The sequence below is a fragment of the Periplaneta americana genome, chromosome 11 (assembly GCF_040183065.1).
Source record: "Periplaneta americana isolate PAMFEO1 chromosome 11, P.americana_PAMFEO1_priV1, whole genome shotgun sequence".
Classification (NCBI taxonomy): Eukaryota; Metazoa; Arthropoda; class Insecta; order Blattodea; family Blattidae; genus Periplaneta; species Periplaneta americana.
In genome coordinates, this window is record NC_091127.1 from 64,241,803 (window position 1) to 64,385,981 (window position 144,179).

General features: G+C 35.3%; 4 protein-coding genes and 2 non-coding genes across 8 annotated transcripts in view; 2 read left to right on the plus strand and 4 right to left on the minus strand.

Moving 5' to 3' along the window:
- LOC138708601 (uncharacterized) overlaps positions 1–7,228 on the plus strand; it is a 10,525-nt gene extending 3,297 nt beyond the window's left edge. The window contains exons 2-3 of the mRNA XM_069838711.1: positions 1,534–1,983; positions 6,304–7,228. Coding sequence (XP_069694812.1) covers positions 1,534–1,983; positions 6,304–6,767 — 914 coding nt within the window. The 3' untranslated portion in view covers positions 6,768–7,228. The remainder of the gene's footprint in view (positions 1–1,533; positions 1,984–6,303) is intronic.
- A 10,984-nt stretch (positions 7,229–18,212) lies between these two features.
- On the minus strand, positions 18,213–52,633 carry eIF3b (eukaryotic translation initiation factor 3 subunit b). The gene is made up of 13 exons (XM_069839561.1): positions 52,459–52,633; positions 51,927–52,122; positions 46,022–46,141; positions 42,195–42,381; positions 39,037–39,194; positions 36,164–36,365; positions 30,336–30,478; positions 29,903–30,044; positions 29,461–29,656; positions 24,938–25,155; positions 22,829–23,032; positions 19,903–20,011; positions 18,213–18,735 (listed from the first exon to the last, which is right to left on the minus strand). Exons 1-13 carry the CDS (start codon positions 52,589–52,591, stop codon positions 18,641–18,643), a joined length of 2,103 nt encoding a protein of 700 aa, XP_069695662.1. The 5' UTR covers positions 52,592–52,633; the 3' UTR covers positions 18,213–18,640.
- TRNAS-GGA (transfer RNA serine (anticodon GGA)) lies at positions 34,199–34,270 on the minus strand. Its single transcript has one exon. It is a non-coding gene; the product is annotated as a tRNA-Ser (tRNA).
- TRNAS-GGA (transfer RNA serine (anticodon GGA)) lies at positions 34,591–34,662 on the plus strand. The gene has a single exon. It is a non-coding gene; the product is annotated as a tRNA-Ser (tRNA).
- Positions 52,634–59,121: 6,488 nt separating the features above from the next.
- On the minus strand, positions 59,122–98,521 carry LOC138709061 (uncharacterized). 3 transcript variants are annotated; one of them, XM_069839563.1, is made up of 10 exons: positions 98,382–98,521; positions 98,087–98,244; positions 93,920–94,070; positions 89,586–90,260; positions 87,378–87,515; positions 84,888–85,037; positions 76,231–76,339; positions 71,095–71,244; positions 70,056–70,155; positions 59,122–60,130 (listed from the first exon to the last, which is right to left on the minus strand). In XM_069839563.1, the coding sequence occupies exons 1-9, from the start codon at positions 98,455–98,457 to the stop codon at positions 70,101–70,103; spliced, it is 1,662 nt and encodes a 553-aa protein (XP_069695664.1). In that variant the 5' UTR covers positions 98,458–98,521; the 3' UTR covers positions 59,122–60,130; positions 70,056–70,100. The 3 variants fall into 3 exon arrangements, with proteins under 3 accessions (XP_069695664.1, XP_069695665.1, XP_069695663.1); XM_069839564.1 differs by lacking the exon at positions 70,056–70,155; XM_069839562.1 differs by having other exon boundaries at positions 59,122–70,155.
- A 21,522-nt stretch (positions 98,522–120,043) lies between these two features.
- Positions 120,044–144,179, minus strand: part of stg1 (stargazin-like protein) — a 1,309,117-nt gene continuing 1,284,981 nt past the window's right edge. The window contains exons 5-6 of the mRNA XM_069839565.1: positions 132,504–132,644; positions 120,044–129,054 (exon numbers count right to left, since the gene is read on the minus strand). Of these exons, the coding sequence (XP_069695666.1) occupies positions 128,060–129,054; positions 132,504–132,644 (1,136 nt within the window). The 3' untranslated portion in view covers positions 120,044–128,059. The remainder of the gene's footprint in view (positions 129,055–132,503; positions 132,645–144,179) is intronic.

The window sequence follows — 144,179 nt, forward strand, 5'->3', positions numbered from 1 at the left end:
AAAGAATGCCAGAATACCGTGTATTCCTAAAAAGATTCTATAGTACAAACCCAAAGGCAAGAGAGACAGAGGAAGGCCTACGAATAGATGGAGAGATCAATTTCTTTGAGAGGACGGAACAGGTCGAAAGGCCTAATCCCTGTTGATGATGATGATGATGATGATGATGATGATGATGACAATATTTAAAGTATTGTGAAATTTTAATTTTCCTACCAATCTTTTTTCTATTGTTCTATTAAAATTATAGCATACTAGCCGTACCCGTGCGCTCCGCTGCAGCCGTTAGAAATAAATATAAAGTAATTACATAATTAAAATAGGACGTTTGATCCAGGGAACATTCGTGTTTGATAGAAGGATAAATCGTTTATTATGTTACTTAATTTAAATTGTATTTAAATAATTAAAATGCGATCATTTTGGTCCAGAGACACTCATTTGGTGCAATGACAATTCCTTTAATATGTTTCTTAATTTTTATTACATGCAACCATAGTTTAATGAAGATTGACATCATTTAGATTTAATGTGTATATTTTATTTTACTTGTTATAGGTTCCATTGAATTACGGTAATAACTTAATTTTAACCCTTGTTTTCTACGTATACAGTAAATGGCGCTTGGCCCACTATGGTTCTGAACCCTTCAAATAACTTAAATTATATTATATAATATTACATATTATATTATATTATATTATATTATATTATATTATATTATATCAGAAGTTACTGTAATAATATTATAGCATTATGTCCATCTAGAGAAACTATACTTTCCAATGGTGAAATAATAATTAATTATACAAATCGGTTAATTTAGCTTCCGATATTACTTCATACAAACACACAAACATTCTCTGTAGGCTATCTTTCATAGCTTTCGATTGTTGCTGTCCAAGGCCCCTTATAGACGAAGTCATTTGTTTTTTAATTCATTACACGGCCTTAGATGGCAGTTATTTTAATTTTGAAACTCATTTATCTCATGAAATATCAGGCCTATCAAAATTTTTCAAGGAATAAAACTTATCGGAAATTATTTTCAAAGAAACTTTTGTTATGATAAATGTTTCACAAAAATCAATAATAAGCGAGATATTTCGATTTATTTAATTCAGGCCCCCTTATAACCCCCCTTTTAAATAATGTATTTTGAATGCCATATAGCCTAAAATCTAAGTTACAACGAACTTAATTTGTATTCCAATTTTCATCGAAATCGGTTCAGCCATTATCGCGTGAAAAGGTAACAAACATACAGACAGACAGACAGGCAGGCATACAAACAAAAATTTCAAAAAAGCGATTTTCGGTTTCAGGGTGGTTAATTATATATGTTAGGACCAATTATTTTTGGAAAATCGAAAATTACCAGAAAAATTTCGGCTACAGATTTATTATTAGTATAGATTGCCTATTAAGCTGTTTTATCCTATAGGATACTTTGTCAATTTAACTTCATATAATAAAACTAATACTCAAGCTACATATTTTGCAAATTAATAACATTTCTTTTCGTTGTTTCAGGTGTTGTAAATCCTGCAAGTGTCGTGCTTCAACATCCAGCTAATATAATTAATCCACTACCCAATGCAATTGAAGAGCTCCAAACTCGCTATGTCCCAAGCCCCGTTTACACCCGCTTATCTGGCCTTCCTTTAGTTAACATTTACAGAGCGCCAAACTATCAGCCGTCTGTTTACCTCGGTAATCCTATTGCTCCATCTCATTTGGGAGCTTACAGCGCCCTCTTATCTCCACCTGCTTACTCCTCACCTCACAACCTCCGTTATGGATCCCATCTCAACTTGCTGACCCAACTTTATGCTCCGCCACTCAATCAGAACAGGGTAGTCACGAGAATATACTCCGGCCTGGATAACATTAGAAATGGACCCGTGACCATCTTGGTGAGGAGCCAGGAAGATCCAAATAAACTGGTTGCAGTTTACGTTGAGCGTGGTCTCGAATCTCTAAGTAAGTTCTTCAGCTTACATATGTAGCTCATATTACTGCGTGGAAAGACTGTAGAGAAACCGCAACGCGGCAAACCGGCTCTCGGCTGAGCAGCTCGCAGACTCTGCTTACAAGAGAACCTGCTGTCGATGATACGCCGCGCAGTATCACAGTACTAAATATGGCCTATAAGCAGTTGAAACATTATTTGTTTATTCAAATTAAGGAAGGAGATGCCGAAACCGTCTGCCTTCTTGTTTCAAACATTTTTCGCTTCTGTTTAACAAGTGATGCATCACTCGTTGTAGTTCCCGTGAAGATATAGAGCGGGCGTTCTCAACCTGGCGCTCGTTTAATGACTTGGTGCTCTCGTCATAGAGTAACGAAGTGCTCGCGAGCAGGAACGCTTCTGGGGTCTTTTTTTTCAATTCAAACTTTGTTGTACGAGGTGGAACAAATAGCGTTCCTATTTATCCATTATAATATCTTAGAAACCTAATAGGCCTACTCGTATTTCACATGGTGTATAACCTCTTTTAATTTAAGGAATTAGGTACAGCTTACAGCAGTAAAATTTTTGTAAATATTCAACTTTTTTTTTCCTCCATTACTGTATCTTGTACAATAATGAAAATTGGTAGGTGTAAAACACTGTCCTTTTGCTATATGAAAAAAATATTTTTACTATATAAAAAGGATTATTTATAACTTTTTTTTTTTTTTCAAAATTCAAAATGATGGCAGTTTGCTGTGCAGTGGTGAAGCATTTCCCTCATAACTCCTAAACTTGTTAACTTTTTCATGTTCTCTCCCTTTTATTTTATTGCTGAAACTCATGTTTACAATACCATGCTCTTTCAACTACATTCCTTAATAAATAAGATTTTTTTTATTTTGTGTTAGAAGAAAATACTGATATTCGACCTTTCTTAAATGAATTTATTTTTTATCACAATCTATCAAAGGTAGAGAAGTGATCTTGCACCATATTGTAGATATGACATGCATAAATACAGACAAAAAATTTCATCACAATATTGGATAGTTTTTTAGTTATATGGGAAACGCTTCATCGCTACACACTGAACTGAATTTAAAAAAAAAATGTAAATATTTTTTTTAAATTGTAAAAATATTTTTTTCATATAGCAGAAGGACAGTGTTTTACACATACTAATTTCCATTATTGTACAAGATACAGTAATGGAGGAAACAATGTTTGAATATTTCCAAAATTTTACTGCTGTAAGCTGGACTTAATCAGAAAAATTAAGATTATTCAAGAAAATACTATGGTTGCTCATGAGAAAATTCAGTTGGTAGATATCCTGTCCTCCTTAGCGCTGAAATATTTGTTTTGAAAGGAAAAATACATAGCCTTTGTAGAGCAGAAGATGCAAAAACACGCTCCAAATACTGCAGAATATTTCTCTCAAATGTCTGGCTTATGAAATACCTCAATCTGTCTAGCTTATGGACTACCTCAATCACAATCACGATTAACTAATTCACATCTGCAGGACTGTTACGTGTAGCTACAAGCGACCTGTCTTTGTATATCACTAAAATTTTGTGTAACATTCAAGTTCAAGGATACCATTACCCTGTATGAAGGTTTTAAAATTTTATTTATTTAGTTTATGTATTCATTTAGGCCTAATCTAAACATATTCTATTTCATGGTGCTCGCTCACCTAGTATTACGTATGGGCGGTGCTCACAATCTTCAAAAGGTTGAGAATCCCTGATATAGAGGCTTATAGAGTTCCCCAAAGATAAAAGGGAGAAAAGTTAGGTTGGGGAATCGAGGGGACGACGCATTCCTACTGATAATTCAAGGGGTGAGAATGATATACATAGTCCTAAGCTTGTCTATGGTCCTAAGCCACAGAGACAAGATTTCGCAGGAGAATGTATTGAAAGTTCAGAGTCCAATGCTATTAAGTGCGATGTCATAATTTCTTCAGAACATACTTACGTCATTTATTGAATTAGTATACTTAAATTTATGCAAATAAAATAGTATTTTTTTAATAATGAGCTCGCCAAAAACTTTAACAAATAATTTATAATGAAAATAATCTTTTTCAAAATTCGTATTTTCTTGAGAACAGTCTATACACGTTGTACTACATCAATGAGGCACTTCCGAATACGGTTTTTGCTTTAACTATTTCCCACGTAACTTCACAGCCCGCCTGGAGAATATTTTTTCTCATGAATTGTGGCCCGGTAGTTATCTTTGGATTACTGTTTATTGTATTTGATTTATTTATACAAGACTCGAAAGCATAGGGCTATAAATTTAACCTCCCAACTTATTGTTAGCCAGGAGGGGGCGAGTCCGGTGATGGGGTGTCAGCTCTTAAACGTCAACAGAATGGGCGACAACAGATTTCTAAAGGAAATTTTAAATTATCGACCGAAGGAAAAAAGATCCTTGGCAGATCTCTAAAGAGATGGACAGAAAACAAGATCGTAACAGGCCACTCGGCCTAATACTTGTCATGATGATGATGATGATGATGATGATGATGATGATGATGATGATGGTAGTGGTGGTGGTGGTGGTGGTGGTGGTGGTGGTGGTGGTGGTGGTGGTGGTGATGATGATGATGATGATGATGATGATGATATTTGATTTCATTCTTCCATCAAACTTGCTTCCTAGTTCTACCACTTGTTTAACACAATCTGTATCTGCCAATGGATAAAGGTTGCAAATGCAGTAACTTATACTAACATCACAGTCTAGTATATACAGTCACGAAGCTCAATATGTAGTAAATATGCATCCATGGATAGTTGCTAACCACTAGGATCGCTAATGTCGCCTCATTACAGACAATGCGTAGTACCGGCACAGTCTATTGTTCCTAGCACCCTCACAACTCAAGCTTCGTGACTGTATGTACTAGACTGTGCTAACATGATGATGAATTTAATGCAGAAATTAGTATGGATAGATGCGTAAATATATGTTTATTTATAAAAAAGATAAAGGCTGCATGTTTCATAAAAAGATAAATACATTTTAATTAATGGAACCTTAATAGTACATTATGCAACGAGCCTATAATGAAGGTAATTAAGAAGTGAGTATGGATATTTATGAAACGAGCGCAAGTGAGTTTCATAATTTTCATACGAGCTTCTTAATTACCATTATAGGCGAGTTTCATACGACTTTTTATGCTCGACCATATTTCTAACTTGATATTATTAATTTTATTGTATCTGACCCGGAGCAATGTCCCATATGTTGTGGGATGTGCGCAGACGCCAAAGTATTGATTTTTTCCGAGGAACAGATGTGCACATTGACCTTGCTAGGCCATAAGAACCTACAGAGATAACATTGAAATAAAATTAGACATTGAAAAACGAGATGACAAACTGAATTTATTTGAATATTATTTACAATTAACGCTAATTATTATAGTAACAGAACATAACCTTCTGCGACAGTATTGGATTTCCAGCCTCCGTGACTTTTCGCTAATTCTCTTTCGATTGCATATCCGAGAATAATCGATACTTGCGGTTTTATAACGGTAGAAAGCTGACCTGTCATTGGCTGAACAGTTGTAACCTGAGTCGTCATTGGCTGAAAGACCTGACCTTTAATGAGTAGGTGTACTTTAATGACATGCATTAAAGGTCTGCTACCAGGTGTATAATTACTACATTTCGGCATGGTCGAGCATAAAATAATATGCGCATGATAGGCCTACATATTTTCATAATGCCGCTGCACATTTCTTATTTTAGCAAGCTAATAACACTTTTAGCACAACAAACATCTAATGTTCTCCCTTTTTTTCACAAAAAAAAACAAATTATTATTCTTCATATTCTTTATGGAAATAATATTTTCTTGCCCTATTAGATTAACTTCCTTTGAAGAGATATTCTTTCTTATTAAGCCGTCGCTGGTAACTACGCGAGTTAGCACATTGAAGCGTGTTAACAAACCCTGCAGGTATAAGTAAATTAGAAGATGGAGGCACAGTACAGTCATGAAGCTCAATACGTAGTAAATCTGCATCCATAGATAGTTGCTAACCACTAGGATCGCTACTATCGCCTCATCACAGACAATGCGAAATAGTACCGGCACTTTCTATTGTTCCTAGTACCCTCATCAACTGAAGCTTCGTGACTGTATGCCTATATACTAGACTGTGGTGGAGGTTGAAAAGTTGCGTTCTACAAGTTCTAAATGTACTACTTTTATCGACTGCTGACTTAGGGTGCTATTCAGAAAACGGTGTTATAAGTTACGCTTGTTTTTTTAATTAATTACAATTCAGCACCTAAACCCGTTTTACTGTTTTCTAGTACATAATCAAGGGGAGACAGCAGCCCTTCGAGAAGCACTTAAAGCCGGCGAGGGAATCAAAACAGCATTTCTGTTCAGTCCTGCCAACACTCCAGCATCGTCACTGAATTTGCCGATAACACGTTATGTTATTCCTGAGGGAATGAACCTGGCTCAAATTGCCTATATGGCAGTTCGATCCCCCAACACTCCATTCTTGCTGCTAGCGGATGAAAACACACCATGGGCTTCTGCAATCAAGACTACATCACAAACCTATGAAATTGGTCAAGTCGAAGTTTCAGAACAAAACGTGAGCATCATCCCTAGATTCCCAGTGCAACCTGTACTTGTTCCTATGAAGGCGGGAAATCCAATGATTAATCCGCAAATTCCAGGAGCTTCCGTTGCTCCTTCTACCCAAAGCGAGAAGACCAACGAAGCCCCACCCCAAGCTGCCTCTCCACAAGCCACTTGGATTTAACCGAAGACTTCTGCAGTTGCTATTTTGCTATTTTCAATGTCTTATTTTGAGTAATTCACAATCTCTTGCTCTTAAGATGGTTTTCCTTCTAATTATTAAGTCAAAATGAACCAGCTACTTCGCTTTGAATGCCGTATGGGGCACTCTGAAACTGAAGCATCGTCAGTATTTTTGATACTTTTTTATTTAAAGAACATACTCTCACTAAATACTTGAGAATCGACTGGAATTATCAAAAAATGTACTTAATCAACCGTGTTTTTATCACTGTCAGTTAAAATTAAACAGCTTTTTTCACTAACTGCAAAATATGAATGCAATTTTGTGAAACTACGGCGTTTGATTTCACACCAAATATTTATTATCAAACACGAAGTAGTTGTTACGGATTTGCTTGTGTTACATGAAGTTTATATAAAATTGTACCTTTCGTACTTATTAAAATGCATAATGAAACACGACTATCTCTTTTATTATGCTTTACCTCGTCGTTGCTGCGTGATTTATACCTGTTATTTTTAAAGTTGGATCATGACAGTTAAGCGGCCGAGCTTGAAACTACAGTGCTATGTTGCCAATGTTGACTACCACGCTGCCAGCTGATGGAAGCTAGCGATTGACGTTAAGATGGCTGACGTTAAAACATTCATTGACAATCGATGCGAAGGTAAGAAAACAATACAAAAATCGACAGAGAATCAAACACGAAACGTACCAATGCTAACATTGTGTACACAATATATGTCGCCAAGAGAGCTATTAAGCACTCGCCACGTGGGAACGGTAAGTTTGGAAACTCAACCGTTGTTACCATAGCAACAGGCCTACCACGCTATGTGATATTCAGTTGTTTTTCCGACCGCAACGCTCCTGTCATGTCCCATCTTCCAAAAAAATAAGTATAAGGCATCATACTTTCGACTAGTATCACAAATGAGCGCTGGTTCGACTCTTTTTTATTTTATTTTATTGGGTTATTTTACGACGTTGTATCAACATCTAGGTTATTTAGCGTCTGAATGAAATGAAAGTGATAATGCCGGTGAAATGAGTCCGGGGTCCAGCACCGAAAGTTACCCAGCAATTGCTTGTACTGGGTTGAGGGAAAACCCCGGAAAAAAACCTCAACCAGGTAACTTGCCCCGACCAGGATTCGAACCCGGGCCACCTGGTTTCACGGCCAGACGCGCTGACCGTTACTCCACAGGTGTGGACGGTTAGACTCTTCACGAGGGAAGAAATTTTCCCATGAAAATTCGACCAGCGCAGCGTATGGAACTGATGTCCACACAGCAACGCGATAAATTCAGGGGGCTACAGTAAGTAGAGAAATACGGTTAAGCGAACCAGCTACAACGGCCGAGGCGACCATTACGGTAACCACACGTTACACTCATACTGGTCATATGATCGTTCACTTCTGCTGAGACATGTGGATGTGAAGCCAGCAGTCGACTGGTAGATCTTGGCCTTCCATTGACTATTTTGCGCAAAGTTTTATTTTGTTTTTTTACTCTGGAGCCGAGACACGGTATTCTTTTGAATGTCTTCAATGAAGATGTATTATAATTATATTTAAACGAGTGTGATTGTAACAGTACCATTAGAGCTAATGTTGAACCAAGACTGTTTACAAATTAGTTTAAGCTTAGCTGTCACGTCTATTTCACTGCTGCACGTAGTTAACATGTAGTAGTAGTAGTAGTAGTAGTAGTAGTAGTAGTAGTAGTAGTAGTAGTAGTAGTAGTCGGGCGAGTCATTAAAGAATCGTTAGGCCTAATTTGGAGAGTAAAATAAAATTCCTTGCACAGAGAGATGCCACATTAGCCAGAGTGCCGAATTACTGATAGTGCATAAAAGTGTTATTTAATAAATTCTTCATTAAATTGAATGTCCTGCATCACCAACTGCACTTGAGCTTCTAAATCTAAACTACGTAGAACGTTCCATCCACACGTGGCCGGCGCTCTATGACTCACAATTAGTGACGTCACAAACACGACTAACCGCTCCTTTTCTATGTGTAAAAACTGGAAAGAGTTTATCAGTATAGACAACCTAAGAGTGATTATTTATCATGTGAAATAAGAAAGGTTGAACATTTCCAAATATAATGCGAAGCGCTTTTCACTTCATTTAGTATATGCAAAGCATACAAAAAGCCTAAATTAACCTAAGCACAGATTCGTACATATACAAAGTATACCAAAAACCTAAACGAATAGCTATATCAAGTGCTTGAAGTCTCTAAACTTGACACCATATTTGTGATCATACAGAGACACTAAACTTGAAACAATGTTCCACACGTAAAAAACGCGCGCTGAATGGTGTATGCTTGGAGGTACACTATTTTTGAGTTTTTTCTTTTTTTTTTTTACCTTTTTGCGAACCACTTCTACATTGTGTTATGGACACTTGTTCTTTAAGTTTCATTCATTAATTCATTCATTTATTTTATTCAATAGATCTTAATAAGCAATGAAGCTTTAAGATGTGGAACAAGTCAATATTTTACAATATTACAATTACAATTTTTACAAATTTTTACAGTTTTACAATTTAGTAATTTTCTACAATTTTTACAATTTTGTGCAATTTTTCGTAACAAGTTTCTGAAATAATTCTCTCTTGTTTAATTTTAGTGTTTACTAGCCGTACCCGTGCGCTCCGCTGCACCTGTTAGAAATAAATACAAAGTAATTACGTAATTAAAATAGGACGTTTTATCCAGGGAACATTCGTGTTTGTTAGAAGGATAAATCGTTTAATATGTTACTTAATTGAAATTGTATTTAAATAATTAAATTGCGATCATTTTGGTTCAGAGACCACTCATTTGGTGCAATGACAATTCCTTTAACATGTTTCTTATTTGTTATTACACGCAACTATAGTTTAATGAAGATTGACATATTTAGTTTTATTGTGTATACTTTATGTTATTTGCTATATGGTTCCATTGAATTATGATAATAACTTAATTTTAACCCTTGTTTTCTACGTCTTCAGTAAATGGCGCTTGGCCCACTATGGTTCTGAAACCTTCAAATAACTTAAATAGTGATACAGCATAAACAGTGATATGTAATTATATTTCTTTCTTTCGAAAATGTAAGAATTCACGATCTCCTATGTACCAATGCCATGGAATGAATAAATGTGTTTTTTCTTCCTACTCAAAAATTTTATATTTTGCACATGGGAATTACTGCAGGAACAACAACGCTACAATCTGAGGCGGCGGTGAAAACGTATTGTATTATTATTTTAAAAGTCTATCAGACCTACCAAATTTTGCATAGAATAAAACTTATCGGAAATCATTTTTAAAGAAACTTTTGTTATGTAACATTTTTCACAAAAAAAAAACAATAATAAGCGAGATATTTCGATTTAATTCAGGCCCCGTTAAATGAAGTATTTTGAATGTCATATAGCCTAAAATCTAAAATACAACGAACTTAACTTACATTTCAATTTTCATCGAAATCCGTTCAGCCATTATCGTGTGAAAAGGTAACAAACAGACAGACAGACATACAAACAAAAATTTCAAAAAAGCGATTTTCGGTCTCAGGATGAATAATTATATATGTTAACACCAATTATTTTTGGAAAAGGGAAAATTACCAGAAAATTTTCGGCTACATATTTATTATTATATTATATTATATTATATTATATTATATTATATTATATTATATTATATTATATTATATTATATTATATAAAAAGTGCGTTGATAACGGATGTACTCCGATAAGAAAGTTTTTAATTTGTTGTGGGGGCTCTTGAATCTCAGAAGCAACAACCTTTACAACAGCGCAACATAATCTGCTTGGCTCATTACCCAATTTTTTTTTTTGCATTGCATTTATTGCATATATAGTCTATTTTATGTATTTTAACACGATTCAATTGAGCATAGTTAAAATTTGAATTATAAAATAATGGATTGCTAAGCTAACGTACTATTACTGCATACTAAATCAATACACTCTCGTTGTTCATTAATTCTCTGAGATTAAAATGAGTGTGTACATAAATATTATTTTAAGAAATACAGAAAACGAATGTACAAAAAAGCCTATCAAATTTTCTGTGCATAGGAATAGTTTAATAGCTTTCGATTGTTGTTGCCCAAGGCCCCTTATAGACGAAGTCATTTGTTATTTCATTGCACCGTCTTAGATGGCGTTATTTTAATTTTAAAACTCATTTATCTCATTAAATATCAGTCCTATCAAAATTTTGTAAAGAATAAAACTTATCGGAAATCATTTTTAAAGAAACTTTTGTTATGTAACATTTTTCACAAAAATCAATAATAAGCGAGATATTTCGATTTATTTAATTCAGGCCCCCTTATAACCCCCCCTTTTAAATAAAGTATTTTTAATGCCATATAGCCTAAAATCTAAGTTACAACGAACTTAATTTATATTCCAATTTTCATATAAATCGGTTCAGCCATTATCGCGTGAAAAGGTAACAAACATACAGACAGACATACAAACAAAAATTTCAAAAATGCGATTTTCGGTTTCAGGGTGGTTAATTATATATGTTAGGACCAATTATTTTTGGAAAATCGAAAATTACCAGAAAAATTTCGACTACAGATTTATTATTAGTATAGATTATTATTGACGTATTTCTCGTGCTGTATATATCCGCGGAAGTTCGTACATCTCATGCAATTCTAGAAAATGTTACAAAAAGGTGTATATATACTGTATATTTATTTATTTATTATGACTAATGGAAAAGCACACAGGCTAAATGCCCATCAAAGCACCTTCTTCACATAAATATACATGAACAATTTAACTTATAATTTATTATTAGCATCACAACTAATTCTATATTTATAAAGGCAGATGCATGATAGTTTTCAAACTGTACTCATGTTCCGAAGAATTGTTGCCACTATTCACTGCATTGCCTGACCTTTGTCTTGATCAACATATAGTTTTGTCATGTTGCCAATGTTGCGCTATAATCGTATATGCAAGGTAGGCTATAACAAAAACCTAAACTAACCAAACCTAATCTGTCAAAGAAGCAACAAGTCTAGTGGTCAGAGCTTCTGGCTATAGTTCATGAGGTTCCGGGTTCGATTCCCGGTTAGAGCACAGGAATTTTTCCTTAAAGGGGATTATTCCTGTGTTCGTCCATGGTCTGGAATTTAGGTTAAGTTTAGATTTAAGACCTCTCCTGGCACCACATTATCATAATCATCCTATCACATCATCGGGGTAATGTAACTCCGCCTTCCAGGCGCCCCAACCTCAGAAGTGGGTTACAATTAAGCCACGGCCAGGAGAGAAGACCAGAAATGTCGAAAAGACAACCTGGTGGCATTGGATTAAAAATTATTGATAGTGATTCACGTGAGCAGCAGTTATAAAATAGGTATATGCAATTCATTAGCAATAGAAGTACAAGAAATGAAAAAATGAAAGAGATGTAGCTTATAATTATTCAGTATTGACAAAAAAAAAAAATTATAAATTGATAATAAATTTAGGACCAAAAGAAGGGAAAAGTTGTGATTTTTTTTTCCGATCTAGAGATATTAAATACCAAATTTATTCTCTCTCTCTCTCTCTCTCTCTATATATATATATATATATATGTGTGTGTGTGTGTGTGTGTGTGTGTGTGTGTGTGTGTGTGTGTTGGAATTAGTTAAAGTATTTCAGCGGAATCAGAATTTTTTTTTTCATAATTTTCTGCGAAATATCATCGAGTAAGTCGTTCTTCTGTCACTGAACATATGGAAACAAAAAATTCATTTCAATAATCTAAGTAGTTGGGATCTCGAATGGACAAGGTATTTTCAATATCTTATAATGTGGGAACCAAAGGAATTTATTCTGTATCAATTCAATAGAATGAACGTTGTTTTTGCAACGAAGGTTCCAAATTATTGTAGCACATTTCACTTGCTTATAACCAGGCGCAGGCCTAACCTAAAATCAGGTGGTTGGTTGAATAATTTCGAATTAAAAATCCAAGTGATTTGTAAGCAAAATTAGTAATTGTTAAAATGTGGGGTTTGAAAGTTAAATCAATCTCAAATTCGATATCTAAATTAATTAGCTATTAATTTAAACAATCACACACTATCCACAATATCTGCTTGCAAGTTGCTACAAGTTAGCATTCACACGAGGAAAGTGATGGTGTCAAGTTGATCACTGATGGGAAAGTGGGCACACTACTACAGTTGACGAGTCGTCAACCAACGAGTTAGAAAGAGACTCGTTGTCGTCAACTCAAATTCTGCTTGACCGCCAAGTCACAACTTGACTGTCCCGACCATATAACACGAGGAAAGTCAAAGGAAAATCGACTTGCTTCAAGCACTCGACTCCTGTAAACTATCTCCGTGTGAATTGGCCTATACAAAAGCACAGTCGAGACCTACCATTCAACTGTAAACTATTATAGGTACGCTATGAAAAATATACATATTTTAAAACATACAATGATATCATAAAATAAGCAGAAAACAACTGCTAAATTAAGAATAGGATACCGTACCAAAACATAAAAATTGTATATATAAATGCATTACAGTATATGTAAAGCACGGTATTTTGTTGCTAACTTCGATCTCCTCAGCAAATCTCACCTAACTTTGTGACAGTGAAGTCATGCCTTGTCATTAAACAACTTACAAGACCCTACCTTAATGTACACAGAAAGAAAATAGGCAGTATTAAGGTAACTGAAACCTTAATCAATTACAAATACAAAAATTACAACTTACCAAATTAAGTACTACAAAATTTATCGTTTCAAAACACCTCTCCAGACATCATAAACCAAGAAACAAAATGATACTAACGTAAGTACAATACAGTAACACACTACTACCAACATTAGAGAATTATTCAAATAAAACACATCAGAAAACAAACCCAGCTAGGCACTAATTTTTGACATTATAGCCAACGTAATTTAAACATTAAACAAAAGTACCCGTATAACGCATCTTACAATAGGACAATAGACCCTTAGTATAAAGTGCATATGATCTGCTGCTGATATGGCGTTGTTAGCAGAAGAGGAAATGATACTAAAGGGTATGACAGCTGTGAACAGTATGGGATGAAGATAAATGCAAATAAGACGAAGAGCATTGTCATTCATTCATTTAGTGTTCTGCCCAGGGCAGGTCTTTCATTGCAAACCCAGCTTTCTCCAGTCTTTCCTATTTTCTGCCTTCCTCTTCGATTCCTCATATGATCCATATATCTTAATGTCGCCTATCATCTGATAGCTTCTTCTATCCCGAACTCTTCTCCCATTTACCATTCCTTCCAGTGCATCCTTCAGTAGGCAGTTTCTTCTTTTCTTCACAGATAGTGACCCAACCAATTCCTTTTCCTCTTTCTGATCAGTTTCAGCATCATTCTTTCTTCACCCACTCTTTCCAACACAGCTTCGTTTCTTATTCTGTCTGTCCACTTCACACGTTCCATTCTTCTCCATATCCACATTTCAAATGCTTCTAGTCGCTTCTTTTCACTTCGTCGTAATGTCCATGTTTTTTCCCCATACAATGCCACACTCCATACAAAGCACTTCACTAGTCTCTTCCTTAGTTCTTTTTCCAGAGGTCCGCAGAAGATGCTCCTTTTTCTATTAAAAGCTTCCTTGGCCATTGCTATCCTCCTTTTGACTTCCTGGCAGTAGCTCATGTTACTCCTTATAGTACATCCCAAGTATTTGAAGCTGTCCACTTGCCCTACTGCCATATATATATATATATATATATATATATATATATATATATAGTTAGCACATAACACTTGAAATTCAGCTCTCAAGTGGTTGCTGCGTATAACCAATTCCATCGCTAGGAACGCTGTTTGATTCTCGAGATAGAGTCCATAGACTTACTAAATAACCAGTCCCGCAATCCTTTGCGTCGGAAATTCTGACAAATCAGCCATTGTTATTCCAGTGCACGCTATTTGCCATATACACAGTTGTACAGGGAATGAATGTAACCTAAATTAGTAAAATATTTTTAATTTAGAGCCATGGACACTGGCATAAATTGAGTTTTACTTTAAATATTCCTATCCCAAGCATGTTGAAATGGAATAACAATGGCGGCAGACTAGCTGATTGTGCTACTCCAGGTATCCATGGGCTTTACTAGAGATTCGTAGCAGAACACTTAAATTACATTGACATTTGGGGCCAGGCATTTAAAGAACTCACAATTGCTTATTAAATGCATTGTACGGTATTTTATGGATAACAGATGTCATTTTCCAAGTTCTATGTCACAAATATAATTATTAAAATAAATAGTTGTCATTCTTGATATTACATATTATAAACTAAGGCACTACCTTCCTGTTGTTCAATTCATACACCATACATTTTCGGAAATAAAGTTCTTAATACATTTTACACGAGTACTGTAGTCTACCCTATACACCTATTTTATTATTATTAATTATAATGAGATGTTCCAGTGGATTAAGGCAGTATAATCTTCCATTTTCCTGAAATCATAATTTAAGCATTTGCAAGTAGGCCTCTAATTAAAAAAAAAAGATATTGAAGTTGAAGTGTTATGATTTTTACTAACTGATAGGAAACTGCAGTCACAATGCATGAGAAGTACTATTGCGCGATTTTTTCTTGCAGACCTTGTAGTGGTAAAATATTTATCTAATAAACCTGCTGATTAATCTGTAGTGTAAAGTAATGCTGTTATATTTTAGTGTGTGTAAACATTTTTTAAATTAGAAGTTACAATTAAATTAGGAAGTTAGTCTGCAGTATATCTGATTAGAAATCGTTTACTGTTGTGTCCCATTCTGCAAATCGAACCACAGTAAAGAATGTGATTTGTTGTGTCATTATTTTCCACAAGATGGTGGACTAAGGAAGAAGTAGTGTTTAGTCATTTGTCACCAAGCAAAGCACACGTGTCTGCAGCAAACAATTCAAAAAGCCGATTTTAACATTAGAACAAGAAAATGTTTGCTTCCCAATGTGGTACCATCCATATTTCAGGATTTCCCAAAACATAAACAAATATCTCAGGCTTCTCAGGGATGTTTCTTCTTTTAGAATTTTTCCATCCATAGGCACATGCGCATCTGCTCCCTCCTGATCCATTTCTCTTTTGTTAATATCTGCATCTCGCTTCCCTGAGCCTGAGGTGTTTTCTATATCACTTGTGACTTTCAAATTTAATGAAAGTACTGTACAAAGAAAAATCTTCGGTACACAATATGGTGACAGTTGTACCACAGAGTAAGGCCACTAAGGGAAAATACCAAAGAAGAGGGATTCAATCCGGTGCTGTGGATTGAGCCTCAGCATAGCTCAGTGATTGGAGTGTCTGCCCAGTGCGTAGAACTGGGTAACCCAGGTTCGATCCCCAGCACCAGAGCGAATTTTTCTCCATTAATAATCAATGGTAACCATAACACATAATTCTGTAGGACCAAAAAATTAATCTTTACTTTGACATATAGCTTTGATAGAGTAATACCACAGTCTACTATATACAGTCGCGAAGCTTGAGGTGATTTTTTGCAAATCTCGTGATAAAGCGCTCCAAGCGGTTAGCAACTAGAAACAATAGACTGTCCACGGTCGACTTGGACTGTGTTGTATTTCCATCAAGTGCTAGCTCGTTGCATATTTCACATTGATGCTTGTGAAATGTTCGTTATTGGTTGTAATGAAAATATTAATGGTTAAAATACAATAATTGGAATAACAATATTTTACTAGAGACTTAGAAAAATTAAGTTTGTTTTAATGAAATTTATTGATCACGTTTAATTTTCAATTCTGGTGGGATTATTATTGCTTAGCCTACTTTTTTTTTTTTCAAAGGATGTTTTTAATTATAGCTGTTAATTTTGTTGTAATTTTTATTTGTTACTTTACTAGAGACGTAGAAAAAGTCTGTTAGAATAAAATTTATTGATCACGTTTTAGTTCCAATTCTGGTGTGATTATTATTGCTTAACCTCATCCCACTTTGTTAACTACGTAAGCCTACACTACAAGTACCAGTATACGTAAGTTACTCCATTAATTCATATTTCCATTATTATTGTTGTAAAGGCAAATGAAAATTAATATTTATTGGTTTCATAGTTAATTATCGCTATAATCTTGAATGAGTGAAGCGATTATAGTAAATTTCAGTTCGTTTTGCACAAACAAAAATAATATTAACCTATTCCTTGCAGGTATCTTCGAGTTTATGGTGGAATTTAATACACTTCATTAAAATAATAAATTAACTTTATACATTTATATTTCAATAATGGAAGGAAGGTGTTAATTTTTCCAAAAGAACACGACAACGAAAGTGTAACATATTTTGTCGTCTGCTAGGAGAGAGATCTGCGATGATGAGGCGATAGTAGCGATCCTAGTGGTGGGCAACTACCCATGTTTGCATTTTTAGTACATATTGAGCTTCGCGACTGTATATAGTAGACTGTGGTAATACCAACCTAAAGAAGGAAGGAAAGAAACAAAGGTGTTGCCAGTCTTCAAGAGCAGCTCTTAATAAGAAATCCCAAAGATAGGTTCCCATTACCTCACCTTTCCTGATGGAGATTATTCTCATACTGTCAAAATGATGGATGTTTCAACTTCTATAACAAGGTGAAAAGCCCCAATAATTTCGCACCAATGTTCAACTTGGTCAAGTGATACATAGTGTTCATGAATTACAATGTTACTTTTCATTTTTGACCAATGGACAATGTCACAGGCTCTTCCTAATTTGCCTCAGCTCCATTTATACCTATTTTTAATTTGTCTCCCTCAAATGTATTGTTGAGACATGTCATTAAACATAGAAGTCTGTCAACCAATGACATTTTGAATAAACATATTCCCACTCTTTCTAACAGAGGCCCCCATTTATTGCAATTGTAACATATGTTTATCTGGACACAGAATGTTGTTATATTTAATCTTTATCCATGAAAAGGAAGTCTTAAATGCCGTAAACATACTACATGGAGGCAAAGTATTTATTTCATCTGAAGAAAATGACACTCAGGATTTTTTCCACCTAAGAATCCATTGTCCTTGGCCAGGTTTGAGCCCAGAGACAAGCATAATGACTACCTATGATTCCTTCTCCCGTAAGGTATAGTAAATACAGACAAAACTCTGAATGAAGAAAACAGGATTTCCTGCAAGAAGCAATATATTTACATAGACTTGACACCTACAAGTAACAAGTACTTCATAATAATAACAATAATGATTAAAAAAAAAGTTAACTGCCCCCACCACTAAATATAATATATTTAATATAAATTCACAAATACCTAACAATATAACTTGATTATATACAATGTTACTAATACATTTACCTAATTTTTGAGCTTATAAAAAACCATACTGATGAGGTTCAAGTGAAACAAATTTCCATCTAAAACTCAATTTATTCAATTTACTCTGTATTCTGTAGGGAACATGATAGAATTTCCCACAATACATACTAAATTGTACACTCTCAGAATGAGGCGGGTTACGGGATATCTGAAATAGATCAAGCAAAAATACTAAAGAAAGGTATCTGAAATCTTTCATATTATTAAAATATCCCTGACTCGTCATGGCAGAGCCAAGGAAGATTTCATGTAGTATTGCAAGAGCATAAGCAGTAGGGAAAGGAAAGGCAAGGGTAATGAATCACTGCCACCCTCAGTTAAGATTAATACACACAGAAGATTCACTTAATAGTTTATTAGTAGTGATAGCAATTAAATTTCACTTTCTTCTCTCTTCCTTCAAACACAGCAATCCCAGAGGTTTCCAAGAATGACTCGAGCAACAGTACCACGTGTTGTCTAATCAATAACCGTGATTTCTTCTTTGATGAAAAATTCAACTACTTCCTCCTCAACGTTCTTGGTGTCTGAATCGAGTTCATCAGTATCAATATCTGCAACAAATTTCATGCCATGTAACACTAAGCAAAAGAAAAACAAAACACCATTGTCAAGAAGTGAAACTTACTTTCCCCATTATTCATTTTATGCATTTCATAACAATTCTCTTCCTTTACCGTGCTGTGTAAGATATACAGTGAACTCTCAGTATAATGTACATCAGAAAACGAAATCTTTTATACTTTATAATGAAAAGTACTTTATTCTGAAAACCATGCCTTTTGACCTACCGTTACCAGTTGTGATTACAAGTCTTGTGTCACAGAACAAATTCAAACACACAAGTACACTTTCAAGAATTATTATACAGAAAATGCCACTATTATGAATGCCGCAATTACGAATTTTTCAGAATAACGAAATAATTTTTTAGTCCCAGCCATTTTACTATTAATTTACATGTTAAAAATGTTCAGTTTAAAGAATGTATAGTAACCAACTATTCAGTATAACGTAATAATAAATAATTCATTCCACTACAAAAAAAAATTATTTTAATGAAATTAAGCCTAATAAGCAGTTAAAAATTACTTAAAATAAATTACAAAGAAAATTAAATTAATGAGTAATCGCTAGGCATCGGTCACCCTTGGTTACAGTAAGTTTTCTGAATGCACTTCCATAGACGCAATTGTTGTGGTTCGAATTTATATTTAAATAGAACAGTTTAATAAAATCGAATTTTCGAAGGCAGAAAAAAAGACAAGAAAGCAGTTTTCACTAGACGAGAAACTGCTTTGTAGGTTAGCCAACATGTTAATTTAAATATTCCCCGAATTAAAATTTTTTTATTGACAGTTTTGTATCTCTCACAGCATTTGTTTACAATTACCCTCATCTACCCTAGTGCTGGTGGTTCATCACAGTTAAAAGAGAATATTCTGATGACAGAAGTGCATGTATGTCACATCTACATTATCAGAACTCACACTGACCACAATCTATGAAATTATCACGTTTACCTCAGGACAGTTGATTCTAAGGACAGTTTGTTAAAACAAATTCTTTCAATTAAGCTTCCAAAATTATTCTGAAAAACGCTATGTGCATGGAAGAGCTGATTATTTATTATGCTATGAATGACAAAAGTACATAATTTTGTCATGTCTTGAAGTAATAAACTCAAATTAAGACACTGCTTATCATTAAACTGCACTTACTGTTACGAAGTTCAAGACGACGTTGCTTTTGTTCCTGCCACTGCTCCTGACGCTTAGCACGGTATTCTTGAAAGTCTTTCATCAACTTTGCACGCTTTTCTATCAATTCCTAAAAACAAGAAGAAAAGTTGTCAGTTATACATATTATCAGGATTATCACTTTCTTTAAATGCAGAAATCTATAAAAATATTTTGAGATTAATATAATTTACAGAAATTACATTAAAATTAGTACATTAAAATCTAAATAATTGTTTTCTCTGAGACCACAATGCGAAAGCAACAAAGTTTCAGTAACAAGTTAGTAAACAAAATCACACACTTCTTGGCCACATTATCCATGTTAAGTTCAGTAGTACTACAAAAAAAATTAATAATAATAATAATAATAATAATAATAATAATAATAATAATAATAATAATAAATATATTTCCGGTTTTACAATGCTACTACATTTTCCCAGAGCCCATGATTATAATTTCATGTATTTCTAATAACTCTCCTCCATTCTTGTTCATGAGACCATAAATTTTCATCAAAATCCATCTCCCCCGTTATTGTAAGTATTCCTTTCATCCAAATGTTTGCTGTCTTCCCTTTTTTCTCTGTCCTTGTGGTATCCGTTCTTAATTCTCTGTGGCAATTGTTTGTCTCATTCTTTTTACGCATCCATACCAGTCCAGTAGTTTGTCTTCAATGAAATCAATAACTGAATTTTGAACATTAATTTCTTTGTCCAATAATTTCATTTCTTATTTTTTCTGACCGAGATATCCTTGCAGATCTTCCCCAGAAATATAATAATAATAATAATAATAATAATAATAATAATAATTACTGTGGCCTGCTAGTTTCATACCATCTCTTCTAAGGTCTTTCCAAGCTTTTTTCATTGAGGTTATACTGTAATTTAAAATTAGTTTTGGGATTCTAATTTTGTCCATTCTTTCAATGTTGCTTCTCCAATTAGACTACTGCGGTAATTTTGTATAAGTCTTGATACTGGTTCAACTTTTAATTCATTCAGTATTACTACACTTCATATAGCTGAACTTCGTAACCTTTTATCATCTGTTTTCTCTGTCTACGCCTTCCTGCCATACACTAAGACTTTGCTAAGATCCTGTAGATACATAATCTTTATGTTTCTGTATTAATGAGACTTAAGGACTTTATTTGCAACCCCTCTTGCTTTAATAAAGTCAGTTACTTTTGATGGCATATCTTTCTTGCCTTCATCAAATAAAATACAACCCAAATAACTAAATGTATTAACTTGCTCTACTATTAGATTCTTTACACATATTTTACTTCTAACAGTAAGCCCTATATTCTCCTGAGAAAGTCACGATTTTAGGTTTTTCAGTAGAAGCTATATTTTATATTGTAAACTGTAAGTCCCTTTCTTCTTTGGCTATAATTACTTGATCGTTTGCAAACAGAAATGTATCTCAATTGAAGTTTCTACTAATGGAAATACCGCCTTGTTTTCCTTCTCTCCATTGTTTTATATTGTTATCCATGTAAATTATAAATAAGAGATGGGAGAGTTCACAACCTTGCCCAACTCCTCTATTAATTGAATTCCATTCTGATAAATCAGACTACAAAGATAATGTAACTGAAAACAGAATTTATTGTTCTTCCAGTTTCTCAAACTGATTGCCTCCTCCTATGTATCCAATACTGTATATTTCTAACAGTACAGTAACTAGCATAACTCCATTACTTACGGCTTTTAAGGAACCCAGAGGTTCATTGCTACCCACACATAAGCCTACCATAGGCCCCTATCCTGACCAAGATTAATCCAGTCTCTATCATCATATCCCACCTCCCTCAAATCCATTTTAATATTATCCACCCATCTGTCTCGGTCTCCCCAAAGGTCTTTTTTTCTCTGGCCTCCTAACTGGCACACTATATGCATTCCTGGATTCGCCCATACATGCTACATGCCCTGCCCATCTCAAACATATGGATTTAATGTTTCTAATCATGTCAGGTGAAGAATACAAAGTGTGCAGTTCTGTGTTGTGTAACTTTCTCCATTCTCCTGTAACTTCATCCCTCTTAGCCCCAAATATTTTCCTAAGCACATTACTCTCAAACACCTTAACCTCTGTTCCTCTCTCAATGTGAGCGTCAAAGTTTCACAACCATACAGAAAAACCGGTAATATAACTGTTTTATAAATTCTAACATGCAGACTGGATGACAAAAGCTTCTCAACCTGTTCTGCATTTAATTTCCTCCCGAGTGTCATTTATATTAAGTTATTGTTGCTCCAAGATATTTGAAGTTTTCCACTTCTTCAAAGAATAATACCAATTTTTATATTTCCATTTCGTACAATATTCTGGTCACGAGACATACTTATATACTCTGTCTTTTCGGGATTTATTTCCAGACCTATCTCTTTACTTGCTTCAAGTAAAATTTCCGTGTTTTCCCTAATTGTTTATGGATTTTCTCCTAACATATTCAAGTTAATGGAGCAGCTCCATTAACTAAAAAACTTCAATCAAACATTTTTCCTTTATAATACAGTAATAAGAAAATTTTCCTTTGTTACACAATTATTTTAAATAAATCCATCAAAGGAGTTCCCAAGTACTACCAGTAACATATTGTAATGTAATGCTCAGAAAAGATTAAGCCTTAAGTCCACCATAGTTACTGTCTGGTGAAATGTCTATCTCATCACAGCATTACAAGTACAAGATAATACATACATTTTACAAAAATGAAACATATATGTGGTCCATATGGAATGTCCTCCATTTTCTGCTGAGAATCAAACCCAGATAAGCTGGATTTATACTATGAGATATCAACTCCTGAGTCACAGTGATGGTATGCATTATTAACTAAAAAATAAAAATACGAATTTACTGGAAAAAAATATTTTGGATAAAAAGTTACCTTTGATGCCTTGGAAAGACGAATTCGATCTTTGCTCTCGAACTGAGCACTGTATTTCTTCAAATTCTTACGAATTTCTTGCTGTTGTTTCGGTGTTAATAATGTTGGTAAGCGTGGACGCCATTGCAGTCCACAAAATGTATCAATATTGTGTCGCTTCAAGATCTTTCCTTGAAATGACCATACCCAAAAACCGGTATCAACCTTTAACAGAGAAAATTAACATTGTATTAAAAATTGTTCCTAAATTAGAGAATTATGCTAATGATAACCTAATGGTAGAACACTGTTCTATTACACTTTATTGCTTTGTTGGAGGAGAAATGGAGAGAAACTGGACAGACTATAGACTACACAGATGCAGATGGATCTCTGGGGAGTGGAACAAGAGGAAGAAACAAAGAGAAAATAGTCGTGAATATTACACTTATCTATTAGTTTTCACTTCTCGACATAAAAAATAGCCATAATAAACAGCATTTTCACCATTTTTAGTTTTGGCAAGTAAATAATTAAGTATTCAATTCCAGCTGTTGGTGTGTGATGTTATATTGGCAAAGTACACATTCACCATGTCTGCATATGCAGAAAATATTTCTTTGGTCAGCAGAAAATGCACATAAGTAAAAAAAATGAATTTTTCAGGAGAGACTTTTTCTTTTTCTCTTAACTGGATATAAGTATAATAATAAAATTCATGTATGTTGGTTAAAGTAAGACCCTTTTCAATTTAAAATACAAGAAATTTTATTATTTAAAAAATTAGAAAAAAAATACTTGACTTATGTGATTAGGTACAACAGAAAAATCGACTTTTTTGACTTGTGTGCCTTTTCCTGCTGACCAAACATTTAACATTTTGTGTGCATGCACATATGCTTGTGTGTGCTTGCACATGCATCCCAGATCTCATAAGCGATTTTCTTTACTCTTCCTTGGTAATTTTATTATTCTCAAACCTGTCATAATCTGGCACGCAAATCAGCAGAAGTAAATTGTGATTAGCCAGTCTCATGAGACACATGATACATTTTACAAATAGTGTAAATGGTACCATTTGAGATTCAAGAGCTTTTAGAGCATTTGACTCCCAGAGAGTATTAAAATATTCTTATCTTTAAAACCATTCTGAAAATTTACCCATACAGTGTCACAATGAAAATCTTCAATTGCAAAACTATGAACTAAAATCAGAGAATTTTCAAGCAACATTTGAACATTTCCTTGACATGTACGAGGCGCGTCCATAAAGTAACTTTCCCACTCGTCCCACAGCTAGCAAACCATATGTTGTGCGAAGTGACTGCGTGTACGTGATAGAGTAATGTCCTGGCACGGCGCATGTGCTAGCAGAACTTCCCGAGTGCTCTCAGTAGCTTCGTTGCATTTGAAGATGGACGTTCCTATTCCAGCTCCCACCACGTGTGAAGTGCGATCAGTGATAAAGTTTTTGAATGTACAGGGCATAGCACCGATTGAAATTTATCATCAGCTGTGCCAGGTCTATGGGCTAACGTCATGAGCAAGCAGATGGTGCGTTGCTCCACAAGGTTGTCTGTGATGATGGTTAGCCTCCCACTGCGCTCCTCATGCACATTCTGGCGTCCTGCAGCAGCAACGCACCATCTGCTTGCTCATGACATTAGGACCATAGACCTGGCACAGCTGACGATAAATTTCAATCGGTGCTATGTCCTGCGCATTCAAAAACTTTATCACTAATCGCACTTCACACGTGGCGGGAGCTGGAATAGGAGCATCCATCTTCAACCAATGAAACGAAGCTACTGAGAGCACTCGGGAAGTTCCGCTAGCGCATGCGCCATGCCAGGACATTACTCTATCACATACACACAGTTGCTTCGCGCAACATACGGGTTGCTAGCTGTGGGACGAGTAGAAAAGTTACTTTATGGACGCACCTCTACCTCACAACCAAAGAAGTGGAATACTCTAAAAATTAAATTTTAGACAAACAGATCAATTTAAACTGATCACACAATTCCACTTAAATGGCAACTTGCAGACCAAGTGTACGATACTGTGACATCAATATCCATTGCTGGATTTCTTGTTGACAAAGTAAGAAAATTTTTAAAACTGTTTTACCTTTGTCTTCCAGTAAGACACAGCAGTAACAACATATCGTCCTGTGGGATCCCACTCTACATCTGAGCATGCAAAATGCTCTGTTGAGTTCATGATAGTGAAATCATTGGTGTCTACAAACTCCAACGTGCCTCCAAGATTACGTAGACCAGCTAGCACAATGAACTGACCACAAGGAGCCCAGAATAGGGAGTTGCATGCTTTCTTCTCAAATCGTTCTGTAACATGAAAACTAATTATGAACACTTTTAAAGCAATATTTTCTTTCATCTCCACATATCTTCAACACATCTTAAATATACAGTATGAAAAATATTACTTCATGGCTTACGAACTTAGATGTTAAAAAAATAAGTTCCAAGAAACACACTTTCTTATCATAAATATCAGATGTTTCACAGTATTTCAACTATCATATTACCAATTACACTGTTTCTGATTTATTTTTTTCAACTATCATTCAAGAGCCATAGAGACACATTATACAGGGTGTTTCAAAAATACGGGGCATAATTTCAGGTATGAATTTCCCACATGTAGACAATCAAAATAGTTCATTACAACATGTGTCCGGAAATGCTTCATTTCCGAACTATGGCCCTCACAACATTGAAATTCACCGGAACGTTTTTCTTTCCGCAGGTCATTGTCATTACAGAAGATGTTCAAAATGTCCACCTCCTGCTTGAATACAGACCTCACATCGATGTCTCACTGACCTGCGAACACGATCCCAAACTCCAGGAGCATTGCGTATGTCCTCAGAACATGCCACAATTCGATTCCGAAGGGATTCCAAACCAGGCACCGGAGACGAATAAACCAATGATTTTAAATGGTCCCACAAGTAGAAATCGAGAGGGTTCAGATCAGGTGAGCGTGGAGGCCAAGCAATTGGGTCACCTCTACCTATCCATCAATCAGGAAATCTTTGATTCAAGTACCGGCGAGCCGTACGACTGAAGTGTGCAGGAGCACCATCATGCAAGAAGTGAATGTGTTGACGATTGATCAGTGGAGTGTCTTCTAAAACATGAGGTATGGTGTTTTCCAGGAAGTTTGTGTACGCCTGCCCCGTAAGTTCTATTTACAAGTACTGTACATGGGATCCAACTAATCGATCACCAATGATACCGGCCCACATGTTGAGGGAGAACCGCACCTGGTGATGAGATGGAACAGTTGCACGTGGGTTTTCATACGCCCATACATGCTGATTGTGGAAATTTGTTATGCCATCTCGTGTGAACTGTGCTTCATCTGTAAATAATAGGCTACTAAGGCAGGAAAGTTCGGATTTACACCACACTGCTGCAAGAACCACTGACAGAACCTAACTCGTGAAAGGTAATCTGCTGGTGAAGGGCCTGTACACGTTGCAAATGATAAGGATACAATTGATACTCTTTCAACAGTCTCCAGACAGTCGTATGAGGAACATTGACTTGCAACGCTACCCTTCATGTGCTGATAGAAGGAGTCATGTTCACAGCCTCCAGAATCTCCTCCTGTACTTCTGGAGTTGTAGATCTTTGTCGTCCCCTTCCCAAAGCAGGAGAGTTAAATTTTCCATACTCGCACAGACGGTAATGGAGATGTACAAATGTCTTCCGATCTGGACATTGTCGCTGTGGGTACCTCTCCTGGTACAAACGACGAGCCAGCGCAGCATTGCCGTCCGCCTTACCGTACATGAAGTGTATCTCTGCCAGCTCTTGATTTGAATACATGTCGCACAGTCTAACGCCTACACCACAACACTGAATGTAACCTTCGCCTCGGAATGAACTGTCAGAGTGTCCTCTTAATGTCTCCTTTGACGGCAACTACCTCCAGAAAGAAAAACGTTCCGGTGAATTTCAATGTTGTGAAGGCCATAACTCGGAAATAAAGCATTTCCGGACACATGTTGTAATGAACTATTTTGATTGTCTACATGTGGGAAATACATACCTGAAATTATGCCCCGTATTTTTTAAACACCCTGTATAAATTAAATAATTTATTATGTACCCAAGTAAGAAGAAAAATATATATATACAGCATGGAAGTGAAATAACCTTGCAGATTTTCAGAGTAAATAGCTCATGTTTGCAAAAAAGTGTAATACCATATTGGTGGAAAGTTATAGTTTTCTCAGAAAAAAATGTTTTATTCCAAATGTTTAGCACCCTCTTATTCAGTAACTATAGCGAGTAGGATCGTGATTTTTGTCCATATCAGTAGAAAATCTAATAAAGAATAATTCTGTGGCCAGGAGGAAAAAGGTCTTAAGTAAAAATTTTATACTTTTTAGAAGAGCAGTAGAAAGATTGAAATTCGTGTCAATTATAGTTCTTATAATTAAGAGGTTTTTCCTGGATATTTGTTTATATTTCTTCTAAAATAGGTAATGTTGCTCATTTAACAATCTTCTTGATTATTTTCAAAAATAGCCGCACTTAAGCCCTTTTAAGTCTAGAACCCAAACTGAGAAGAAAGGACTATTTGAACGTAAGACCTTTTTCATGTCAAAATATATGAGAAATATAAATTATTAGGAATGCAAAATGGGTCTTAAACAATATAGGACTGTTTACCTGGTGCTTAAAGTTTTAATAGGAAAGGGCATCAGTATGTGATAAAATAGCTAAAATAAAAGTTAGATCTTTTTAATAGGGAAGCAAGGAAAGTAAACATGTGATGTTTGTAAGGAATAAAGTATTAAATATTCTTTAGTCCTTTATTCTGTGTGTGCTTGATTCAAAAACTACTTAGAACACTTGGTAACACTATAAATCCAGTCAGGTGTCTTATTTGACTTTAACCGTTTTACCAGATTGTAGAAAATTGTTTCAGCTTTCAAAATATAAAAAAAAACACCTCATTTTCACAAAATATTGACTAAAGACCTTTTCCTCCCGGCCACAGAATTTATCCCTCTGACATATTTCAATAGCATGCACGGTAAATTTAATTTAAAAACAACTAATTTCAAGCCACTGAATAATTAGAGTAGATTGCAGCATCGTAGCAAGAGAGGGAGGCTCGCGTACAGAGACAGACCTGAGTTCATTGACCTCTTACATCTTTATTACGAGAAGGAAGACGACTGTGTGAGCGGTGACGTTGCCAGACTGCTAAAACTTCCAACTTAATTTTCTAATTAACCGCACATTTAATCACGACCTGTTACTAAATCTACGTATTACTCTGTGAAAAGATTTATTAAATCTACATACTTAGACTTCAACATACAAAATTTGATAACACAATCCCATGGGAAAAAATGGAACTCTCTGCATCAAAATCCACAGTTAATTCCCGATTTACCACGAAAATCGTCTGTAGCTGCATTTAGATTGGCAACAGGCCATGATTGTTTGGCCAAACACCTGCATAGAATTGGAATATATCAGTCCCCTAACTGTCCATTGTGCAACTCAAACCAAGAAATGGATTCGGAACACCTCAAAATCTGTGCTTCAGTGGCTGGTCATGATAATATCTTTGAAAAATATTGGAGTGCAAGAGGTCAAATGACTATTGTCAAACGCCTGGCATTAGAAAACAACAACATTTAATCACGAAACCTAATATAGGTTTTCTATTCATAAGTTAATTATTTGTGAAGAGCACAAAAATTTTTCCGGGCCCAAGCACATAGCGATGATGATAATATTATTACTATTATTATTATCTGCAAGTGAAGGAAGCAGTGATGAAGGAAGAAATGTGAATAGTAAAAAGAAACATTATGATTTAAGAAGTTGGTGTAGTGGAGAAGTAGTGGGAGAAAATATAAGGACAAAGTAGACAGTAGGGGGAACAAGGATGTCAACAGCAAGTGAAGTGAGAGCAGAATATAAGTGTGGGGGACAGTAGTGGAGAAGTGGGAAATAATAGATAGATAGGTTAGTGAATGAGAAGTGGCAAAGATACATTTGAAGGGAATATGAGTGGAAGAGAAATGAAGTAAGTTATGACTTGTATAAATTTGCTATGTAATAAGGAGGAATAGCACTGTATACAAAATATGTTGTTTTCTAATGCCAGGCATTTGACAATAAAGTCATTTGGCCTCTTGCACTCCAATATTTTTTAAAGATATTGTCATGGTCAGCTGCTGAAGCACAGATTTTGAGGTGTTCCGAATCCATTTCTTGATTTGAATTGCACAATGGGCAGTTAGGGGACTGATATATTCCAATTCTATGCAGGTGTTTGGCCAAACAGTCATGGCCTGTTGCCAATCTAAATGCAGCTACAGACGATTTGCGTGGTAAATCGGGAATTAACTGTGGATTATGATGCGGAGAGTTCCATTTCTTCCCTTGAGATGGTTAAATGGCAAAATATGTGAAGTATCTACTATCTTGCCGGAAGTGTGTAACAACAAAATATATACGACACCATATCATTATTATTATTATTATTATTATTATTATTATCCAGTATAAACTGGAATACAACATTTAATATATCTGTATAATACATAACACAACATAAGGTTTATACATAATATTTGCATAATAAGTACTTACTCAATAATGATGGTGTTTGGCCAGTTTTCACTCCATAGAAGCTAACACTAATATTAGGTCCGTCACCATGTATGATGGCAAATTTAGACCCCACAGGTTCCCAGGCAAATGCATGAATAACCTCCTTGATTTCCACACTGTCCACTGGAATTTGTTTCTCACGCATGTGAAATATTTCGAAGTTGTAATACATACCCTGAAATTATTAATAATAATACAAACATATAGGTTTCACTTATGTAGTAGTAATCAGACTTGCCAACGCATATGATAAACTTTTATATATATCGTGAAGCAATTAAAATAATAACTACTGTATATTAAGTAAAGGTTTTGTTATATTAAGTCCAGTCACATTCTTATACATCATTTATTTTCTAAAACCTCAAATATTCACTGCCATATTAGTTATTTCACAAAATAACTTAATATAAGTACTTACACTGTATTTAACTTCATTTTTCTCCTTACGAATGATCTTACTGTAACGATTTACATTGACACACAAATAATCTCCAGACTTCTGCCAATGCATTTTACAATCTGCTACATTGAACAAATTCTTGGCTCGGATTTCATTTCGACTGTAACAAAAAGTTACATCCTGAACAAAAGCACTACATCGACTGTTCATTTATATTACAAGTCTAATAAATAACATGCAAATCAATTTGTCGATATAGCCAGAAATTAAAAAAAAGGACGTGTGAATGATGTCAGGACGGGAATAGAAAGAATGAAATGAGGAAAGTATGCACGTTCATGCCAAAGAGAGTACATGAAAAATAATTTGGTATAAAAGAATCACTTTACTTTGTAGACGGTAATGAAAAAGAAAGAACTGTTTTAATTTTTGAATACAATAAAATATTTACCTTGGGATTTCTAGAAGTGTTACCCTAGCAGGAACATCCTTGTCTTCAGCAACCCAATAAGCCAATACATTATCAGTTGGTGACCAACTGAAATCGCGAATCCCTGGGATTTTAATGCTCTTCTTTTCAAGTAAACCAAAGGACTATAACAAAGAACCACAAACAAGATTACTTTATAAACTTTCACTAGCAAGTTGCATCTTGTCTTTCTAAACATTCAAGTGTTCGATGAAAGAATCTATGGTCTTGACAAATACAAAAATGTACTAAGCAGTTGTTGAAATTATTGCTACCAGTTCTTACGGTTTAATGTAAGCTGTTCTCATGCTGAGATGTCAATACTGTCGACACATTTTACTTTATCTACATCACTATTTCACAGAAAAGAGTAGAGAAGAAGCAAAGCTTGTAGTAGGCTAGTCTATACAAAAATATTTTTCAAATCTAACAATTTAACTTTTAAAAACAATTTTTAAAACATAACCATACCATTTTACAAAACAAGTTTTAACAAAACAAAAGAGCTAAAAAATACTCCTCCAAACCGAATAATATTAACAAACTTGTAATACCGTATTTCATAGTGTAATCGCTGCCATTGCATAATGGTCGCATCCTTGCTTATAGACAAACTGAACAGGACTTCGAAATTTCACCACATAATTGTCGCGTGAATATTTCCTTTTATCACAGTGAAGAAGTATTTAAAAGTAACTGCCACTACTGCAATACAAAAATCTCTATGCTCAAGGTCGAATATGCGAAAAACAGAAGCGGCAGCTGACGAAAGTGAATGGAATCGGGATGCGAGATGTCAGCACCAAGCCAATAGCCAGAAATGGCTTCAGTTCAGTACAACTGTCAGTTGTGCGTGTTCAAATATCCACCGCTGTGGAGTAACGGTCAGCATGTCTGGCTATGAAATGAGCAGTCCTAGGTTCAAATTCTGGTTAGGGTTTTTCCAGGGTTTTCCCTCAACCAACTGAAGCGGAATTGCTAGGTAATTTTCGGCGTTGGACCTCGGACTCATTTCGCCATCATTAATTCACATATCATCATCATCCATACAACAGCCCTGGTTAAGTTCATGGTGGGGCATCCTGTACTTGTACAAGAGCACAGCCGTGCAACTACCCAATCATTCATAAGAATAGGAGTGATAGCACAATAAGCCTCAGGCTGCAGCTGCAGTGTAAGCCTTCGGGTCCCTCCTATGTACAAGAAAGAGAGAGTGTGTGTTCAAATACTAACAAGATGATTGGTTTAGGCCTAGACCAATCATCTTTCCAAGGACTGATCCAGTAGGATAAAGCTACGGTTTGTTTATGGTGATCATCGTCGAACGCACATCGCTGGCGATTATAAATGCTGGCGATGATCGTCAGGAAGTTGTTTCTTTATCAGCGTGCATTGCTGTCAATTCTCATTTGTTTTGCTTCCATAACTTGATTCAATATTCCTACATGGCCTTCTCTAAATATCGATTATTGAACATGTATGCGGCGATGTGCATCCCGAATTTGCTTCAGGAGCAACCTCCAGCAATCTGCATTGCATCTAACGTTCTACATTGGCGATCATCGCTGTAAAGAAACCGTGCGCATTCATTTTAACTGCTAGCAACTCCAAGCGACAATCGCCAGTGATGTGCACGGGTGATGATTGCCATACACAAACCACAGCTTAATATAGACTTCAGTGTATCAGATGTACCATTACATATGATTCAACAATACCGTGAATGTTTTCAGTTAATAAAATATTGTTTTAATTCAATAATACCACAGTAATTTTTTATTATTTTTTTAGGGGTTATTCACGTCACAGTTCCAGCGTCACACACTAGCGGTTTCAGAATAAGAAGGCATATGGCCTAAGCCAATTGAGTGCTAGCAATAGTTCGACGTTGTCACACAGTGCACGAGACGTGAAAGACAGAGACAACAGATAACGACAGAACATATCAGTTGCAGGCCTCTCGCTTAGCGAGTGGGTCGAGACCTGTTTCTTCATTGTGTGTAATGTTTACAGTAAATATAATTACTTTTACTGAAGTAATTCTCATCTCAATTTTTATTACTTCTTCGCTTCATATATCAGTAGCTCTTGGAGTCACTGACTTGCGAAATAAAGTGACAGATATGTAGAAATTTACTTTGTTAATGTCTGAGAAAGAATGTTTTAATTCTTACTCAGACTTCCTTGTACAGCAAAGCTGAATTTATTATAGTTTATTTCTCCAGAGGAAAGATAAGGGGCAGCCTAAGAATTTAGCGATAACAAAACGAAAACATATCTGTAGATACGTAATTTAGTATTGAAGTTGGAAAGTATTTTATATTTCCTCCGTTAAATGAAGCCTATATAATTTAATTTAGTTCTCTAGCTTATACATACCTAGGGGTCCAGGGTTCTACATTCTGGTTACGAATCTGGCTATAATGCAACGTAATCATAATGTGTGTTCATATATAATTCAGTACTCATACTGAAACTGTAGATTATTTTATTTTTCTCTGATAAACTAAGTCTACCTAATTTTATTTTATCATATAATTTTTACATATCTAGAGGTCCAGTGTTCCATATTCTGGCTAAGAATCCGGCTATAAGAATATAAGTATATCTGTTCATATGTAGGCCTAATTCAGTACTCATATTGAAACTGAAGATTACTTTTTTTTTACTTTGTTAAATCAAGCCTATCTAATCTAATTTAATCCTCAAGCTTATACCTACCTAGAAGTCCAGGATTCTATGTTCTATCACTCTGGCCTGTGGCAATATAAACCTACGAGTGAAGGTAGTTGTACAGAAGCGAATATGAAAACCGTAATCCAATAATATCGTTAATATATTGAAGATAAAATTGTATATTAGAGAAAATCGTATAAAGTGTAATATATATATATATATATATATATATATATATATATATATAACGAAAGGTTTTTAAAATAGGTTGCAAGGGACAGTGAAGTGCATTCCATAACCTCTCCTATCCAAAACCCAACCTCAACCTGCTCGTGGTGCAACCTGCTTTTACAGATGAGGCTCTGGGGACCGAGTATTGGCGGTATAACCACAACATCAGAAATAGAGGAAATGCTATTTCATCTCTTACGCTGGCCTGCCACGGCGTAGAAATGTTCCACAAGTGGTGCTTGTGAGAAAGGTCGGTGGACTCTAAAACTCCTCCCGGCCAGGTCCGATGGACCCATTAACCAACGACAGGTGTGGCCCTCCAGTCATACTGGGGGTTTACGTGAGTGGGTGATGTAACCACCATTACAAACAAAACATTGGTGCCCACTTAAAAAACGGTTACACTTATGCTAATTAATAAAGAAGAAGAAATGACTGAAGATCGTCTCATAACCTGTGAAGTTCTACCTGATGGATCCACCACAGAAAAATATTGGAGAGCAAGAACGCTAATGGCTTCGTTGCCAAAGCCCAGCATTAGATAACAACAACAACAACAACAGGTTTTTAAAATAGAAATCGAGTTTTGGAATTATAAAATCTCCTTGTTCCTAGCATGCCTGTATTTATTTTAAAAGTGAAATGTAGTTAATGTGCTTCATTTTATAAAGTTTTCTAATGCTCTTAAGGAAGAATGTTGTTAATGATCTCTGTATAATTCATGGAAAAAGAGGCAGGAGTTTTTATGTTTACAATGTCATCCAAATATCTCATATGTCTATGCAATATTTCGTCTTATACCATGTATAATATTCCAATGAAAAGTGAAAATCGTACCAATGATTTTTATTTTGATGTACCGAAGTACATATGATATTTCCATGCAGATATTCTGCTTTCTCAGATGATGAGAGAGAGATGGAACGGAGAAAAATTCTCTCCGGCGCCGGGATTTGAACCCGGGTTTTCAGCTCTCCGTGCTGATGCTTTAACCACTAAGCCACGCCGGATACAATCCCGACACCGTTGAGAATCGTCTCAGATTAAGCTCCATCTGAGAAAGCAGAATATCTGCATGGAAATATCATATGTACTTCGGTACATCAAAATAAATATGATATGCGTAATAAATCACTTTGTGATTTAAAGACGGCGCCCATACCGTCGGACCCCGGCCAACCAGTCACTCATCTGAGTGCACCTCTACACATGTATGGACTTCGGTCCTGCGTGCATAGACATCTATGACGTAGTGCAGAGGGCGGCCACTAGAGGGAACCCAAGAGATGGAGCTTAATCTGAGACGATTCTCAACGGTGTCGGGATTGTATCCGGCGTGGCTTAGTGGTTAAAGCATCAGCACGGAGAGCTGAAAACCCGGGTTCAAATCCCGGCGCCGGAGAGAATTTTTCTCCGTTCCATCTCTCTCTCATCAGTACCAATGATTATTCTCAGCTTTCTTCTGCTTTCCACGTTCTATTATAATGGCACTGCTAACACATACTACTAATGTATTTAAAATATCGTACGATGAAGTAATACACGGTTCTGAAAATTGTACAAATAATTAACACGCTTGTTTTGCGTTATTTTCCAGGAGAGGTAAATTCAAGTAGGCTATACCACCTATTTTAATTGTCTCTTTGTCCTGTCCGAAAATATGAGATAACGTATGCATTTCTAAACCACACGCCTCTGCAGTCAGATTCTTTGTTTGAAAATAAATAGATTCTATCTTCGTTTACAGAGACGGAATTCAGAGCAAAATATGTTCTATGCTGTAGGTTGGATATCTCTGTTTAGTCTTAAAGCGATAACACGCGAACCAGTTGACATACAATTGTCATTCTTGTACTGTTGGATTCAGAATTCGGAGCTCTATCGAATGGCATAGCTTAAAATTCATTCCTAGCCATAAGTATTGTGCGTGCAAGAAAGAAACTAATACGCGACGCTTCAGCGAGACTTCGCGATGATTTAACTAGGCAACACCACTTCACTGTCACTGGCTAGTCGACATAGACCGGCCTGAACTAGCTCCGCCTTATATGTCTTCTTATTCTGAAAGCGCTCTAATACCAGTTTTCCTCCTTCCCCTCTCCTTCATCATCTGCTATGAATCACGCAACTTGCTTGCTTGCTCACACACTCCCCTGTTATAAGGAAGTTGACCACTGAAAGTTGATGCGACCAATCATTGCCATTTTAATTTATTCTTCACATAATGGTCACACTGTATATTTTTAAGCAAGAAAAAAGTAATAAAAAATGCGACGATTATATGATGAAATACGGTATTTGTTCAGCTTACAAGGGTAGTGTTAATGAGTTCATATAAAAATCTCTCCTCAAACTGCTCGCAGAAATCTTCACTGTACAAATATTTAAAAAAATTGCTCATACTGACTGTAAAGGTGTGAAAACTTACTGTGAATACTACATTAAGAAACAAAGGTGCATATTTGAAATGAGTAATTGAGCTGACATCCTCATGAAAGCTCATCAAATCACTTGATATGCGAAATAAGCACGTGTACTAACATGCTTCACTAAGTAGGCATAATCTATTCAAGACCATAAGTTATTTACTTTATAATAATCTTTATTTCAAACCAATTTCGCAGGCCTACAATCATGATGAGCAGATAAATTTTTGTCTCTATCTCATTTAGAGATTAAAATGAAAGCAAAACAATTAGTATTATTTATAAAGAAATATCTGCACTCAGAAAAGATTAAGCCATAAGACATCACAAAACATCTGTAAACAAAATTTCCTCATCATTGTGCAGTAAAATATTATAGCTCTAAAACTGTCTAGTTGTATAAGACATTAACCAAATACACCACTCTGCTACAAACTGTAGAAGTTAAAATGTGCCATAAAACAAGTATACACATACCGGTGTCTCATAAACACTGAGCACATCTGAGCCAATTCGGGCAAAGAATCTATCATCCTGTGACCAACGGAAGATTGGCCATATTGCTGGACCATCTGATGAAAAGTTTCTCTTCTCCATACCAGTACGTATATCCCAGATTATAAGCCTCCGCATGTCATTTGGATGGTCATCAGCATGAGGAGAGTACGTCACCAGATATCTAACACAGAAAGTTTGTCATGATTTCACATTCGTCACACAGAATAAAGTATTACAGTGTCACTAAAAATGAGACATACTTCATCATACATTCCTCTTTATTCCTCTGCACTCAGAAAAGATTAAGCCATAAAACATCACAGAATATCTGTAAACATGATTTTCTCATCACTGTGCAATTAACCATTATAGCTCTAGAACTGTCCAGTTATATAAGAGATTAAGTATTAGCTTACAATGGATACCAGGACATTGTCAAGTCTTAGGAAACGATTTAGCAGATACCCTAGCCAAAAAGGGAGCCAAAACAACACCAACATATCTTCGAGAATCTTCATACCACTCCTCTAAATTGTATGTATATAAAGAAAATTTTCAAGAAATCAGTTCCTGACTGGCCAAGAACTGTCGTGAAATTATGGCTCAGTGCAAACATGACTGCTTAGAGACACATCTCCATTGCATTGGCATATGACCAGATCCCTTCTATATGCTACGTGGACAGAGAACACTTCAAATATTGTGTCGTATTACAAAACAGAATGGGATCGTCACTGGGAAGTCAGAATGAAAATGATAACTCCCTCTTATCTTCAGTGAAACGCCATAAATAAAATTATTGTGTGTTATTGTTTGTAATATTTTATGAACACTTTTTAATGTTTTTTTTTTCTAGGCTGCTTAGGTTAATGATACTATCATGTGAACCTGCCATTAGAAATAAAAAATATTCCTCTCAGTTCAAAACTGTGTAACTCCTTTACCATCAACACAGATCGAAACAATCAGTAGTCACTCACTGCAATCACAAGCTTCTAACCTAGCACACAGAAAAGGGTTGACGTGTTCTGATTAAATGAGGTTGCTGGTGACAGTAGGTAATGAATTTTGCTCAACACCTATGTGACATGAGATAATTTCATGTTTTGGTAAAAATCTGCTTCTTCTAGGGAAAAGTAAAGCTGGAGATCTATCTCATATAGTACTAAGTTTCAGGTATACATAATCTTATAACATTCGATCAATTAATGTTATAAGTAAGGATACCATAAAATGATGAATAAAATACATCGAAGTCGGTAAATAAAACTACTGTAATTCGAGAAAAAAGTTACTTAAATATGTAAATCTCAAAAAAAAAAAAAAAAAAAAAAAAACCTAAATAAACCGTAGGATTTAGCAATATCGTAAAAAAAATTGCGTTTCATACAAAAAATTCTCAAATTCGAAAAAAAAACTATCAAAATTCGCCACAAATCACAATTGTTAAACATGTCTACAGAACAAGTCTCATTCATACCCATAACAATTTTAATGCTCTGACTCAATTAGCAGAAATTCGTGAAATGAATCATTCGCGAAAATTGGGTCCCTCGTTATAAGTAAAATTATCAAAATAATCATTTTTCTCAAATATGGATGTCTCTCAGTTAACCCTTTGTGATGCTGTTTCATATCTAATATAAGCCACAATGTCAAAATTTCCCAACATATATTTCGATATAATTTATGTCACGTGTAGAGCTCAGATGTTTGGCAAAATAGCTTTTATTACTTGGATGACATATGTCAAAGTTATATAGAATTAAATGCATTTCGAGGTATTAAGAAATGATAGGGTCAATTTTTTATTTTGTATATTTAAAATCTTACTGCCTGTTTTAAGAGTACTTGCTTAATTTTGCATTTTAAAAATAAATGTAAAGTTTTTTTGCTATTTAAAATTATTTTAATAACCAACATCTTATTGCCTTCAATTTACCCTTCTTATGTGAGAGCCTGATGTTGACTAACCACAGTTGTAACAGAACTTATTTTATTATTCTAAATATCCTGTCTACCTCAATGCCATTAGTAAAAATTACAAATTTTATTGTCTGTGAATATTGGCTTACAGGAAATAAACAAATCTGCCGAATAATGAAAGGTAATACTACAGTTGTGGTAGACACAAGTCCCTCTACAATAGCTTCCCTCAATCATGCTCTTCTGCACAATAGAAGGCAGAAATTAACATAAGAAAATCTTATGTAAATATGTACTGTGTGGAAAAGCCCAAAGAATAACAAGGTGTGTTACATGAATATCACATAAATTAAGATTAAATGATAAAACAAATTATGCCTTTTCTTAAACTTACAGTACCTTTTTCCAGTTTTTAATTACATTTTTTGCCTGTCGTGTCTTTTCTAGATGTAGTGTCTTTTTTATGTTTTAATTGTCCTTTCAGCCTGCCTATTTTAAGTATTAAAAATGCCTAAATATTCAGGCTGTAGTCATAAGTAAATCAATGCTCGACAAATATGTCTGTAAATTCTGTGCAATTACTAATTAGTTAGATACAACACACCAAAAAAGAAATTAACTTTATGAGAAGTAACACGGGAAGAAACTACAGCATCAGACAACATTGTGCAAGCTGCAATGATGAGAAACACATGTAATGAGCTGGAGCAATGTAGAATAAATGGCAAAGAACATTTACAAATATGCTGTTTAAAGAAAATTAATAAAATGCAGTAATATACTTCAATGCAAATTTATATCCCATTGTTATACAACAATAAATAAATATTTAAGTTATATTTCATATTTTTCACTCCATTTTGAAAATCATCAGGTTCCCATGGCGCACTTGTATAACACAATATATCATGAAATAGTATACATACTTTTCACATGGTGAAAAATCAATGAACTGCACGCCAGTATGTGAGAATCGCATTTTCTGGCTGAATTTAGCTCCACCCCAGAGTGCGACACCTTTCTTATGGAATGTAGCAAGGTATGAGCCAAGTGGTGACCACCTCACATATGTCTCTGACCACCTCTATAACAGAAATAAATGATACTACATTAACCCTACTACCTTAATATGGACATAAAATGTATCTGTTATGCCATCAAGTTACATTAACCCTACTACTTTAACATGGACATAAAACGTATCTACTATGCCATCAAGTTACGCCAGTATGCGGATAAATATGTGAACCACAGCATTCCTTTACCCTACTAGCACTTATTACCCCTTCATGAAATGGTATTAAGGATAAGTCACATTTCATGTAATGTTGCTACTCTTACTGATCCTGTATTAATTAATTACGCATTACATGTTCCATTGTTTACTGCCTTTAGAGACTAGAGATAGATGATAGTCACAATAGTATCAATAGTACTATCAACTGTTGTTCTTACTATCAATAGTTATAATCAAAACTATCGACAGTCATTACAAATTTTTTTGTTAATTGGTTATAAACTGAATATATATCACAATTTATGTCTAAATGCGTACTTAAGTATTAATTTAATAATATATACTGAATTGAATCTGAATTACATACTAATAACTATAACATGCAATATTATAATCTGTCAAAGTCACAACATTAGCCATCATTACGTTTTTTTTAAACATCTGACAATTGCTCCAAGAATAGTCTAAGTTTATTATTAAAACAAGCATTTCCACTTTATTGAGATGCAGAAGATTTCACCTTTCATTGATTAAGTTTTCAATTTTGGATAACAGTCTTTCCAAGGGAACTGAAGATCCTAATCAATACAAATACTTTCTGACCAAATTACTTAGTTGTGGGTGAAAGGTGTATGATAAAAGGAATGGATAAGTGGAAACAAAATAATGGATTTATTTAGTTAAATATGAAAAATGAGTGAGTTCCTGAAATTTGCGTAGTAATTTAATAGGGATTTAATGTAAAAACTGTTCTTGATAGTAAGGTTGAGTTTATAAATTATAATTGAGGATAACTATCTTCCATAATTTTGTAGATTAATGGAGGTCATGAAAACTGATTCCAGCCAACCAGAAAGAGACAATCCAATGTCTCAACTCTCATTATAAGGGGATTGTATCCTTTCCGGGCCTACTTTGCCATCTATGCAAGATATGTAGAACACTTTTATTCTACCCATGATTGCAAAATGAAGAATTGTGAGAGTTGTTCGTTTACGATTCAAAAGAATACTTGGAATCATTGATTGGGATGAGTTCTGAATGAACCATGAATGAATCATTACTAAAGATTCGTTTCTTAATGTCTGATTGAATCACTGAAAAAAATCGTGATGCCCAGCTCCAGTTCTGAAACCCTAATAATACGAGTATTATGAATGATCTCTCCATTTTTTGATACTATCGATAGTCACCAGAACTATCGATAGTATTGGCAACAATTTGACTATCAATAGTTTTGATAGTTGAAGTCATAACAATCGACAGTACTATCGACTATCGCCCATCACTATTAGAGACTAAGTTTCTAGAGTTTTACATATTCTTTAAGATTATGCGTCACAATTCAAACATTATAGAATATAGGTTATATTCGCTATAGTTTAAAGATAAAGATGACAGAAATGAAAGTAAATCAGTAGCAGAAATAGAAAATCTTACTTGGAACGCTACGAACACAATTACTTCTACAGAATGGAAGAATGGGTCGAATCACGTTTAAAACTGAGGTGAAAGTACCGAACAATTACAGTAAGTGGAAATGTCAGATGTTGAAAGTTGCATGAAATTATAAATCACTTCCCCAATCTCAATCTGTGCACAAACTTAAAGAACATTCAGTGCTTAAGTATGTTCCCCACACTTTCGAATTGAAAAATATTATTAGGAGACAAACTCCTTACTAAACCTCTAAAAATTCTTCCGTGGAAATCATAACTTTTGACAAAGTGCCACTATGCTCACAGACAATATTTTCTGCAATTACTCTGAATTAAGTGAATGTACCTAATATGTACACATCCACCTTGTTTGCTTCCAATTTCCTTCTAAGAGAACAGCCTCAAGTTTTTGCTGCACAGAATTTTTGCGCATTTACTAATACATTTTTAACTTGAGACTAGAACCAAGAGCACCAACCTATTTGTGGCAAACAGTCATCAAAGTTTATACAAATAACAGTACAGTAGTTTCGACTCCTCTTCAATATGTCATATGATAAAAATATTTGTTTTTAGTTCTTGAAGAAAAAGTTTGGAACAACTGAACTCTCATCAATCCTCACATATCTAACGAACTTCAAACATGACAGAATGCACTACTGAGACAATGTTATGTATTCTATCATTTTTAAAGTCTTGGTACACAGCATTTTTAAATAACACTAAACTTTCATTGCAAGTTCCTATAACTTTAATTTTTTGCTTTATTTCAGGCAGAAAGTTACATATCTTCGGAACTATTAATGCTACATGCAATATATTTTGTACACACATTCTGTAGGCTATTAGGAAACTCTTCTTTGTAATAGAAATGTGTTATTTTGTTGCATGTAAAAAATATGCCTCCATATTTTTATAAAAGTACTCTAAGATTCATTCTTAAAATGAAATTATTTATCTTAAAATTTTGAAAACCAATAACAAAATTTTGCTACAGGCATTTTAAAGAATGTGCTTTTAGGACTAAAATGGCATAGAAATATCTATTTCAGCAAATTACTGTATCCCAGTATTTTTTAAAATATGAAATCCAATTTCCTCTTTTTTTTTTTTTAAATTGTGTTGCCACAGCAATGATATTTCTACATACAAAACATAAAATTGTGCATCAATTAGTAGAAAAAAATTCTAATTTAGCCCTTCTCTTCTCTTAAGACAGTATACCAAATACATTTAGTTTCGTATAATAAGAAATGCTAAAATTTGTTAGATTTGCAAAAGAAATAGAAGCAATGACTACGTGCTTATCAGTAATGTTAACAAAGACACTCAAGATTATCTAGAGGTGTATTCATAAATTCTATGAAGGCTATCAAACTGTCCTCTTACAAAGTTCAGTCATTCTTACCGCTCGTTCTTCCAACTTTGTAGGATCCGGAGCTGAATTCTGCCATATCTGGACATTACTACCTCCACCTGTCACTATACAGTACTGATCATATGCATCTGGCTCCAACATGAAGTAATGTAGGTTACCCTGCTCCACATATGGCTGTGGTTCAGGTGGTTCCCACTCATCTGGAACTTCTTCATATCTAGAGATAGAATTCACATAAAAATGTATTCATGTTACATTGCTTACAAATCTTTTAAAAAATAAATGCCATATACAGTAAAATCCCTTGTATCCTACACCCAAATAACCGGCAATACCAAAACAACGGCATTTTTGGCTAGGCCAAAAAAAAAAAGTAATTCATGCAAAAGGGAAGAGTCGGACAAAGATGTGAGTGCTTTTTCTGGGTTGCACATGCCACATACTGTTTACTCTTTACATTGTTCAAGCGTAAAAACAGACAGAAAACCCCGTTATGTCCCTGAAGATCAGTAAACTGTCACTTGGGCCTTGCAACAATTCACAAAGACGATATCTTTAAATTTACCACTTGAACTCACCTGTTTGAAGGAGTGTTGGCCGAGTCTAAATAGGAAAGTGTAAAATTCTCTGTTCCTACAGCGTGTAAAAGTTTCATTCGAGTGATAGATAATATATATATAAACAAGAAGATGTTACAGATATGTTAAAAAGGTTAAAAATAATCGACCACTACTTCATCTTCATAGTTGTGACGTTGACTACACTGCTCTTCACATCACATGGCCACTATTTAAAATTGTCATGAACGAAAACGTTTAGTATTTTTTACGCTATTATGCGTTACAATAAATTATGAACTGATGAATGTACATTACCGTATTCGGTACTAAAAATAAACATTGTAGGTATTTCAACACTTTATTTTTAAATATCTATATGAAAATTACTAAATTTCAACATGGAAAAAAATGTTTGTGCAGCACAGTATGTCCTTACATAACCTATAAACGTATTTTCCAATTATTCGACAAAATCAGTTATCCAGCACTGGCTTTGTCTCACAGTTTCCGGATAGAGGAATTCTATTGTACTGCCTTATACAGCAAGAACGCAATTTGTGCTGCAATGACAATCCACAATCTGTGTCCTAAACCTGCTGTGTATGCTCAGTTTATGAAAGATCATGACTGTGCACAAGCAGAATTGCTCTAAACAATGCTACTAGATAACCTGACCACTGCGACAATTCCATAGAGAATAGCTCTTGAACTTGTGAAAATCAATCAGAAAGTTGCGACGTCTTCCATATAACCTACAATTTAGTCGACTTTTTCAACCAGTTCATCAAGCATAAATGAGTGTTATCCTTGTTTTTCAATATGTACATTTCTGCGCCCATTTCTGAATTTTGTGCATTAATTCATCATATAACTAACTTATGAACACAGAAGCAAATGGCAGTGGGTTAGTGTTCAGTGAGATAACTGGTTACTGATGGCTGTGTGTGCATCATGTCACTATGGCAATGGGATTTTTTATCAGTCTCTCAGAGGATGATTTTTAATAACACTCTTATGTTAAAGAAGTATATCGTCAGTTACAAGCAAAACCCATTAAGTCAAAAATATTACTTCTGAGAAAAAGGTGTACATAATGTATGTATATAAATTTAAAATTGGAAAATTAAATACACATAAATAGAAACAACTTACTAAAAATAATATTTTGAAGATTCAGTTTTGTCAAGACGTTTCAAAATGCATTTTTCTCAGAAGTAATATTTTTGACATACCTATGTACAGGGTGGAAGTGAAATAACCCTGCAGATTTTCAGAGTGAATAGTTCATGTTGTCTGTAACAAAAAAGTGTAATACCATATTGGTGGAAAGTCCATAGTTTTCTCTGGGGGGGGGGGGGGAGTTCCCCACCCCCAAATGTTTAACACCCTCTTATTCAGTAACTATTGTAAATAAGATCGTAATTTTTGTCCATATCGATATAAAATCTAATAAACAATCATTTTAAAAAATCTAATTTGAAGTCACTGATCAATATGACCAGCTTACAACATTGTAGCCAGAAAGGAAGATGGAAGGTAGTTCACTAAGGCAGACAGATCTGAGTTCGCTGACCCCCTTACATCTATATTACGAAAAGAAAGAGCAGTGTGCTAGTAGCAATGTTGCTACACTGCTGAAACTTCGAACTCAATTTTCTAATCAACTGTGCTTTTAATCACTAAATGTAATATAGGTTTTCTATTCATTTAAATGTATCCTATCATCCCTTTCAATACATATATAGAGAATATTTTCTTTGAAGTAGGCCTATTATGGTACTAAAAATAATTATGTTCTATTGACTGTCAAAAGCTTTTGTACAGACCACAAAAGCAATGTCTGTATCCACATTAAATGCATTGTATTTCTCAATTGAAACTGTGAGGGTAAAGAATCTATTTGGACAAAATCTGGCTTTGCAGAACCCATGTTGTATATCAAAATGATAAAACACAAAATACTGTATAAAAGATGGAATTATTTAGTTACAAATATATTTTTACACAGCCTGCATTTAGTTGAACAGCTAGTATAACAGCTTTCAATGACAAGAGATGTGACAAATCAAAACTGGAGTGTGTAGACAAAGTACAAAGGAACAGGTTTCCTTAGAATAATCCTGTTGCTTCACACTGTTCCACTTATTGTCCCTACCATTTTATTAGCTTTGCCCATATCAAATGTCCAACCTTGTCAAAATTAAAACAGAAGAAAATAATAAAAGCATCAGCTGACCTATTACTTGTTATTTGTCTCGCCAATAGAATAGTTTTCTACTCTGGATATTCAAATTCTGGTAAATTGGAAGTGAATGTGCACACAAAGACATAAACAAAGAGCAAACCCATTTCATGAAAATGTCATCAAAGACAGGAATTTTAAGTAGCCACTACTCCTTGCATTCATCCCTGGAAGTTACTGTTGTGTTGATACACCATTTTCTATTATCAACCATTTTGTAAGCAAATACTAACCATATTAAACGAAGGTGCTTTCTCCCATTGTCCCTATCAAATTTCTTACAACAGTCAGAAAGTTTTGGTTCTGTTATTCATTATGAAAATACTACCACTAAGATTTTATAATAGTATTAAGTTTTTTTACTTGTTCCATATTCTAGCTGTAAGCATGTATGAATACCATGGAATGTTAATAAATACAATACCACTGGATGCCAGCAGAATTCACAATTGAACATATCGTTGCTGTTTCAGCAATAACTCCTATGTGACATATTTATTGATTTTCAGATTTTTGCTCTATTAAATAACTTAAATAGTGATTCAGCAAATAATAAAATCTCCTATATGTAACTATATTTCTTTCTTTCGAAAATTTAAGAATTCACAGTCTCCTATGTACTACTGCCCTAGAATAAAAGTGTTTTTCTTCCTACTGAACAATTTTATATTTTGCACATAGGAGTTATTGCAGGAACGGCGACGATATGAAAAGGAACTGCATTTGAGACTGATGGAAGTACATTCAGAAAGGACCACATACAACCTTTACCATTTTCTCTAACTTGAATTGGTGTGGAGCTTATGACTTTTTTCCTAAGACCATAGTAACTTTCAGGGCTTAGAAGAAACTAATACTCTCAGACCTTTATGACTTAGTACAGTTTTGTAACCATTTGTTGAAATGTAATTACTTAACATTTTGGATAACTTGCATGCTTTTGAAAATATGAAATTTAATAATATGAAGTACTGGTATGTACACTAATTTGTAATGAATTACCAGACACGTACACAATATGAACCCAAATGTTTTCAGAATCAGTGTTTACTTACTTCTTGAAGTCTGTGAAAAGATTCACAAGAAATGTATGATGTCGATCAAGCTTATGGTTGTTTGCCAATTTCACAGCTTCTTGAGCATGTTTAGGGTTGCTGTACTCTAGAAATATGTAGCTGTAAGAAATAAAATTTTCATAGTACAGGAACACAAAGTCAAAACCATATTGTTATAGTTAATTCTATACAATAAAAAAAGAAATTATAAACAGTACAATGCATACATGTTCTCTATTAAAATAAGGAGTTACCTATTTCTTTCTACATTTAACACAAATGACAATAACACAAAAGAAACTTACTACAATTTTGAGCATATGCAGCATGTTACGAAAATTACTTTTTTTCTACGATAATACATGAAGTGAGCTTTTTCAACACCAGTGCATGAAGTAAGCAAAGTGTGCGTGAAGTAATAATTTGAGGTTATCGAAGAAAAAACATTGTATGGTACATATTCGTGAAGTTGTATTTCGTCTGTTCGGTCTGATTGGTTGGTTTCTTCCGAGGTTTTCTCCAGTTGTGGGGCAGATGCCAGTGGTCTATGGCGAGTCCTCAGCCTCATTTCACTTCATCCCGTTTGGTCTCATTACCTGGTTGGGCTTTTTCGGAGGTTTTCCCCAAGTAATCTATGATGAATCCTCGGCCTCATCTCACCACATCTTGCCAAAAAAATTGTAATCTTGTTCCACATCTTGCTAATGCAAGATCTATGGAATACAATAAATGAAATGAAATAACAATCATGTATTTGAGAAACTCAGCGAGCCTTGTTTCTCAAACTTACACTCCTGTCAAAATATTACCCACTTCACGAACTTGTATCATAAATTACTATTATTTATTATCAACTGTTGGCTATGCTGATAAAGTGTATGTTATGGAAAACCGAGGTATTTACTTAATTTTACAGTGAAGACACCTAAATGCAAGACAGGGCTAAGTACAAAACTTCATTATTTATTAAAATTTTCTATTTTATTGTTTGTAGTCTTAACCAAACAGCAGCTTTCACAGTACAAAATTCAATGCAACATTATGGATATTACCTTAATCTTACGAAACTAAACTTCCTTATTTGTGTATGAAAAGGAAGTGCAGTTCCTGAGAACGAAATTCGAAATGCGCGCTCTCTCTCTCTCTCTCTCTCTCTCAAGAACAAAATAAAGAAGATTTAGGCACATTAGGAAAGGATCCTTATATGCAATTGACAGTAAAATAAGTCGGCCCTAGTGATATTACGAAAATAAGACTTCACACTATCAAATGCTCATCTTTACACTCTATAACAAATTTCTCTATTAAATTACCGTAACTCCGTTTCCATAATGTATAACGAGGTCTGCCTCTAAAAATTGTATGGCAAGTTCACAGTAAAATTTTAAGACCAGTTGTATGAGTTTGATATATTTTTTTATTCATGTGGTTCAACCTCAGTTCACATAGTGTCAGCATCTATACAGAAATAACTTGTAATATAACTCTTCTTTATTTCGTAATAAATTCATGTTGTATAAAGGGAAATACTCCCACTTCAATGAAAAGCTAACAAAAGTTAAATGCACAAATAAGTGCATTTTTCATTGAGTCTGGGGCCACAAATAGTGGTTCTTTCACACAGTTAGTCATGAGTTTCTCACTATAGAACTAACGGTTTCTTAACAGAGAACATCAAGTCCAAACGAACCACTCTGCTCCACATGCAAATAGTCTAGCAGTTTGTTCACCTTCAAACAACAAATATCAAGCAATGACACAAATAAGTCCAGACAGAGCACAGTGATTCATTGCAGTCATTCTTCATTCTCATATTTATTTTATATTTTCGATGTAAAATTTATATAATCTTGTACATGGATCTCCAACAAACTGGAAGAATTACTGTAGTACATGGATAAAAATTTCGAAAATAATTAGTATGACTAAAGACTAAAAATTAGAATGAGGAGTAAAGCAACATAAAGAAGAGAGAAAAAATAAGAAAATATAGAAGATGGGTTACTCTAATTTAAAAAGCTGTGTAGATAACAATGTCCACCTGAATGTAGGCCTAAATAATATGATCATTACTTTTTTAATACTGAATTAGTAATGCATTAATTGTTATTTTAATATTGAATTAGTTGTTATGGGTATGGTTCCATTTGTTTTCAAGGGTACTGAACTCAACAGACAGTATTACTTTCATTGCACAATAATATGAGTACCGTACACAGGTTTTAAAGAACTTGCAATTTAAACAAACATACACACATAAGTGTTCTGCCCATGGGCAGGTCTTTCACTACAAACCCAGCATTCTCCAATCTTTCCTATTTTCTGCCTTCCTCTTAGTCTCCGCATATGATCCATATATCTTAATGTCGTCTATCACCTGATATCTTCTTCTGCCCCAAACTCTTCTCCCGTTCACCATTCCTTCCAGTGCATCCTTCAGTAGGCAGTTTCTTCTCAGCCAGTGACCCAACCAATTCCTTTTCCTCTTTATGATCAGTTTCAGCAACATTCTTTCTTCACCCACTCTTTCCAACACAACTTCGTTTCTTATTCTGTCTGTCCACTTTACATGCTCCATTATTCTCCATATCAACATTTCAAATGCTTCTATTCGCTTCTCTTCATTTCGTCTTAATGTCCATGTCTCTGCCCCATGCAATACCACATTCCACACGAAGCACTGCACTAGTCTCTTCCTTAGTTCTTTTTCCAGAGGTTCGCAGAAGTGTTCCTTTTTCTATTAAAAGCTTCCTTTGCCATTGCTATCCTCCTTTTAACTTCCTGGCTGCAGCTAATGTTACTGCTCATAATTTAAATGTATATTTTGAATATTTTCCTATGTTATCAAATAGCAGATGAGACAATTTAGTTCAAAATTCTCTATTGTACTTGATAGGTACATAAAACCTTATTTAAGTAACGAATTATGTAATAACTAGAGCAGGGTTGTAGAACTGGGGAAGAAAGGGGTGAAAGCATGGAGAAAGTGTTTGTTCCCCCATCCACAAGGCCAGAGCCTTGTGACGTTTGGCAAACACACTGTTCTATCTTCTCTTTTCCTCCTACCATACAATGACGCGAGGGTTGAAGGGAAGGGATGAGTTACCCTCCACCAGACACTCTATGGGACAGAGAAATGGGGGCTTAGGGTGAGTACTTCTAGCGGGTGAAAATGTAAGCTGGGAATACACTCTGGTAACGAAAAAAAGAACGTCGTCCTATGTGCCTCTTTCCTCTCACTCTCTCTCTTTTTTCCCTCCCCTTCCTTATTTCTTTGCTGAGAGTGGGCTTCGATCTGACGAACCTGCAGACCAATACATTAATGGTAAATGAGCTGCGAGCTAAGCATCTGGGCTAACGAGATGTCATGAGAGATGAGTGAAAATGATTCTACTTAAGTTCATTGTGGAATGACGAGAAATGGCAGGGGTGTCTTCTATTGTCGGTTGGTTCATAAGTGAGGGGGTGAAAACAGAAAGGAAATACACGCAAAATATGCCACATCCCAGTCTCTCATTGTTTGTGTGACCAGTGTGCTTCAGTAATTTCGAACTAATGATTATTAGTTTTGCATTTATTTTACGACGTATTATTTTAGTAGGTGTCGAATAAAATCCCTACTATGTATATCGTTTTACGTGTGTCACTGTGTCTTTATATTAGGAAGCATTTCTAGTTATGCCTTAATTTCACCTGTGTCTTTATATTAGTGTGGAATCCTGGGAAACGAGAATGCGGATGCTTTAGCAAAGAAGGACAGCACTGCTACTTACAGACCTGTTACTAAATCTACATATTACTCTGTGAAAGGTTTATTAAATCTACATACTTAGACTTCAACAAACAAAATTTGATAACACAATCATAAGGGGAAAAAATGGAACTCTCTGCATCATAATCCACAGTTAATTCCCGATTTACCACGCAAATCATCTGTAACTGCATTTAGATTGGCAACAGGCCATGACTGTTTGGCCAAGCACCTGCACAGAATTGGAACATATCAATCCCCTAACTGCCCACTGTGCAATTCAAATCAAGAAATGGATTCGGAACACCTCAAAATCTGTGCTTCAGTGGCTGACCATGACAATATCTTTGAAAAATATTGAAGTGCAAGAGGTCAAATGACTTTATTGTCAAACGCCTAGCATTAGAAAACAACAACATATTAATGTGGATGTGTCGAATGTACATTTCTAGTCATGCCTCAATTTTACGTGTATCTTTATATTATAAAGTATGAATGTGCCGAATTTATTTTATGATGTTCTTGAGATGGTGGTCGATTGCTGGGCATGAGCGGGAACCAGTAGCAGTAGTGGAGAGAGAGAAAGAATAATGCACTGTAGGGGAAGTGACATCAGCAACAGCTATTGCATATGACCAAATAATGGAAATAAAAAAGAAACGAAAATTTAGAGATTCAAATCGAGTTCCTCACACAGATCAGTCTATATCATCTGCCCAGCTATCAGCTATGATCCCAACTCCTGGTAAACAAACTGCAACTGATCGACTCAGAAGAAACCTCACAAAACTATTTTAAAAAATTATTATTTTTTTTTTTAATTAAGTAAGTACCAACTATGGAATAACCAGGATGAGTTTGAGTCTATTTCTCGAACCATACACTTTACAATTCATTCATTCATTCATCCACAGTTTTCTGTCCAAGGGCAGATCTTTCCCTGCAAACTCAGCATTCACCAATCTTTTCTATTTTCTGACTTCCTCTTTGCTCCACATATGATCCATATATCTTAATGTCGTCTATCATCTGATAAATTTTTCTGCCATGAACTCTTCTCTCGTTCACCATTTCTTCCAGTGCATCCTTCAGCAGACAGTTTCTCCTGAGCTAGTGACCCAACCAATTTCCATGTTTGCAGTTTTTCTTGGTAAAGATAAAATGTGGTAGCTTTCTGTTGCTTTCTGCATACTACTCTCTCTTTCGCATCTTAAAAGATCCCAGGGAGCCGCAGTGAGGAGGTAAGGAGAATGAATTTGACTAATTTGGCCCTCCTGACATCACCGAAACTCACAGCAAGGACTGAATATCAGTTCTATCAGGGTTTTTACCCGATCCGAGGTGAATGTAGAGTATCCAACGCCCACTGAGCGAATATTTCACTTTTATCACTGCCAACGTTGCGCTATAATCTTATATGCAAGGTAGGCTATAACAAAAACCTGAACTAACCAAACCTAACCTGTCAAAGAAGCAACAAGTTATACTAAATATGTGTAAAATTGGCCAATGTCTCTATAGTGGGCGGGACATAAGTAACACTGACCGAATAATGAAATTCACACTTATTGTGAAGACGATTGGATACATAATTATGTGGAATGAAAAACCATGAGAAGACATAAAAATATGCAATCAACCCTTTAAATTGAACAGTATAAAAATATACAATCATGAAATAGCTATATGTAAGCTTAAACTGGAAGTTTCAATATCACCCTATTAGGCCTATGTTTTTGTTCCATATACTGCGAGACTGCAAAGTAGTGATAACTCGTACTCAAGTTTGACCTTAAAACTCATTTTGGTCCTAATTTTACTTCCTCTTAAATCTCTACATTAGTATTTTTTTTTAATTTGGCTCCTTTAATTTTCCATAAGGCGTCGCTCAGTTAGGTTTGTTTGTGTGCTTACATTAAATGGGCGCGAAGCTCACGCGACCCTAGGACGCGTCACGCCTACTACCTAATTTATATAACAGTAAACCTAACCTAGCCGAGCGACGTTTTATGGAATATCTAATAAGATAACAAATTCAAATTATGAATAAAGCCATGCCACGCATCCAATAATGGAATCGATAAATAGGCCTATCAAGCTCTAAGCTTATACATCTACATCCTTATTAATACTTCGTACAAGGCGTGATCTTACCCTTTTGTATGTCCATCTTCATTCCTAGGATAATATTCATTCACAATGGTTCCAAATTTAGAAAATATCTTATTCACAACAGTTGTAAGTTTCTCTAAACGCTCTGGTCCGACCTGTGGTACACCATCAACCACAATCACTGATTCCACACCATCAGTTTCTTTCGGCTTCTGTTTCAGAAGATCACCAAGAAGCTCTGAAAAGTTTTGAAAATGTATTTTAAATCAAGATGTATGGAATAAGACATATTTAATGCACACTTAAGTCAGAAGAAGCCTGCTTAATAAGCCTAAGTTATGTTACTAATAAAATGATGGCATGCTTATGTAACTTTCTCGTAACTACGATATTCTGACAATATTCTAACCGCAAATCAACACGAAATTCGCGAAACGTTCTTCAAACAAACGCAATCAAATAACTTGATCTAAACCGCAATACTGTACTGAAACCGCCACAACCATGTTCCATATGCAATCCCCCTCCTTCCCCCTCGTGCAAACAATACACAAGTAATATGATCATGCTTTACCTTCATCTGTAATGTTATCACCAAATCCTTCAGGATCACTAAAATTTGGTTCCTCGTCATTGTTTTCTATCTTGTCTTGCTTCGTTCCTTCACTACCTTGAGAAGACTTATCAGAATCTTTTTTCCTAGCCATCTTGGAAACCTCGTGGACGTTGCGGAGATTTAGTTACTTCTTTTACCACTCAGAGCGCCACAAACGGAAACTGTATGAAATATTAGTCGTAACGAATAAAATACCGCTAAAATCAAACACATATTATCCCATTTAACTATTAAAAGTAAATCCGTGTCACTGCAGCCCATGACAGGTCAAGACCGACCAGCCGGCTGCTGGCCTCACGTCCATGCCGAAGCAGAGGTGAACGATCATCTAACCACAATGGAGGTATCATGTGGTTAGCACGATGATCCCCCCATCTGTTATAGCTAGTTCGCAAAACTGGATTTTTGCTACCTATCATAGCTTCCCAAGTGCATCACGATGCTGGGTGGACACCGGTCCCATACACTAGCCGAAATTTCATGAGAAAATTTCTTCCCCCCTGAGAACTCGAACCAGAGCGCATTCCATAACGCGAGTCTTAGGCAGGATGTCTTACATCACAATGCCACTGTGTGGGACCATTTAACTATTACAATTCCTAATTTATCATCTCTTTCCAACTACTGTTCAGAGGCGATGACATATACAGAGTGAACAGTAAGTAATGTCATTAATTTCAGAGGGTTATTCTTTGAGGTATTTCAAACAAAAAAGTTTGATACAATTTTGCTCGTTTTTGCTTCCTTTTCGAGATAAAAATTGTTTTTATATAAAACATTTCATAGTGTGTTTTGGGAAACCCATTAATCGAATTCCCAATATGTTCAGTCAATTTAAGAGAGCAGGGTATTATGATCATAAATAATTGAAAGAATTATAGTTTTGTCCTTTAAATGTGCAGAAATTTGATCCAAACAAATGTAACATTTTAAAATTCTTCTATGGAATGTAAAGTTACATTTGTCCGGATCAAATTTCTGTACAGTTAGAAGACGAAACTAATACACTCCTCTCTTAAATTAACTGAGCATATTGGAAATTAATCCAGTAGATTTCCCAAAATACACTATGAAATGTTTAATATAAGTTTTTTTTTTCGACGAACAAGTTTGTATTAAACTTTTTTATTTGATATATCTCAAAGAATAACCCCTTTATTAATAACATTATTTGCGGTTCACTCTGTATATATGACATGTATAACAAACAGGTTTACAATTTTTAACGCCATGTTCGTTTGCCTAGAGTTTTTATACTTGTTCACCACATAACCCTTTCATTCCAGTCTTAATTCTTTCAATCTCTTCTTTTTCATGACATGTGTGATATAGGCGATGAGAAGATTTAGTAAAATGTAGCAATAATGGAATGAGAATGACAGCGGAAACTGAAGAATCTGAAGACAGCCTCATCCACAACACCAATTCCATTTGGCAGGAATTCACCATCTCAGTTGAAGTTAGGTACTTGTCATAATGCCTGAAACTGTTCACAACGCAAAGAATAAAATATTTTTACAAATTTAACAGCAGGCACAATTTCAACACTTCAATATCCCCACCCAGCATCTCTTTTGTTTCCTCTTAAGACCACATAGAAACAGAAAAAACTAAAAAAAAACTTCCTAAGTGGGGTATATGAAACCACTGCTATAAGATCAATGATATATGCTGTCCATTAAACATTTACGTAATTGTTTTCTTTAGTTTTCAACTGTACATTCTTTATTATATCAGATTATTCTGTCAATGAAGTATTATGGAATGTTCCATTTCCATGAAACTCCTTAGATAATTTTTAATACTTCATTCCGAATTTTCATAAATTACTTCATTGCACTTAAGGTTCCAATTGCCTCTGATTGAGGTTCTGGATGATATGTACATCTATTCTCAAGCACATCTCACTTGATGGTATGTGTTAAAAGGAAGAACAATTTATTGTTTGTATGCATCTGAAGTCTGATTAGTGTAATATATAGCAAATTGGCGATGTATGCAATGGAGGGGAAAACGAAATGGCCACCATACCCCATTATCTCCTGGTCTAGTTGCCTCATAAGTGGTGTTTTGTTAGTATCACGTCAGGTTCAGACATGTCTTTGGCCAGTTGACTAAACAAGTTGCAATGCATGCATTAACAACAGGGTCAACTGAAACAGAACTTTCATACTTTCTTTATATGAATGAAGCAAACAGTCCAATGTATCTTTCAGAATTACCATTTATCCAAGGTCTTGTAGTTTTTGAAGTATTGGGAATACCCTACTTGAAATTCTGCTCTATCTTTTCACTGATTTTTTTTTTTTGTTCTCTAGGAACTTAAAAAATGAAACTGTCCATAAACAGCTGTTCCTAAAGTTGGTAGCCACTTTAAGAACTAACCATCTAACGAAAAAATTCTGTAGTGTATCAGGGATAGCACCAGCCTGTAGAATATGTCACCCACTTTCTGGACTGAAACTACATTTGTTTTGGTTTCAATGTTTTATTTTTGTTTCCGTTTATAAATGCAGGGTATGGATCTATGATAAGAAAAGTAACTAATGAAAGACAGCAGAAAACAAAGCAAGGCACAGAAAATATTGTGTTGGTGTATAAGACACACCCAAAAATTGAAAGAAATTTTCCAAAAAAAACTCAAATGTAAAGAAAAATATAACTAATGTTTATTATTCACTGACCTTCAGAAGTCTTTAAATTCACTCCCATCATTGTCGTCGGAAGTTTCTTCATTGGGTCCATTGAACCCGCCATCAGAACAGGAATCTTCATCTTCAGAATCATAGAGAAAATAATCCTCACTTCCATTTAGGGTGTTACAGATAACACATTTCAAAAAAGAGACTTCACAACAGTGTTCTCAATAACCTTGGACTAGGATATTTTGACCCATTCACGAACTTGAGTGTATGCCGCTTAAGCACTCCCTCCGGAGTCAGCTGATGCACACTGCTATCCATCATCCACTTACTTCACTCTGATGAACACTTTAAATGGTTTAACGAAACGTCAAGAGGCTGTAGTTGTGAAGTTAGTCCTCCTGATATGACAGCCAATCCAATGTTACAATCTTGGAGTTTTTTGTTTGATAGATTCCAGTAGATGTAATCGAAATTGATCTGATACAAGGAGAGCACTCTTCTTTAGGAGCTGATGGAATGAAATACTACTACCTACAGCCATGCATTTCCTACGTGATACTATTCTTCTCTCTGTCTCATTCATAGGTCGCATCGTTATCACTTGCATGTGGAGCATTCCAAAATCTTGAAAGGGAAAAACTTAGAGTGTGGGCAACTATGAAAAATAATGTACACCTCGTTGTACATAACACAGCCTAATTTTAAGACCTATTTTGAGAACAAAAAAATGAGTCTTATATACCGACAAATAAAGTAGTAAAAATTTGTTCGTTTATAGCATACCTGCACAAACAGCGCTCAACGAGCGCGCACGCTCCTTCTGAGCAGGAGAGCGGTGTTTACCGCTCGCCAAATCGGAGAGGAAGATACGTCAGAATGACACAGACCTGCTATAGATAGAGGAGAGGGAAACGACCGCTCAGCTATCTAGTTGAGTGCAGTGTGTATTCTCAGTAACTGTTTCACGTTGCTTACCTACTGCTACAGTACAGTATCGAGGAATCTAAAAGACGGAAAAGTAGTGATCAGGCAAATTCTTTCAATGTTGCATGGGAAAATGCTTATTTTTTCATAGCTGCTGGAGTAAATACTCAGTGCTTTATCTGCCACAACATTTTGAAAGGTAGAAAGAAACGTAACATAATGCGTCATTACGAGTCCAGACATAAAGATACTAAAGATATTAATCTTCAACAATTTAAATATCTCTCTTCAGGGAAAAGGCCAGCTCAGTGTTGATATGTTGAATAAATTACGGGATTTCAGTCGTAAACTTACACTTTTCGTAAGTCAGTTTCGGGAAGGTAATATGGCTTACTTTCGAACGATAGAAACTGGTCGTGATGAAGCCATGTTAAACGATTATGTGCAAATATTAATTGAAATTCAAAATGAATTTAATTCTAGGTTCCAAGATCTTGTCTTAAGGTCCACACCTGTGGAGTAACGCGAAACCAGGTGGCCCGAGTTCGATTCCCGGGTCAAGTTACCTGGTTGAGGTTTTTCTGGGGTTTTTCCCTCAACCCAGTATGAGCAAACACTGAGTAACTTTCGGTGTTGTACCCCGGACTCATTTCACCGGCATTATCACCTTCTTCTCATTCAGACGCTAAATAACATAAGCTGTTGATAAAGGGTCGTGAAATAACCTACTAAAAATCTTGTCTTAATTGGAAAGAAATTTAAAGTTGTCATAATAAATTCTTCAACACCAGTTGAATCAATGCCATATAAGTTACAGGTGGGCCTGGTTGGCGCAGTTGGTATAGTGCTGCCTTTCTATGCCCGAGGTTGCGGGTTCGATTCCGGGCCAGGTCGATTGCATTTAAGTGTGCTCATATAACCTCGGCAGTTGCGAGCATCGTTAAATAAAACATAACATTTAACGATTTACAGCTCGGACTTATTGATCTTCAATGTGGCCTAAGGGCTAAAGATCTTTTGAATAATACTACTAGCCTGGTTGAGTTTTACAAGACTAAACATTAGCAATAATATCCACGACTACACAGGCTCGCTGTGAAAATGATTGCTATGTTTGGCTCAACATTTATATTTGTGAGCAACTGTTTTCTATAACCAACATTAACAAAGGCAGGCATCGAACATCTGTAACTGATGTTTCATTACGATCAGTAGGCTACTGTTCCTTTCAGCTGCCAACAGCATAAAACCTCGTTTTCATGTACTGATAAATAAAAATATAACAAACTGATATTATACATTTAAGTAGGTATAAAATTTCCATTATTTCTATAAAATAAATATTTCTGTATTAATTAATAAGTCCAAGGTAGTTTTGCAAACACTGAACGGGGATTCATTTCATAAACACTCATACTAGTACTTCTCTTTTGTGTATATTTTGTACGATATCACCCCTTCTTCCAGTCCACCCTATACTGAGCGCAGGCTAATATCTGCATTCTGCTCATGAGCTGTGAGCCGGCTTGGAGAGCAGAAACCTTGTGCAGGCCTGGTTTATAGTGTGGTGAAAGTGAAAATTTGTCTCTTTTTTTTGTACGTACAACTCTAAGTAGTCTAACATATTTTATCAAAACTAATAGTTTACCTAACCTTTTCAAAGTAAAAAGAGGCCTTACTTAATTTTTCTTGTACCTTCATAACCTTCAGGGGGGGGGGGGACGAGGAAGGGGAGGGGAGGAATTGACCTGTAAAAATCAGGATGTTTCGCCACCCTACCACTACCACTGCCCCTGTCCCCAACACTGCTGCTGTTTAATTTATTAAGATGTCTCCAGACAAGTAAGTTTTCATTAACTTCGTTAACAATTCATGTTCACAAAATAACCTTCTCTTTCTCGTCCCCTTATGTGCCTTTACAGTATCGTGGGGAGAAAGGGATGCTCTGCAGAGTCCTTTCATATTTTCCTATTCTTGGTGAGGGCTCACATCTTGACTATAGACTTTCACTTTATGTGTTGATTAACTTCCCTGCTTTGTTCATAAGCAAATTTTTGTTAACATTCGTAAATGAAACTTTCCATTAACTTTTGTAAAACTTCAACTGTGCATGTGTGGTAATGAAGGAAATCTCTATTATATCGATAATTATTCACTATTGTTTGTCGTTCACGACTGTTACATATTCCAGCCCTACTTAGTAACCTGTGGTCCAAGAGTGCCTCTTTAAGGCGACACAAGACAATGGAACACTTATAAAGTTACCGTTATTGGGACGAAATGGAAGTGATTAAACTACTGGAGTCATATCAAAATTATTCTCTTTTATATGTCTATGTATGGTATGTATTGTATACACTAAAAATCGAAAAGGCAGAAATGCCAGAAAATATACTTACATTGAATTTTCACAATAAATTAAATGTAATCCCAAAGATATTGAAAAGGAACTTCAAAATCAGCAGCAGGAGAAATAAAAAAAATGTTAAGGCCTGCTAACTCCCTCATGAAACCTTTTGCAAACTTAAGTCTGTCCATTTTCGCATAATTATCCATCAACACACTTTTCGGCATGGTCTTTTTATCTATCATGTTTCAGAAAATAATATATGTCACATTTAACTTAATAATATTAAGTCTCCTACAGTTACAACTTATAAAATCCTAAGAAATGAATCGTAAGACTGCATGCATATTATTACGTTGTTCAGAGTTTATAACCTGAAAAATTGTCCATCCATAAACCACAAAAGAAGTAAATTAAAATCATCAGTACCAGTTGCAGAAGACACAGCCCTGCAGTATATATTGACTACACCCCAACTCTGGCTACTAGCAACAGGCATCTATAATGAACACCAATCAAAATACCCTTCATTTCTCGTGAAAAACAACTGAACAGACTACAGTGAACTTTAGTAAACTTTAGTAGACTATAGTGGACTTTATGTTGTCAGCAAACAGCTGGATACATTAAGAAGATAGATTGATAACCTGAAAAATCACATTATATTAAAGAAAAACGGATAACAGGAAAAAGAAAAATTTAAAATATTGGTATATCAGTCATGAATTATATTATGTTCATATATTTTCAAGTACAATATATACAGAATTTAAGAAGAAACTCCAAAGCTCCTTTTAAAACACCGGAAATAGGCCTATCTGTTGGCAACTCGATAAAAGAAACAAATAATTACATCTTACAAATATATAGGTCTCTAATGACATGATCATATATTGCTCTTTTCAAATTTTATCTTAAATATTTATCTAATAATATTTAAAAACTCCATCATTCACACAATGAAGCTGTGCATGGATCTCACACATTATTTGGGAAGCACAACAACATATTTAACCAATTAAACTTCAAACCACTCACAGATATTTCCAAAAAAGAAAAATTGTAATATATTACCTAAACACTCTGACCTCAAAAATGTATTTTTAATCATCTGCACCATAATCGTATACATTCATATTTCATTAATTCTGTAAACTAGAAAAGGTAACATATTACCATATTTGATTATTTATTTGTGTTAGGTTTATAGAACTGTTAGGAATTACAAAACAATTTAACTTCTGATTTTCTTGTAACAAAGTTGTGAATATTTTGAAGTATTAATCTGATATCTCAATATCTCAAGTACTGTAACAAAGAGGTTCAAGAAGCATAAAGAATATTACAGTATGTGTTGTGCAACATATTGAGGTAGTGACAGTATATTATTTCAAGTAATTTCACACCTGTAACTTTAGATGAAAAGAACATTAAATTAAAGCTTAATCAAAACTAAACATTACAAAAAAAAAAATCAGTCAATATTATTATCACATTATGGTCTGCTGCCATAGCTCAGTAGATAGTGCATGCACTTTCCAACCAAGCAGTCAATGGTTCGATTTCCGAATGTTTGTCCCTTGTCTTGCATTTGTCCTGTGATGTCTCTGTAGTGGTCCTGCATCGTGCTGACCAAATGGTCAGGGAGGTCCATCATATGAGAGTCCAGTGATGGTTTATAGAAAGGCAAAACATCTACAGGACGTCGTAGCACCTCACGAAAAAGGAAAAAAAAAAGAAACTGTCACATTGTTGTACCTCAGTAAATTCGTTTTAAAATATTATGACATTCATTCTTAAAGAACTTCTCAATAAATTGAATATAGAGCATATTTTCAAGAGTCTACTTTATCCATCTTATCTACAGGGACCGGATTTTTATGTAATTACATATTATATTCCTTTCACCCTAACTGTACATAAATAACATATCTTTGCGAATCTTGTAATTACCATTAATATATTAAAATTTGATACTACATATTTTTACATATTTACCCCACATTACATATTACGGCTTGGTATTACATAACTCTACATATTTAGGGGTTTTATTCATTTTACCTTCTTTAAAAGGAAAAAGAAAACTTCTGCTGGGGAAGTTTACAATTTGAAATACACAGATTTAAAAAGCCTTTTTACCTACCCGAGAAAGGATATATTTCGGGACGAAACATAACATCTTAATTCCAGGAAGTAAAAGAGGCACTCACCCCTTACCGCCCACTGTAAATATGAGTGAACAAAAGGCAACCTTTCTCATACAACTACTTTGTATTGTAAAAATCAAGAAGGGAATAATCTCATACGCATAAGCAGACGACATAGTAGTAGGTCTAAAGACCTTACAAAGTTACAAGAAACAATAAACATCATGGTAAAATGGAGCAATAAAAACAAATTTGATATAAATGTGGACCAGACACAAATTATGATACTCTGAAAAGGCGGAAGAGCACCAGAAACAGTAGAAATCGTCATGAAGAACAGAAAATTAAAAATTGTACCAGACTACAAATATCTAGGCTTAACAATACAAACGAGCACAGATATTGGTATTAAATATTTTCATGATTTTACATATTTTGGTACATATTCAGCTTATTTTTCTTACACAAATATGTACATATTTCACACCTTGATATTACATAAAAATCCGGTCCTTACTTATCTTTTACAGTTGAGTGTATCAAAACTACAACAGAAACTATATTTCATGGTACTTTCAGGGGTTAAACAATTTCGTTTCACTCATCATAATCGCCATCTACTTTAAGGCTTGAAATCTTTATCTGGTTCTATCTTCATTCTCGTAAATATTCTACATCAACAAAAGGCATTCATAAGCAAAATAGAGACACTTTGGTCGTGTGGTCAGCATGGCACAAAACCACATTTAAAGAAATGCATCCCAACTTAACTTGGTTCCACTAGATTTGTAGCAGTTATACTACACTTGGTGCGTAACTTTGGGTAACAATTATTTTCAGGCCTATGCCATACGACGTGTGTGTATTTAATGCTGAGGATTTAACAATAATGTCATCCTCCTCGGTTCTCAATATTTGTAAGAAAAATCTACAAAAGCATACGAGATTCACAGTTTGCAAGGTTTCTGTGTCCACACCTTCTTCTTTCATGTATAAAAACAATTTGAAGAAATTAATAAACCAATTCTTTGAAGATATTTTCAACAATCATGACCAGTAACTAACATGAACATAGATTTCCTAGTTTGATCAGGAATAAATTTTAAATCTTTCAAGGAATAATTCCATCTTTAATTCTGATTTTCAATTACCACAGCAGAACACTATGAATGAATGAATGAATGAATGAATGAATGAATCCTCTTAAATACCTAAGTACAGTGAAACATCTCCTTACGGACACCCCCAAAATACGGACACTCCTCATATACGGACAGATTTTAATGTCCCAACTGAAATAATACAGAAATAATGATAAATTTAACTCTCGTTTACGGACACTCTCAGACACGGACACGGACAGCTGTTTTGCAGTCCTAAAGCCTGCTTTACCTCCTGACCGCTGACAGAACTTGGATTTCAAGACCTATGTGTTACAAAAATGGAAAATTTAGTAGGCCTACAGAAATTCCTTAACATGAAAGAAGACAATAAGGGTCTCGTAGGCTACCACTAGCCCAGCCGACTACCCCTTGTTAGTTGAAGCGGATGGATAAACAAAGTCATAAGATTTAACCTGTCTGATTGGTCCAAGGTTTGCATGATCGTGAAATTGTATTCGACATATGATAGCATTAGTAGGATTATTCTCTTCACGTCAATCAGTTGTTCTGTTTCGAGAGACATGGCACCTGAACGTAAAGGTTAAGTTGAAATCTGTAAATTACAGTATTGCATAACTGAGACCTAGAATAAAATTGCATGGCACAGTACTGCATTTTTCTTATTCGGTTTTATCTACTGTAGTTCAAAGTTTCAAAGAATTTACTGTAGTATACTGTATTTAGAATTAAACTACAGTAATACATTTCATTTAAAGTGTGATTGCATATTATAAATATTGCCTATTATAAATTTACTGTTTGATTGGAGAGCCTCCCTCTCAATAAAGGACACCTCCCAGATGTGGACAGATTGTTACGTCCCATCAATGTCTGTAAATGAGAGGTTTCACTGTAACAAGGAGCTACAAAATGAAATACTCAGATGCATGACTGGATGCTCGAGATTGTGCGAATGTTAGCTATTAAATTTGCTCTGGTATATAATCTAGAAAAAATAACAATTAGTACAATGACAACAATAATCAAAGCCTCAATGTAATGAGAGTAATGAATAAATTCAATTAAAGTGTCCTCAAACAAGTTTCAGCTGCACTTCAAATGTTTCTGTGTGGAACGGGAGGAGAGAACGGTGGACATGCTAACTCTGAGTGAGCCCCTGGTCATTAGTTTATTCTATAGCTTGATTCACAGTAACAGTGCATACTGAACAGCTTCATAAGTGACACGTATATACAGGGTGTCCCATTTATCTTGTAACTTTTTGTTTTTGAGCTTTATGTTAGAACGAGGGGCTCACATGAGTGTGGAGATTTGGTGCATGTAACTACATTATGGTACAAGATACACGTGACGTCATCAATTTTTCAAATAACACTACATACTTTAATCATGTTACATTGATTACAAACATTAAGATGAGTTCAAAAATGTATCACAATGTTACCTTCCTAATCAATAAAAACAACAAAACGAAACAAAAACGTACATCCAATGTCATAATGTTATGCTTTGAAAGTCACAGAAGATGTTCCAAATGATGACCATTCACATTAATGCACATTCGTAGGCGTTCCCCGAAAGACTGTATGACTGCCTGGCATGTTTCTGGCTGAATGGACACACAAGCTTGTTGAATGCGTTGCTGCATGTCGTCTGGTGTTGTCAGAATGTTCTGGTACACACTGTCCTTTACAGTTCCCCCACAGGAAGAAGTCGAATGGCGACAGGTCCAGAAAACGTGCAGGCCACTGTACGTGGATTGTGGTGTCGACAGTTGTTGTGGTTTGTTTACATGTTAAGACAGCAAACACACAACACATGATGTGTATGGACGTCAGTCGTCTTTCATTTTGTGTAAGTTAATGCAAAGGATGAATGAGGCATCACAACAAATGGCACATTCTGATGGCATTCATTTTGCATTTTGTTGTTGTCATTGATTGGGAAGGTGACACTGTGATACATTTTTGAACTCGTCTTAATGTGTGTCACTGTAACATGATTAAAGTATGTAGTGCTATTTAAAAAATTGATGACGTCACGTGTATCTTATACCATAATGTAGTTACATGCACCAAATCTCTACAATCATGTTAGCCCCAAGTTGTAACTTAACTCTCAAAAACAAAAATTCTAATAACTATCCAAACAAAAAAGTTATAATAGGTGCACAAGATAAATGGGACACACTGTATTGCTGATATGCCTGCAAGCACAGAATTAGTGGCATGAGTGATATTTCATACTTGTTATAAATGCTCTTTATACATTCCTTCTTATAGTGTCCCAGTCAAGATTCAGTGAGAGGTGGCAAAGTTAATCTGTTAAGTACACCTAAATGTTGTTATTCTCCTTGTCAATTAGTTTCATGTTGCACAACCTACAGTAAAATTTTTATGCATTAAATCGCTAGGAGAGAGCCTTAACAGAGAGGGTCTAATTATATATAAAATATAGAATGATTAAATCGACACAAAGTAACTTAAGCCACAGAAAATGTGGGAAGGTTGATGTCATGAATTTTTTATACAACTGAGACTTCTCATCTTACACTGAATTAAAATTCAACATTATTGTACTTTCCAAATAATATTAACATGTTCACTCACACATCTAAAAACATACAAACATTAATTTCACTGAAAAAAAAAATTTCAGATTTTCACACAAAATATCTCAAATTAAGTCCAATTCAATATTTTGAGCAGTTCATTTCAATCATTCTGACATTTAAACTATGTACAAACATATACAAAATTATAATCTCTACATTCAGACAAAAACAATATCTCATATCTAAGCATTCTGTAGGAATAACAAACATACAGAAATAAAAAAAACCTTGACTGACATATAGTTTTGCAAGTGAAAAAGAATAAACTTCAAGAGAAAAAAATATTCATTACCAAATCCCCATTAATGCTTAAGTGTTACAAAATAGATTGCAACCACGGTATAAACTTTTTTTTTCTTCAGAAATTTATAAGAATTCTGGCAAATTTCACTCAAGGAACATATTTCTATGGAGTTTAATATTCCAGAATTATGATATAGTGCGATAATTTCCTGTTGATTTCTGCACCAGTCATGATGGATTTATATATATGTAAAAATAGGGACATCACTGAGGAAAGTACTCCAAGAATTCTGCCTTCAACACTGTCTCTGTCACTTGGTATTGCCAAGAATGGAAAATAAATGAAAATTACTTAACTTATGACATGCCATCTATAAATATATTAAACTTGTTAAAAATCTTTTAATTTATATTGTAATGCAATGACAAAAAAAAAAAAAAAAACTTCCTTAAGCAGCAGAAATCAGAACATATTGGTATGTCCATATATTTTAAATGCAGTCTTCTACTGCAAAAGCCACACACATCATATTGCATGTTACTTGCTAAATGAAGAAAAAGAAAAACCTGTTCGACTTTTTAAATCTCTTTTAAGTTTTTTTATGTGACCATGAAAAACGTCATTAATCATTTCACTTATTATTAGGGGGTGGATGTTGATGAAATGTCATCATCTTATTTTTCACATTAGGATGATGCCTATTACTATAGAAATTCTTTCTATGTTAATATCAACGTAAAAAATTAATTTCTTATATTGCGTTTTTTGAACTAATAGGTCATTTTTATATATTTTTCGGCATTTTTTGGTAATTACCTATTGAATAAGTGAATAATGATGAAATTTAACTTCCATAGTTTGGAACAGACTCTAAAGTCCATCCCTCATTCCACTGAAGGTTTCACCTCACACAACGGAAGTAATATAAAATGCTTGACAACAGCTTAGTTTAAGCGAGAGCTTTGACCACTACTGTTCTTTTGTCGGTACAAGAGTGTCTTTAGAATTTATGTTTGAAAGGTGGGAAACTTTCACCATTTCCTGGGCAATAGAATGTTGTTCTCAATATGGTTAGGAAGGGATGTACTGTAGTAGACAGTATTTTTAACACAAAGACTGCAAGAATGCATGCTGCGCCCACAATTTATTTTGTCAATCACACTCCCTCATCTGGAAAAACTGGTAACAGAAGTGAAGAACGGAAGGAGGAAATGGAGAATGAAGGCACTGACATGGATCACCACCAATTGAAACACATTGTAAACCCTCATTAAAATATATAGTTTTCTCTTAGTCAAATTCCAGGAAGTTGCCTCCTCTCTCTCCGAGATTTGCAGGACAGTCATTGAAACAAGGTGACTACTTTTTAAGTAGTTGTAGTGCGAGTACTTTGAATAATATTTAAATGTCATTTTCTTTTAATTTTCTGCACACATTGCATTCTTCACCTAATATAATTAGGAACATTAAATCTTGATGTTTGAGATGGACAGGGCATGTAGCACATATAGGCAAATCCAGAAATGCATATAGTGTGTTGGTTGGGAGGCCGGGGGGAAAAAGACCTTTGGGAAGGCTGAGACGTAGATGGGAAGATAATATTAAAATGGTTTTGAGGGAGGTGGGATACGATGGTAGAGACTGGATTAATTTTGCTCGGGATAGGGAACAATGACTTATGTGTGGGCAGCAAAGAACCTCCGGGTTCTCTAAAAGTCATTTGTAAGTAAGTAAGTAAGTAAGTAACCCATGTAATTATGCAAATGGCATTATAATGAAGTTGACAAGGTAGTTCTGGTTGCATCTCGTATATTTTGTTCTTAAGAAGGATAATGCCGTAATAATCATGGTCTGTAATTCTTCTAATTGCCTAATGATATGTATGGAACAGCTCTATTACTGTTATTTTCAAATTTAGAGAGCATTGCTATCAAAACATCCGCAACTTGCTCCAAATTCTGCAGAAAGTTTGTAAAAATCATTTTGAAAAAATTATCGTGTGTACAACTCTTTTGAGGGCAAAACTGTGCATAGTTATGGGAAAATAAGAAGACACATCCCTCATTTTCCTGATAATGGAGTCAATACTTAGCTCCAAAAGTTGAAGTGTATGCACACGTGATATAGTACAAAAAATTCAAACATCTGATACCACATTGAACATCATTAAAATGTTAAATCATACTTGAAATACACTACGATTAAAATCTAATAAGTTCCTAATTTTACACAATTTTTGGTGATTAATTACAAAGTGTATTAAATTAAGCATCAATCTTAACCTATCAAACACTTACAGTGGTACCGGTAATAAGAAATAGGTGATGAAACTATAAAGTAAATATCAGAATAAATTAGTGGAACTGAAATTAGTATACTTCTAATTAAGTTATTAATAAAATGTATTTATATTCATGAAATGATTCCTCCCTAAATGGAAAATTACAAGTGTATCTTGTAGTATATTACCTACAAACAACTTATTTAAAATTTTTTCTTACATTCTCAGCTCATGATTTTCTATATATACCAAAACAAAATGCACAGTTGTCTTCAAAACTGATACTTATAAATATGCAAAATTTGGTCATGATTATAATTTGCACAATATACAGATAAAGCAATATATTTATGGATTCGGAACACCTCAAAATCTGTGCTTCATTGGCGGATCATGATAATATCTTTGAAAAATATTGAAGTGCAAGAGGTCAAATGACTTTATTGTTAAACGCCTGGCATTAGAAAACAACAACATATTTATCTAATATAATTTGTGCTACTGGTCCATACATCTTCTATTATGTGCTCCGTGGATTCCTGGGGATCCGCCAACACTTATCAGGGGATCCGCAGTTGGTAATATATCCTATATTTTGAAATAAATAACATATAAAACTACCATTTTTCTCAATGTGAATGTACAGTACTGTACGCGACTGTACTTGTGAAAGTTAGTATATTGGCAAGGGTAGATGACCAGATCTCACCCTTGCGTGAACTGGCTGGCCTTCAAGCTCTTATAAAAAACGCGACTTTCTTTTCTTCAGTTAGGGTAGTCAATTCTATTGAAAATTTTTGTCTGCTTGGTGTGTGTGACCAACAGTGTAAGATTAAGTTTTTGTAAATGTGCTCGGAGACAATGTCTTAATTGTAAAATAAATTTGATTGACAATGTTATTTAGTCAGCAATAAATTTTGACACGTGTTTTTAAAAATAACAAATTTCGTCCATTGTTGTACATGCGATCTGCTTCTGCTACTTTTATTGTGAAGTCAGTTTTTATTAATTCAGTACAAGCAGGCTTATGTCAGGTGTTCGTGTTAAACTGTGTGTAATAACCACGTTATTATTCACATCATTTTGATCTATCTGCTTGTATAACAATCAGCCATTTCTCCTGGGCCATTACCGCAATGGAGTGCTGCTATCAATGGGGAAAGACTATTTTTTTCCTGCTTAATGGTGTTTCATCGAAGGAAAAGTGTAATAAAAGTTTTGTTACGTTTAACATGTAGAATCATCTCTTAAATTTTGGTGCACTGATCTCCTTCCACACTCTATACAGTTAAATTTAATGAAATATTCATAACTTAAGTTAGCATCAATATTAAATTAAGTTCTACGGAATATAGTTGCATTAGTATAGATCAGTTTTTATATTTCGCTTTACCTATTGATTTCGTAACTTCCGATGTAGCTACTTTGAGCTTAAATTTATTAAGTACATTGTATCTCTCACTCAATGACAATGGTGAAAAGTAATAACAAAGATTAAAACTTCTCCAAATAAAAAGGAACTGAAACAAAATTTGAGATAGAGAGAGAGAATATATAAATTTGGTATTAATGAGTCAACTGTGAAAGCATTCCGAAGTTGACTATGTTCTTAGTAAACGAAGAAGTACAATTAGGTCATAACAATGGTAATACAACCATATTTACTTCCTAACACTTTCATCTTGGATGGAGTGGGCCTAATATTATTCCTAAGTCGAATTTACTAAAAAGTTGATAAAATAATGTTACTCATGAAACTGCATTTTCCATGGACGTGAATGGAGTAATATGTTCCTTAAGTTGAATTTGCAATGGAAGAGGCTGGAGTAATATTACTCCTTAAGTTGAATTTTCCACGAAAATAATCTTTCCCTTGAAGTTTAACTTGCCATGGAATTAGTAGGAGTAATATTGCTTCTGAAGTTGAATTATGGAAATGAGAGAAGTAAATATAACCCTTATGGTTGAATATTCCATGGAATTACCTCAAGCAATGTTACTCGTATAGCTGAATTTCCCACAGAAATAGTGAGAATAATATCATTCCTGAAGTTGGATTTTCCACAGAACTGGTTGGAGTAATATTACTCCTGTAGTTGAATTTGTCATTAAACTTAGTTGAAGTAGTTTCACTCCTGAAGTTGAATTTGCCATGGAATTCGATACAGAAATATCATTTCTGAAGTTGAATTTAATGAAGCCAGTGTAAGTAATATTAATCCGTGTTAAGACTAGTGTTTTGATGTCTGTGATATATAGGTATGGTGGTATTTAAAAGACTCTGGGTTAGATGTTACATATTTTGAAGACGAATCATTACAGTTCACTAGAAATTAGCACATGTAACATTCAGAATCCAGAACAACAGAAATAATAAATTTTGTATTCGAAAATATTACATATCAATCTTAATTAACATTTTAAAGAATACAGATATCAGAAAAGCTTCACGATCATTATGCAATATCTTTTCTATCAACATTCTTGGCCAATAATTCTGTAGGAACACAAATTTGGATCATTGTCACCCCAAACTACTACACCACACAAAGAAAATTCTTACTGGTGATAGTTTGTCAGATGAAATTTCATTTATTTCCATTTTCATCATTCATTATTTACATTTTAGTGCAATACAATGTTTATTAGTCAGTGTTTCCTCAAAGTTCTTTCCAAAAGACATGTGAGAATAGTTCGTACATGAAATGTTCATGTGGTTCTGCAGATAACAAATCAAGCACTTCTCACAAAGTTACATTCGAAAAACTTTACACAAACAGAGCTGAGAAACTGTTATTAATGTATACGTTTACACTAAGAGGAAGGCATTAAGAAAAGCTGAAGTTACTTTCCAGGCATATTCAAAAAAGATTTAGCAAATATACAGAGAGGGAAAGATGGATTAACAGAGAGAGAGAGAGAGAGGGAATGAGAGTGATGGAGAGACATAAGATGAGTGTGTGTGTGTGTGTGTGAGTTAGCCAGAGTCCAATGGAGAGTATTTCTCTCTCTCTCTCTCTCATGGCCAGAGTAATTTGTTGCATCTGGTATCGATTATGAGATCTGTGGCCACATCACAGTAATAGTGTATTTTGCCCAATTATTTAATTTTATGAATGGCTATGAATGGAAAAAAATGGTAAAATGATGGCAGAAAAAAAAAAGTACCCCAAGGAAACCCGTCCCAATATCGTCCTTGTTGTCCACAAATTCCACTCAGACTTACCAGGATTTGAACTTGGTTCTCTAATGTGAGAAGTCAATGATCTAGCTACTCAGCTAAAGGTGTGCCAATCAGAGGTGAGTAGCTAGAGGAACAGGATTTTCTGAAAATAATAGTTAAAGTCCTGAAAAGTTTTATAAATTGTGTGTTGTGTTTAAAGTAGTTTAAACCATTTTTAACTACTTAACAAGCATACATGGTCTGCTGCTGCATTGCTCTGATAAGTTACTTACTTCAAAACGTGCATTAATATGTTTCACAGCAAGTATACAAATTACTAATTATTGTAATCTAGAATGGGGAAAACTGAAAACTCTATGTTATCACAGGCATCATTTCACATTCGTACCATATGTATTAAATAGCATTTATGTCAAAGATGAAAAAGTTTAGATAAAATAATTTCGTAAGGTAATGATGATATGACTTTACAAAGCCATGTTTTACAAACAATCGGCATACACATTGATGTAGAGCGCTATGTACCTCAAAAAGACACAAACAAAATCAAATGGGCAGAACGTAAAGAATGAAAATTTTTCTGCATAATTACATTTACATAATGATAATGAAGCTATTCTGTTTCCAACATTTGTTAAGTTCATTCAAATAACTTCTCCATAGGGCGCATTATAAATGTCTATTTCATATTTATAGTATTTTTTAGATCTGCCAGTATGAAATAGCTTACATATAAAACATTTAACACGCAACAAACACAATCAAACCAAAATTATCACAAAAAAAGTACACAAAAATAAAGAGTGCAAAGTGGTCTCTATTCATCTTTATGCATATAAGGCATTGTATTAAAAATACTGACATAATAAAATAATTAACAACAAATGTTTCAAAACATTACTCAAGAGATACACAAATATATATATTATCACTTACTTTACTGGACTACAAACTCAGTGCACACAAGGAAAAAAAAAATTCTAGTAATACCAGCAATATCAGACTTCATTGTTCACTTTCACTCTATAACAAGATAACAATAATGAAACATGAATTGATTTCTCAATTCATTTGGCCATACTTGCGACTAGGTGACCAAGAACCACCTGGTTCTGGGAATTCGGAACGGTTCACAGCATTGGAAAATGAGTCACGAAGTCTCTCTCTAAATGTTTTGTACTCCATATCACTTGCTTGTCCAAAATCGAAGTCTGCCACTTCTATGGTATATCTGGCACAGAAGAAAACAAAAATTACAAAGAATAATAAACAGTAAAATCCCAAATCAAGATTTCAGGTATAACTCCCTGTAAAGTTGATTTGAATAATTTCGAGGGAAAAATTGTTCCGGAGCCGGGTATCGAACCCGGGACCTTTGGTTTAACGTACCAATGCTCTACCACTGAGCTACCCGGGAACTCTAACCGACACCGATCCAATTTTTCCCTCTATATCCACAGACCTCAAAGTGGGCTGACAACTGTCAAGCAACCAACTTCAAGTGCACACTAACTCCGTGTGACTTAAATTGTGGTTTTCTGTTAACGAACAGTGACGTGTATTATGCAAATCAAGATTTCAGGTATAACTCCCTGTAAAGTTGATTTGAATAATTTCGAGGGAAAAATTGTTCCGGAGCCGGGTATCGAACCCGGGACCTTTGGTTTAACGTACCAACGCTCTACCACTGAGCTACCCGGGAACTCTAACCAACACCTGTCCAATTTTTCCCTCTATATCCACAGACCTCAAAGTGGGCTGACAACTGTCAAGCAACCAACTTCGAGTGCACACTAACTCCGGCTCCGGAACAATTTTTCCCTCGAAATTATTCAAATCAACTTTACAGGGAGTTATACCTGAAATCTTGATTTGCATAATACACGTCACTGTTCGTTAACAGAAAACCACAATTTAAGTCACACGGAGTTAGTGTGCACTCGAAGTTGGTTGCTTGACGGTTGTAAGTCCACTCTGAGGTCTGTGGATATAGAGGGAAAAATTGGATTGGTGTCGGTTAGAGTTCCCGGGTAGCTCAGTGGTAGAGCGTTGGTATGTTAAACCAAAGGTCCCGGGTTCGATACCCGGCTCCAGAACAATTTTTCCCTCGAAATTATTCAGTAAAATCCCATTTTAACATTCCGTTTTTAAGGAATAGTCTGTTAAGTCCCAGCCAAATTACCATAAGAATAATGTACAGTTGAACTTGGTTATAACGACATCCAAGGGACCTTAAACATTATGTTGTTATAAACGAGTGTTGTAGTAACCGAGATTCACATTATCAATCTAGTGAGGTGGAAAATTAAAAATAACAAACTTAATTAGACTTGTTTTAGATTTATGTATTGACTTTTAAGCCTACAATGAACATAATAAAATACACGTAGGCCTACAATTATAAATACAGTATTCTGTATTTGTTCAGTACTCACCAAACTACTTTACTTAGAAGTGAAGTAATCAGTCATTTTACTCTGTTGTCTTCTACTTGCCCAATACACACTTTCTGGGACTAAATTACATTATATGTTCATAATTTCAGTTGCAATTTCACTGCTCCCTTCCCTAGCTTCATAGAACATGTTCATAATTCTAATGACTTCTAAAGTGTCACTCACTTCTTTTAGTGGCCATACTGCATTAAAATGCGTGCACTTAGTGAAAACTTCCTGTCGAAACTGATCTAATACCGCATGAATTCGGGCAGGTTACAATGGGGTGGGGAATCCGCCTGCATTCCAGAGGTCTATGACAGAAGGAGACTGTAAAGAATTTGTCAGGGTCAGATTTCAACACAATATTTCTTAAAATAATTTTGGTTCTTAGAAAATCTTATTCCAAACCGAGGTTGAAAATGACGTTATATGCGAGGTAGACGCATATGCGTTTGTCGTATTAAGCAAGGTAGGAAAGCATATGTCTTATGTGGAATTAGTAGGGACCACAGAATATTTGACGTTATAGGCGAGGTGTCGCACAAAACGAGGTCACTATAACCAAGTTCTACTGTAATTAATTGCCGCTTTTATGGAAACCCAGTTTAAGAAAAATTCGCCTTATAAGGAACATTTTTCAAGCAGATTTTGTGATAATGAAGCCTGAAATATCGACTCGAATTTCAATAGTCAATAGTACCAGCATATTTGATAGCGCATCTCAATCAATAGTAATGTGACGCCACGTGATGGCATTATTGTTTATTTTTCTTCATAGTTTTGCTCTGTGTTGGTTTCACACAGTGGTTTGTTCTCGCGAGTTATGTGAATATGGTTACAAATTTTTTTTGTTTTGCTTATGCTGTTTACGCATAGTCACAATGGCAACTAAATGGAGGAGTAAGAATTTAACTGTTGGACTAGGCTGACCAGATGTCCCCGATTTCTGGGAACAGTCCCCAGTTTTGAGTTGCTGTCCCCGGGGAGCAAATGTTTCCTATCTGTCCCCAGAAATTTTGATTTTGTTTCAATGACATTTTACACATGAATATTTAAGAATCATGATGAAACTGCTGTGATTCATGCACATTTCTGAACAGTTCTCAGTATGAGACAGAAGAACCAGCAAGTACAGTATAAGACATCCTGCACTCTTTGAGAAGAACATACGATATACCATCTTTGTCTTCATTTGCGTTGCGCGGAAGCATTACAACTGCCGCAGGATCCATTTTTAAGTAGGCCTAGTTCAAAAAAAGAAAAGTTTAGTGATAAACCAACAGGTGAAAATTGGTGTGATGTTTTTCAACATTTCAAAAAAAAAAAAAAATTCCTATTCCAGTTGAAAATCTTCTCAAAATAGTGTCATTAATCATGTGTCTTTCAGTCAGTAATTTGTCAGTTGAGAGACTTTTCTCCACAATGAACTCAATCTGGATTGATGAAAAGTCACGAATGAAAACAAACTTTCATTTCTCATGTGAAGAACTTAGTGTGAAGCTGTATGGGAATGAACAGATCCTTAAAAATATAGCTATATTCTTCAGACAAGTACTTGTAAATTGTGTGTGTTAGAATTCAGTGTGTACAATATCATGTGAAAGACATCGATACAAGCATCAGTACTGAAATTGAATTCTTAGTGGCTATAATTATATATAGAAGTTATGTGTGTTTATTCATTTAATTCAGAAAGTTTAGAAACTCTACAAATTTAGTGTGCAAAGTTCTATAATTGTATCTACTGCTACATGTAATTTCAGCAACATTTCAAAGGATAGTGACTAGATAAGTGTTTGTGGTTTTTCTTAAAATTGCCAATGTCTCCTGTTGGACCATAAAAAATCTGGTCCGCTTATGTTGGACAGAAAGTGACAATAATAAGTGATGCCGAGGCTAATCCTCAGATAACACTATCGGATATGGCAAAAAGCATGGTTTGCCAACTACTTCATTATGGGGAATAATGAAGAAGAAAGAAGAAATTTTGAATGCCGGTTCGGATTCAACCAGACACAAAAACATTTGTGCCTCATCATTTGAAGAGTTAAAAAATACATTTTTAGTTTTACGAAATTAGACTAAAAGGTGGTATAAGTCTGAATGATATCTAGGTGATGCATATGTTCGCAATGGCTCTGAAAAATTACACTTACATGACTATTATGTACACAGAATAGCAGCTAGCCTCATGTTAAATTGGAAAACGACCTAACTTACACTAGGGACAAGTATCCATTGTCATCACAGCAATTTCATGTCCTCAACATTTAAATAATTACTGATTTAATTTCTGATATAATCTTTATATTTCTTGGAAATTATTCTTATTTTTATCAGAGAGAAATTTTGAAATTATATAGGTTGGATAAAAAGTAATGGCAACACTGCTGTCACGTGACAATGGTGCGTTCGAGAGCTGCCAGCTGTGTGGACATGAACAAGGACTGTTAGATGAGTTAGTGCAGCCAGCGGCGACAGTACTCCATCAATCTACTGCAGTGTGTAGAACGTTCACTTTCACAGGGATAGTGCGAGCGCCCTACGACCATCCTTACAAAACTAGAGCAACGTTCCTGGATCAAAATTGAAATGGCACAAGGTCATAGTGCACAAAAATGTTTTCAGGGACTGTGTGAAGCATGTGGCGATGCAGCGTTGCCATATTGCACAGTTGCACAATGGGTTAAAGCGTTCCGGTAAGGCCTTGTTGCACTGGTACCAAAGGGAAGGTGACGACTTTCTTGGACGAATCGTCGCTATGGACGAAACCTGGACTAGCTCGTATGAACCAAACTTGAAACGCCAATCAAATGAATGGAAGAATCCCGGTTCTCCTCGTCCAAAGAAAGTGCGTCCTACACAAAGTGCTGTGAAGGAGATGTTCATTGTGGCATATGACACTGATGGGGTAATACTGCACCACGCTGTACCTCCAAGGCAGACGGAAAACGCGGACTACTGGAACATCCACCGTACTCACCCGATATGATCCATGCGATTACGATCTTTTCACCAAAGTGAAAGAACCACTGTGAGGGACCCGGTACAATACCAGAGATGAACTTATCCATGCTTTAGGGCGGTCAATATGGAACATCAACAAAGATGGACGCGCTGATGGTGTATGACGCCTTCTAAACATTTGGTAAAAGGTAATAAATAAGGGGGGCGACTATATAGAAGGTACGTAAATGTTGTACCCCTGTGAATAAAGCCATGTCAGAAATATCGAACTGTTGCCATTACTTTTTATCCAACCCAAGTAGATAATAAATCTGGCAAAACAAGGGAAGATGTTAACATATGCACTTAAATATGCAAAATAAAAATATATATGCATTTAAAAGGGAAAACCCTCGAAATATCCATTTATGCAAAATAAAGTTGGCTTCATTCGAATGTAAAAACCATGATCAGGAAAGATCCACTTTCACTTTTTCAATATGCCAAATCAATAAAAACATGCAAATGCATGAAGTTCCATGGTCTAATGATAATGCTTGAATTGAGGGGTTTGCCAGAAAAAGGGCGTATACATCAATATGGCGAATTGAGATACATGCAATCTAAGATTTTAAAACGCACCTGAATAAAATGTTATACACGCACAAAGCCCTGTCCTGCAGGTATGTACAGTACAATCAAAACAAAATTTCGCTACTATAATTAGCGAATTATTCATTACATTTTAAACCGTTTTCCCGAAGAAGGGCGTATAGGTCTATCTGCCTTTCTTCTGGCAAAGCCCTCAATTATGGATGTGATACAACACTTACCTGTTTTTGCTCTGCACATAATATGCAACACCAAACACAATGAGTATCACAGCAATCAGACTGCACGATACTGGTACCACGATAACAGATAGCTGAGCATGCCTCGTTACTGTAACATATTATGCAGAAAATTAAGATCTCCTACTACACTCAATTACGTTGATTAAAATAATTTGTCTCTACCTTGGTAATATGCAGCACAGAACTTTCATTGTAGGCTGTGACCCATAAATTTTTTTCGCATAGCCATTATAACTTGGTTCCTAAATTTACATAGAAAAAGAGTACTGTCACCACTTTTCATACTTATTTCCTTAAGTGGACAACAAGCAATACCTTAGGATTATATTTACTCATAAATTGAATTCTCTGCTTAGATTTGTGTTAATATTTATATTTAATACTGTCAACCTTTTGGCATATTTATGGAACAAGTAATACCAGTGGTTCTTTATATAGCCCTGAATAGGGTGACCAGATTCACATCGATAAAAAAGAGGACATAAAGCTTCAAAAATGAGGACATTGTTCGAAAAAAGAGGATAAAAATATGTATTTAGATTTAAGCTAAAGACTATATTATACTTTAATTTACGCCAATATCTATTTTATTACAAAATATTTACAGCAAGATTTAGGCTTATATCATACTTAAAAATATATTAATATCTACTTGATTACAAAATAATTATGATAAAACTCAACAATAATAGTTAGCTACATATGAAAGTCAAGGGAAATTATATATTAAAGAGGACAGAAAATATCTATTTAGATTTACATTCGCACCTCAATCTCTCGATTTACTAGCTACCTGTGAGCAATGACCATAATAAAGAGGAGCAAAGAGAGTTATTTACCTTATTTATTTATTTAACTAGCTAGCTAGATAGTGAGTACAAATTAAAATTATAAAACAAAAATGTTTCTAGCCACTACCGTAAGAGCCAGGCTCGTGTACAGTGTGGTCTTAGCCAATAATACAACATAAAATATTGTTGGCAAAGAGTATATTCTATCGATGCTGCTGCCACCTACAGGCACATTAGTTGAAAAAGGCCTTAAATCAGATAATTTAAAGATATCAGGCATATAAACAAGTTACGAAAAGGATATTTCTTGATTTTTTAAAAATCTGCCCAGGCCCCGGACAAAAGAGGATATCTGGTCACCCTAGCCCTGAATATTGTATCTACATCATGAAGCAGAAAATCTAAAATGAAAAGTATAATAAGTCTACATAAGGTATAGCAATATAAGTGAAAAGAGATTTCATAATAATTCATAACATGTTCCAGTTTTAAAGAAACATTTATTGTGCGGTCCTGATCTTTCAGAGGTTGCTGTTGCTCATACAGCTGTATTTTTAAATGGCATACATAACATGATTTTTTTCTACGATCAAGTAAGTTGCCTGTAATTCCCTTCTCAAGATAAAGTACTTAACTGTTGTATCTATCATGTGAGTTACACATCTCACAGAAAGTACAGTTCCTTTATTTACACACTGGGTAAGAGCTGAGATAATGCAAGCCGAATTGATTGTATAATGATCCAGAAATTGGTGTATGCTAAGTATATTCGTTTCGTTGCTAAGACATTAACATATTATCTATATATATATTATATATATCTCTATATATATATATATATATATATATATATATATATATAATTTGAACTGGTAATGAAAATTACGGGAAAACAGCTGAACGAATTTTAATAAATGACCCCACATTTTGAAGCTTGGAACCCAAAGTTTTTCAGAAAAATAGTAGTTTTCAGTGAAATGTCAATTTTCCTACATAATTTTCCTATTTTCCAAAATCCACCTTTCGTCAGTTTTGAGAACTACTGTAATAGCATTTCAGAATAAAACAAAACACACACTACAATAAACAATAGGTTATTACACGAAAACCATGACCTGCAGGATTGCTGCCATATTTAGAGTTGAGATGGCTCAGATTCTTTCACATCATAATGCCAATATGTCGATCTTCATTTGTGTAATTTTTTGATAACATATAAAAATAATTGACAGATCTGATTCTCTGGTCTGTAGTTTTCCGAGTACAGCTGTGTATTGGATATTAAGAACTACATAACTTAAAAATGTTTGATGACATTATTACAATTAAAATGAAATATTATAGTTATTGCAATTATACACATAATGCTATATTGATGATATGAAAGTGAAACTTTCTGGTGTTTTATATATATATATATAAGCAGACGCATATCTATAATTTACTGAGTAACGGCTATATATATATGTCACTGAAAACTATAAAACTTACGTAAGGTAACAATATTGTTATTAAAAATGAAATACTTTTATAGTTATATGGCTGCAAAAGGGTATCTGTCGAATACAGGGGGGAGAGCCATTAATCCTTCCCATTGAAGGCCTTAAGGAACCAACCTGGACAAATACCTAATGTCCCATCCCTACCTTCCTGTGGTACAGCTGTTAGTAAGCATAATTTTACGAGCTGAACTAAAGGGAGGGGCTACTCATCAATTAGCACTGGTCAGCTTGATGAGTTAGTGACCGAATTTGGTATAATTTTCATCTATTCAATACCTAATTCCCTCTTTACCCTTTCCTATCCAGTCCTCTGACTGAACTCTTACTTTCTTCGACCTCGACGGCATTAGAGCATTCGAGGCCTAGGGGTTCATTTCACTTTCTTTCCTCCTCTTTCTACTTTCTGTTCCTAGTGCTGACCTGCTATGGCACTAAAATCGTCCTCCATTGGCTTAAGGAGGGAAAGCTGGTGGTCAACAAGATCTCCCAGCTAGGTCCAATGGACCCGTTGACCAACAGCAGGTGTGGTCCTCCAGACATTCTGGGGGTTGTGTGTGAATGAAGTAGCCACCAAAACGTTAAAATATGGTGTTCACTTAAATCGGCTACAGCTTGCCATTTTCACAATGGATTCGGAACACCTCAAAATCTGTGCTTCAGTGGCTGACCATGATAATATCTTTGAAAAATATTGGAGTGCAAGAGGTCAAATGACTTTATTCTCAAACGCCTGGCATTAGAAAACAACAACAACAACTTTTATAGTTATTAATCAAGTGGTGTGGGTCTTTTTCATATATTTAATGGCAGTGTGATATAGATATTTATATGTCTGATTCTCTCATTTTCCTTGGTAGTAATTGAGTCATGCTTCCTATTTTAGCTGCGTCTTTAAATTACATCAAAATTAATTTCATATTTCTTTGGTTTAATGGATTAGATTTGTGATCGCTGCCAAGTAAGATCTCTTAGTAGGGGAAAAAATTATTCTGCCCTCTACATTTCAGGGTAGTTCACGAAACATGCAGCAGCTATACAAAGATGCTAAGTCTTTTGCTCAAAGCATGACAAACCTTACATTTTCTTAACTTTCACCTACAATCCGCAATGACTTTAAATAGCTACTGCATTACTCCCACATGAAAGACTCACTGATCGTCCTGACGTTGTTACTTGCATTTTCGCACTGAAACTCAAGAACTGAAGATGGATAGGTTCAAGGAAAAGTATTTGGCATAAAAGAAACATTCAGAGAGAGTGTGTTTTATTATTATGGAAGCAAATAACTTTCAAAATGCCTGGTATTCTTCATTGAAAGTGAATCTGAACAATTTTTATTTGGATTCTTATGGACTTAGTTTGCAGCATTTGTTGCACAAGCCACTAGTTTACTTAGAATGCGCCAATTTCTGGATATTTAAATAATAAATGCGGGTTTGCAGTGTACCAACTCTTGATTATTATATAATAAAGGAACTCTAACAGCAGGATATTGTAATGTCATCTATTGATAAATAAACTGAAGCATTTCCAAAACGAACTAGTTACTATTCATTTCACATGCTGTAATCTACCTACCACCTCTTTTGAATGATGTGGCGAAAAAACTTCCTCTTTGAATGATTCTCATTCAGAAGCAGAAACAAACAAACTAGTTTGCATAAAAGAGCTAGTTTAGGCCATCACTATTAAAAAGTGCATTCCTAAGTTCTGCCAGAGATAGTTTTATCCTAATTATTTTGTAATATTAACATGCTTTTAAGTATGATATAAGCCTAAGTCTGTACTGTAAATATTTTGTAAAAAAATAGATATTGACGTAATTTATAGTATAATGTAAGCCTAAGCCTAAATCTAAGTACATATTTTCTGTCCTCTTTTTTCGAACAATATCCTCCTTTTTGAAGCTTTGTGTCCTCTTTTCTATCGATGTAAATCTGGAGGAGTAGGAATCAAGAATCAAGGCGTTTGTGTACCAACTACACAGCCTTGCTAACCTCCTGAGAGTATAATATATGAGCCGTGCTCGATGTCTCAATCAATTCTACTAGCCCGCTGTACCACCGACAGCCTTCGCATTCTGCCTTATTGCTGACAGCGCCATCTTTACATGCATAATTCCTGTTAATTTTCCTATTGGCTGGCTGGATCACGCGGTACATTAGAGAGAGGGAAAGCTAGCCTTCTTGGTAGCTACGAAGAGATTGAAAATATACTCAGAAATTCGTCGTTGTACATGGAACATCGTTGCGATAAGCATACGCAGGAATTCAGTGTTGCACAGTAAGGATCGTGACTATACTCAGGAACTCAGCATCGTACATTAGTCATTGAAAGTATACTCAGGGAGCAGCTGTGGTAGACAAGATTGTAAATTCATTCAGGGAGACCAGTGTTGTGGGGATAAGTATACTTGGAAAGTCTGTCGTATGGTTTATTTCATTGTTAGTGTACTTAGCAAACCAGTGTTGTCAGGATTAGTAGAGTTAATTTCATCTGCTATTCATCGTATTCATTGGTTTGGAGGTTAATTAATTACGTTATTCAGATGCATTGTATTATACGTCGATTTGTTAATTGCGTAGAAGACTCGAGAATATGGTTATGAATAGTCGTATCAGTTACTATCTCTACTTGTGTCTATCATTTTGAAGATTGAATTAATTACAGGGCTTAAATGATTTCAGTGTTAGCGATCTCCTTTCTCTCTCTTGTATTATATTGTTGTTGTTTTCTAATGCCAGGCGTTTGACAATAAAGTCATTTGACCTCTTGCACTCCAATATTTTTCAAAGATATTATCATGACCAGCCACTGAAGCACAGATTTTGAGGTGTTCCGAATCCATTTCTTGGTTTGAGTTGCACAATGGACAGTTAGGGGACTGATATATTCCAATTCTATGCAGGTGTTTGGCCAAACAATCATGGCCTGTTGCCAATCTAAATGCAGCTACAGACGATTTTCGTGGTAAATCTGGAATTAACTGTGGATTTTGATGCAGAGAGTTCCATTTTTTCCCTTGGGATTGTGTTATCAAATTTTGTTTGTTGAAGTCTAAGTATGTAGATTTAATAAATCTTTTCACAGAGTAATACGTAGATTTAGTAACAGGTCTGTAAGTAGCAGTGCTGCCCTTCTTTGCTAAAGCATCCGCATTCTCGTTTCCCAGGATTCCACAATGGGATGGTATCCATTGGAATACAATTCCTTTATTGAGTGATATTAATTGAGAGAGCATTTTAGTTATTTCTGCTGTTTGAGATGAAGGTGTGTGTTTAGAGACTATTGATAGAATAGCTGCTTTGGAGTCTGACAATATAACTGCATTTTTAAATTTATTGATGTGGTATAGAAGATTCCTGAGACTTTCACTTATTGCAATGATTTCTCCATCAAAACTTGTTGTTCCATACCCAAGAGATCTATAAAGTGAGAAGAGACAGCACGTAACACCTGCACCGGCACCTTGTTCTCTGGAGATCAAGGATCCGTCAGTGTATAAATGAAGCCAGTTTTGTGGAGGGTATCTAATATTAATTGTCTCTAAAGACAATTGTTTTAGTATTTCAGTGTTTACTTCTGATTTCAGTATTTCTTCTGTTAAATTTAGATTATATTCCATATTTAATAGAGTTAAAGGGTTTGGTTTAATTTGTAGGTTTTCTTTTAAATTCGGGATATTGATTTTCTGTTTTAATTCTTGAACAATGGATATGAAACTTTTTTGAGTTTTCAATCTACAGAGAGGATGTATGAATGCCAATTGTTTCCTGGTAATCTAATAAGTTTTTCATATTGAATCAGTGCTTTTTCTTCTATTGTCATTTTGATGCTGTTAATATTAGTGAGGAATCTCATAGAATCTATTGGAGTTGTTTTGATTCCACCAGTAATGAGTCTGAGAGCTTGGTTTTGAACATATTCTATTTCGTTTATGAAAGGTGAAGTAATTAAAATTTCTCCGCAGTATGTCAGCACTGGCAGTATAAACATTTTGTATGTAGTGTTCAAAGTATTCCTAGAGCATCCCCATTTCTTTCCTGCTAGTCTTTTTAGAAGGGAGAATCTTTTACGAGCTTTTTCAGAAATGTATTTCAAATGGTTGCTCCATGTTAACTTACTATCGAAAATAACTCCAAGATATTTGGATTCATAAGTCCTAGGAAGGTGTTGGCCATTGTATTGGATATTGAATTCTCTTTCTTTTTTACCAAGTGAATTGTATTTATTGTATAGATGTGTCATTGTGAATTGAAATTACTGTAACTGCTTAGCTATAATATTTGCCATACCAGTTGAGTGTGTGTTGTTTTCTGATACTAGAATGTTCCCTTCAGGAAATAGTGTATTGGTATACACGGGACTCACGAATTGTGAGTTATGTATAACCTCGAATATACAATTGTGGATCATGTTGAATAGGGCTCAGTCATGTATGGTGTTAAATGGTACTTATGTATTCTGAGTATTGAATGACTGAGATAGTGTGAGGTTGATGAATACGATAATGCAACACATATTCTTAGATTATAATTTTGTTACAGTACTTGTTATTCAGTTTCATCATTAATGTACGAGGCGCATCCAGAAATTAAGTTTCCCTATTTTTTTTAAAAAAAGAACACACACTTTCAGGAAAACATTTATTGGTAACAGGTACAGCAATGTTTCAGCTATTTTTCAACATAGCCACATCAGAATTGGGACACTTGTCATATTGTGGGATCAACTTTTGTATCCCTCTGCCGTAGAACTCTGCTGCCTGTGAATGGAACTAGCGTGTGACAGATGTCTTCAGCTCTTCGTCATTGCCAAAATGCTCACCGGAGGACAGGAATTTCTTGAGGTGCAAGAAAACGTGAAAATCGCTAGGAGCAAGATCAGGGCTGTAGGGTGGATGATCAAATAACTCCCAGCCAAATTCTGTCAAAACAGCTGCTGTGCGCCAAGCCGTATGTGGACGAGCATTGTCATGGAGGAGCACAACACCTGCAGTAAACATTCCACGCCTCTTATTTTGAATGGCACGTCGCAATTTTCGCAGTGTTTCACAAGAACAGTCAGCATTCACTGTTTCACCTCTTGGAAGAAGTCAATGAGCAGAATGCCCTTCCTGTCCCAGAACACCGTGCACATCACTTTCCGTACCGACAGTGTCTGTTTGAATTTCGTCCTGACCGGAGATCCACTATGCCGCCAATGCATTGACTGCGGCTTGGTTTCCGGGATGAAGTGCAAAATCCAAGTATCATCGCCCATGACGATCCTGTCGAGGAACTCGTCGCCGTCATCGTGATACCGTTGCAGAAATGTCAGTGCTGCTCCTAAACGTCGCATTTTGTGTTCGGGTGTCAGGTTTTTTGGCACCCACCTGGCACACACTTTTTTGAACAGCAGGTGCTTAGTGACAATCTCATGTAACAAGGATCGCGATATCTGCGGAAAATGGCTGCTCAGCTCCGTAATCGTGAAGCGACGGTTCTCCATGATGCACTGCCGCACCAGCTCAACACCATCATTGATGAGGGACGGTTGCCCACTGCGCTCTTCATCATGGACACTTTGACGACCTTCGGAAAACTGCCTACAACAGCGACGCACCATCTGCTTACTCATGATGTTCGCCCCATAGACCTGACAGAGCTACCGATGAATTTCAACTGGCCCAATGCTTTGTGTATTAAAGAACTTTATCACCGACCGAAACTCGCAGGCGGCGGGAGAAGGAATAAGAGCTTCCATTTCAGACCACTGCTGCCACGCTACTGGCACCAGGCGGGACCTGTCCGGCTGGCATATGATTGATATGTCATAGATCTGTTATGCATGCGCAATTGACACGGCTAATTAAGTTTACTTTCAAGGGGAAAAAATCGGGAAACTTACTTTCTGGATGCGCCTCGCATCACATCAATTCATTCGTGTATTGTTTATCTATCGCTTCGTCAATCACACTGTTTGTTATAAACTTGCATTTGTTATTTGATCGCTATTCCACTGTGCCCACCCCTAAACTCAATGCCTCTAACATCTGACAAATGGCACAAATTGGTAGCAGAATAGGGCCTCATATACTATACCATACTTCATACATGATTATGACTTAAGATGTATGTGCAAAGACCGAAGTATAGTATAATATATCTGCATTTGTGTCCTAACTGTAACCTGCATTTTTCAGCATAGTTCTTCATGTAAGTGACTTTTTTTTTTTTTGAAGTGTAGAATTATATTGAACTTTAAAAATAAAACAACAAATGTCTCAGGATTCAAGAGGCTAAACATGCGTGTATTAAACTCTTAACTGCAACAATCAAAGACAAATACATAACACACTTACCTTCATAGACATTGATTCCAACTTTATTAACAACCTTAGACACATCATTTCTAATAATAATTAAGAGCGTATACATTGATGGTTCACGAAAGTAGTGTATCACAGAAAACTGGCAGTCTGTGCTTATTAAAGTTGGACATGTCTCATTTCCTGAAAAAGTACAAACAAAAAAATAAATAATACTAAACATTATGCAATTAATGTACATATGTCGAATACACAGGACAATGCAATATGATCAGCTGCTTTTAATGCCACTAGATGTAACTACGAGCTTCTGCAATTCCATATCTGAGAAGACCTGCAAAACTAAAACACGAAATCGCGACTTCGACTTCTTTTTGAAGGAAGCCATACTAAGGACTTTCAATGCTATCGAAAATAAAAATAAATGAGCAAAGATGGAAACAATCTGTCTCGAATTCAATAAAACAGATGCTATGATCATTCATGACTGGATGAAGCAGAAAAAAAGGAACAAGAAATGTCATCTTCAGACTACAAATTCACAGTTTTCACCACTAAATAGCCCTATGCAAAATGATACTAGGCAGTGTGAGGCTTGGTTTAGCTTTATGAAGACTACACACGGGATGCGTCTGTACACTTAGGCATGCTTTGGCCTATAATGCATCCTATATATGTGATTAATGTCCAAGCCCAGCAGGTGGCCTGGGTAACATTCGTGAATCCGATGCTAACAAGAGGGCCATCCTGCCTTAGCTCCTGATAAAGCCAGATTCCATTTTGCAGACGAATAGCCTGAAAAGTCCCAGGGGCCCTGAGCTCCAAACCCTTCTTTATCAGCCAATGCTGACAGGTAGGCCATCCTGCCTCAGCCCTCAATAGGTTCAGGTCTCATCCGCATATGAGTGGCCTGATAAGCCCCAGAAGCCTGGAACTTCAAGCTCTTCCTATAAAGGCACTGGGAACCTGTATTATCCACAAGACTTCACTCCAGCCTATTTTTACTATTGCAGATGACAGATGAAATGAGGGGGAGGTAAAGTGTGTTGGTGGAATAAGAGAGGGAAACCCTCTGTAACGGCTGTTTTGTCCACCACAATAATTCCATTACGATCTGGCCAAGGATCGAAATCAGGCTACTTGGAAAGAAGAACAGTGTGTTAGTATTGAGTCACAGATGCGGCAGGCTGCATGAGAAGAAGTGTAATTTACTACCACCTTGTAGTCTATATAAAAAAAAAGTCAGTGTAAAATTCTCCGGAGGTAAAATAGTCCCTCAATCAGATCTCCGGGTAGGGACTGCACTGAGAGATGCCAAGAATCGTACTAAAGTACTTATTTGGAACACCAAAAGTCACACCGTCCAGTCCAGTTTATATGAAAAAAGTCAGTAATGGAATGCTAAATACCCAGCCCCGGAACAATTTTTCCCTCGAAATTATTCAAATCAACTTTACAGGGAGTTATACCTGAAAGCTTGATTTGCATAATACACGTCACTGTTAGTTAACAGAAAACCACAATTTAAGTTCCACAGAGTTAATGTGTACTCAAGGTTGCTTGACAGTTGTCAGCCCACTTTGAGGTCTGTGGATATAGAGGGAAAAATTGCATCTGTGTCTGGAAGAGTTCCCGGATAGCTCAGTTGGTAGAGCATTGGTACATTTAACCAAAGGCCCCAGGTTCAATACCTGGCCCCAGAACAATTTTTCTCTCGAAATTATTTAAGTATTAGAGTGTTTACTACTTGGAAACAGCAAGGACTATAATTTTTAGGTGTACATTGTCACCCTATAACTGGAGCAATTCCACTTCTTTTACGGAATACAATGTTCCCCATTCCACCTGATCATGGCTACAAGAATTGGACGTATACCCTTTAGCTCTGATGCATCCCCCACCTTTCTTGACACTCCTAAGGCAATAGATAATTCTCATATGACAATCTTCAATCGGTAACTCTTGTGCTATGTCCAAATATCTGTCTGCAATTACTGGAACACGGCTTTTAGTTGGCATTCATTTTCTTACTGTTTTAATACTTCCAAAATTTTAGAAGTGCTGATCTTTTGAGTGCATTTTCACTACAGGTCTTATTAATAAGATGAATTTCTGAGTTTCTAAGTCTCTTATCCCATGCAAAAACAGAATTCAATAGCACAAATCCGACACTTTACTGAGAGAATATTTAATTGCTCTGTCATTTTAGAATGATTACATTAACGATGATCAATGTTACTAATGGAAAAACAAATGAATACAGCATTAACAAAGTAAATATAAGTGCTAATATATTCTAAGGAACATCAACTCGACTTTTCACTTATCATACCTTGAGTTCAGTTCAAAACTGTATTAGGAATAAAAAAGATATCATGCTAGCATTGCAATCTGTCAACAAATTTTCTAAATGGTTTAATATGAGGTATTATGAATTGAAAATTAGTATCGAAAAATTGCCACCTACGAAAACAATGCATTTTCTAATGTTTCAGTTTCAGATAAATGGAATTCAGATCTTACCTGTTACGTTGTATGAACCAGTAAAGAAACGGATACAGTAACCTATATCTGCAGAACCATTACAAGACACTTTGAGATCCAGCATATCTCCATGTTTTAACCAATTTGTGCCTGTTATTGTAACATTAGAGATTGGAGCTGTAAAAGAAATGCATTTCGTATAGTAAACTTACTTACATTACTTACAAATGGCTTTCAGAGAACCTGGAGTTTCATTGCCACCCTCACCATCGGTCCCTATCCTAAGCAAGATTAATCCAGTCCCTACCATCATGTCTCAACTCCCTCAAAGCCATTTTAATATTATCCTCCCATCTACGTCGCGGCCTCACCAAAGATCTATTTCCCTCCAGCATACCAACTAACAATTTTGTATATTATAAATTTAAAAATACAATTCTAAACATATTACCTCATTTGCAAGTAACACTTGTCTCCAACAAGGATGCATTCAGCATGTAAAAATTATAAAAAGTTCATACAAATATAGGTCAGATTTGCCTAATTTTCAAGTTACACATAATTTTGTGTTCTTATAATTCTTTGCATAATCAGAGTTACAAGAGCTTGTTTCATTCAAATGCTTATGAAAATATTCGTTACTTCATCATCTTATAGAGGACAATGTGGATGGCTTATTATAGAAGATCTTTTAGTGTTCTTTGAATTACGTACTTTTGTGTTAATTCTCTTCATATGAAAATTACATTTGAAACTTGCTACTGATAGCTATGTTGCAATAATGAAGACACTCAATTGCAGAGGTGAAAAATATGTGACGTCTCATACACATTTTTCAAATACTAAGCAGTTTTCTTTCCCTCTTTCTGAGGAGCGCCCGAAGACTTGCACTGCAGCCTGAGATCTATTGTGCCGACCTCCTTATTGTGGGATGATTATTGAAGTCCTTAGGACTGCATTCCTGTGAGTATGTGATTCACTGCACAGTGCCATCTTATTGATTCAGCTATGGCACCCAGGTCTGATAGAGTCTCCCTGTTGATACACCGCAACCTCCTGACCTGAAGATCACAGCACCATAGACATCGTGATTCACCATGGTGCCATCTGTCCAAGGGAGCTATACAGACTGGGTGGCTCCTTGGTCTGCCATAGTCCACTGTAAAAGCATCTATGCCTCCCTGGAATCTATATAGCTCCCCCAGACATATGACATCTATAAAAGAATCACGACACCACATCTGCTAGATCTCACAGTCGACTTGATAGATGAAGTTGAAATGAATGAATGCAAAATGAGCCTGAGGTCCAAAGGCGAAAGTTTGCCAGAAATTCTGCTCTTAGTGGTTGAGGGGAGAAAACTTCGGAAAAACTCCAACCAGCAACTTGTCCCAACCAGAATTTGAACCCAGGTCTGCTTGAATCACTGTCAGACATGCTAACCATTACTCCACAGCTGTAGACTGTTAAACAATTAGAAAAATTCTTTAACTGAAGCATCGGCCGGAACAACGTTGTAAGTTACAAAATTTTCATTCGGCGTGTTTCCGTGTACTTAATAATGTTGTATGTCATGTTACTTTGCTATACTCCTTGGTTTGCAACTGTCCATCAATGCAGTACGTGGAATTTGTCCACTCAAAAGTTTGCTACCCTCATAAGAACAACGTTGTACACGTACACATTTTTGCAGCTCCTGTAAATTTTACCAAATGTAACTTATAACGTTGTTCCAGCCGATGCTTCAACTATTGTCTGCCAAACAGCAGAACCTTTCGAAAGGTAATAAAAATCCTGCATGTGATTTTAATTCCACACACACTGGACTGATAACATTCAAATGCTCTGCCAATGAATACAACAGATACATATTTGACATCCTCGAGCAAATGAGTTCTGTGATGTGTTCTCAGGCTTGAAAGCAGGTCCATGAGTTATAATGAGCACTTCCTATAGAGATATGCCCACAGTTGCTGACTGTAACTTGAAAACAAAGCGAAATCAAGCTTATATTTATATTACTATTCTACTAATTTCAAATCCTGGATCCATCCCTGGTTTCCAATGAGTAAAAATAGAAAGCTTGTTCTTTTTCTCGTGATTCAAACAGTAATAGCATTACACATCTGAACTAAACATTTCAAAACAAGCAAAATGTGAGAGGTAATAGCCTGTTATAATAGACTTCAAAATCAAGTTAAAAATTATAAATTTTATGAAGTTACAAATGCACATATAATAACTTACCTTTTACGACTAGTTTTCTGTGGAAATAGCCGTAAGTTTTGTTTGGATCTGCAGGTATCGTAGATGAATTGAGACAAATATATGGCATGAAGAACGTGCTGTTATTCAGTGTAACATTGGACATGTTCAATGCAGATGCTAATGTTGGTATGATAGTAGAATTCTGAACTGGAAACATTCGCATTGCATCACTGATCTCATTGGAATTAATTTGAAAAGACATATTTTTAGGAGCTGCAGTTGTTGTAGGAGCAGAAGTGGTAGTAGATGTAGTAGTTGTAGTTGTTGTAGTTTTGGATGTAGTTCCAGTAGTGGCATTAGGAGCCACAGTAGTAGGAGGGGTTGGAGTTGTTGTAGTAGTAGTTGTGGTTGTAGAAGTGGTTGTGCTGGTGGTGGTTGTTGTTGGAGGCTCAAATGATGCCACTAAAAGTGCTTCCACAATATGCATCTTCCCAGGCTGTGTGTAGTTGAAGTTAAATACATAGCCAGGACTAACTCCATAGTAGACACAGTCTACAAACCAGTAGGTTAAGATGCTTGTTGCTTTCTGGGTGAGAAAGTCAAAATCTGGTCCAATCAAATCAACACGATGTGTTACTTGAGCTTTGCTGGACACAAACTCATTTTCTCTGACACGACCTGATTGTGTGAGTGACATCTTTCCATTTAGAAGAGCTGGAAAAAATTAAGAGCATATAATTTGTACATGAGCCATTGAAAAATGATTTACATTTAACTACAATACAAACCTCCTATTTGTGATACCTTACAAATTACACTGATGCTACATTGACATCATCCCATCTTCTCCAAAGATTTTCATACCATTACTACTTCTAAAGTAACTTTTATACAGTATGACGTTTATTCTGCACACCACGATTTTTCCTCGAATTTTTCCTATTTCTTTTCCCTTATCTTACCCTTATTCCTGCCTTTCCCTTTTATTTTATTTTTTAATTTTATTTAATTTATTTCTTTTCTTTTTCACAATAGAGGGCAGTTGCTTTTGCTTCCTATGCTACCGAGGTTTGAGTATTACACTTGAAATTTTCTCTCGCTAGAGCGCAGCAGATTGACTCTCGATTCTTCCGGGTATTGAGGTTAACTGCTAGGGGTTCACTAATGTATTTATGTTTTCCTATTGGGTACTCTACCCAGAGAGAAGTAGTCAGCTAGCACCCATGTGGTGAGTCACATTGTGTGGGCTAGGAGTTCTTGTTATATGAGGGTGGACCCAAAAGTAACCGGAACCGAATTGTTGCGTGCGCATGCTTTGTAGTTCGAGTGGTGAAGCTAGTTTGGGGTCTCCCGCGACCGTTAGTGAGCTGGCGTCAGTCTGAGTTAAGTGGTTTGTTTGTGGTGCTGTGTTGTTTGCGTTCCTGTTTCAACCGTTTAGCTATTAGTGAGATGTCCGACCACAAGGAACAAAGAGTGTGTAAAATTTTGTTTTCTGTTAGGAAAACTGCAGCTGAGATCATTGGGATGCTTCGGCAAGCCTTTAATGATGATGCTTTGGGGAAATCACAGGTCTACAAGTGGTTTTCCCGTTTCAAATCTGGCAACATGTAAACTGAAGACATGCCACACTCAGGGCATCCTTCGACAGAAAGAAATGACGAAAACATTACCAAAATCAAACGGGCAATTGATGAAGATCGTCGAAAGACCAGTTTCTTTCTCCAGTTTTGTTTTGATGTTCTCCACTTTTCTGTATTCATATGCGAAGAATAATAATAAGAATAAAAGCATTTGAAATGTTTTATGTTTTGGAGCAAGAACAAAATTCATTCATATTTTTTTTAAAACTATCCTTATTTGTGAAAATGAGCCTATATGACATGAACACATAACCACAGAAGTCTTCCATAAAATTCAACTGAATTGAATTGAATTCACTTTCCCATAGGTAATAGTAAATAAAGTTTAATAACCTCAGTCATATTCTGTACGACGGGTGTGACAGACATTAACCAGAGCATTACTATATCTTAATTCTGAATCAAGCAAAAGTAATATTCAGATTGTATTGACTAATGACTCAACCTTATTTCTGTGAACTTTTATTTCTTTTATAGCTTATTATTAATAAATAAAATAAACTTCAGAGTAATTTTTGAGATGGGTGTGACACGCACAACTGTTATCATTAATGTAATTAAAACTCGTTATCTACCTCACCTGCTTTTAGAATGAATTTCTAAAATGAGAAAGAAAACTACTGCTGTATATAAAGGTATGGTCACACGTCGCTACTTTTGCAGCGATGCAGCACAAAAAACTGCGCAACTCTCGTACTACGACGTATGAACAACAGTGTAACCCGAAAAGTAGCGGCTGCTGAACCTGCTGCCCGCTACTTTTTCATGCTGCGCACAGCTTAAAAGTAGTGACGTGTGAACGGGGTTCTCAGGGTTTAAGCCGCAGCATTTTTGATATCGGTTTTAAAAGGTACGGTCACATGTAGCTACTTTTGCTGCGCAACTTTTGTACTGCAGCTGCAAAAGTTGCGTGTCATGTTCACATGTAAGCTAAAAGTAGCGTGCTGCACGCTACTTTTCGTGCTGCGCAACCCGAGTGCAGCAAAAGTTGCAACTGGAGGTTGTGAGTCTGTTCACACACAAGGTGCTAATTTTGCAGCCGCAATCATGCTGCAGTTTTCATCTCCGTGTTGACTCCTCAATATATATTTTGTGGTTACGTTCGCATTATTAATAAACTCATGCGAAAGCTTACTTATCTATTATTTGCTTTTCTGTCCCAACTAGTAATCAGAAATTGGCATTATTTTTACTATAACGCTATTAAAACGCCCATATACTTAAATGATAACCAACAGCATATTCACGTAATCAATGTTGGCAACCCTCCTGTTTAAAACTACGCTATAGAAAATTAAAAAAGTGAATTATATCGTCAGCAAATATGCTCAGACTGTGTTGGGCATTTAATAACTGTTACGAATAATTTATTTTCATCACATCTAACATTAAAATACATCCATACAACAAAAGTATCATTGGCACATACAGGTGGCAACAATGGTTGCAACTGCAGCAAAAGTTTCAACAAAACCGATATCAAAAATGCTGCGGCTGCAACCCTGAGAACCCTGTTCACACGTTGCTACTTTTAAGCTGTGCGCAGCATGAAAAAGTAGCAAGCAGCAAGTTCGGCAGCCACTATTTTCGGGTTGCACCGTTGTTCACACATCGCAGTACAAGAGTTGCGCAGTTTTTGTACTGTGTCGCTGCAAAAGTAGCGACGTGTGACCGTACCTTAAGATGACACCAAATCAGCTGATTGATGAAAAGAAGGAATAATTCAAGGACACTCAACATAGATCATTTTTCACACTGAAGTTCAGCATGTGCACACTTCACATTTGTTCATAAAATATACACAGATACAGTAAACTAAGTTGTTGAACTTATTTCTACTGTAAAATATAAATAATAAGGGTTTATTATTATTAGTCTCCAGAAAGAAATACTAAACTTTAAAAAATAATGTCCAGGCTCAGTTTAGCATGGAATGGCTGAGTGGCTTTTTACTGAGTTTTGGTTAAATTAATTATTTTTTTTATTATCACAAGACAACATAACAGTTTTCCATCTATGTCCCTCCTATTCCTCAATGCATAATTGATTCATGGATGGGTGCAGGCAGTGGTGCCATGCAACAGTAGTAGCGTTGCCCAGTGATTTATATTTTATATTTTTTTTTTTAGTTGGTTATTTAATGATGCTGTATCAACTACGAGGTTATTTAGCGTCGATGAGATTGGTGATAGCGAGATGGTATTTGGCGAGATGAGGCCGAGGATTCGCCATAGATTACCTGGCATTCACCTTACAGTTGGGGAAAACCACGGAAAAAACCCAACCAGGTAATCAGCCTAAGCAGGGATCGAACTCGCGCCCAAACGTCCAGGGTTTTATCTGAGTGCTTGGTGGATATGCAGCTTTACACAGAAGAGTGATAATCTCTAAAATGGGAAGAATATTAAATGAGGTTGTTAGATAGATGATGAATGCTGAAGACGATGTGACTGAGAGGAACGAGAAAGAGAAATCTGAAATGGTTTAACCTGATTCATATGGACGACAGTTGTTGGCCCAAAAAAAGGACACAAACAGATACAATCTGGAAGGAAAAAGAGGGACAGACCCAGACACACATGAAATGTACAGATGAAGATAAGAAAGGATTTACATCTGGATGAGAAGAGTGCATAGAATTGGCAACTATGGGTAAGATATATTCTGTAGGCTATATAAAAAATACAAATACATAACTTATGAATGTTTCAAATAAATATAGAATTTGTATACCTGTAATATTGAAATTAATTCTCTGACTGCTTATAGGCCAAAAGAAGATTGTAGATTTGTCAACTATGACTTCAGCTTCATACTGGCCTGGAGGATATTCTGAAGAAGGATATGACACATTCCAATATGCAACAGTTTGTTCCCCTTCACTCTGAAAGTACAAAACAAACATACTATATTAAATCATCAACATTTCACAGGTTAAGCCAATGGTTCCCAACCGGTGTGTCGCGAGACACTGGTGTGTTGCGCAGTCCCATGGAGTGCATTGCCAAATTTTGAAATTGAAAAATGAATTTTATGCCATTCAGGAAGTCTCTTTGCAACGCATTTTTTATTTACAAAGAAGTCTTTGATATAGAACATTTTATTTTGAGACAGACTTTATCAATGAAACGTGAACACCTACAACAATGCTCAATTTACTTTTCCTGCCTGACGATAATTCGAATAAAAGTGAACACCTGCAACAATGCTCAGTTTAATTTTCCTGCCTGGCGATAATTCGAATAAAAGTGAACACCTGCAACAATGGTTAGTAATTCGTTTACTCTTCCCACTTAGTAATAAACAGAGTTTAGAATTGTCAGAACATATTGGTCAGTTTCAATAGGCCTATATACATGTGAGCAGGTGATAATGCGACTATTTTGTCAAAAGTGCTTTATTTAGATTTTATCATGGACAAATTTTTTATTTGAAAAAGACAATTTGAATCAAGTTCTGGGTTAGATGACAGCAGTGCTAATTCAAATCATGATGTAAGCCAAAATTCCCTTCAGAGTTCACAAAAACACCCGCGTTTCGTAAATATAGTAACGAATACTTGCAATATGGTTTTATGTGGCATGGAGATGAATATAAGCAAAATCCCAAGTGTCTTACATACGGATATATTTTGTCAAATCAGTCGATGGTGCCGAATAAACTAAAAATACATCTCCCCATTCGTTTTAAAATACTCTACACAGAGTTCCACTACCCTTTCTCCAGAAGAGAAGCATGGTTGTTATTATTATTATTATTATTATTATTATTATTATTATTATTATTATTATTATTATTATTATTATTAATAAAAACAAGTGTGTCGCGATATTGTGGGCATTCAGTGAAGTGTGTCGTCAGTCAAAAAAAGTTGGGAACCACTGGGTTAAGCCATTAAGGCTCATTCTGGTATCATAGTTTTTAATTGAAGTTTTGGCTCCATCTCTTCCTCACCCTACCGACACCTCTTCCACCTCTAGGGTTATAATCCAAAATAATTTTTGGTATTCGGCCTGCTTCCATTCTCTGAACATGCTCCCTGCAATTGTTCGTATATTGCTCTATTTTATCCATTAGTTTATAAATATTTAATTCATTTCTGATATCTTCACTTTTCCTTTTATCCAAAAGTGTGCAACCAGCCACAATTCTTAAAAACCTCATTTCAGCTGCCTCTATGATTTTCTCCTCCTTTTTTTCTTTTTGTTAAGAGTCCAAAACTCTCAGCCATACAGCAACATAGGGACGGCCATTACCTTGCTGACTTTAATTTAGCCTAATTTCTCTTCTAGTGTATTTTAGTAATCTCTTAACTGTGCCACATATAAAGTTAAATTCACTAAGCTTATTAAAGAGGTCTTCTTTCTTAAAACACAAAATATGCTATCACAGCCTAGATACTTGAAGCTATTCACTTGTTCAATAGTTTTCCCATCCAAAATAATTTTGGCATCTGACCTTTAAAAGCTAAAACTTTAGTTTTCTTCATTGATATATTAAGATTATAGTTTTTTAAAATATTACTTAATTGGAATGTAGCCTAGTGTTAGTGCACTGCACGATATTATACTTTAATTTAAATTTCTTATCCTTCGATTTTAGGTACTGCGCAACATTATAAACAATCATATGCACATCACTTTTTAAAGAACGCCCAGAAACAGAAGGTTGACTCGTTTCACTATGTGTAAAATGGACTTGCACGCACACTATATACCTACGAGCAGAGACACAGCTAAACTGACTCCGTCTACTCAACTCCCTCAACTTGATGCGCAGCAACATGACACTCGGTTCTATGCAGGACATTATGGTATGAAAGTTGGACGATTATAGGAGAGGTGGTGGTGCATAACTTCTAATCACTAGATTGTACACCAATATACCTGCGTTAAATCCCTAAAAATTCCAAATCTCTCCACAGTGCATATGAAGAGAAGGCATAGGCCTATGTTACTGTTAATAGTGATTCGTCCTTTGGATGGGGACGTAAGCCTGGCGGCCCCCCCCCTTTTTTTCTTCGAAGGAGGGCCCGCAGGCAAGCACTGTAGCCTTAGGTTTATTGTGCAACCTCCGTATGTTGAAGTCCATTAGAATTGCTTCTTCAAGCACATGACTCACTGCATGGTGTCATCTTATCGATACAGCCACAGCATCCAGTTCTGACTGGAGACCTGTTTCTCCGCCTGCCTGTGATGTTATTCTGCGGCCTCCTCAGTTCGATGGCATCTGTTCATAATTCATGTGTCTGAATCTGCTGCATCTTCAACCAGAAAAACATGCCGCCACTGATTCTATGACTCACCAAGGCGTCATCTATCCAAGGGAGCTACACTCACCCGGTCACCCGCAGTCCGCTTATTAAAGCCCCTGCAGCTTCTCTGGATATGTGCAGCTCCCACAGATAGATGCCATCTGTAGGCAGATTCTGGAACCACGTCCGCCATGTCCACCCAGTCAACCTGTAGGCCTAACTGTTAAGATGATTAGTGGAATGATACTAATGAAGGCGAAATGAGTTCGCGGTCCAATGCCGAAAGTCACCCAGCAATTTTGCTTTGAGTAGTTGAAGAAAACCTCAGAAAAACTCCAACTAGGATTTGAACCCGGGCCAGCTAGTTTCATGGTCAAAAAGGCTAACCATTAACTACATAGCAGTGGACACTGGCAGCCCCCTTGGTGCTATTCAACAAGAGTAGACTACATGCCAGCATCAAGTTCCCCCTTCTTCCTTCCTCATCCATTCCCTACACTACACTTACACGAACACACATTCACCCTAGTACATGACATTAACTCTCTACAGATAGGTACACATCATATACAGCATGGCCCCCTAAGTGGTGTATAATTTGACAAAGGGTCACAGTTCTGCCATCTACCCGCATTATGCGAGACCCCAAAAGTGAATTTATCCTTCTCCCTCTCTCTCCCCTTCCCCCCCCCCTCCATGAACTGAAAATAACATACGAAAAGAAATAGCCAACATTTCAGAAGCAGAATTGCAACTATAAATGAAAATTAGTTATTAAGCTACAACATCTGTCTCTAAGTACAAGAACAACAACTTCAACAGCATCTTTACGGACAACAAAATTAGACACATTCACAATTTTAATTTGCAAAATAATGGTGGGCCTATTAAGTTAGCCCTACAACTGAAGTCTGATTAGTGTCTTATGTAACTAGTCAGCGATGTATGCAATGGAGGGGAAAAGGAACTGGTCACCCTACCCATTATCTCCTGGCCTAGTTGCCTCGTGAGTGATGCCTTGTTGGTGTCACTTATGGGGTTCTGACCTGACTTCGGACAGCTGACTAAACAAGTTAGCCCTGTCCAACTATCCGATTTATCTCAATGCATAAAAATGTGTGTGCGTTGGTTCGGTCCACCAGCCACTGATAGCACAAAAACTGGAGTGTAAGCAGGCGAATAGCGTGTGCGTACAGCCAAGGCATCGCTGAAAACGAGCCCGGTTAAAAAGATGGCTCTGTAGGTCATAAATTTGAAAATGCAATATTAATCAGTTCATTTGCATTTTATCGACACAATAATCATTTTCTTATATTTCTGGAGAAAAAAAAAATACCTTTATAGGCCTAAATCATTAACATATCTCTTCATAAGAATTATTTTATAGCACTCATTTAAGAAATAAATACTTTAAAATTTAACCACCACAGAATATAATACAAACAAGTCAAATGAGATAAGGTTTATTACAAATAAATATAGGCTAGGCCTACTAGATCTTTTAGCACCTATTAGAATATTCACTAGGTTCTTACCACAAAGACCTTCAATAGGCCTACATGAAGAAAAATAAATCACACTGATAACTAGATCTATAATAATCATACTACAGTATGATAAATAAAAAAAACATTCGGTAAACTAACCTCACTATAGTGTGGTGGCAATGCATTGTCTCTCCAACGAAAACGAAATGTTCCTGTTGGTGAAGTTCCATATGAAGAGAACAATTCTGCCTTAAATGTGATATTAGCACCCAAAACTACTGGTCCATTATGGGAAAGTGTCACAAAATAACTTTCCCCTGAAAATAAAGGAAACAATGACTCATAACCATTCACACCTTAATAACAAGATTGTATACCATTTCAAGTCATCATAACATCCAAAGTATATTGTTAAATACATCAAATCGTGTTACAGTATATTTCTGTTACTTACCATTGCACACATAAGTGAGTAATCCTAATACAATGTAATAAGTTCTGACACCTGTCATTGGAACTTTATTTTCCATTACACACCTCAACACACAGACACTACACAAAAACCAGCAGCCTTCATGAGCTATAATGGCGGTACTTCATTCCCCGAAAGAAAATTTTGATTTAGTAGTAGCCACTAGAGTGCAGCAAATTCGTAAATACTCCATAAATATCATTGATAATGTTTTGATCACTGAAATACTCATTTTATTCGTAAAAGATGTTTCCTTAAAGCTTTTGGAAATTAAATTACATAACTATAAAAAATATGACTTTATTTAACTAAGGAAAGATGTTTTACAAGTAAAGACATTAGAGTTATGTTGTATTTTTGACAAATATTCCAATACCGGTAACTAAAAAAAAAAAGGTTCAATGCTAAATACAACAAATTAAATTAGGTGAAAATTATAATATACAACATTACAGAAGGCACCTTTGTTTATTAAGTTTGTGAAAAATGTACACTAGAAATTTAATATACTCTATGTATAACCTAATACACAAAATATAAATTGTTTCATTACTTTCGATCGTCCTTTCTTAATAGTTTAGAATCTTCTCATTTCTGCTTTATAAGTTCCATTACACGATTTGGCATTGACTCTAGAAGCTTGGAACACATATTTTAAGCTCATCATCATGAAACTTCACTCGAATTAAAGATGCTATCATGAGTTGTTTTGTGGAACAGTCAAAGTGTGCAAGTCTCTTTTTGCAAATAGCCAACATATTTTTCTATGGGATTAATGTCAGGAGAGTTTCCTGAACATTCAAGCACACGAACATTGTTATCACTGAAGAATTTCATCACATTCTTTGGTGTGTGGCAAGGAGATAAATCTTGCTGAAAAATTCCGCCACCATCCGGAAACCTTTTTCTGTAATCCACAAACAGCTCTCTCCAGTACGGTACTCCAATGTACTGGTCACTTTTCATCATGCCTTCAACAGGAATTAAAGGTCCGGACCCTTCATAGGTGAAACATCCCAAAACATCTTTATAGGGTGTTTTACAGTCTGCTGCAAATGTGTTGAAGTTACAGACCCATTGTCCTCTCGGCGCACATACTGAACTCTCTGTCCTTGCACTTCGAAGTGATTCTCATCAGAGGGGGGGGGAACTTAAATTTGTCACTAAAAATCGTTGCTTACGAGATTACACAAGCTGGCGCATAGCACGATGGAGAGTAGGTCTCAGTGAGTCATGACAATTTCTGCCGCTAGGTTCGCCTCGCTGCCCTAGGAAATGATGAATAGTACCATTACAAAGCATTGTGTATCGTGAAAATAGTTCGATTAATTGTGCATTACTGATTGAGTACGAATATTATAAATATGCCAAGCATATTACAGTGTTATTTGAAGTTTGTTCAGCTAAGTTATATTCGAAAATTGGCAGTTATCCGTCACAATTCTAATTACTTTAAATCCAATATCTTCCACTACTTTTAGGGCTTCCATAGTCAATTTTGCCAACTCATCTTCGGTTAAATTGTGTGTAAAATAAAATGACACTGGTATTCTGTACTTCGTAGACAGACCCTTGAACAGAATGCACAGCAATTTATTGGCCAGCTTATTTTCAATCCCAATAGCATTTTTCTCAGTGTCTGTCATTCCTATCAACATATCCAATTCTGTCATACATCAATTTCGGTTTAATACTCATTTCGTCAATAATGAGATATCCAATTTTTTCATTTTCATGCTCCAAGGACTTTTCCTCTGCAATTAGCCGAGCCTTTATCAAAGAGGTGACACCTGTTTCCCCTTTTGAGTGACCAATATAAGTTTTTAATGTCTTTTGATGGGGTAAGGAAGCAAACGTTTTAATTTTGTGCTACTGCTAAAATCAGCTTCTTTGAAATGTCTGCTGCAGACACGCGATTTCTTGTTTGGCCTCCAAAGAGTCCTTGGTTTGTCTCCTTCGCGAGAAATGGCTACACACCACTTCTTTCTTAGTCTTTCATCTTGTGGAAAACAATGAAACGAAAGATCACATTCTTTATTCTGATTCGATTTGCACAATGGCACACAGCAGTAAACCATTTCAATCACACAAATTACAGGCTAACTTCCTAATTTAATAAATGCTAATTCAAAATATATTTACACGCACTAAAATACTAGAGCGTTTACTATTACTATGCTCAATAGATTAATCAGTAGGCCTATAGAAATGTTTTCACCACTGCAAGAAAAAATCGCGCAATAATTATACTTCTCAATTATTGTGACGTTCGTATTTTTTTTAAAGAGAGGGAAAAGTTAGGCCTTCTTGCAAATGCTTAATTATGAATTCAAGGAAATTAAAGATAATGCAGTACCTTAATTAGTTGCAATATCTTATTTAATAACAATATTAATAATATTAGGTGAAAAGGGTAGGCTATAGTGCGTATATGTAAGATGTCAAGTTAATTTATTTCCGGAAATGTTTGGTGTATGAACTGAAGTACAGAGCAGACAGTCCCTCAGTTTATATGTAATATGTTTTAATATCAAGAATGACAGCCTTTTATTGTAATATAATTGAGGAGTAGAAGTTTGGAAATTACGTCTATTGTCCATAAAATATTGTACGAAGCATTTAATAAGCAATGGTGAGTCCTTTAAATGTCCCAAATGTCAATGTCATTTAAATGTTCTGCTATGAATATGTAGGGCAGAACAGCGCTCCGAGCGGCGGAATTGGCATTACGAGGGAACCACTTCAGACTCGTTTTTCAAGCTCTATGCGCCAGCTTGTGTAATCTCGTAAGCAACGCTAAAAATAGACAAAATATTTACAAGATATATCTGAAAGCCCAGCATTCCCATGTAGTAATCAGTTTGTCTTATAGAAAATTATTATAAAAACGGAAAAAGAGTAATTTTCTTAAAGTTCTGCAACTTACGGTATGTCATTAATCCATGTTGAATCCTTCGTACACTACTTTTAACACTTAAATATAAATAATTGATTAAATGGAAACACACACTATTTGACACAACTCTTCATCACACGAACGCACCCACACAACAGGCAGCGAAGTTGAGATGACGCCGAGACACAGAAGGCTCTGAGGATTGTGTGAAGTAGCACCGAAACAGCTGTAAGCCGCACATGCTTACATAATTAACACGTAGTAAGGTAGCCATTTAATATATTATTTATGTCATTAATTTGATTGTTGTGGAATGAGCAAGATGGCCCGAAAATGAAAAGGTCATCATATTATTATTTATTTCTTTCTGTAATCACTATAGGTTGTCATAGACAAAGAGTATCATGAAACAATAAATACATAGGTTGATTTTTTAGTTCTGGCAACTATTTTTTTTTCTCGATACATAGCATACTTACATGGTTCTAAGTTTTACAAGCCTTCGATGTAGTCACCTGAGTTGTGTACGTGTTCCCAGCGATGCGGAAGCCATTGGTTCCCATTGGCACTGCCTAGTCTGTTGATGGTGCGAAAAGAGCAGTTGGTTGCCTGTAAAGCGTCTTCAACTGTTCAGAAGCAAATCCCGCGAATTGCGTCCGTTATCTTAGGGATTAGATCGAAGTCATAGGGACTTAAATCCGTAGAATATGCGGGTGATACAGCACTTCCCAGACCCAGCGATTGAACAATTCAGACACAACTCCTGCTATATGCGCCCTAGCATTGTCATGCAGAACGATGGGATGATTATTCATAAAGTGTAGCCATTTTCTTCTCAGGGCTGCTCGCAGATTGTTTCACAAAACGAACAGTAGTACTCCGCATTAACGTTCTGCCTTTGGGGAACAGTATGTTTTAAGATCACACCATCCCAATTATAGGCAAGAATCAGCATAGCCTTCACATTTGTGAGGATCTGCCGAACTGTTGTTTTTCGTGGTGATCCGTGATGGCGCCACTCGTCCGATTGTCGTTTCAGCTTAGGTTTGTAAGATCTGGCCCAGGTCTCATCAAAATTGTAATGATGCGCTGTAAGAAGACCTCTCCTTCGCGCTCATAGCGCTGCAAGAGAGTACGAGAAGCGTTATATAGCTGCCATTTCTGCATGTCCGTTAAATCATGCGGAACCCATTTCGAGGCAATTTTCCGCATTTTCAGGCGGCCCACAGTGGGGCCAAACCCACTTATTCTTGGCAAAAAAGATTTTATTGCCTCAATGTCATTTACATAGTAAGAAAAGTAGTTTTTGGTTTTTGTAAAGCTATTCTATCAACGAAAAGTGCGATTTCAAATCGCAAAGCAGAAAATTAGGAAGTAATTACAAAAAGCTAACATCGGGACTCTTCAACCTCGTTCACATTGTCAGTGTCGTCACTGCTGTCGTGTACTGCAGAACGAACATCCGGTGCCCGAAGCATGTCCAGGACCTCTTGTCAAATTGCGTGGCCTTTTTCTTCGGCATCTTCCTGAGAGAAAAAATAATCGGATCCGAGGATATCAACAGCACGTTGAGGACATCTTCATTTGTTTTGTTCGGGACACCTTCCGGGAGAAACCTTCTCTGTACTTTTTAAATTCCTTGTTTCTAGCCTCTTGGGGTTCCTCACTTAGTTGTCTGAGTAGATTTAGTTCCTGTAATAGCATTGCACACTTTGCCGTCAATCATAGTGAAAAGCATGTTGTAGATGACTTCAATTTGCTTGCCATCTAACTCGCAAATAAAAGGCTGTAATTGATGTATTTTCCGTTCGATATGATCCTATTTCAGTTTTGAAAGATTTGCTGTTTCACGTTGGAACTGAAACGAATAGGCCTACAGTAACGTGTTGACGAAGTTCGTGCGTTTTGCCAGAAAACAGTTGGCCCTTGTCTGTCCGGGTTGTCGTCAATTAAATGTATAGGCACAATTGAAGAAAGGAACACGTTCGAGTCTGTGCCACCGGATTCACTTGAAAATGTTTGTTTGTATTCTGATTGTGTAGAATCGTCGAATCCCCACTTACAAATTAGGATTAGCTTTAGACTGTTCTGAACTGCATTGTTAAATACGTCCTTCTGAGCCTCCAGAAGACGAGAGGCAGTATGGTCAAGAAATGCTTGCAAGTTAACTTCAGCTGCAGTTTCTGATAGCGTTATGTATTCTTTCTGAGGAAAACAACACTTTTTAGCTTTCTGAATGCTTTTATAAGGAGGAAATCTCCGTTTATCATGTTCTCGGATAATATTGTATTGAAGTCTGGTGAGCTGAGCATCAATACACATGACAAACGCTTCTGTTCCTGTGAACTGCTTCGTTGGTGGACTAAAACATCTTTTGTAAGCTTCTTGATATTTCGAAGATCGCATTGGTGATGTTGCTGTCACATCTTTTACAATTTTTTAGGCTTTCACTTTGCCAGAAGAGCGCAAGCTCATTTCAGGGACGAAGAAGAGCTCATCACTTGAATATGTGGCTCGCAAGTTTTCTGTTTTCTGTCGTTTTGTCCTATCAGATGATTCATGGAAACTCTTCGTAGGTCTACCCATACATTTTATAGTAGCGTCCCTATCGTAGTTTCGAAACCTCACTGATGAGTCTAACCAGTCCTTGTTCTTCTCTAAAAATATTTCTTTTATCCTACGAGCTTGCTGCCATCTCTTCTTAAAATCGGACACGAAAAATGAAATTTGCTTGTAGAGAGCCATTTTGTCTTCATCCGGACGAAGTCTTTCAGAACTGTAACTTGCTCCTGTAATTTTATACGTCCTGTATCATAAAGTTCTCTTCTAGTTATAAAACCACCATTGTTGCAACCCGATTCTGCAAAGAAGAAAATGTATACGAATGCTTTGGGTGTTTAGGTCAAGCGTACTTGGCTATCTAATTTTTAGAAGCTGTCAATTTTTTAACTGCTGCTGTTCCAAAATGAGCAAATATGAGCAGGGTTTGTTTCCATTTACGACAAGTATAATGTGTGAAATAAACATAAATGTCAAGATGCAGAACATGATATGCCCTGATATACACTAAAACCTTAAAAATACTTACCCCTTTTTCACATTTTCGGTTCATTTCTTTATCGTCCCATAAAACACTACTAAATCCACAAAACCTATATGTAATTGCATTAAAATGTTCTTACCTGGTGGTAAAGACATCATGTTAAGCCACACTTCGTAGTTCCACCAGCACACGACAATATGACGCATTTAACTACTTCCCGTGCACAAGCTTCCCTCTCACTGACTCAGCTAGGCTCAGCTTCTGACATTCGCCGTGACGTCACTATCAAAAACGTATAGTTCAGGGATTTATCTATCATTAGAATATAAAATATTGCTACTTTTGTAAGATTAGTTTTTTGTTTTTTTGCCAAGAATAACGCTGTTTGGCCCCACTGTGCGGTCCTTCAGGATGTGAAGCACATAGATTGTGAACGCTCACATTTAAATACATTTTAATAACATTTCCGTTCTAGTTTCCGTTCCTGGTATATTGTGATCCAGGCTTTACTGATGGTGAGCTTTACCACTTATCAAAGTGACCAATATAATAGGGATCTGATGGATCTTTTTCCTTCAACAAATGGTTATCTTTTATACAATTCTGGGAAAGGAAATAAAAACCGTCATAAATATCAGACAACTGGCTAAAGCCAAAATTTAACTTTGTCAGCTTCTCCGATATTTGTACAGCTTACATTTTATTTACCACATTGCCCATGACGAGTGTGACGGCTGAGAGATCATTCTCAAAACAGAAGCTAATTGAGGGAGAATATGTAACAGGAGCGACTCAACTGACTTTCTATTTTGAACACTGAAAATGACACAGAGAGACAGATTTTAATCTGATTATCGATTCATTTGCAGCATCAAAGTCCCGAATAAAGGAGTTTTAGAATCTTCCGTAAAACACAATACATTTTTTAAGCATTTCTTTGGCTTTTATAAAAAGTTGTGTAATATGTTATACTACAGGGTTGTTTCCGATCTCTGAGGCTGTAACGAATTTGAATGAGTCATATGCGTCAGGAATCACATCGACAGCTGATTTGGGACGAGAGGTGACAGACCGGTAGTGAGTGATTTCATAATCAGAGTGCACGGTGTATCACAGTAACAATGCCCAAGAAAATCTAGCCTTTCTGAGAGGGGTACATAACAACCCTTTCCGTACAGTTACAGGAAAATCGTAGGCATCTGCAAAAAACGTGGTTTCATTATTTCCAAGAAAGGCATCTTGTGTGTACCTAATAAGACTGGTAAAGCTCGGATGGGATTAATTCCAGAGTGGAAAAAGCAAGCAAACCCACCCCCCCTCACAAGTCGCCACACTCCACGAGATGATACAAATTAATTCCATTATTCGAGCTTTACAAATCTTATTAAGTACACAGATGATGCCTTTCTTGGAAATAACGAAACCTCGTTTATTGCAGGCTTCTTTTATTTTTACTTAACTGTACTTGGCATTGAAAAGGGTTGTTATGTAGGCTACGCCTCCCAAAATGGCTCGATTTTCTTAGGAATTTCTGCTGTGAGTCACCGTGCACTCTGACTATGAGATCACTCACTACTGGTCTGTCACCTCGTGCCTCAGTTCAGCTGTCGTGGACTCCTGACGCACATGATGTCGTTCAAATTCGTTATCAGTGATCGGAAACAACTCTGTATTTACAAATGCATTATGCATTTAATCTTTTGTATTAGAACAATACTTATGCATAAAACAAATAATACAATCCTCTACATTAAAAATATTTAAGTTTCTTAACAATGAACTGCCGTGATAACGTGAGGGATAAGTGAAGGAGGGAGCTAAAGGGGGCGTAACGAAACCAAGCTCTGCCACTGGAAGAGAATCATCCACAGTGTCTGAAATTAAGGATTCATCGCCTTTGTTCCATCGAAGCAGAGTGTTTGCGAATAGTTTTAACTCTTCTAGCTCCATCCAAATATCATCAGCTCTCTTGTATCTTCTTTTTAAGATCTGAAATCTTGCTATGCAATGGGATGTTTGATACCGGTACTAGGCCTACTTTAGGAATAGTCTCAATTCTCACGCCTCGATTCAAGATAATTGAATAAATTATTCTTTTTGGATCGCCACATTGGAATGTTAGTTTAATTTTGAACACAATGTGCACATTATTACGCCGAGATTTTGTCAAAAACACTCTCTTCATGTCACTAATCCCTTGAATTTTTTTGAAGAACTTGCTCAAACACTTGATATTCTTCACTTGCCATTCCTTCCCCATCACTTTGATGGAACCAACCCCATTGTATATCTTTCTATAATCTCAGGCATAATTGTTTCTGTTTCCTGAATACGTTCTCTAGCCCAAGAAACACGCATAAACAAGTGGAAAATACATTACAATATGCACTTTTATTTTTTATTTATTTATTTATTTATTATTTTTTTTTTTGCAAAGTTAACAACTAACAACATTTATAAATTGGTTTCTGTGAGGTTTCTGCGCTTGTCAATCAATATGTTTTTGTAGGCAGAAAATGACCTCTCTACATCACAAGAAGTTATGAGTGCAAACTTGAATTAACTTTTTTTTGTTATTTAGTTTTTTTCTTCCTTTTCCTTCTTCACTCTTGATTCCTGAAGCTAAAATAAGGGATATAAAAATCAAGAAACTGAGTTGTCCACTCACAACCATTAAAACATGCATTTAAACTGATTATAATATATATTATATGCACGATTGCTTAAATATGCATTATGCATGTTTTTATCACTAAAAAGACCAAAATATGCAAATATGCACGGAAAAAGTACATATATTTGGAACCGGAAAGTAATGAAATGGATAAGTACCAAGTTTGAGCTATGTCCTAAGTTACTATAAAACATGCATTTGCATGGAATTCTCGTTTCTAGCGATGAGCAACATGACTGTTCTTATTCTACCCTCCATAGCCAACATAGAATAGTCCTAATGTACACTGTATGTACAGAAGGATTCAATTTCAGTTCCCTTAAATAAGAGACAACTAGTGCAGATGCTTCTTACATTATTGAAATATTATCGTAAAAATCGTTCTAAATACAAAGAAGAAGAATATGTTTATTCCACCAGAAGAAATTTGAAATGTTCTTTAGCTGAAACTAAATGTTACACAACCATTGGAATAAATCATAGCTAGAGTACGGGCCAGAGTTATACAATTCTATTTTGGTAATAAATCCTGAGCTAGGTTATTTTGATATTAATAAATTAAAAAAAAAATAAGCAAATTATTTTGTATTCTTTTTCTTAATTTCAATGGACTATTTATTCTTTCTAACTTACATTCTGTTCTTAACTTGATTTTCTACTTTCATCTTCGTAATTATCCCCCTTTTGTAATAATTGTATTGGTTTCATAATACATTTTATTAAATCTTTGTTATGTTCCATTTAATACAAAATAGTTATTTATAAGAACTGCCCCCGAACATGAGCTTGCTCAAACAGGTGTGCGCTACATCCATAATATATATTTGAGTAGCTTAATATCAAAGACGGACATCTGTCGTCTCCATAGTTTTGGTCTAGAGGCAATTTTTAAATTCACAGTGTTCTTTGTAATATTTAACACAATTTATTTTATAAATATAGTGTTAGAGTTTGCATATGGTTTCACTATAACTGGAAAGAGCATGAAAAATTGTATAAAAAACTACAGCTATCTAAATTTCGATTGAGGTCAGGTCTCCGTCTTTGATATTAAGCTACTCATTTATTTTCTATTGTATGTAGCAATAAATACTAAATACTTAACATTTGCATTGTCAATAGTAGTATGCAATGGTAGATTTCCATCATGCATAAGCAAGCATAAAACAAGCTCTCTGCACTGCATGTAATAAAGAATTTGTTCTTAGATTCGAACACATTGGCGGAGAAAATTCTTTCTGAACCAGTCTGCTGTTTTCCATATCATATTATGCTAGGAGAAATTACGATTTGAAAACGACATGTTTATGTATTCAATATCCCACATTATAAAGTACAAAAATAGCTTCAAACAGAAATTTCTCTGATGGTGGAGAAAATGCTCCTCAAATATCGACTTTACCTTTTGAGTACATTCTTTTTCTGATGAAGATTCATGTTAAAATTCATGATATTTTTAGTAGATAGTAAATAGAACATCCATAATTTTAATACAAGACACAACTCAAATCTTTATCTACCCTCTGTTAGTCTCAACTGTTAAAAAAATTCACTCTTCATACATTATGGCCCTCAATAATGCACTACCTAATTATTATCTTAAAGATTTCAAGGGTGAAAAGAAAAGTGTCAGAATAGAATTAACCAAATTCTGTATATTACTCATATCTTCTACTCAACTGATGAATTGAAGGGCTTGGAATCAGATAGTCCTCTGCCACATAAGACTGAAATTGATATATAAGGCAAAATATGTTTTTAAAAATCTATAAATATCATAAAATCACATCATTGGCATTCTTACATTTTTCATTGTGTTTGTAGGAGTGTTTTAAACTTTATTGATAATTTCATGTATGTACGTGCAACCACAGTTGTGAAATATTAACAGATTTACAAAAAACTGTAATTTACATGTGGCATAGGTCTTTCTTGCTGAATTAGAATTTTATGTACCCTAACTTGGGACACCCAGCTAACATGGGACATTTTTGACGTAACATTTTCAAATTGTCAAGGTTGGCACAATTGTTTGACGAGTCTGATGGTGATAATAGAACATTACTTCCACAATACAAACTAATTTGTGTTGTATTTATTGGATGATCTTATGAAGGTAAGTTCTCAATATTTTAATTTTCATTTTGAGGTTACCTCCCATAAAAATTAAAGCATTGAAAAACTTCGTCTCCAAAGTTGAACTATGAACAGTTATGAAATGAGAGATTGTGTTTAACATAACCTTACTCATTTGGCTGAATATAGCAATGTTCTGTTTTCATGTGTAACAACCTACGTTTGTTTGGGAGAAAAATCCCCTAAATTGACATTAGGATGTTACCTTTTTTTTTTATTTTATTGGGTTATTTTACGACGCTGTATCAACATCTAGGTTATTTAGCGTCTGAATGAAATGAAGGTGATAATGCCGATGAAATGAGTTCGGGGTCCAGCACCGAAAGTTACCCAGCATTTGCTCGTATTGAGTTGAGGGAAAACCCTGGAAAAAATCTCAACCAGGTAACTTGCCCCAACCGGGATTCGAACCCGGGCCACCTCGTTTCGCGGCCAGACGCGCTGACCGTTACTCCACAGATGTGGACAGGATCTTAACTTGGGACACTATGTCCCAAGTTACAAACCTGTCCCAAATTATCAATCATTTTAAATTTTTTTAGTTACTGAAAGGACATCTTGTATTTAAATGTTATTTTTGCTCTAATTGCAGATAAAATGAATAAATTACCACGTTCTAGGGCTGTTGGTGAAAATCTGGTAAAGGCAGTGGCAGATGTAAAAGCTGGGCTAAGTTATCGGCTGAGAAATATGGTATTAGTAAATCAACAATTGAAAGACACACGAAGGGCAGACATACTGGAAAATTTGGTAGACCATATGTTTTACATGAAGAAGACGAAAATATATTGACAGACTGTATAGAAATATCTTCAGATTGGGGTTTCCCTCTCACAGCATTTGACATTCGTTTGATTATAAAGTCATTTCTGGACCAAAAGGGCATAAAAGAAAAAAGATTCCAGAATGATATGTCCGGAAAAGCATGGACCCGTGGGTTCCTCCAAAGACACAAGGCAATTTTGTCTGAACGCCTCTGCCAAAATATAAAACGTTCCAGAGCAGCAGTGTCGAAGGAAACACTAGAAGAATATTTCAAAGAACTGGATACTTCTTTGGCTGGTGTCCCTCCAGAGGTAATACTGAACTACGATGAAACAAACATCACCGACGATCCTGGCAGAAAAAAAAATTATAGCCAGGCGAGGATGCCGTCATCCAGAGAAAATAATTGACCATTCTCAGACTAGTTTTTCTGTCATGTTCACTGGCTCTGCCAGTGGACATCTGCTTCCACCATACGTGGTGTATCGAGCAGAAAACATGTATAATTCCTGGACTGAAGGTGGGCCCGAAGGCACACGGTACAATCAATCAAAAAACTCGTGGTTCAATATGGCCATATTTGAAGATTATTTTTATTCTCTTGTACTCCCTTACTTCAAATGTTTTGATGATGCTTTGCCAAAAGTAATGATAGGCGACAACTTAGCTTCCCATATTTCACCATCTGTAATTCGAGAATGAGAGAAGTATAATATCAGATTTATGCTTATGCCACCCAATTCTACCCACCTCTGCCAGCCACTTGACGTGGCCTTTTTCAGGCCATTAAAAGTGAAGTGGGCTGAAGTTTTGCATAAATGGAAGACAACACATAGGGGAACTATTCCTAAGGACCACTTTCCTAGATTGCTTAAGTCATGTCTCGACAGTCTAAATCAAAATGGATCTGCAGAAAAAAACTTGAAAGCTGGTTTCAAGGGGAGTGGAATTTATCCTATCAATAAAAATGAAGTGTTGAAGAGGATTCCAACAAATGAAGGAGCAGAAAGTGAAGATGGAAACCCACAAATATGGAAAGAGGCCTTCACAAACTTTCTGAAGGAATCACGTGCAACAGAAACTCAACCTCTGAGGAAAAGAAAGAAGAAATTTAACATTGCTCCTGGCAAAAGCATTGATTCGTCCATTCTCTCTGATATCCAGCAAGAGGAATTTGAAAGTGCCACCACCAGTAGTGAAAAAAGAAAAGTGCAACAACTACTTCAGCTACAACGAATAAGAAAAGACATCAGGAAATTGTATCAAATTCTGATGAAAGTGATGGAGCCATTTCATTACATGAAGTTCTGGGTTGGATAACTGTTTGTCAAATAGTGAAGTTGAAGACATTGTACCAGCAAATGTTCAACCCATTGTGAAACCAGATGTAGTCACAGATGTCCCAGTGCTTGAACAAGCAGCTAGTAATGAAAATATATCTGTTGGTTTTTTTGCTGTTGTAGAATTTGAATGTCAAAACAAAAGTTCAAAGAAGTCAGCTACTGGGAGTACCAAAACGTTGATAGGGCAGGTGGTATCACATTGTGAAGATTTCAGTACCGGTAATGTTACATTTAAACTTATGCGAAAGTCTACGAAATGTCAGAATGTTTTTATTTTCCCAGTTGTAGACGACATTTCCGAAGTCGAATTTTCAGATTCTTTGTGTGTTAAAGCCACTTACTATTAACAGAGGTCGCTATACTTTCCCTTATGAGTTGAATTAAAATACTGATGGCGCCATTAAAGTTTTGTTGGCTCTTGTTTGTTTATTTGTCTGTATTTTCTTTTTTTGCTGAGAAATAACAAAAGATTCAAACTACTGTAAATCTAAATGTTTTTTTCAAAGGCTTGTCATGTCCTATGTTACCACTACAGCCTCTATCTTGAGCCAAACTATGACCAACCAGTCATTTTGATTGAAATAAGTTAGGAGGAATAGGTTATAACTTGGGACACTAATATAAATAAATACAAAAATACTAAAAACCTTTAAATTAGTTGAAGTAATAACATCCTTGGTTTCTGTGACTTCCTACCAACATTCCTGTATGATAAAAACAGAAATATCTCAGAAATTCAGAGTGCAGCATAGTCTCAAATTTTTTAAGTGTCCCAAGTTAACACAATTTACGGTATATTTTACATTACATGGTTATGATTTGTTATTTATTTTTATTTTGAATTTATGCAACTATTTCTCCAGAATTATTTGCATGGAAACATGTAACTCCTCAATTTCCTCTGAATTATTTTGCATGGATGCACATATGATTAATCAAACACAAACGAAAAATTTTGAAGACAACATAGTTTGCCCCAACTACAATAACTCCTCAATGTTATGTTAGTTCACAGTTGTATCTTCAGATCTGTCACCTGGTCGTGTGATTCACTGCTGGAATATAGAGGAATAGATCTTGAATATCTTTGAATTTCAAAGAATTAAGTCGGAGCCATTCTGATTTGTGAGTATTTTAATTCCAGTGGGATTTCTTCACGACCACGTTTCTGTAATGAAACTGCTAGGAAATCATCATTGCAGGCGTAGGTACTTTACAAACATAGTATCTGGATTTCTCTGCGTGACCCTAAATGTGTAAACAGTCGAAAACAGAAGATCAATCCAATTATCATATTTAGTTGTCTTTCTTATCAACTTAACTAGTTTGTACACAGTCAACTAAGCCATCTTGCGTCATTACTGTAATATGAAATAGATTCCTTTTTTACATTTGAGTAAAATTCGTCACCATCCTTCTGGATCGTTGACAGCTTAGATTCGATTCCTTGCAAACTTTTCAATTTTAGTAAAGTCACGATCAAAGGGCAGGGTGGGTGTGACCTGCTACTACTGGGTGTTCATTTCAAAGTGTGTCATGACGCCACTGTTGGTGAGTCAGCGATTTGAAGTGAGTTTCAGCTTTTATGTCAGAGAAGTTGCCTATTAATCAAGGCATTCAATCTGAACTTGAGAACGTGTATGGTATAACTTTAACGTCGTAGCAACAGATGGCAGTCTGTAAAGTCTGTGAGCTACCATAACCTCTTTCGAACTGTGTTTTGCGCAGGCAAGTCGTACACAAGGTATTTGTTATCATCGGTTGTGTATGGCAACATTCCACAACACAAATCAAATGCTTTGTGTCCATGTTGACCGTCGAAGTTACTGTCAACAAATACGTAATCGTCTTAACCCTCTCCCCATATCCCGACAGTAAGAAAAAAACTCACCTCAGTACGTGTTTCCAAACAGTTCACATTCCTGCCACTACCGGTGTTATGGTACGTATCGGTAAGTACTTTTCTGAATGAACGCCGTACTTGCCAGGCAACTTCTCTGGCACATAGGTAATACGCCTCTGTGGCAATGTAGGAAGATTGAATTCTCTAGGATCGTCGGCTAGCCACATGACGACGTACAACGAGCCATGACACACTTTGAACTGTACACGTAGTAGAAAGCGGTGCTCAATACTCTCAACGAACAAGGTGTATCCACAATGCAGTTCTTGTTTCGTCCTGGACAGTTATATAAACAACAAGATAACACATGAATAATAAATTAATAATTTTGCTTTAGAATGCTTTGTTACATATGAGCTACAAATTCAGCATCAAAACAATCCTATACCACAATAACTAATTATTAATCGTTATCTTACATACAGATTATTTGTTGTATCAATGTCTTCCAATTCATTTGGTACGAGTTCATCTGAACTGTCTGCACCAATATCAGTAGATTCTTCATCATTTTCACACACAAATAACTTGTTTTTATAGAGTCGCAACTTTCTACATCGCTCCTCATCCCCCGCCATCTTAAATCCAAGTGCCATAGGATTATATAAATCAAAAAGTAACAACCTACCACAGGAATCTAAAATAAACAAAACTGTATTGCTATGCAATCTGTTGTCAAAAGGTAGCACTATTCCCACATACAGAAACTAGAATGCATAGAACTTTAGAAATGGTAAAATCTCAATTTTTGCCAAAATGTGGCATAGAACTATCTGATCCCAAGCCCTTCAATTGTTTATGCTTCTAAATTTAATTAACCTGCTCAGTGTGTTGTGTACAATATAACTGTATAACTTTTGACTTGTCGCACATCTCAAAGTTGCAATGTTGATGTAACATCTATGTACTACAATAACTGAAATGAAAAGCAAAACTCTTGATATTGAATCAGCTCTGGAAGTCTAATGGTTATCGAAGTGGGGAATAGATATTTCAACGAAAAATGTGAGGCTAGAATTGAATAAGAATGTAAAGCTGCTAGTTTCATTTAGTAGATATTTACATGTAAAGGCTCTTTTTATTCATCATTATCATGCTACTGTGAAACAACCACCACCGCCACTAGTACTATCATTGTCACTAATATTATCATCTCCTTTCAAGTATTAGATCTCATTTGCCTCAAGCCATATCTTTCGAGGTTTTACTCTTCTCCTACGGCCTTTTGAAGAATATGGCAAAATTAATTTTGGCATTTGTAAAAAATCCTGTATTTCAATAAAAGATAAAGATGAATAAAAGACAAAATCTTGTGTCCAAGACTACCATTACCTGTACTTCATTCTCAACTTTAGTTAATTCATCTTACAATGATAATGATCTTGGAAAGCTATAGCAGAAAAGAGTTGGGATCTGTTTATTCAGAATATCACCACTTCACAGTCTTCTCAATTGAGAGACTATGAAGTAGATAATATAAAAACGTATCAGATAATCTAATACCATCAGGAGGAGTCAGATGTTAAGTGCTCAGAATAGGTACTTCCCAGTGCTGGAACAGAAATTCTCATGTATTTTCATTTTCTTTACCACAGGTTTACAATTGCGTCATCATAATCATCTTGCTCTATTCAAGTCACTTTCGCATTTGACCAAGTTGTGACAAAACTTTTGGGTCATATGAACTTTAGATACGAAAATGAAAATTGTCATGATCTCATTGGAGAAAAGTATTGGAAGAAACAGGCATTCAAATAAAGTAGTACTTGAAAGGAATTATGTATCTGAGAAAATCTATGACTTAAGGGAATTTTTTAGAAGTATATTAACATAAAAGTGTGATAAATATGGAAATTAACACAAAGTATTTTCTGTAATATGAATTAATTTTTCATAAACATAATTAGTTGACAGTTTATACGTCATTTTATCAATTGTTAAGTCAGTCAGGCCACAGAGAGAACACTTTGTATACAATGGAATGTTATGAGAAGTCAGTTTACAAATACGAACTTGGGTTTGAGACGACCTGAGAGAAGGATGACGACACGTGGGATGACAGAAAACCAGATGGGCGGACTACTTCAGAACCAGAGCGGAAAGTCAATGGTCGAGAGTGGCACGAGACAGAGAACTATGGAGGCAGCTGGCACCAAACATGAATCAGCAAGCACCAGATAGGACAGAAAGTCAACGACAGTGAGTGTAATTCGTGTGAAGTGATATGAGGAAGTGTGGGGGATGAGTATAGTAGAAATGATCGAAGAGGGAAGTCAGGAATAGTGAAACGAAGAAATATCAGTAAAATGACCAAGCTCCCAAGGACTTGCTCACCTCAGGAGTCTACTTATGAGCAATTCCCTGTGACAACAGGAAGCCCTTGCCCTAATGGGATGTGTACGGGCTAAATTTATTTATTTATTTATAATCATCTTGATCATTATTACGACCATAATCATCATCTGTTGTAGGAAAATTAAGACTGTAGACAGCAATGCACACTATCTGAAAAAAGAAAAAAAAAAATTAAACTTACCTTCTGTAGTTCTGTATACAAACCTTTAAGGACTTGGTAAAATCTTAGCACATTCAAGTGTCTGGAAATTAGAGGATAAAAGTTCAAGGACAACAAGAGGAAAGTGTTGAATCAAATTTGCTTTTAATGCATAGCATCTGTGTTAGGAATTTCAAAGACAAGAAAGGTAAGATGAATAATTTAATCGTCTCTACTTATTTATTTGAGGTATAAATCGACCGGGAATATATTTTCAGTTACAACATTTTTCATATTTGCTCTCTTTAGAAGTTATTTTTACCTTTGATAATACACATCTCGTTTTTTTTAATAATCGAAGTTTTTGTAATTTGACTGGGCTTAATATTTTATAGCATTCTTAATTAGATTAAGTCTGTTTCACACCTGTAGATGACACTTTCATATAATACACCTTCGAGTCAGCACCGTCATATTACTTATAAATTAATTAAGTTGTGCGCTTTTCTCTCGAACTGGTTGCACAAAGAATTTTATATTTTTTTCTCATCATTCTTAACTCACAAAATCGTTTATAACAACTCAACTCAGCATGTTTTATTATGTTCAGTTTCTTTAAATTATTGTCCCATGTAGCGGTGCACTAATTTCACAAACAGACAAACGCACCTTCATCTTTTATTATCATAATGTAAACTCTTTATTATTTTGGATTGTCAATGTCACAACTAACCAAGTTTTTAATAATGGAAACCAAGAGAGAATTTTCAATTCTTTACTTTATAATATACCACTCAAAAAAATGTACATAATAACCACAATTGCAGAATTTTAATAGCTATTCAACAACTACTATAAAATTCTGTTGTTATCCTTTTTCCCAGTAATGGACACGTAACTCCAATTCTCTAATCCATTCATATAAAATTCCTGTCGTAATTTCCAGTGATTCTACACTATATGTATATTGATTTTTAATTATAAAATTTTTTGAGCAGCAAACATTATAACTTGAGATTTACAAATTACTTTCGGATTGTTAATCACAATTGAAATCTCTGAAGTATCAGATTTTTTTCTAATAAAAGGGGTCAAAAGTTTAATTTTGTACGCTCACTGACTTCGAACCAAGAGAGAAAATTAATGATCTGTGTGACTTATGTGCATATTCGTTTTAACTTCACCACGACGTAAAGAAGATATATATTTTATATTAGAATAAAATTAATATAACTAAAGTTAGTCGAAATCAGAACAGTATTTTCTTACTGTGAAATGTGTTCTAAGATAATCAACTAGCTCAACGGCTATTTCTGTAAATGCAAGTTTTCACCCTTTCATAAATTTCAGATTTATTGTCAATAAACATATAAAATCTTAGAGAATTTTACCTCCATATTCTAAATACCTTAAAAACGCATTTTGTATGAAAATATGATTCAATCCTGGTTATATTTCAAAATGTAATGGAGGTATTAAATTGTAATGTAATACAGAAAATCAGTACTGTATTAGTTTCTAAATAAGATTTCTATTGATTTTGAACATTTTTAAAAATAATTTCATAATTCCTTTTGTTTTGAAATGTTGTACAAATATGAACAGTTATTTCAATTTTCTATTAAATAAAAAATTTTCTTAGAACTAATGTTTGTGGCTCGACAGAGTATACTATAATAGAAAATTTTATTAACTTTGGTTTATATGATACAATTTTACAGTTTTTTTTAGTAATAATATAGGGGCACCAAGTAACATAGCAGTTAAAGTGCTACTCTACAAAACAGAAAGTTCTGGGTTCGAGTCCTGCTGATGTCCTCAATTTTTCCAATTGATCAAATCCTCAAGCTGCTTTATAGCGCTTGGTTCGATATAGCCTATAGCTGAAACGAGTACAAGTATAAGCAAGCTTTCCTTGGAAATGAAGGCGGCAAGCACATAGAATTGACATCCTTACTGCTACTAATGCCGACTGTCTTCAAAGGTGGGGCCTTAATTTTCTGCAACTCTATATGATAGCTTACTTTTTTAGAGTCTTGATAATAATATGTATCTTAAATTCAGTATAATTATTATTTTATAGGGCTAATTGAATTTGACAAATTAAGAACACATACTGGTATGTAATTTAATTTAGTTAATGAACTGTTTACTCCACTCCAATTCTTGTAATTTAAGATTTCATTTTTTCTGCATAGGCCTACACTACAAAAGGATAAATTTTGAGATTTGAAGCTGGACCAATAATATATTGTCATTACTTATTCAAATTATTGTGAAAAACTTTGCAAAGATAATTCAGCGTCTTAAAATTAACTTGAAGAATTTGATATTAACAAAACATATCAATACAATTAGGATGTACTGGTTCTATATTAAAATATTCTTTTTGACATAATTGTAATAATTCTGTTTACTGTTATTATCATGTCATGTATTAGAAAATTATGTGTGTAAGTTGTTCTATAGATACACAGAGAACTATGTGAAGAATAATCTCTAGAATTTTACTGAAAGTGAAAAATTAAACTTTGTCCCCTTTTATGAATTTTACTAGAAAAGTATAACTTGAGTTATGGTTTGCAACAGTCATTTCAAACTTTCCAATATATCTTCATTCAATATGATGAGACTTGTGAGAAGGAAGACTAAAAATATATTATATTTCATAACTTTAAAAATTTGAAGTTCGGTATGAAATACATACTACCTACTTTTAGAACATAATGAAACCAGTACCGGTACAAATCTTCATGTGACAATACTACCAGATATTACTTTAATTTCACATGAATATAAGAATATGTATGATTTTGCTTTCAATAGATATTTAAGAAAATACAGTACGTGAACTTTTGTTTCTTAAAATACAGTAATTAAATACTTATATACCGGTAGTTGTACTAGTGAGAAGATCAAAAATAAGATTTTTTTATTAAAAATTTCTGACAAATATGTCACTTGTTGAAAAGTCTGACAAGCAAATTGACAAATCGTAACAGCGTTTTCCTTTAGAGTTAAAATATATTTGGTACATTTTCACTGATAGACAGTGAAGGAAAAATAATAGGAAATAACACAAGTAGCTAAATGTTATGGAATCCCATCTATGCACTCCATGACTAAAGACGCGTGATTTGTGTCATGAAAGCTACTGGCTACCTGTATCATACTGTTTGCCCAACATTAAATAGCACTAAGAAATGCACACATGGATTAGCAAACTCTAGCCTTGATTGTACACCACATATTACTGACTGAATGGCACTATATTTCAGAACTAAATCAGTGCGAGAACCTGAAACATATTGTATATTTTCCTGACAAAGCATTATTTTTTTGTCGCAGATTAACTGTCAAGTTATTTAAATTAGTAAATAACGACTTTTTTTCTCTCTTCATGAGGCTGGGATGGGAACATCCCTGTGCACCACCGACCTGAGGTCTATTGTGCGTCCCTGGGATGAGTTGCAAGCCCACCGACCGCACCTATGCTGAACCGACCTAACTCCTAACACCCTGATGACCAGTCCTGCCATTCTTCCAAATTCATGTATCATTCCCCCCCAAATGGTATGAGGTGTAAGCCCTGTCTCCTCAACAGTCTCAGGTGTAAGTCCCCTCTCCCGTTGGGAGGGGAGTGGGTTTTGCTGCTGGCCACCAGTTACCATGCTTGACATATCCACAGAGGCCGGCCGAGAGAGTCAGCAGCTTCGAAGGGCCGCCACAGGCGTGATCTGAAAACCAAGTAAGACAACCAGAATGATAAGGAAAGGATGATGAGGGAGGAGAGGAAGTGGCGAGAATGAATGGGGTTCCATATGCCTGATAAAGTTACCTGATATTCATCCATAGGAGTGAGGGAAAAACCCCGAAAAACCTCACCCAGGCAACTTGTCCCAAGCGGGGAATTGAACCCCGCCTGCTGAGTTCGGGAGTGAAGACGCTACCACGAGACCACAGCGGTCACCTAATTAATGACTTCACTGTGTTACATAATATTTTAAATAATGATGTTATTGTGCCTGATTGACCAGTTATTTTCATCATCTGCTGAATCCTAGCATGTAGTAACATCGAAACTAGTCAATCAGGTGCAATAACAAAGCTATTTAAAATGTTAAAACAGTGAAGTCATTATTTATTAATTTAAATAACGTATCAGTTAATCAGTGATTGTATAAGTATTAAAAGAGTGTATACAAGAATGAAGAAAAAAAAAGTATTTTTTGTTTTGTTTTGGTCTCAAATCTTCAATAATTATGGTTCAGAGTTGTTTAGTTTTTTATGGTAAAAGAGAATCATTAAATCCGTACAGTATGTAGTTTTCAAATTACAGTAATTATTGATCTGTATAATCTCTTCCCTTATTTTTATTAGGTACCATACCATTTGTTCCAGAATCATTCGAGCATGTATTTAGGCTATTATTTTTTTTCAACACTCCAAAAATACCAAATTATACAATGTAAATAAATTAATCTTACTTCTTAATGTAAATTAATTTCAGCCTTCACTCTGCTCACTCCCTTGATCAGTGACAATTGGCGATACACAGAGTGAGATAAGTGGTCTACCAGCTTGGAGCTCATAATATAGTTTTCTTCCCTCTGGCTCAAATCTTCTTGCAGGAATGTGTGTTCGAGTACCTTTTAATCGTTTATTCCTCCTTCATAACCTCATCATCATTGATCAGTACCTGAGTACCCTAGTCTACACACTGAAGTTGTGAACAGTGTGACAAATTTTAAGAAAGAGGAAACTAGTCTTCTTCTTCTTCTTCTTCTTCTTCTTCTTCTTCTTCTTCTTCTTCTTCTTCTTCTTCCATTCCATTATGCCGTCAGGGTTGGATTCACCTCAGTTCATCCAAACTCTTCAGCAATTTCTATCTTTACACATTCTCTTCAATTTAATCATTGTTTTCCCCTTCTTATGTGTCATTCTTTCTATTGTATGCTCCCACTTCATCATAGATCTTCCTCTTTCTATTCTTCCCTCAATTTGCATTTCCATTACCTACTGAGGTTTCCTATCTTCTGACATATGATAAGTATGCTCAAACCACTTCAGTTGTCATTCCTCAACAGCCTATTCTCAAATTAAGCTTGAACATTCTTTCTGCCATAGCAGACTGCCTAAATGACAAAGAATACCACAAATTTAAATTCCTTGATACAATAGTGTAACAGTCTCTGGTAACAAGGCTTCAATTTGCTAATACATGATGTTATGAGAAAAATTACTATAATAGAGCACTAAGTTATATAATTTCGTCTTCAGTTCATACTGTATAAATGGTTGTTAAATATTCAATAGAACCTTTCAAAGCAAGAAGGGTACATCTGATTAAAATTTATTTGTCATTTTTTATCATTTGCCCGTTGCTACTGATTATTATTTGTCTCTGTGATAAATTGATAGAAATATGATAAATTAGTATTTTGCCTCTAGTGTTTGTCACCAGTATCATTAATAAGTTTAAGAAATAGATCTCAGATGAAAGGGACATATTATCTTAAAAAAAAAAAAAAAAAAAGTCATACTGAAAGATATTCAGTTAACTCTGTGATTGGTTTTCAGTCAATAAATTAGTATTAAATTGTAACAAAACAAACACAATTTAATTTAAATCCTGTCAAAGCAAATTTTAAGCGCAATAATTAATAATAGGTTCCTATTAGAAACAACAACAACCAAATTTCTTGGCTTAAAAATCGATAATGTGTTAAACTGAAAAAATCACATTAAAGAAATTACCCCCAAACTAAATTCAGCATGTTTTCCTATTAGATCTATGCAAAAGACAGTAAATATCAAAACCTTAAATACAATATACTTTGCATACTTTCACTCGGTAATGAGTTTTTGAATAATATTCTGGGAAATTCCACAAATAGTAACAGTATATTCCTATTACAAAAAAAAAGAAGAATAATTAGAATAATAGTAGGTATCAAATCTAGGGAATCGTGTAGGACTATTTAAAAAAAAAAAACTACAAATAATGACCATGGCTTGTCAGGATATTTTTTCATTAATAATCTTCCTCGTATGTAATCGTGAAAACTTTATAACTAGGCCTACCGGTAATTCAACAGTTCATAGCATAAATACGCATCAAAAGAATGACTTTCATACTCCATCGGCAAGTCTATCGTGCTATTTAAAAGAAGTGCGTTATATGGCAGTAAAAACTTTTAATTGCCTCCCTATCATATAAAAAAATCAAATCTAAAACATAACATTATTTAGGGCCAACTTAAAGAAGTACCTAAGTTCTCACGCCTTCTATTCTATAGGTGAACTCATGATATTCAACAACGCTTCATGAAATTGATAATACAACTTTGTGTTGTACTAGTAGACTATATTGTAAATCTTTTCTGTATATATTTCAACTAGACTGTGACTATAAATTAAGACTTTATAGTAGTATTAAGTTTTTTGACTTGTTCCATATTCTAGCTGTGAAGCAATGTATGAATACCATGGAATGTTAATAAATACAATACAATACATATGTAACAGATACCAACTCTGAAATATAAAAAGGAAAGTATGACACAACAAATTAAGTTTGATGGATCTGGCCTATCATATATCTAATGTTGGAATATCTCGATATGGTAAATAATATTTGTCACTAAATGACGTGTATTTTCTGGTTATACATATTAAATAACAATTAAAATAATTACTATAAAGTTTTTTTTTTTTTTTTTCAAATCATATAGTCTCATTCTTACAGATCCTTTTCATCTACAGTCACAAAATTCAACTACCAGACACACAGGAACAACATATACCGGTACACTCTCAAAACTAAATTATTTTACTGATACGGCCAGCAATGTAGAGACTTAAAAACAGTGGTGGTTTACAAATGGAGACGTCCTTCCTACTGAATGAAACATATTTTTAATGTAGTTAAATGTCTGATGCCAAGAACTGTTGACATATATACGGCATTCCTATGCAGAATGGTTCCAATCCAGCCTCCAGTTAACAAAATCTGTAGGTGGGTGGCATATGGACAGGTTCGTTCACGCTTCCCCATGCAGACCACTCGCACTCCACCCTCTACCACTTAGTTTCCTTAGGACAGGCGCTACACACTCCTGTCATACAAGCCAACGGAACATGTCTATCTGGGACCAATAAATCGACTCTCACAAGTATTAACATTGTAACTCACTTTCTTCCATTTTTCAGGTAAAGCAAATGAAGTTATAAAATGATCGTGTAAATCAGTGTATACAGATAGTAACAATAAGATTTTATATATGAGTGGGAAGGTTTAGAGCTACAATGATAGTACTGGAAGAAAAAGAAACAATTTAAGACTATATTAACTAGCATAACTCAAAACCATAAAAAACTGAGTTACAATGTTAGTATTTGGGAGGGTCGAAATATGCAATGTGGTCACTATTCAGCAGTGTTCTTGAACTTAAATTCTTAAAATATAATTAAAATATGATAAATAATTAAAACAGTTTTTTCATCAAGGCTTCTTTAATTAACAAGTTTCGGGGTTAATCAGTAATTAACAGTGAAGGATCAAAGACACAAAATCTGATCATCGATCCATCACTGTTAATTAATGACGATGGGATTCTTGAAATATTTATTCTAATTCGCAGATTCATGTTTTCCTATACAGACCACTCTAGGGTTGCCAACTTTTTTTAGAAGAAACTACGGGCGACTAAAAATATTACATAGAAAATAGATAAATTATTCGGGTCAGTTACTAAACAACAACTTCATTCTACACTTCGGCAGCTATGCTTAAATTAAGAGAATTTTGCATATTAGTTGTAGCCGACTGCAGTTTTCAGCTCTAATTTGATTAAATGTGTCGTGCTCATGTTTCGAACATCTGTACAATTATTGTTCATGAGATGAAACATCCTCTTTGTATGAGCATTACTACTTGGTATGCTCAGAACAAAACTAGCCAGTTTTTCCTAATTTATAACATTAACACTGTTTGATTTTAGAAGGGTGAGCACTAAAACTCATTTCTGGCAGGCATTACTTTCTGAAAACACTGCACATTTTAATGCATTTATTGAACAACAAAATTCATCATATAACAATCATAATTCACGGCAAAATGAAAAGTCTAGAATAGAAATTTTTACATTATGCAAAAATAAAGGAGAAAAATGCTCGAAGAGAAGAATAAAATGGGAGCCGGGGAGGTTATTAAAAATGAGGGGCAAATACGGGAGATCCCGGGAAATACAGGAGGGTTGGCAGCCCTAGACCACTCCCACCCCACCCTTTGCCACTTAGTTTCCTCAGGACAGGCACTCAACACTCTCATCATATAAACCAAAAGAACATGTCTACCGGGGACCAATAAATATGCAATGTGGTCACTATTCATTAACTTAAATTCTTAAAATATATTAAAATATATCAAAATATCAAACTATTAAAGTTTTATTATTAAAGCCGTCAAACTTATCAAATCACATAGTGATAAACACAAATATACAATTTTTACATGTTGGATGAAAGTTTCGGTTCAAAGAACCATCATTAGATCTCTCGTAGACACTACATGAAACAACTTATGTTATAATGTAAACAAACAGTGAGACATGGGTCTTAAATGTGAATCAGAATTGAATAATTTGATAATCCATTTTGAATCTTGAAATGAATGATTTGATCGATTGTAAAGAAGTATATGGAATCACGAGTAGGTATATAGATAAAAGTTAAATTAACAGCAATAAGATATATGTGTACAGGAGTAAAATTGATAAATTTGATTAATCTATCAAATATAAAATATAAAATAAAACTGTATGAAATGTAACAATAAGAACAAATCCATGTGGTTAAAATACTGTATGTGTAACAGAAGTAACATGAAGACTGCATTTACAGATGCCAAGTCGATGTGCTGGTACAAATTGATGAAGTAATGAACGGAAGTAGATATACAGCATCATGTGTAGATAAAGAGGACGTAAATTCGAAACATATCAGGTCTTATATTGAAAATGATGGAGAGAAATATATATCCGGTATTGTAGAGGGACCAGCGACAAATGTTGGCAAACGTTACGTTAATGGAAGTAGATATACAGCTTCATATGAACATGAAGAGGACGTAACGTTCGAAACATGCGAGGTCTTGTAATGGAAATGATGCAGAAAAATATATCTGATATTGTAGAAGGACCAGCGACATTTCTTATAATTAAATTGTTAGTTTTATATTAAAAATATAAACAATTCCATCAATGAATCCAATCTTCACACCCCAAAAAAACTGGCTAAAATTTGTGGTGGCCAGATCTCCCATGGTTTTGTGATCACAAGTTGGTCACATTAGAATCCTAGATGGAACATTAAATTTATGCAATTATTTGAAAAGACATTCAAAACTGATATTACATTTAAGTTTAATATAAAATACAAACAAATTAATTGTATATTATGTAAGGGTTATTGAAGCAAATTATATACAGTATACTGGTACTCAACACAGATTGGCAGTACTGGCATGTTTATACTAGTTTTGTATAAGCATATGCACAAAATAAATTAAACATTAGGTACTGGTATTTCTGGTATGTATATATTTGGAAACTCTTCTTTCTCACAAGCCAGACATCATTAAACGAAGACATGCTTTTGATATTTGATAAAATATTTTCTTGCAACAGACTCCTGTATTAGTTGTTAAATTGGCAGTTGCTTATTTATACGTTTATTTAAGTATTATAATATGTGTAAAATATTTTTCTGAAAAACGTGTCCTTTAATAACATAAAGTGTCTTTTATTTTCCAGAGTGACCCTGTAGGTTTCAATTAAAAAATTGTAGACAGATAACAATGGTTGCTTGTACCTTTCTCAATTTCAAAATTTAGATTTGTATGTGCTCTTGCTTCATAACAATTTACATTTCTCGAGAGATTAATCTAGTAACTTATTGAATATATATAGACTTGATATTAATTAATGAAAATAATTAGCATCTTTTATCGGTGAAACGAGCATAGAGAAATTATACATCGAAATGGAAACTAGATTATTAGAATTTTATGTCAGAATGTTTTATAGAAATAATATTATAAATATTTTAGGGCTATAATGTATTAAAAATAAAAACGTCCTGTGATACTTTTCCTAGAAACATGTTATTTTCGAATTATAATATAAACGAAGAGTAAAAGCCATTACAAAATTAAATGAGTTACTGCCAACAGGTTAAAATAATAAATTATGTAATGTTTATAGTAAGAGTTCGAATTGTGGTCTTCTATATTATGAACATACTTGTTTGTTTCCTCAGAGATTTTTTTAACGTCACTGAACTTGTCATTTAGAATTGTTTTGCTCTTGTAATTCTTTTTTCTTTTCTAATGTTTAAAACCTAGACTACATCAATGACTTTAAGTAACCCAACAGGTAGAAGTAGAAAAATTACCACAGGACATGTTGGTCTTTACTTTAGCCTTCATATGCCTATACTAAAATTTTTACACTTATTATGAAATTCTTTGTATGAGACTAATCTGTAAACATTTTTTCTTTCTGAAGAATATTATAGCAATGTTTACAATTTATATTAAATAACTCAAAAAGTTAATTTAATAGACATTTCGGTAGTCTACTAAACTTTTCTTACTTTACAAAGTACAAAAAATGGAATAAACATGATAATAATAAGTTATTTATTTGAATAATGGGCTTCAAATGTTGGGTATTGCTTGAACTTTAAAATAATGACTGAATCTATGAACATCTATACATAAAAGGAAAGAAATACGGTTTTCTCATTTGTATCTGTACATTAAAATAGATGAAGTGGTCAATTCAATTGGTAGCAACAACATTAAAGTAAAAGATGACATAATACCTAATATGGAATGCTGGTTGTATTTGATAAATATTCTGAAAACTGGTTAAAATTTCTTTATGCCTGTATTTGTACAATTATATATATACAGTATACATATAGAAAGGAATCCGAAAGTTCATAAAATTCAAAGCCAGTTACAAGCATTTTGACAGTTGTAACAAATATGTTTTTTAATCTTACCACAAAGAAAAGAATTAGGAAGTATGATCACTTGACTAGAAACTATTGTGTTTTTTTATAATTGTTCAAGAACATTGATGTGTAGTACTTGTACTTTTTTAATTGTTTGAGAGTAATATATAACATATTGCAACGAATTTTTGTAGCTTTAAGTATGCTAAAAGTGAAAAATGTATCTGAAAAGTAATTTCGAACTTTTTGAAAGAAGAGATTAGTCGAGTATTTCAGTACAATCTTTGGAGATGTTGAAAATGTACCGGTATTGAAGCAGGAGAAGAACACTTTGAACATCTCTTGTGACGTATGTTTAAGATTCACTTGCATTAATTTTTTAATCGTTTTTAAACATATTCCTGCTAAACAGTTTTTAGATGCTAAAACTTAAAGGTTACTATAGAAAGAAAGGTCAATTTCATGGTAACTGTGCAAGGCATAGGTACTATAACAGAAAATAACTCTGAGCTTATTGTATGAGAGGAGCGCCATATATGGATTGTAATATTATTATAAGTTCGAGTCCCCTTGGAAAAGGAATTTTTTAATGAAATTTCTGCCTGTGTATAGGACCGGTGTGATGAATTTAGGGAGCTGGAACAGGTAGTGAGATCTGATTACACAAACTAACGAACGGCTGAGGTATCATCGTGCCAACCACATGATATCTCTTTTCTGGTTGGATGATCGTTCATCTCTGCTGAGACATGTGGACACGAAGCCGGCAATCGGCTGATCGGCTTTGACCCTTCATGGGCTATTGCACTACAGGTTTAATTTAATTTTTATATATGTACTGTATATAATATATTACATACAGATAACACATGTAGACGTAAACAGTTTACGTCTTCATGTGTTATCGGTAAAATGGTCTTAAGCATTCACTCCACGCAACTAGACAGAAAACAGTTACTCAATGATTATTTCGCTCCTTCCCCCAAATCCCTTTACACGCTTTATCAAGTACATCCAGTACATCACGTGTCGATTTGTGAATCCTATTGCGATCGTCACGCCACCATTGTTTGGCTAATGTGTTACAACGCAATGTGCCTCAATGCTAAAACAACTAAAGATGGTAGTAGTGATTACACTTCTTACTTTTATTTGTTGTGGTATTAAATTATTAACTTGCTTGATATCTGAAGTGTAAGGTTATGTTATTAATAGTCTGTTTGTACTTGATAAAAATTGTTTATAATTTTATAAACGTGAACTTATAAGATATTCTTGAATCTAACTCCTTTTGAATAAGAGTTAATCAAATAATAATTTGAGCACAAACAACCATTGCATGTGAATGTCTGTAACTGGAAAAGATTCGGAAATTTCTTACTCACTAAACAGGAGTTGTTCGTCTTAAAGTATCAAACCCGAAGTCTTTTCGTCTCTGTTGAGGAGACAGTTCATCAGTTGTAGTGGCCACAGCCCTCACAGGCGGCATAGGAGGATGGTCGTCCAGATCGAAAGTCACAAATTCATGCTCGTGTTGCATGGAAGGCGAGTAATCTTCGTCCTCAACATCATTATCGCCACACGAGTTAATATCAGCTGTTGTGGACACAGTATTGGTCGTAGCATCGCGTGGGAAAAACGACGATCGCGATGCTGACAATTCTCTGGCGCTACCATGATGATGCGGATGATGGTGATGGTGGTGATGCGGATGGTGGTGGTGAGGATGCATATCAACCGGTGGCGGAGTCGCTTCGCATTCTTCTTCTCCGTGATGATGGTGGTGATAATAATGTTGGTGATATCCCGTAGAAGTATCGACGACAGTTCCGGCTGGTGCAGGAAAGCTGTAATAGGAAGCAGAAGTCATATCCCTCATGGAACCGGTGAAGGATGGCAAAGGAGGGTGCCTACAAGGAGATGGTTCTCCACTGTTGCTACATTCCACTCCATCAGGACCTCTGGGGTCGCGGTCTAGGTACAAGCGCCGCTGAGGAGACGCTCTGAGCAGTTGCGGAGGTCTTCCAGAAGCATATTGCTGCTGGTAAGAATGAGGATGGCGTCTGCAAGGGAAGAGACTCGTGGGGTTGTGGTGATCCACAGTCAGAAGCATGGAAGATGCGGACAGTTTGCGGCGATGTAGGTGGTGCTCGTGACGTTTGCGGCCCCATTCTTTTTGGTGCCAGTATATATAAAGGAATATCGCACAAGTCCCTGCGATTTCTGTAGCCATGAACCCGGATACGATGAGGAGGAAGCTGAACCCGTAGCGGTAAGTGAACAGAGGTGGTTGAAGCTGCGATCTGGGGCGTAACTTGCTGCCGATCTCGGCCTTGAAGATCGAGATGTACATGACCAGGCCGATCAACATCAACAACCCTGCAACACATTCATTGCATTAAGGACTGACACAAATGCAAAATGTAGAGTTGTATTCAAATTCCTATAACTTCCAAAGTTTTAGAGGTACAGAAGTGGCCAAATTTTATTAGATTAAAACGTGTTTCTTTGAAATTTAATATAATTCGTCATATCAACTATCAGTATAATTAACAGGGTCTATATTGTTGTAAATGTGATTGTTTAAATCTTCTATTATATTTTTCCAACGGTTGGATGTATTTTGTCTGAATGTGTAGCTGTTTTGATTACACAGAGTGGAAGTGAAATAAGCCTTTGTCCAATGTTTGCAGCGCTCTATTGCAGTAATGGCCCAAGAGAAATGGCTGATTGCTATACAAGCAGTTAGGTAAAAATTATCTGAACAGTTAATGTCTTAAATTTTTTTTTTCAAATTAAACCATTTATACATCTTGATTACACAACTTTTAACACTGTATCACTTCGGAATATGTATGATAAGTCTTTCTTGTGTTAAATTTTAACGTACCTTGTTAACACGTTTCGACCTATTTTGGGTCTTCTTCAGAACTGGTCGTTGTTGGTGTTGGCGCCTCTTGTTTCCTGTGTGGGTGCGTTCGTAGTGTAGAGTCAAAGAGTGTATGTGTTTTTAAATTGAGTTGTATGTTGAGAATATTGTTGGGTGTTTTCGTGTGTCTGTATACTTCATATTGTTCTAGTGTGTTGAGTTTCTGGCTTTTTGGTTGGATGTGCAGTATTTCCATGTCTGTGTTGATGTCTCTGTAGGTGTGGTTGGTATTTGTGATGTGTTCTGCATATGTGGAGCACATCACAGCAATAACAAAATTACAAAACACCTCCACATATGCAGAACACATCACAAATGCCAACCACATCTGCAGAGACATCAACACAGACATGGAAATACTGCACAGCCAACCAAAAAGCCAGAAACTCAACACACTAGAACAATATGAAATATACAGACACACGAAAACACACCCCAACGATATCCTCAACACACAACTCAATTTCAAAACACATACTCTCTTTGACTCTACACTATGAACGCACCCACACAGGAAACAAGAGGCGCCAACACCAACAACGACCAGTTCTGAAGATGACTCAAAATAGGTCGAAACATGTTAACAAGGTACGTTAAAATTTAACACACGAAAGACTTATCATACATAAACCATTTAGCTATGAATTTAAACTGAATAACAAGCAAAAATTTTTAAAATAAATATTGCAACGCAGGACACGTCGTGTATTACCGACTGAGCATAGCACAGGGGAGGGGAGGGGAAGGGAAGTACTGCAGGCTCTGCTTGCTTAGAACCATAAAAACAACGATTTCCTCTAAAACGATGAATGTTAGAGAAAAAACTTATTTACGTTTTTCAAATCTCTTCTCATGATCTATTACCAGTTTTATTTTTATGCAGAAGTTACCATTCACTCTATATAATAAAAATGCGTCATTACATTTCCATAAATATGCGCCCGTTTTATTATTTGAGTAAAATTGTGTGATATCCATTTAAACATACAATGTTAAAAACTAACCTCATGTCTAGTATATACAGTATACCGGTATTAGGCCTACTACTATGTAGTGAGATACAGGCCTGCATTATAATATTTTGTACAATATTTTGTTGTTTTTATGTGATCAGGATCATTCTTTTCTAAAAATAATTTACAATATAAGGCTAAAATGATTAAATATTAATCCAGACTTTGAGGTTAAAATATGTTGTTTAGGGGTTTTTGCAAAATGTTGGTTACGTCCATAGTTTTCTATATATTATTTTATTTTTTGGGATATCGTGTAGTGTGTAGACATAATTTCGAAAAATATCAAACGGTAAAGCACCTATATAAAACTTCAATACATGAATTCATTTTTCATTTTTTAAATCATTTTTAGATTTTCAAAACATTCGTGTAAAATTTACATTTTAAAAACATAACTATGCGGTAACTAATAATTGATGGCCTTACCTCTACCAGATGAGTAAGTAAGTAAGTAAGTAAGTAAGTAAGTAAATAAGTAAGCACTGTTGAAGACACTAATCTTGGAACCTGGCAGGAATGCGATGCGACCTTACAGTTCGCGATAGTGACCCCTATTAGCAATGCTAGCCTGCTACCAGATGTCTAAAAATTGTGTTCTGTTCCAAGAGGACTAATAAATATAAAGTCCTCTTGTTCTGTTCCTACCTCATTGCGGAAGCTGTTGAGCAAGTCATGTCAGCATCACATTCAGGTGCAGTGTCACTGTTCTCACTACCCCTACTGCCATCACCGTCATCAGTATTACTACTATTATTATCACTACCACTGTCCTAAGCCCCCTTAAATTTATAATAATTAGGCTTGTAATGTTGAGACCGATAGGGTGCGTTACAGTGGTTTCAAGTTGACTATCCGTTCACCAGTCAGTAGCTTACTCTAGCATGCATGAACAGTGTACCTGCTGAATACTCCGTTAGCCAGTCACTACCATAGCATGTGTAAACAGTGTACCTGCTGAATAATAATGCCGAAGGTTGAAGGTTCTCAGGCGCATATTTTTGCAGCGGAATTTGGTGAGAGTTTTGAAGTGAATGACTGGAACACTACATGTAAATTATGCAATACAAATATACGAGGTTACAAGCGATATTATATACAGAGACATTACAGCACAAGAAAAGAAAGGAGGAAACTCAAACCCACGAATAATTTTATGATAGTTCTTCTGCACGTAACGAAAGGTACGCAAAAATATATCTTTGTAATGCTATGTAGCTTATATTTACTTTTAGACCTGTCCAGATTTGTTTATGTGCACCTTGTTATTCGTGTAATCGATCGCAGAACCAAGTCAATGTCCTCGTATTAGCTCACGTCCCCGGCCTATGTACCATGCTGCAGTCAACTTGTATAATTGGTCCCCAACATTACAAGCCTAATAATTTTATTAATCATACTCGTATATGATTGGAGTCCATGTTCTTCACAGTACCCTATTGTTTTCCTATATTTTCAATGTGTCTACAGAAGTCTTCTCAGTTCGTGTGGACACTTACCCTCTCATTTTGCCAACATTTTTGAAATATCATATTGCTGTTCACCCAGGTCTCGTCTACTCATCTATATACAAAACTGATTGTCCCTTGCTCCGGAATTCACTTATAAGCATCAGATAGTACCTCGATCTCCAGTCTACGATGGGTGAAATTATTTTCAGAACGTCTTGTAATATTGAACACGTGCAATGATGACACACAAGCCTCAGTACGTTATCTGTTGTTTTTGATTCCCTGCTCCATTCCGCTACTTCACCCCGCAAGTTCCAAGATTGGAGTCTTCAACAATAAATAAATAAATAAATAAATAAATAAATAAATAAATAAATAAATAAATACATAAATAAATAAATAAAGCACTGTTACGTTACTGGTAATTGTGTGCACCTGATATGATGCAGACGACGCCAGATACGAAGGTGAAGATGCGTCTCTGGCGAGCGAAGTGACCGAACATGCAGCAGAACTCTCCCACGAACAGGAAAAGGGTTGCCAGGATGAAGAACAGCGCGGACTTCGTCACAGCATCTGCAAAAAAAAAATTCGTACATTGCTCAGGGGATGAGACAAAGTCAAGTTATATTATGACGACCGACTCATCATGCGTATGCGGTAGTGTTTACGTAGCATTCTCAGATTTGGCAAATTCCCATTTCACCATAATGAAGCCGATGTAAACAAAGTGTAATTATTTACATTTCTTACATCAACATTTTTGTTATCAGTAAGAATAGACGATGAAGGATTCTTTCTGAAAGAAAATCGGATGTGGCATGCACTTTTTTTTCCTTTACCTATGTACGGAGGAGGGATCCGAAGGCTTACACTGCAGCCTGAGGCTTATTGTGCGTACCACTCCTATTCTTGTGAATGATTGGGTAGCCGAACGGCCGCGCTCTTGTACAAGTACAGCACGCTGCACAGTGAACTTAACCCGGGCTATTGTATGGATGATGACGACGACGATGACGATGATGATGATGATATGTGAATTAATGATGGCGAAGTGGTCCGAGGTCCAACGCCGAAAATTACCCAGCAATTCTGCTTCAGTTGGTTGAGAGAAAACCGTGGAAAAACCCTAACCAGGTAATTTGTCCCAACCAGGGTTTGAAACCGGGCCCGCTCGTTTCATAGCCAGACGTGCTGACTATTAGCTCCACAGAGATGTACTGGCATGTACTTATTACTATGCATTTTACGCGTTTCATAATAATTCAGTTATTTGCCATGTTACCAAAGATATTACTCTACAATACCCTGTAATATAATTACACAATTTAATATTTAATAGCACGCGAATGCGAAGATAGACTTCCTTTTCTGACTTGCGCAAAAATTCGTGCAATAAGTTGCAGTCAATTGTAGGAACACCACAAATCCAGGGCATGTAGAAATTTTTTCAATTCCCTATTTGTTTTAGGATTAAAGGAATTTGAAGAATTAAATATGCTATTCACATAATTTTGAATTTTTGTATATTTGTGCACTTTTTTCAATTTCTTGGCTTAAATAGGTTAACCTATATACTATTTAAAATTCTTTACAAGATAAAAAAAAATTCCCTTCTCCGTCTTCTTCACCCAAAATTATTTTAAGGAAATAAAATTATTGTTACTAGTAGTGAATTGCAGAAACCCCTTATGTTCAGGCAATTCAGATTTTTTCCACGAAATACTAAAGAAAGTAATTAAAGTTAGCGTACATCAAACACTAACACAATTTTCCCTCACCTCACAGTGTGTAATTTCAAGCAGCTAGCCGGCCAAAAATCAATTTTCACACCCCATATTTAATTCTAAATTCTTATATAGACGTGTTTATAACACTCCAAAGTATAATATCCACGTGTAGACTAATGCTTACATCTGTTAGGGGACCCTCACAACAGAGCGAAAGTTGCATGTCTCCGATAAGATCATTTACGCTGCAGAGGCAGGCGTGCAGTTTGTGTTTCGATGATGCAAAGTGAGGAAGTTAATATAGTATTTTTCTCTAATACACAGTGTGGGTATATTATAAGAAGCTATATATACTTACAAATAAACTAATTCTTTTGCTAAAAAGTATTATCTTATTGTCTAGAATAAGTGTCTGAATAAACATGTGCAGAGAGTCGAAGTTCTACTTTATTACAATAATATAATATAATATAATATAATATAATATAATATAATATAATATAATATAATATAATATAATATAATATAATATAATATAATATAATATAAATGACAATATTAAACGCAGAATAAATATGGGAAATGCCTGTTATTATTCGGTTGAGAAGCTTTTGTCATCTTGTTTGCTGTCAAAAGATCTGAAAGTTAGAATTTATAAAACAGTTATATTACTAGTTGTTATGTTTGTTGTGAAACTTGGACTCTCATTTTGACAGAGGAACAGAGATTAAGGGTGTTTGAGATTAAGGTTCTTAGGAAAAAAATAGAATTTGGGGCTAAGAGGGATGAAGTTACAGGAGAATGGAGGAAGTTACACAACGCAGAACTGCATGCATTGTATTCTTCACCTGACATAATTAGGAACATTAAATCCAGACGTTTGAGATAGGCAGAGCATATAGGCTAGCACGTATGGGCGAATGCAGAAATGCATATAGTGTGTTAGTTGGGAAACCGAAGGGAAAATACCTTTGGGGAGGCCGAGACGTACATGGAAGGATAATATTAAAATGGATTTGAGGGAGGTGGGATATGATGATAGAGACTGGATTAATCTTGCACAGGACAGGGACCAATGGCGGGCTTATGTGAGGGGGCAATGAATCTGCGGATTACTTGAAAGCCATTTGTAAGTAAGTAAGTAAGTAAGTAATGTAATATAATAACAATAAAATATAATATGTTATTGTTCAGTCAACTGTCCAAAGACAGGTCGGAACCTCACAAATGATACCAACAACGCATCACTTATGAGGCAACTACGCCAGGAGATAATGGGGTAAGGTGGCCAGTTACTTTCCCCTTCATTTCATACATCGACGATTAGCTACATATAATATAATATAATATAATATAATATAATATAATATAATATAATATAATATAATATAATATAATATAATATAATATAATATAATATAATATAATATAAGTTAAAAATATCCATTTAGACCTACAGGAAACTACAAAACATCCATAATAATTGTCTTTATATTAGTTAATTAACTCGATCACCAGACAATGATCGTTTTCATTTCTTAGCACGTTAATTTTGCACTAACTAAGTGAACTGCAATATGCTGCTAGTGAGCAAAAGTTCGATTCTTGCCGTGAGTGGAGTGTTATCTTCATTCTAAGGGCTTCGTACTTCAACCTTGTCTTGCTTTCAGACATTCAAATAAAGAAAATCTCATCCAGAGAATTGGCGTCTGGAAAGGTTCCCAAATATAATATAATATAATATAATATAATATAATATAATATAATATAATATAATATAATATAATATAATATAATATAATATAATATAATATAATATAATATAATATAATATAATATAATATAATATAACATAACATAACATAACATAACATAACATAACATAACATAACATAACATAACATAACATAACATAACATAACATAACATAACATAACATAACATAACATAACATAACATAACATAACATAACATAACATAACATAGTATAGTATAGTATAGTATAATATAATATAATATAATATAATATAATATAATATAATATAATATAATATAATATAATATAATATAATTAATGTACCGTTAATTAATGCTAATGATAGCGTGTATCACTAATTATTTAGAGTTTGACATAGGTGCTGAACAAATTTCCGAGTTTTAAGTTCGTATAATGAAGGTAGAATGAATAAGGAGTAGTAGTTATACAAGGTAGAGGTTTTGTTATCTGCATGTTACCCCCGGCAGTCCGTCCTCCCGCCCTGCACGACTGAAGCCTTTGGTCAAGAGACGCCGGCCGGGGAGATAATGAGTGCTGCGGCGTGGCTTCCTCTCCTGGACTGTCAGTGTCAACGCAAACCGTAAGTGAATTGTGCAAATCCCTTCTTTCCAGCAGACCAGAGTAAGATAGTAATGTGCGTAAAAATCTGTACACTCACAACTTCATTTAGATATCTACCGCTTTCATACTGATTTTAATGTCATGAAGTTGGAACATTAGTAGGCCTACATTATTTTACTTAGGACAATAATTAAACATTTTCTTCCTACACTCCTTATTTTCTACATTCGTCTTTTCTTCTTTCTTTGTGTTTGCTTTTAGAACACATGATCTTTAATCTTTATAAACATTTTTGGGTTGTATCTCACTCGTTGAAGGATGTTTACTTTTTATAGTTTATACTTTATATAATTAATTAATTAATTATAATTAATATGTGCATTAATTAATTAATTAATGCACATATTAATTATAAAAAGATTAACTCCATATGTAGACGAAATTATTGGGGATCATCAGTGTGGTTTCAGGCGTAATACATCGACTATTGATCAGATTTTTTGTATTCAACAGATATTGGAGAAAAAATGGGAGTATAAGGGTACAGTACATCAGTTATTCATAGATTTAAAAAAGGCGTATGACTCGGTTAAGAGAGAAGTTTTATATAATATCCTTATTGAATTTGGTATTCCCAAGAAACTAGTTCGATTAATTAAAATGTGTCTTAGTGAAACTTACAGCAGAGTCCGTATAGGCCAGTTTCTATCTGATGCTTTTCCAATTCACTGCGGACTAAAGCAGGGAGATGCACTATCATCTTTACTTTTTAACTTCGCTATAGAATATGCCTTTAGGAAAGTTCAGGATAACAGAAAGGGTTTGGAATTGAACGGGTTACATCAGCTTCTTGTCTATGCGGATGACGTGAATATATTAGGAGAAAATCCACAAACGATTAGGGAAAACGCGGAAATTCTACTTGAAGCAAGTAAAGGGATAGGGTTGGAAGTAAATCTAAAAAAAAAAAAAAAAATACTAAGTATATGATTATGTCTCGTGATCAGAATATTGTACGAAATGGAACTATAAAAGTTGGAGATTTATCCTTCGAAGAGGTGGAAAAATTCAAATATCTTGGAGCAACAGTAACAAATATAAATGACACACGGGAGGAAATTAAACACAGAATAAATATGGGAAATGCGTGTTATTATTCGGCTGAGAACCTTTTGTCATCTAGTCTGCTGTCAAAAAATCTGAAAGTTAGAATTTATAAAAATTATATTACCGGTTGTTCTGTATGGCTGTGAAACTTGGACTCTCACTTTGAGAGAGGAACAGAGATTAAGGGTTTTGAAGAATAAAGTTCTTAGGAAAATATTTGGGGCTAAGAGGGATGAAGTTACAGGAGAATGGAGAAAGTTACACAACGCAGAGCTGCACGCATTGTATCCTTCACCTGACATAATTAGGAACATTAAATCCAGACGTTAGAGATGGGCAGGGCATGTAGCACATATGGGCGAATCCAGAAACGCATATAGAGTGTTAGTTGGGAGCCCAGAGGGGAAAAAACCTTTGGAGAGGCCGAGACGTACATGGGAAGATAATATTAAAATGTATTTGAGGGAGGTGGGATATGATGGTAGAGACTGGATTAATCTTGCTCAGGATAGGGACCAATGGCGGGCTTATGAGAGGGCGGAAATGAACCTCCGGGTTCCTTAAAAGCCAGAAGTAAGTAAGTAAGTAAGTAAGTAGGTAAGTAAGCAAGTAAGTAAGTATTAATTATAAAAAGGTTACTGTCTTTTTCTTTCTGTTCTTCTGTATTACGATTGCTTGTTTCCTTCCTTTCATAATTAATTTATATATTAACTGTTGTTCAGTCAACTGTACGAAGACAGGTTTGAGCCTCGTAAGTAATCAATCAGGTATCACTGATGAGGCAAGTAAGCCAGGATATAATGGGGTAGGATGGTCAGTTCCTTTCTCCTTCCATTGCATACTTCGCTCACTAGTAATGTATTACACCAGTGATGTTAACGAGAGCGAAACGTGCTCACAGCCCGTATGCGCTGATCAGAGCACGTAAGGCACGCAGGTATAAGTCACTAATGAACACAAGGATTGTACATTACACATTGACGAAGAAGTCGTTCAGTAAGTTTCAGGCTGACTAGACTCTTGACTTTTTATGTAAGTGAAAGATGAGGTAATGCTCTTTATTGGTTTGTGGAAATTATTTAGTTTCAAAGGCAAGCAGTGTCGAACGCCTGAAATTATTAGTTCATTGACAGAATGATATAATATTCAAATTATTAGTTTGTTTTTATTGACATTAAGTAGTAGTAAATGTATGTGAAGTTGTATTATAGAGCTTCTTCCTCACAGCATTGTATTTATGTTTACAGAATAAAGTACAAACAAAAGAGTGTGCTGCTAATGGCGTAGACTTGTTACATGTCAGTTACGAGTTGTGTCTATAAATTTTCCAGATTTTCGTACATATATTCTCATTTTGACGATGTTTCTTACCATTGCAATGTCCTTTAGTTAAGCCAAGGAAAAGTAATGTCCAGGTATTTTTAATTGCGTGGATATAGCTATTGTTAAAAGCTTTCAGATGAAGATTTCATTGTGGATGTCACAGATTTCACAGCATAATTTTTATAATTTCATCGCCTTCAGTCATTGAACTCCTGTTCAACAGTGTAAAATAATGCAAAGTTTTAAAAAATCTCTGGGAAAAGTTCCATAAACGATTTAAAGATATTGACCTGCTACAGCCCAAGTTGGATTTGGTTTGTGATACTTACTCATCAAACCCAGAAAATATACCAACACAGTTACAATTGAATACCCGAATTGATAAACATCCCAAGTCCAAAATTTACCGAATTCGACTTTTTACCTAACAAGTTGTGTTTTACATAGGCTATCATTCTGTAAAAAAGAATATCCTAAGTCCGACTTCAAGCCTGTGTTTTTGGATCATATAAATATTTACTTCAATACTTATAATGCAAGCCTGTATAGTTTCTTTGCGGTCCTGAAAAATTTACTTCAATGGACTTGGAATGTTAGTCAATTCAGCTTTTCCAGTAGAAATTATTTTGTTGCAGGAAACAACATTTCACTGGTCATAAGAAGGCTGGTGTCGGCAAAATCAGAAAAAGCACTTCTGAATTACGCGAGAAGTCAGGAATTTAAATTTGTTTCTAGAAGTGTGATGATGCTCATATAAGTAGTACATGATTATGTAACAGTTAATAACAATAATTAGGCTAATTATAAGCCTCATTATGTAAAATTGCTTAAGTTAAAGAGAAGTTATGTTTATTATTTGTTATATCCCACAATTTCATAATTAATTGCTTTTATTAGAAAGGTACATGCTGCAAAACATGCTTTTATTTCTTGTTTTCTTGTATGAGCGTAACACATTATCAATTACTGAAGAGCAGTTTAATTCATCTTGCAATGGTAGGCCAATAGAGTTCATTTTGCTCACCCCTTCTTTTTCATCGCTACTGCCTGCAGAATAGATTCATTGGAACCCGTGAGCGCTTGGTAGCACGTAGAGTCTTTCACGTGCTCTGACCTTGACATCTCTGTATTACACTAATCAGACTTCAGAAATACAGGGTGATTCACGAAGATTGTGTCGTACTGTAGGATCTGATTCCTGATATTATTGTGAAGAAAAAAGTTTATATATACAGGTGTCAGATTTTGAATAGTTTTCGATAAAATCACGATTCTTCCATCCGTAACACGCATCCATCTCTCTCTGAAACTGTGTGTTACAATACAGCTGATAGCAGAGACATACAGTCTTGTGACATCAAGTGAGGATTAGCGATAACGCAACACCGGTACAACGTACCTCCGAACAACGGAAGTTAAAAGAAACGGCACGTGCAGTTCACACCCGGGCGACTTCACGTATTGTTCCAGAACAGGAGTCGTCATATCAGTGCACTATGGTGCAGGGACAGTTTGCTCGCTGCTCAGTTCTATCCCTCAGACATCAACTGTGCAACAGGAGGTGGGGGGAAGGAATCAGGTGATGGCAGTGGCGTCCGTTCACTTGTTCAACCCTTTTAATCAGTCTTTAATAATTATAATAAATACGGAAGAAGCATGTACTTAATTTATTTTAAGAGGAACTGTGTAATAAGTAAACCACTTTTCAGTTTAAGACAAGAAATAATATGTATTTTGCCGTTATGTATTGTATCGGTTTTGAAAGTAAATAGTTTTTTTATATTAAAGTAATTGAGAACTTACAGACCTATAGGCCTAATGCATTTTCACTATTACGAAATATTAAACAAATCGAATCCATTAGTAACATTTAAATCATGTCATCCTATTCCTTTGTTCAAGTGTCGTCAATAAAATAAAATTAATTATCCATTTTTTTATCTGACACTATATATCACAAAACCAATTATTTGTTATTATGTATAACATATTAAACAAATTATAGTTTCTGTTACAAGGCTAAAGTAGGCTTAAATTATTTTATTACAATGTAAATAACAAATTATAAAATTTATTTTCGCTGTTCGTTAGCATTGGTTTTCCTGGATTTTTAAATCACTTTTTAGTTTAAGACAACAAGCAAGTTGTACTTTTTCGTTATGTATTGCAGCGGTTTTGAAAACAAATACTTTTTGTTCATATTAAAGTAACTGAGAACTTACAGACCTAAAATACATTTTCACTGTTACAAAATATTAAACAAATCGAACCCATTACTAATATTTAAATCCTGTCATCCTATTCCTTTGTTTAAGTGTCGTCAATAAAATAAAATTAATTATCCATTTTTTATCTGACACTATATATCATAAAACCAATTATTTGTTATTTTGTATAACATATGAAACATACTGTCGTTTCTGTTACAAGACTGAAGTAGGCCTAAATTATTTTATTACAATGTAAATAACAAATGATAAAAATTATTTTCGCCGATCATTAGCATTGGTTTTCCTGGATTTTTTAATTCGTTTTCCCCTCACTAACTGGTTTATGTAAGGTGTCAATGCTCGTGTAGAACACAATCGAAGAAGGCATTGTAAATTATGGTCAGAAAGTTGGCTTCTGTGGTGGGATGCGTTGGCTTGGCTCGACACACACTGTTACCTCCTCAGCCAGCGTCTCGGCGCTCCGAACTAGTATGCAGGCCAGTTGACGATGGCTGTTCCAGAAGGTGGAGTCTTTGAAAACCGGGTTTAATGCAGATTTTTCAGGTGAGTAATAATTTGAATCTTTAATGAATTTATAATACACTCAGTACCATTCTCGTAAATAATTTATATGCTTAAACCTTCATAATTTCCACATTTTTGTTTAGCATTCAGAGGATTTAACTCAATGAAAAAAAAAAAGACATGTTTATATGAACTTTTTTCATCACAATTGTCAGAAATCGGATCCTATAATCTTCTTGAATCACCCTGTATATTAATTATAAACTGATTATTTATTCAAATCTAGTCTTCCAGGTGAAGCTCCCTGTAAAGCAGATTTGAATAATTTCAAGGGAAAAATTGTTCCGGGGCCGGGTATCGATCCTGGGGCCTCTGGTTGAACGTACCAGCGCTCTACCACTGAGCTACCCGGGAACTCCAACCGACACCGTCTCAACTTTTCCCTTTATATCCACACACTCGTTGTGGGTCTCTGGCGTTTCGTCAGCCCACGCGAGTTGTGTGGATATAAAGGGAAAAGTTGAGACGGTGTCGGGTGGAGTTCCCGGGTAGCTCAGTGGTAGAGCGCTGGTACGTTCAACCAGAGGTCCCGGGATCGATACCCGGCCCCGGAACAATTTTTCCCTTGAAATTATTGATTATTTATTGATTATCATAGAACATGTAACTGAATGTAATTACCTTACCCACCTAAACTCAGATATGAAAATGATATAGATCTCAAATTACAAAGCATAACAAAATAAATTTAATTATTAAACGGAATTTCGGAAAACCTAATGTCCATACAAACAAAATTACGATTACATAATAATGACAGCAAAAGGATGTCTGAAATATAGTAGTGAAAACTGAATCTGGAATTCAAAATACTGTAAAAACCGAACTACAAGCAGTTAAAATGAGTTTTTTACGACCATTTTTAAGTTTAAGCAGGATGGACAGAGAAAATACAATCTGAGTAAATTGAATGTGAGCATGCAAGAAGGTAACTTCTCCAAAAGAGCAAGTTTTCAGGAAAAGGTTAAAACTGATTCGCAGTCACATGACGTATTGCACAATTTCTTTATTACAACATATCAATAGAAAATGGTAATGCCTGCCTTTCTAATGTATTATTAGCAATGAATTTTATTTGCATTAAGTACAAATCTGTTTTAACTTTCTCCTGAAAACTTGCCCTTTTGAAGAAGTTACCTTCTTGCATACACACTTTCAATTAAAAGTTCCAAATATATTAAGAGATCTTCACCGTTTTCGTTTTTCTTTCTGTTTTTCTGTCTTCCCGTTCCTTATTTCCTTCCTTTCTTAATTAATTAAAGTAGTAATAATTAATTCTCGTTTTCTCTGCCCATCCATCCATCCATCCATCCATCCATCCATCCATCCATCCATCCATCCATCCATCCATCCATCCATCCATCCATTTCTTTTTTAATTCTGGAAAATACCTTTGGGGAGGCCAAGGCGTAGATGGGAGGATAATATTAAAATATATTTGAGGGAGGTGAGATATGATGGTAGGGACTGGATTAATCTTGCACAGGATAGGGACCGATGGCGGGCTTGTGTGAGGGCGGCAATGAACCTTCGGGTTTCTTAAAAGCCATTTGTAAGTAGCCTAAGTAAGTAAATTTGTATAAAGAAACATGTTTTTATATAAGCTATAAGCATTTTACCTTTATTTAATTAAATTATTTTACATCTCTATAATTTATTATTTTTTCTACATCTTTCCCTTAATCAATATCTCCTGTAGTTTCTTTTCTTTGTCATACATTTACAATATTCACTAAACCGTTATTTATTAATAAGTGGAATTTATATGAGAAAACGAAAGGACACCTCGAAAGATATTAATACGACAAACAACAGGATACATACAACATTAATTTAATATACAGGGTTGAAGTGAAATAGCCCTGCAGATTTTCAGAGCGAATAGCTCATGTTCTCTCTAACAAAAAAGTGTAATACCATATTGGTGCAGAGTTCATAGTTTTCTCAGAAGAAAGGTTTTTTCCCAAATGTTTAACACGCTCTTATTCGGTAACTGTTGCGAGTAGGATCGTGATTTTTGTCTATATCGATAGAAAATCAACAAAGAATCATTTATTCCTCTGGCGTATTTCAATAGCGTGGACAATTTTTGTGTAAATTTAATTTAAAACCACTAATTTGAAGTCATTGACCGATGCAACGAGCTTGCTACATTGTAACCAGAAAGGCAGGTAGGTGGGAGGTAGTTCACTAAGGCACACAGACCTGGGTTCGTTGACTTCTTGCATTTGTATTACGAGAAGAAAGAGCAGTGTGTTAGTGGCGATGTTGCCAGACTGCTGAAACTTTCAACTTAATTTTCTAATTAACCATGCATTTAATCACAAAACGTAATACAGGTTTTCTGTTCATTTAAGTGTACCCTATCGTCCCTTTAAATCTAGAGGATTATTTCATTTCCACTCTGCATATTGGGATGAAACAACGTTCATAACGAAAAGCGATGTAAAGACGAATTCTTTGATTCGAGTTAATGATGCAGACTTCACGTTTCTAGAGCCACTAGTTGAAGAAGGAAAACATTATGTAGTAATCACATTGTAACTATGAAGGAGAGACGTATACGAAATTGTAATGGTTTTTCAAGTGCTCCATCGACTGGAAAAGGTAGGAGGTCAGAGTTACATAGAACAACATTGCTGCAGTTAAAATATTAGTCCGTTCAACGCATACGATTAACATTAAAGATTTCGCAGCGTTGAGGCGCTAATCAAGCTTGAATATCGCATGAGAAACCTTCAGTGACTAAATGGGAAGATTAAACTGGCGCCACGTAATGAATCGGATTTCACTGGCTGCAAATCAGATAAAACTGTGC

Coding starts and splice junctions, on each gene's coding strand:
- eIF3b (XM_069839561.1), bottom strand. CDS start 52,591: ATGGCTAGGAAAAAAGATTCTGATAAGTCTTCTCAAGGTAGTGAAGGA. Junction 42,382..46,021: donor CTTTTCACAGACTTCAAGAA/GTAAGTAAACAC, acceptor TTCTATCTCTAG/ATATGAAGAAGTTCCAGATG. Junction 23,033..24,937: donor TGTCTTACTGGAAGACAAAG/GTAAAACAGTTT, acceptor TCTCTGTTAAAG/GTTGATACCGGTTTTTGGGT.
- LOC138709061 (XM_069839563.1), bottom strand. CDS start 98,457: ATGGAAAATAAAGTTCCAATGACAGGTGTCAGAACTTATTACATTGTA. Junction 90,261..93,919: donor AATTAATTTCAATATTACAG/GTATACAAATTC, acceptor AATTTTTTCCAG/CTCTTCTAAATGGAAAGATG. Junction 87,516..89,585: donor CAGAAAACTAGTCGTAAAAG/GTAAGTTATTAT, acceptor TTTCTTTTACAG/CTCCAATCTCTAATGTTACA.